The sequence below is a fragment of the Acinonyx jubatus genome, chromosome B2 (genome assembly GCF_027475565.1).
Source record: "Acinonyx jubatus isolate Ajub_Pintada_27869175 chromosome B2, VMU_Ajub_asm_v1.0, whole genome shotgun sequence".
Lineage (NCBI taxonomy): Eukaryota > Metazoa > Chordata > Mammalia > Carnivora > Felidae > Acinonyx > Acinonyx jubatus.
In genome coordinates, this window is record NC_069385.1 from 131,882,205 (window position 1) to 132,022,195 (window position 139,991).

At 41.4% G+C, this 139,991-nt stretch overlaps 4 protein-coding genes and 1 long non-coding RNA gene across 15 annotated transcripts in view; 3 read left to right on the forward strand and 2 right to left on the reverse strand.

Annotated features, from left to right (window-relative positions):
* The first annotated feature begins 1,918 nt into the window (after positions 1–1,918).
* PAK1IP1 (PAK1 interacting protein 1) lies at positions 1,919–14,560 on the forward strand. Its single transcript, XM_015068944.3, has 10 exons — positions 1,919–2,085; positions 4,303–4,468; positions 8,105–8,225; positions 8,301–8,375; positions 8,893–8,945; positions 9,341–9,486; positions 9,581–9,678; positions 12,012–12,111; positions 13,069–13,188; positions 13,581–14,560. Exons 1-10 carry the CDS (start codon positions 2,002–2,004, stop codon positions 13,779–13,781), a joined length of 1,164 nt encoding a protein of 387 aa, XP_014924430.2. The 5' UTR covers positions 1,919–2,001; the 3' UTR covers positions 13,782–14,560.
* Positions 14,561–21,623: 7,063 nt separating this feature from the next.
* LOC106972035 (transmembrane protein 14C) lies at positions 21,624–28,972 on the forward strand. The gene is made up of 6 exons (XM_015068943.3): positions 21,624–21,760; positions 22,757–22,824; positions 23,143–23,219; positions 24,061–24,162; positions 27,469–27,556; positions 28,471–28,972. Exons 2-6 carry the CDS (start codon positions 22,802–22,804, stop codon positions 28,523–28,525), a joined length of 345 nt encoding a protein of 114 aa, XP_014924429.1. The 5' UTR covers positions 21,624–21,760; positions 22,757–22,801; the 3' UTR covers positions 28,526–28,972.
* Positions 28,973–46,366: 17,394 nt separating this feature from the next.
* MAK (male germ cell associated kinase) lies at positions 46,367–102,225 on the reverse strand. Of its 10 annotated transcripts, none has more exons than XM_053223158.1 (15): positions 102,119–102,225; positions 95,453–95,777; positions 87,319–87,373; positions 86,533–86,654; positions 81,748–81,827; positions 78,804–78,936; positions 75,698–75,869; positions 74,572–74,739; positions 68,368–68,673; positions 63,823–63,995; positions 60,790–60,938; positions 55,583–55,714; positions 53,136–53,210; positions 50,557–50,676; positions 46,367–46,780 (listed from the first exon to the last, which is right to left on the reverse strand). In XM_053223158.1, exons 2-15 carry the CDS (start codon positions 95,551–95,553, stop codon positions 46,626–46,628), a joined length of 1,941 nt encoding a protein of 646 aa, XP_053079133.1. In that variant the 5' UTR covers positions 95,554–95,777; positions 102,119–102,225; the 3' UTR covers positions 46,367–46,625. The 10 variants fall into 10 exon arrangements, 8 of the variants coding, with proteins under 8 accessions (XP_053079133.1, XP_053079130.1, XP_053079132.1 ...); XR_008298715.1 differs by lacking the exons at positions 53,136–53,210; positions 102,119–102,225 and adding exons at positions 49,083–49,244; positions 101,957–102,091 and having other exon boundaries at positions 46,647–46,780; XM_053223155.1 differs by lacking the exon at positions 53,136–53,210.
* LOC128315685 (uncharacterized) lies at positions 62,655–94,768 on the forward strand. Of its 2 annotated transcripts, XR_008298718.1 has the most exons (3): positions 62,655–63,677; positions 66,852–67,026; positions 93,698–94,768. It is a non-coding gene; the product is annotated as an uncharacterized LOC128315685 (long non-coding RNA). The 2 variants fall into 2 exon arrangements; XR_008298717.1 differs by lacking the exon at positions 62,655–63,677 and having other exon boundaries at positions 65,115–67,026.
* Positions 102,226–134,627: 32,402 nt separating the features above from the next.
* The window catches only part of GCM2 (glial cells missing transcription factor 2), an 8,827-nt gene continuing 3,463 nt past the window's right edge, over positions 134,628–139,991 (reverse strand). Inside the window, exons 2-5 of the mRNA XM_015068884.3 lie at positions 138,778–139,030; positions 138,553–138,665; positions 138,032–138,157; positions 134,628–136,364 (exon numbers count right to left, since the gene is read on the reverse strand). Of these exons, the coding sequence (XP_014924370.2) occupies positions 135,429–136,364; positions 138,032–138,157; positions 138,553–138,665; positions 138,778–139,030 (1,428 nt within the window). The 3' untranslated portion in view covers positions 134,628–135,428. The remainder of the gene's footprint in view (positions 136,365–138,031; positions 138,158–138,552; positions 138,666–138,777; positions 139,031–139,991) is intronic.

The following is a 139,991-nucleotide window of genomic DNA, read 5'->3' on the forward strand; positions in this document are numbered from 1 at the left end:
TATAACCTCAGACTGGATTAGTGCATTAAAACAATTTTTTTTAATGTTTACTTTTGACAGAGAGAGAGAGAGAGACAGAGTGTGAGCAGGGGAGGGGCAGAGAGAGAGCGAGACACAGGATCCAAAGCAGGCTCCAGGCTCCGAGCTGTTAGCATAGGGCCCGACGCGGGGCTCGAACCCACAGACTACGAGATCATGACCTGAGCCGGTCGGAAGCTCAACCGCTCAACTGACTGAGCCACCAAGGTGCCCCAGGATTAGTGCATTTTAACTTTAGAGGCACTAATCCTTTTGAAAATGTAATGAAATTTTATCAGTGCTCTCCTTCAAAAATGTACATAAACAATTGTGCATCTAATTTCAAGGGCTGGAGAGCCCTCAGAACTTATCCATAAACTGCCCTAGAGCGGGATCACCTGGATAAATGCTTCTCTAAGGTCTTCCGAGCTCGAGAATTGGTTCTGACGATTTCTAACAGTTTTCAAGATAAAACATGAGACTTCAAAGAAATATCCTATTCACTCATTCTTTGTCCCATGCCCAGCCAACATCCACTGCACCTATTCACACCCCCCTCACTTTGGTAGGTCTCTGGTGGACACAGGAAGGAGATGGTAAATAGGAAAATAACTTAAATAGTAAGATAACTTGACTTTTTTTTTTTTTTAACATAATGAAGATAACCAGCACGAAGCGAAGGAATTAGGTTAAAACAGTGAATGACTACACGTGTTTCCGAGACAGAGTGTTAGTTTGACGACAGCATTTTCAGTGCCTGGGGAGCGCTTACACGTGGAGTCGCTAAAGCCTACAGAAGACAAAGCCTTCCCTGAGTTGCAATGACACCCAAAGCATTCAAAGAGTCATCATTTCTACAAGACCCAAACCAGCGGAAATTAAAACAAACACGAGTTAGACACGTAGCGACAGTTCAGAATACCAGAGAAACACATAGTCTTGAAAACAAAAGGGTCAAAGTGCTGATCCTGTAGGATCCTGTAGGGTCAGCACTAAAGCGGGGGTTGAAGAACTGACGCCGAGGATGCCATCCGAATTCCTGCTTGTCAAATCCACCTGCTGTCCCCTTTATGAGACTAATTATGACGCTTCAGGATTTACTCCGATTTGTGCAAAGCTGTCATTTCAACAGACCTCTGAATCTCCACACGTTATGAGAATTGCAAATGCTAATTAAGGCGATCTTGGCTTTCATGCATGTTTCATGGGGTCCCTAAACTGCGGGGCGGGGCGGGGGGTGGTCAAAGTGAAATGGGAGATCTCCTTTTGGTACATTCACCTACGATGACTGCGGACTTCGTCCTCAAGCAGCCCGTGTTATCACTTCAGGTAACGCGTCCTCCTCCCTCCCCGGGATGTGCGGCGACGTTGGCCAATGTGACCCCGAAGTCAGACAAACCAATCAAGCTAGAAGGAAAGGTGTGCGGCCTGCTTTAGAAGCCGCTAACCATGAATGCCGACCCCTCTCTGCCCTGTCACGAGAGAACGTGAGAGACAAACGCTTGCTTATGCTGCCTGCGCAAAAAGGAAACCCAATTTCTGTCCACCATCTGACAGCCCACAGCACAGCGGGCTCGGCACTCAGCACGCGACACCGCCAGGGGCCCCGCCCAGACCGGAAGAGGTCCCGGCCTGTTCGTGACGTCACGGAAATGAGGGGCTTCCGCAGAAGATGTCCCGCCCCATTCCCCTTTAGACCTGCCTACCTCACAGCCACCTAGAATATGCCTGCTTGCCCCCAACATTTTTCTCCTCGCCGTGAGAACTTCCTCGTGTGACATCCTTTCTTTTTTTCCTTTTGGAAGTTCCGCGTGATCTTCGAGCGCTGAAACCGCTTCCACGGAGGCAGGCGCCCTAAAGGCAGCCCTGCGCCCATGACGTAATTTGAGCGCCGACGCAGGAAGGACCCCACTTGCTTTGGCATCCGCTTTTGTCACTGTCTCAGCTGAGCGGCGCTGGTTGAAGAGGCACGTGTGCTGCTGAATGGAGCTGGTCGCTGGTTGTTACGAACAGGTCCTTTTTGGGTTCGCAGTACGCCCCGAGCCAGCTGCGGGCGGCGACCACGAGGTAAGAGTGCGCGCCGGGAGGGACCGCGGGAGGAGGGGCGCGGGAAGGTCTGGTCGGGTTCCCGCACGGCCGTGGTAAGCACATCATCACAGGTAAACACACTGATCCCTTAGGGATTAATTGATGAATCAAACTCAAACGTATAATTTAGTTTTTTAAAACCTGGAGTAGGCATTTTCGTAAAACGAGATCATGTTTGTTGGGTTTAGTAGACATTCTGGCCACGGTGCAGGAAGGAAGCTGGCAAATGAGTCCGTTGACAGCCGGTGTACGCGTTCAGGATTTAAAGAAAGAACAGTTCGCTTTTACCGAGTTTTTGTCCTTGCATTTGACAAAATGTTAGAGCTGGGTCGGGTTAAACCTCTCGTTGATAGTGTCTCCAGTTCATTCAGTGTTTTTGAACCCTTACCACGGAGCCGTTAATTTGTAGTGGAGGTGCAAAGAAGCCAAAGGAATGGGTACAGCGCTAGAGAGCTTGCCGACATAAGGGCAAAGGAGACAAATGCGTGGAGGCAAATTACAACAAAATAGAAGTATTTTTACTGGATGTGTGAGCAGAAAGGTTAAGTAAATTGCCGTTAGTCAAACAGATAGGACATACCCAGGATTAGAAATAAGATCTCTTAACTTTTAATCCAGTAGTATTTTTCCCTAAGCAAACCTAAGTATCTCCTAGAAACCCATTCTTTTCAGTACTTCTTTGTGAAAAAGTCAAGGTGTCAGTCTTGAATTAACCAGAAAACTGGAGGGATATAACTTGAATAATTACTTTGTCTCCTCCTGCTTATTAATCTTTTTGGCTGGAAGGTGCCATCTCTTGAATGTTAAAGATGATGCTATTGTGTTCTCTTTGTAATAAAGTCACCACATTGTTCCAGACACGTAGTGGTCTTCCCAGCAGCCTCCTGAGGCAAATACAGTTATCCCCATGTTACAGATAAGGAGCCTGAAGTTGAGATAGGTTAAGTGACCTGTGCAGTGCCACACAACTAATATTGGGAGACCTGGGACTCAAGTCCCTAGGTGTCTCTGAAACATGAAGCTCTTATACTACCCGCTGCTGCTTCTAAACCGAGACAGACCAGAGCTCAGATAATCAACATTCTTTCTGTAAAGTCACAAGCAAAGATTGTCTTTGATTTATGGTCATAGCAGCCCCTCAGGAATATTGTGCCTTTACTCAAAAGAGGCTCCCTTGGTCCTGATTGATGGAAGGACTGTCTGATGCTGTAGTTACTTAGAAATTAATTTGCAATGACACATCTTAAGTGTGTTCAAAGAAATCTGATGGATTCTTCTTCCGTGGTTTGATTTGCTAATACTCCTTTTTTAAAAAAAACTTTTAATGTTTATTTTTGAGAGAGACAGAGTGCAAGTGAGGGAGGGGCAGAGGGAGAGGGAGACAAGAATCCGAAGCAGGCTCCAGGCTCTGAGCTGTCAACACAAAGCCCGATGTGGGACTCGAACCCACGAACCGTGAGATCATGACCTGAGCCGAAGTCGGATACTTAACTGACTGAGCCACCCAGGTGCCCCAATTTGCTAATACTTCTTGATGCGTCTCCCTCAGTTTGAGGTGTGTGTATGTATTCAGCTCTCTTATTCCTTGCACTCAACCAGTTTCACTTATTTGGTCCACAAGTTGCATATCAATAAGCATAGAGTTCTTGAGATCTCATCATTGGTCATTCTCTAGGGCTTATTTTAGTACTAATGGAGATACAGTGTTTATCCCGTTTATTTTTCTTCATAAGACTTGTCATTTATACTCCTCTCTATGTGATACCATATTTATTTACAGTTTGTCTCTGCCACAGGGATGGCAGTTACATTAGAATTACGGCTTTCTTTTCTTCACTGTTACATATCAACTGTCCAAAATGATGCCAAGCACATAGTAGTCTCTGAACATTTGAATGAATGAATAGTGAAGTTTCACCTATAAGTACATATATGAAGGAGTTAAGGATTGGAATAGGACCTTAAAGTAATCTGGTCTCCATAATTGTTTTGGAGTCTTGATTGCCTTCCTGTCTCCTTGCTGCCTGCCTTTTTTAATTCTCAGGGTCTTTGTGTTTCTTAGTCTGCTATCCTTGAATAGTTTTTTTCGCAATTTGTAAGTATCCACTGGTAGTTTTCATGGATTGTGGAACCACTTATGTGTTTCTGGAGAACTGTGATGTGATTGTGACACTGATTGCGTGTTTTACTCTTCAGCAAAAATGGACTCCTGTGGCTGACTTCACTCACCATGCCCACACTGCCTCCTTGTCAGCAGTGGCTGTAAATAGTCGTTTTGTAGTCACTGGGAGCAAAGATGAAACAATTCACATATATGACATGAAAAAGAAGGTAGACCATGGGGCTCTAGTGCATCACAACGGTAAGAAAATTATATCCTTTAAGACAATGGTGAGGCGTCATTACTTGACAATTTGACTTGAGTTGAACAACTCATTAAGTGCCTATTACATAGTAGATTCTGTGCTAGGAAATACAGAAATGAAAAAAAACATGTCTTTTGTTTTTAAGTTCTTCACGGTCCATATTGAGAGACAGAAGGGGGGCACTTAACTGCATCTGGAGGGAGTGGGAGGAAGCAGAAAGTTCCCTAAAATGACATCTGACTGAATTATCTTAGAAGAGAAGTGCCAGTTGTTAGCCAGGTGAAGTTTTCCAGGTGGGAGAGAGGGCATCCCAGGCAGAGCAGGAAGTGCACAGAGCACAGTAGCAGCCTCATGCTGATGGCTGACTTCGTTGAGGGAGTACCACGTACCCAGCAGTTTGCCAGTAAGGTACAGTTGCATCTTCGGCTTCCTAGAAGAGAAAACCAAGACTCAGGATGTTTTGTGAGTTGCCCATAGTCACAAAACAGTGGAACTGGAACTCAGGCCTAGGTCTGGAGCCCATGTCGTTAACCACTGGGTGCATGGGGACCTGTAAGCAAGTCAGTATTACGAGAAGGTTAGAACGGAGGTTAAGGTGATTGGGAATTAGACAGGCCACGTCCTGGATGGTCCTTGAGAAGAAGAGGTTAGGGATTGAATGGTAGGGAGGGGCGGTGTGGGCTTGAGGAAAGTGCTGGCACCTGGCATACAAGAGAGATGCTGACCAAGGACAAGCAGAAGGACTAGTGAGAGTCTGCCTGATTGAAATTGGAGGCTGTGGCCCGAATAACATCCGTTTGCACTAAGCTCCAGGCATTTTTGTGGGGAGCAGAAAGTTACCCGGTGCCCATGCAACAGAAGGATTGATTTACAAAGGATTTTGATGAAAGATGGTTTAAGTTGTCAGTCTAGAGAAAATGGGGTGTTAAGGGCCTGCAGATCTCTGAAATAAAAAAGCAGGTGGAGTGAATGAAGGGGGCAAGAAGGGGCTGGTGAAAGGTGAGGTTGCAGGCAGGGAAGAGATTCTTCAAGAGTTGTAATGTGGAGCAGCTCTAGGTGGTAACATGTCGTGGGTGTAGGTGCGAGGGACTGAACTAGAGAAGAAGCAAAGGTCACTGGAGTGGAGGTCAGGGCCTGGTGATTCTCCAGTCATGCTTGGGTTTTCCACACTGATGGTGAAGTTGTCCAGGATAGTGGTAGGATTTAGGAATAGGAAGACTGAATAGGTGTGTGTTTTTCCAGTGTTGAACATGATTCTGTTTTTATTGTATTTTCCCAAGGCACAAAGAATGAGGTTTAACACGTGTTCCAGGAGAAGGGAAATGGAAAGGAAGAACTCAAAATAGTAGAATCAGATATGTGCTTAGTTTGGGAAAGCTCTGCTCAGGTTGTTGATTTCCTGCTATCAAAGGGAGATAAGACAGCTACGCACTGGTTTCTAGCAGTAATTTAGAGTGTTCAGTGTCTTTCTCAGATGGTCCTTAGCTACTTTGACAAGTTTTTGCTTTTCAAGAGAAGCTAGACTTTGAGTGAGTTCAACATATGTTCTTTTTCCATTCTGCCTCCTATTCCCAGTTCCTACAAGAAAGTCCTCTCTCCCTTAGGTGTGGAAGAAAGAATTTAAATCAATATGGTCTGCCTAAAGCCATTGGTACAGGTGTTGCACAATAAGGATGGGACTTACTTAGAAGGAGTTTGGATGGGGATGAAGTATGGTTCCCAACTTCCTTCATTCTTTGTATAACTCCTGTTTATCTAACAGTTGGTAATAGATAAGATCTTTACCAAGGTAGGAAATAAGTTGATAGAAAAGAAAATGGGCAAAGGTGGCTAAAGACTCCCACTTTGATAAAGTTGTATGTTACCCCATATATTTGGGGATGGGGCTGGGCGGTGTGCAAAATTATATTCATCAGAGATCTTTTAATCTTTCCATATAAAGGACAAAGTAAAGGACTCACCAGGAGGTGGCAGGTGAACAACAGTGACCCAAGGGTTCATATTCTTATTTGAAAAGGACAAGATAGTAAATATTTAGGCTCTGCGGCCATATGGTCTCTGTTTTGATTGCTCAGCTCTGCTGTTGCCGTGCAGAAAACAGCCATAAACATTTGGGAACTGAACAAGCAAGTCTGTGTTCTGGAAAACTGCATTTATCGAAACAGGCCACCAGTCAGATTTAACTTAGAAACAGTAGTTTGTTGACCACTGAGCTATAGGAAGAGTAAGCTGATGGACACAAGCATTAAAGGATAGGGAGTTTTATTTGAGGGTCAGGGTATCATATGTTGTCCATATACAGGGACTGCTTTTGGGGGTCAGAAGAATGCTGGGTTCCTCTATCACCTTAACCTCCTTCCAGCGAGGTTAATATTTGAGGGCATAGAACATGTTTGTCTCTATATCAAGAGCTGTAGAAGAAATTCATGGGAGATTCAGATTTTAATTTTTGGGCAGAGGGGAGTGGAGTTGTTTGTGAAGAAGTTGAAAAGCTGTAGGAAAATTTGTGAACCATGCAAAGGAGATTACAGAAGGCATAGTCGAACAGTAGAACAGTTTATAAAATTGTTTTAATAAATTCTTTGTGTTTTAAGATTTAAAAAATTTTTTAGTTATTTTTTTAAAGATTCTATTTTTAAGTAATCTCTAAACCCATTGGGGGGGGGCTCAAACTTACAACCCTGAGATCAAGAGTCATCTGCTCTACCAACTGAGCCAGCCAGGCGCCCCTGTAATAAATTCTTAGGACAGTGAATGAAAACTGTAGAAATCAAATAGAAAACAGCTCTGGAGTGATAATAATTGGATTGTGGATGATTGGGTAGCTAACTAACTGATTAGAAAGTAATAATCATTCCTCTCTTCTCTTTCAATAAAGAAAGAATGGGAGGGAGCCAGGGTGCCTGGGTGGCTTCCAACTCTTGATTTTGGCTCAGGTCAAGATCCCAGGTCTTGGGATTTAGCTGCATTAAGTGTGGAGCCTGCTTGATGCTCCTCTCTCCCACTTGTGTTCTCTCTCTCTCTCTCTCTCTCTCTCCCTCTCTCTCTGTCTCTCTCCCTCTCTCTCTCTCTCCCTCTCTCTCTCCCTCTCTCTCTCTCCCTCTCTCTCTCTCTCTCCCTCTCTCCCTCTCCCTCTCCCCCTCTCCCTCTCTCTCTCCCTCCCTCCCTCCCTCTCTCTCTCCCCCTCTCTCTTAAAAAAAAAAAAACCCACACAAAGCAAAAACAAAAACCAAAACAAAGAAAAGGGAAAGGAAAGGAAGAAGTCATATGGTTGTATATCTTGGTTTGTTCCCCAAATTAGCTGGTTTATTAGTTGGTTTTGTTTGACTTCTGCTCAAATAATCCTAGCCAGCCATCTCCTAAATTTATGATTCTGGACCCATAGAGCAAGTAAATGAACTGATTAGCTCTAGTCTGTATCTACAACTAGAGAAATTCTGTTGAAAGTATTTGCACAGCCTTGAAATTGTATGTTCTGAGATGAAAAAATTAATTTCTTCACCTAAGACTTTAAGGTTTATTTCACTAATGCTGACGTTAGATTTTTACCTACCACAGCATAGCCTTCAAACCAGAAATGGAGCTTGCATTCAAAGTGAACATTAAGTTGGTCTATTTCGGTTTTTCCACAGGCACGATAACTTGCCTGAAATTCTATGGCAACAGGCACTTAATCAGTGGGGCAGAAGATGGAGTCATTTGTGTCTGGGATGCAAAGAAATGGGAGTGCCTGAAGTCCATTAAAGCTCACAAGTGAGTCTAGCCCTTTCCCATTGGTGGTCTCCAGGTACCAGTCAAGTTGGGGGCTAACTGTTGGTTTCCTTGTAGAGGACACGTGACCTTCCTTTCTATTCACCCATCTGGCAAGTTGGCCCTGTCTGTGGGTACGGATAAGACATTGAGGTAAGTCATAAATGCCAAGAGCATCTTTTCTCAGTTGTGGTCTTTGTTCTCCAAGTACAACAGCAGGAACCTAACCATCAGGGTATTTTTTACTACAATAATTAGATACACTTCTGTCTTGTGTCCTGGCTGTCAGCTACTTAGAGATACTGCAGTAGAAGGAAAAGCTGAAAGCCAGTGAACCTTTTCATGACGGTAGAGAAAAAAAAGGACAGACTCTGTTCAGACATACACATTCATTCGGAGTTGGGAAGCAAAGAGGATGGTCCTAAAAAGCAATGTTTTAAGAGGTGAAACCTTTTGAAAATATATTAAACATTTTAAGTAGGTGAAAGGGGTGTGGGAATGGATGCATTAATCTTGCTTAATGGTAAATATTTCCAGTGTTGTTGTAAGAAACATGACAGTTCCAAATAGCGGCATCTGTAGTAAATTGTCATTTGAGTAAGTGTTCATTACGCTTACCTTTACACCTAGTAAAAGTCACCATGCCATAAGTGAACTTCCTGTTTTGCAGAACATGGAATCTTGTGGAAGGAAGATCAGCATTCATAAAAAACATAAAGCAAAGTGAGTACTTTTATTTGGAATGTTTTTTATGACTTGATGGAATATGAATGTAGACACACATTCTTGTGTGCGTGCGTGCTCACCTTTGTTTCCCCTGCATGATGATGGTTACCTCCTAGAGCAATGCTTTGGGTTACTTTTCCCATTTTCTTTTTTTTCCCATTTTAGAATGGGATTCTTGTTGTGACTGTGTCACCTACCAGCTCTCTGACCTTTGATGATTCTTTAATCCAGTTTATTTTCTAAAACTTAACTTGCAAAATATGCATCAAAAATTTCTTACGAAGGGTAAATAGGACAGTGGATGTGAAATGCATGGTACAGCTATTTGCTATTTTTGTTATTACTCTGATCATTGTTTATGAAATAAAAAAAGCTTTTTTTTTAACTTGCAGATGCTCACATAGTTGAATGGTCCCCAAGAGGAGAGAAATATGTAGTTGTTATGCTGAATAAAATAGATATCTATCAACTTGACACCGCATCCGTTAGTGGCACCATCACAAATGAAAAGAGAATATCTTCTGTTACGTTTCTTTCAGTAAGTGATGAGAAATCAGTGGTGGAATCTTAGTGTATATGATGATGGTTGCAATTGTTGATAACATTCCGGGTATTCTTTTTCTCTCTTCTAGGAGTCTGTCCTTGCAGTGGCTGGAGATGAAGAAGTTGTAAGGTTTTTTGACTGTGATTCACTAATGTGTCTCTGTGAATTTAAAGCTCATGATAACAGGTATTTTTTTTTCCTTGCCAGTATCTATGTGTATGTGTGTATGTAAGTGTAGAGTCTCCAGTAAGTGTCACGTATGCAATAGTTTCATAAGGTAGGGTACTTTCCTACATATATATGATTTCTGGAGTCTGAGAGGATGGTAGAAATGTCTTGGCCTTAGTGCAAAAGTAGGGAAGTTGTCATCAGGACTAGTGATTTGCACAAGATGTTTTTCCAATAATATTAGGCTTGGGGCCTAAAATCAGTCATATTTGAAGAGGAACAAAAAAAAACGATCTTGAGCTTTGCCAGGATCTCTCTTGTCCTTTTATTTTATTCCTCTTTTCCACTTCTCCCTGTGCACACTACTTGTTTTCCTGCAGGAGAAGTATGTGATAGCAATGACTTCTGTTTTATGCCACTCTTTCTTACCTGTCACTGCTCACTGTATCTCTGTGGGTAGACACTGCCGTTCAGAGTAAAGGCTAAGTGACTTGGCCAAGGTTACCCCACTGTTGGGTGCTGGAGCTGGGATCCAAACCCAGTCCTGTCTGCCTCTGCTTTTTCTACTACAATTTTGGGAAGGGTGATAATGCACTGTTCTACTTTAATGTGCTTCATTTACTTGTCCTTTTATGTCTTAAGTAAGCCCTAGTTTTTACTTTCCAAATAACAGTTTTTAAGAAATCTCTTGGGAATACTCAAATACTGCAGTGTACAGGCCCTGGTTTTCCCCTGCATTAGGAAGTGTTCATTCAAGGCCATGTCAAAGGTACTTAATAACACTAGTACACTTAAGCTAACACTTAGGATATTTGGCTGTTTATTCATTTAACAAGTATTCATTGAGCATCCATTAAGAACTGCACTTAGTATTTAATGATGAATGGAAAAGACAAGAAGTTGCATTTAGTGGCTCTAGTCGTAGAGCAACAGACAGACGATGAACAAGTAAGCAGGTAATTAGAACAGGAATAGAAATGTGTGCTTTAAGAATAACAGACATAACTTGCACAGTTTGATCCAGAAAGGGGGAGGGGGTAGGACTTGAGAGGGGTAAAAGGGAGCCGTTTCTGAAGAGACGAGCGATGGCACGCAATCACCTGAGGGAGGAAAGAGCTGGATGTATTTTAACAAGAGATGGAAGAACGTTGTGACTAGATCAGAGTGAGCCAAATGGTACATGGCCTTGTAGACTGGTGAAGAGTTTAGATTTTAGCTAAGGGCCTTTGTAGATTTTTTGTTTCCTACTGTGGAAAAATGTAAAGGCCAATAGACCAGTTTAAGGAAGCAACCCCCATAGACCCACCACCCAGCTTCAGCAGTTGTCAGTTTATGGCCAGACATGCTTTATATATACCCCCATACCCTTGCTCCTCTCCTGTGTTATTTAAAAAAAAATTTTGGGGGGGGCACCTGGGTGGCTCAGTCGGTTGAGCACCGGCTTCAGCTCAGGTCACGATCTCACGGTCCGTGAGTTCAAGCCCCGCGTCAGGCTCTGTGCTGACAGCTCAGAGCCTGGAGCCTGTTTCAGATTCCGTGTCTCCCTCTCTCTCTGACCCTCCCCCAATCATGCTCTGTCTCTCTCTGTCTCAAAAATAAATAAACTTAAAAAAAAAAAAATTAAAAAAAAAAAATTTTTTAATGTCTATTTTTGAGAGAGAGAAAGAGCCAAAGTCATGATTGGGGGAGGGGCAGAGAGAGGGAGACACAGAATCCGAAGCAGGCTTCAGGCTCTGAGCTGTCAGCACAGAGCCCGACATGGGGCTTGAAACCACGAACGGCGAGATCCACCCAGACACCCTTATCCTGTGTTATTTTAAAAAAGATCCTAGTTTTGTAGGATTTTAAGCCTGGGAGTAACATGATTTGATTGATAGTTTTAAAAAATTGTTAGCAAAAATGGAAGCAGAGAGACCAGTTAGGCTCCCTGGGAATCCAGAAGAACAGGGGTAGTGGCTTAGACTAGGGTGGTGGCATTGGAGGGGGGGTAGAAACGGGTGCGTAGGAGGAAGCCCGTGGTTCGTTTCCGTTGTCTTACTTGGCTCTTCATACTGAACTTGGAATATCTTGAGGTGAAGGACTTTAAGTATCTTTATGTCATTTGTGATAACCTAATTACTTAGGGTTATCATGATCATCTTTTCAACTTTTTAACATATGGTTAATAATCCACTTTATCTTAGAACTTAGACCCTGAAAATGGCGCACTGACTGATGGGGATGTGAAGCACAGTTCTATTTTAGCACTTGAAACATTGAAAAATTGAGAGATTGTGTGCGTAGAAGCTCTACGATGGTACTGTACTATCTGGAAGAAAGGATCCTTTATGGTGTTAATATTTCTATTTTAGGATAAAGGACATGTTCAGTTTTGAAATTCCAGAGCATCATGTTATTGTTACAGCATCAAGTGATGGTTTCGTCAAAATGTGGAAGCTTAAGCAGAATAAGGTTGGTGTCTTAGCACAATGTGAATGCGCTTTAATGCAAGTCTTTACTATCGGTATTGTTTTGAGTTAAGTGAGGTGGAATATTTTCCAAAGGTCATAAGGCAGAGATCTTTAAAAAAACCTGAGATCTCTTCCACGCATGATTGATACTCATAGTTTTAAAGTTAGGGTTCCAAGAGCCACGGTGGGGGTTGGTGTTTTGAGTCACAGCTGGCAGGATACGAGAACTCGTGCTTTTTCAATCAGAGAAATGCTGCTTTCTTCTCTTTTGTGTGTAGATTGGTGTTCTCTGTAAGATTTTGTTAGATAAAAATGCTGCCATTACTGGGGTGCCTGGCTGGTCGGTAAAACACGTGACTCTTGATCTCAGGGTTGTGAGTTTAAGCCGCATGTTGGGTGTGGAGCCTATTTAAAAAAAAATACTGCCATTACTAAAAACTCAAAAATTCCTGATCAGTAATCTTAGAATAGTTTTGAACCAGATAAGTGGAAAATTAAATCCCTTTAGTGGTCTCACTCTTAACAGATTTTCTTGTTTTTACTTGTTTTGCTTGGTTCTCTTATAAACCCATTCTACAAATGTGGTTTGTCGAATGTGTGCTTTGTGCAAGATTCTTTGTTAAAACCTAGAAATGAATGAGACCCAATCCTTTTCCTTGGTGAATTTACAATTTCTGAATATTCAGAAAGTGCCTTGCAAAGGGCATAGTCAGACCAAACATGGATCAAGATAATGGAATTCTTCTATTTTATTCTCAAGAAAATATAGTAAGTTTTAAATTAAGTTCACTCAGGGGTGCCTGACTGACTCAGTCAGTAGAGAATGCGACTCTTGGTTTTGGGGTTGTAAGTTTGAGCTTCACGTTGGGTGTAGAGATTACTTAAAAATGTAAAATATGGAAAAAGAAAAGTATTTAAAATTCCCCCATGTTAAGAATTCTTCTTTCTTCTGTTTTAGAAAGTTCCTCCATCTTTACTCTGTGAAGTAAAAACTAATGCCAGGCTGACATGCCTTGGAGTGTGGCTAGACAGAGTGACAGACACAAAAGAAAGCCTTCCTCCGGCTGCAGAGCCTTCTCCTGGTAAGTGAAAGTGATTGTTTTTTAATAATTTGTTAGCTCTTGAATTGTTGAGGTGGAGGACATTCAGATAACTTCACTTCATCATCAGGTTGTGTTTATTTCAAGAAGGAAAAAGCAGTCTTTAAATGCACTGTCTCGGGGCACCTGGGTGGCTCAGTCGGTTAAGCGTCCGACTTCGGCCCAGGTCATGATCTCACGATTCATGAGTTCGAGCCCCGTGTCAGGCTCTGTGCTGACAGCTCAGAGCCTGGAGCTTGCTTCGAGTTCTATGTCCCTCTTTCTCTGCCCCTCCCTTGCTTGTGCTCTGTTTCTGTCTCTCAAACGTAAATAAAATATTAAAAATTAAATAAATAAATAAATAAATAAATGCACTGTCTCTTGTGTTTTAGTAAGTAAAGAAGAGTCCAAAATCAAAAAGGAAGCTGGCAATGTAGTGCAGGAAGAAGAAAGGCAGTCCAAAGCTAATACAAAGAAATGTGGTTTAACTGATGACAGTAATAAGCCAACGAAAGGAAATAGCCTGGTGTCAACCAAGAAGAGGAAAATGGTAGAAATGTTGGAAAAAAAGAAGAAAAAAAAGAAAATATGAGTGATACAGTCAATCCCACATTCCTTCTATGAGAAAAACTTACTAGATGGAATCATTCTTTTCAAATGTGCCTGCCTCCCCTCCACGAGTAAAAGCTAGAAATTTCTTCTTTTGGAGAAGATGTACAGCTTAAAAAAACAGACAAACACATTTAGATGTTTTCTATTTTTATTTTTTATTTTTAACAATGGTAAAACAATTTTTGGTAGGCAGTGTTCTATTATATATTATATATCGTGATATATAGTATGTTAATGTGTAATATATAATTTTTACCATTGTATAAAGCAAATAAAGATCTTAAAATATTTAGTTTAAAATATGCACAGTTTTGAACACATTCTTTACCAGAGATAGATAAAAAAGTTGTTTTTCAGATTTTTCTCCTAAATGGGGGAAGAATAAAACTTAGCCTTCCTTTGGCTTCTTCAGATGATTCTAGTACTTTTAATGCAGATTTTGATCCTTTTCGTAACCAAGGTATAAAAATATTTTCATACCAGTAAGTATATATTAAGACCAACTCAAAATTCATGGACACGTAAAATATGTATGCATAAAGTGTATGCTTAAATTCAGGGCTATGTCCTTAAGAAGGTTCTTAGATTGCCAAACCTCATCAGACTACTCTGCTTCCACGCTGTGGATGAGAAGATAATTGAAGGTTTGGAAAATGACATTTTCAGGGTATGTTGTTTCTTTTCCCCCATCTGTTTCAGGCCAACAAAAACAGTCATTTAGTTAATCCAATAAAGATAATCTTAAATTCAGCCTGTTAATTATAATCTTGTCATCTCTCTCTTCCTTGCCCCCCCCCCCCCCCAGTAGATTCCTGGGTATTTTGAAAAGACACATTAATAGAGGATTCATAGATGTGAATTAGCTGAAATACCTAAGGCTGACAGGGGAATCCCTCCTGTTCAGGCAAATTAAAACATCAAGCATTTGGGCACTGGAATTGCCACTCACTTCACAGGAGGAAATCATCTAGGAAGTGAGCCAGAATCCGTGTCTCACATTTCAGGCTACCTCCTCGTTAACTTCAGGCCTAAAAACAAAGATGAATATAGATTTGGGTTTTTTGTTATGTTTTTGTTTAAATAATATTTTTTAGAGCAGTTTGAGGTTTGTTTATAACAAAAGGGAGAAGGTGCAGAGATTTCCCATGTACCTGCTGCCTCTACCATGCACAGCCACACCCGATATCCACATCACTCATTAGAATGGTACACTTTTTACCAGGGATGAACCTACACTGACGTGTTCGATTCACCCAAAGTTCATGGCTTACCTTGGGGATCACTCTTGGTGTTGAACACTGGATGGGTTTGGAAGAATGACCTATTATAATCCACAGAGCATTTCCACTGCTCTGCAACAACTCTTGTGTTCTGCCTGTTCATCTCTCCCCTACCCAACCTTCCACGATCACTGATCTTTTTATTGCCTCCATAGTTTCGCCTTGTCCAGAATGGCACGTACTTAGAATCCTACAGTACTGTATCCTTTTCAGATTGGCTTCTTTCACTTAGGAATATGCATTTAAGTCTCTTCTGTGTCTTTTCATAGCTTAATAGCTCATTTCTTTTTAATGCTCAATAGTATTCCATTGTATGTGCCACACATTACCACTCATTCACTGCTAGAGGACATCTTGGTTGCCTCCCAAGTTTTGGCAGTTACGAACTTGCCATAAACATTTGCAGTTTTGGGGTGGATGTGTTTTCAACTCCTTTGGGTAAATACTAAGTAGTGTGACTAATGGACTGTATGGTGAGTGTATGTGTAGGTTTGTTGAGAAATGGCCATCCTATCTTCCAAAGTAGCTGTACCATTTTTCAGTCCAGAACATTTGTCAGTTTTCTGGATCTTGGCCAATCTTGTGTGTAGTGGGATCTCGTTATTTTAATTTGCATTTCCCTGAGGACCCACGTGGAGCTTTTCCTATGCTTATGTGCCATCTGGATATCTTTGGTAAAGCGTCAAGCTACTTGGCCTACTTTTTAGTTAAATAGTTTCCTTACTATTGAGTTTTAAGAATTCTTTGTACTTTAGGGGTGCCTGGGTGGCTCAGTTGGTTAAGTGTCCGACTTCAGCTCAGGTCAGGGTCTCACAGTTCGTGGGTCTCACAGTTCTGTGCTGACAGCCTAGAGCCTGCTTCAGATTCTGTGTCTCCCTCTCTCTCTGGCCCTCCTCCACTCATGCTCTGTTTCTGTCTCAAAAATAAATAAAAATTGTGCATATGTATGTACACACCCACACGCACGAGTTCTTTGTATTTTGGATAGCAATGCTTTATCAGATGTGTCTTTGGAAATATTTTTTTCCCTGTCAGTAGCTTGTCTTCTCATTCTCTTGATAATATTATCTTTTGCAGAAGTTTTTAATGTTAATGAAGCCTAGCTAATCAATTATTTCTTTCACGGGTCATATTTTTGATGTATCTAAAAAGGCTTCACCATCCCTGAATGTCATCTAAGTTTTCTCTTAAGTTTCTTTATGGGAGTTTTACAGTTTTGCATTTTCCATTTAGGTCTGTGATCCATCCTGAGTTAAGTTTTGTGAAAGATGTTAGGTCTGTGTCTAGATTTTTTTTTTTTTTTTTTTTTTTTTTTTACACATAGATGTTCAGTTCACCATTTGTTGAAGAGACTATTTTTGTTTTGTAGTATTACCTCTGCTCCTTTGTCTAAAATCAGTTGATTGTACAGTTGACTCTTGGACAATGTGGGTTTGAACTGTATGGGACCATTTACCGATTTTTTTTCAATAAATACAGTATTGTAAATGCATTTTCTCTTGTGTTTTCTTAGCATGTTCTTTTCTCTAGCTTTATTGTAAGAGCACATATATAATTCACATATAACATACAAAATATGTGTTAATCAACTGTGTTATCAGTAAGGCTTCTGGTCAGCAGTAGACTTTTAATTAACTTTGAAGAGAGACAAAAGTTAATATGCAGATTTTTTGACTGCCTGAAGGGTCAGGGCCCATAACTGAGCTGTTCAAAAGTCATCTGTATTTGTGGTGGTCTATTTCTGGGCTCTCTATTCTGTTCTGTTGATCTACTTGTCCTTCCCCTCTATGTACAGTCTGCACATAGTCTTGGCCATCTACATGTCGAATTATCCACTTTGATACTTGTGTCTGAGCAGATTCTCCTCCCAGATTCACTCTTTCCCAATTCAGAATGCACCATGTCACCTATATCTCCCCCTCCTTTGTTCACTAGCCCTGCGCCAGGCGCTACCCTAGATTCTGGGTGCTGAAAGGAAAAGTGTGATCCCAGCCTAAAGGACGAAAGTTGGTAAATAATTAATTACACATTACGTGAACAGATCTGCCTGGATGACTCTCCTGTAGCCTGAAACCTTTTTGAGCACCCCTCCCTTCTTTCCTTTTGTTGAACCACACCCTTAAGTATACCCTCGGTGCATAACATCCTTGATCTGCCCTGCAAATATGACTGACACATACCTATTTTTTTTTTAAGCTTAAGTTTACTGATTTTAAGAGAGAGAGTGTGCGAGCAGGGGAAGGGCAGAGAGAGAGGATCCCAAACAGGGTCAGCGCAGAGCCCAGCGTGGGGCTCGAATCCATGAATTGTGAGATTATGACCTGAGCCTAAATCAAGAGTTGGACGTTTAACTGACTGAGCCGCCCAGGCACCCAGTTACTTAAAATTTAAATCCAAGTTAGTTAACATACAGTATAATAATGGTTTCAGGAGTAGAATTTAGTGATTCATCACTTACAGTAACACCCAGTGCTCATCACAAGTGCCCTCCTTCTTGTCCATCACCCATTTAGCCCATCTTCCCAACATCCCCAAGCAACCCTGTTTGTTCTCCGCATTTAAAAGTGTCTTACGGTTTGACTCCCTCTGTTTTTATTTTTTTTCTTCCTTTCGCCTATGTTTGTAAGTGAAATAAGTCAGAAAGGCAAAGATATGATTTCACTCATGTGGAATTTAAGAAACATACCTAGTCTTTAACATCCTCCTCTTGAATGGTCCCTCAGCACATACTCTGTTGCAGGATTTTTTTTTTTTTTTTTTTTGGCCTCAATAGCCTGGGGTTTGTTGTCTCGGCGCTTTGAAGTATGAAGAAGTGGACACAAAATGAGCAGCAGGCAAAAGTTTATTCGCGTAGAAGATTTAGGAAGTAAGACTAGGGAGCGCCTGGGTGGCTCAGGTCATGATCTCGCAGTTTGTGAATTTGAGCCCCGCGTCGGGCTCTCTGCTGACGGCTCGGAGCCTGGAGCCTGCTTCGGATTCTGTGTCTCCCTCTCTTTCTGCCCCTCCCCTGCTCACGCTCTGTCCCTCAAAACTAAAAGTTAAAAAAAGTTAAAAAAAAATAGTATGAAATGTCTCTTTATAGACGGGGGCATTTGGAGGTGAATACCCACAATAGGTAAGGATCTTTGTTTTATAATTCTGGTCAGCCCTCCCTTCCCTTTCCCCAGGTTCCTTCTTAGGTCCTCCCCTTATTGGTGAGAGAACTCTAGGTGCTGGGTTGTCCATTCCTGATTGGCTCGATTCCATTGTACGAGGGGTGCTATGTGGCCATATCATTCCTTGTGGGTATACCTTTTATGGTCTGTCTTTCACAAAAGACTTACTTTTATAGGTCTTTTGTGAAATTCCTGAGGGGAACCTGAGAGGGAGGAGGTGGTGACTATTACATTCTTAAGAGGAACTGTATGCCGGAGGGAGTTTTTCTGTGGTCAGATGCTCCCAGCATTGTTCCAAAATATGTGTTTCCACACCCAGGGACCTCTGGTCCTCACCTTTCCCTCTCTGCCTACTGAATCCTATCTTTTCCTATCATACTCCCTGCCCCTGGCACTCGAAAAGCAAGTCTTAGGGCGAGTGGGATCCAAGAGACCTACTTGTCTTGTGGCAGCCAAAGGAACACTCCGTCCACAAGCCCCCTATTAAGGGGCCATTTCTTGTCAAGCTAGACTTGTCGGCCTTTTTGTTTGGTCTAGCGGCTCCTCTGGTCTTTGGCGGTCTTTTGGCATTCACCTCCCTTTCGCAGAACACCTGTAATGGCCTGGGATGGTCAGGGGCCGCTTGACTGAGGACTTTAATAAAAAAAATGAGATGTGAGTTTTTAGACAAGGATAAAAGGGCATTTCTGGCAGAGGAAATGGGGTGCTGTCTCAGCTAAGAGAGACTCAGCTGCGAGACACAAAAAGCTGCTCTGGCTATTCTAAACAGGGCACGGGGCTGGAGTTTTAACAAAGACACAGGTGCGTCGGACAGAAGAGAACCAGAGCTCAGAAAGGGAGAGGGTGCAGTCAGGGCGATCTCTCCATCTTGTCTCCAACTCCACGTGTTGTCTTCATGCTTCTCTCTGCAGACCAGCCTCTCTTACTCCGTATCTGTTCTCACTCAGTCCATGCTCATTGAGCAGCCGTTGTGTGCCAAGCACCGTTCCAAGCACCGCATAAACATCCTTCTCAAACAACTTACGTGCTGGGTGGGAGGATGATTGTGCAGTCAGTAAGTTTTACAGCATACTGTATGTGGAGGTAAGCGTCATGGAGAAAAATAAGCCGTGGAGGGAACTGCGGAGGGATTGCAGTTTTAACCCAGATAATCGGGGAAGGCCTCACTGAGCAGGTGACCTTTGAATGAAGACAAAGGAGGTGAGGAAGTGAGCTGGGACATGATCTGGGGAGAAGCTCTGGGCTGATGAAGCAGCACGTGCAGGTGCTCAGAGGTGGGCACAAGAAAGGGGGCCATTGGAGGGATTTGAGCATAAGGATGACACAACTGACTCATAACAGGAGTGCTCTGGTCACTGTATTGAGAACAGACGAAAGGAGTTAGGGCAGCTCTGCCATTTATTAAGGCCAGTGGCCATGTCCCTATTAGGTAACCTCTTTCTCCTCTTGTGTTTGAAAGCAAGAGATAGTAAGAGTCTCTAGTCCAAGGGTTAGTATGAAGATTAAATGAGTTCATCTACGGAAAGCACTTCATGCAGTGTCTGGCTTACAATTTACACGCCGCATGTTTTCTTTCTGATAAATGAGGTCCCAGAAGCATGTGGCAGATAGGGTGGGTTGAGAACGCAGGCAATATTTTTTCATAACCTCAGTCATCAGTTTCCTGGGGAAAGGTTTTATTGATGGATGATGGTCCTCTTCAAAGCTACAAAATACATCCTGAACACCTAGACACTGGTATTGTAGATCCTCAGTAGATGTCAGGTGAAACACTGCAACTGGGAATTTGTTTTTGACATTTTTGTTTTGGGATTTCTTAATGTGTGAAGTCACACATGAATGAGGTTCCAAAAAGGGTCAAATAATGCTGAAACTGAGGCACTATTCCTTCTTCTTCACAAGCTCTTCTGTTTTGGCCGACGGACTTTACTGCTCTGGTTATGTGCGTGGGTACGTTTGTCTGTCTACCAAACATGGTCTGGACCCTAGGCCTCTGTGAAAGAAACAAACAAAAACAACCTGTTAAGAAGCCCCAGTGACCAGAGGACTAAAAACTTCTCCCTCACACGATCTTGGTCACACTCCATTGACACATTTGTGGCTCAGGGGTTCCTAGCTGAGAACTGAGCTATCTCCTAAAATATGTTAATGCCAATGAGAAACATTACTGAACACAAATCGTTAATCTGGTTTACTCTGTAACTAACTGAAACAGAGCAGAGAGCCAATGTATTTGACAATAAATTTTGGGACTACACACAGAGAAATGGGGTGTGCTACGGGTTGAGGAATGACAAGGCAATACAACATAAAGGTGAGGGTGTAGGTTTTGAAAGACCTTACTTCAAATAACAACTCTACCAAGCACTACAGTTGTAGGTAATTAACTTAATCCTCTGTGGTTCAATTTAAGTCTAAAGGACAGGGGTAAGAACATGGTGGTGATAACTAAGGTTTAGGTATACACCTGTATTGGGAGGCGTGCATCCCTAAGTCCATTCCGAGGTGGTTAAGATAGGTCCCGTTGTGGGTTGTTAAGCGGAGTCTTCCAGTAATTTGGTGAGGATCTGGCCTACTAGAATTACCAATGGTTCTTCTTAGTCCTTATCTTTGGCTGGTAAGAATCAGCGATGGTAGTAACCACAGGGTTCAGTTTGGGTATCTGAAAGGTTAAGAAATGTTGCCAGTGACAAGTTTTTGTTTTGGAAGATGTGGGAGCTGCGATCTCCTTTTTTCACTGAAGACTGTATTTATAAGATTTATCTACGTTGATCCTTACAGGGGATGAAGGGGAGAGAGACGTCAAGGATAACACTCAAATTCTGTTTTACAGCGATTGAGTGGTGGCGCAGGAAACGCAGGGAAGAGAGGCAGCTCTGGAGAGGGAGTGGAGATGATGTTTCGTGGACACTGGCGCATACTGCGGTAGTAGGAAATTATATTTCACTTATCCTTTCCCTTCCTTTAAGTTGCTTCTCAGATAATAATAAAGCCACATTATTGTCTGGCTTGTGGCCACCAGCTCTGCAGGAAGAAAGTAGTTCTTAACCATGGCAGGCAAAAACCGTGATTCTGGGAGTGAGAATCCTCCCGGATGGCATGCCTTTGGTTTACACCAGGTTAACCTGGCACAGCTCGCGAAGCCACTTGCGAAGACCCGACTCAAATTCTCGGTTTCAGGCGGGCTGCTGGCGAGCCGAAATTCGAAGGCCGGTCGGCACGGCCGGAGCGGCGATTGGAATACCGACGTAGGGACTCCGGGCCGGCGCCGCGACTCCCCGCCCCACCTCCCGGACGCAGAGCGCTCGCCTCGACGCTTCCTCTCAAGCCCCGCCCCAGGCGTCTCCCGTTCCTGGGACGCATGCGCGCGCCGCGACACCTCCCCGCCCCATGCTCCGCCCCACCCCTCGGTCCGCCTTGCCCTCGGGACGCAGAGCGCGCCGCGACGTTTCCGGCGGGGCCCGGACTCCCACGCCTCGTCGCTGGTACCCCGCGGTCGACCGGTGCAGTCGTAGGGGAAAGAGGTTCGGTGCTTGGGAATTAATTACTATTTTATATCATTTTGACTTGTTTGGGGTTATATAAGAGGCTTTGCTGCCGCCTACTCGTTGTCCCCCAGATCCAGGCAGGGGCTTTCGGCTGCGTCACAGTTTCCTTTCTAGTCGTGCGTTTTCTGCTTTCCTTAAAGTAGTCGTGAATCTTGCAGAACCCCTGAGCTCTGGAGGCCAGTGCTTACCAGTGTAGCGTAGCGGTGATTAGTTTCCTGGGGGTTTTATTGCTCTTGCTGCTTGAAAATCTCGCTGAGTGCCACTTGCAATTAATGACTGGCACAATTCCAAGTAGCCCCTGCCCGACAATTAAAAATTTAAACAAAAGGTTGTATTGCTTTCAAGTTAAACCATACCAGATGCATTTCTTTGCCAAGAGCGAAGTGTTCCACGTTAATTATGATTTGGACTTTCCTGTATTTTACCCCCCTCACCGTCCCCAGTCTAACAAGAGTTAGGAATTGGGTGCAAAATTAAATAGCTGTCTGAAAGTTTTGCACATGTTGAGTTTCGAAATAATTCAGTTCTTTGGGCAGGAGTGGAAAGGGGTAACTGAAATAGTCGAATTAAGGTTACAGGAGGTGCTTAGTTTCCGATTCAGTAATAATTTGGTTAGCTGATGAAAAGGTAAACTTATCACCTGGACAGAGCTGGTCCGTGAATTTTGCTGTTTCCTGTGGTCCTGTGCTATTGGAATGGAGGTTATTACCAAAATGGTTGGTATCTGCTCAGCATTTACTAGCGGCTGAGCACTTTTACTTATTATTTTGTTTAATGCCCACAGCAGCTGTAGGAAATTTGTACCATTCTTATCCTCATGGTACAATGAAGGAAACTGAAGCTTAGAGAGGTTGGGAGCTTGTCCATTACTTCTTAGCTGCTAAGGAGTGGAGCTGGAACTAGGATCCACTTCTTTCTGACTGCTAGAGAGACGTGCTGTTTACCACCTCTGATCCAGTCCCTCGTTCCCAGGTGCAGCAGGTGTACTCTTCTGTCTGGTTGGAGTGAAAGAGAGCAATGCAGAAGGACTCTGGCCCGCTGTAAGTACACAGTGAATGGGAGTGGAATAGCCAAGAACTTCTCAAAACCAGAGCTTCTTTCCTGATCTGAAAAGTGCACTAAGCGTAGAGTGCCGGACAGCCTGGGGAATCGGAGCATTGGTCATGTAGGCCGGGAACCTGAGTTTGAGTCCCGGCTCCGTCCCTGACTCCAGGCAAGTCCTCTAACCTCTAGGATTTATTTTCATTTGTACAGTGATATGACTGTTCTGGAATGATGACGTTTTAGTCCCATCCTGTGATTGTGGTTTTTATTTTTTAGACATGGTTGGCACTGGTTTCTTACTCTTTCATTTTCAGAGTGCCTTTACACTGGATTGGCTTTGGCTATGCAGCACTGGTTGCTTCTGGTGGGATCATTGGCTATGCAAAAGCAGGTATGGTTTGTAGCTACCTGACCTCTTAAGGTCTTCACGTTGTTGCTGGTAAAGAGTGAGTCCCCGGGGTCTCCAGAGTTCAGTCTTGTTTGAGTCAGGTTTGCTTGAAGCCCTCTAGCTGGAGTGCAGGCTCCTTTTCAGTCCCGTAGCTGCCCCTGCACTTGCTTTCCCATTATCTGGCTGACCTAAGTCAAGCTTCTTGTCTACTCCCTTGTTCTTGGTGTCTTTATCTAAGATGCCGGGCAGGAGTGGTAGTAGATTGTTGTTATCATCGACTACCACACATCTGCCTTGACCCCAGGGTGTTATTATCTCTGTGCTCTTTGGAGTAGGCAGAAACCTCTTTTCTCATCAGGCATAGTTCTATCAGCAAACCTGCTGTTTCTACCTCTTTCCTAGCCTGCATTCCCCACCTCACACACACACACACCGCACACACACACACACACACACACACACACCAGAATTCTTACTCTCCAGGTTTTGTTTTGTTTTAATTCACTGCCCCTATTTCCTTCTCCTTTGGGGATTTGCCTGAGGTTCTGCCTGTGGACAGTTCCAACGCTTGACAGGTTCATCAGGCCTGGTTAGGAGCCCTTCTTTGCTCCCCAGATGCAAGTGTCTGTATATGAAAAAGGAGAGGAATAATGTGACATTACCCCGACTTCTCCGTAAAATAGCAAACGCCGCAACACATTTTCCTGCTTGAGAGCTCCTTTGTTATGAGCTGTGTTGAGAGAAATTCTCTTGGCTGTTTTCCCCTGGAGGGAAAGGAAATCTGGTGACTTCTGTTAATGAGTGTCTGACGTTATAATGCAGGACTGTGTTTGCTTCTCTGCAGGTAGCGTCCCGTCACTGGCTGCTGGCCTTCTTTTCGGAAGTTTAGCAGGCCTGGGTGCCTATCAGCTGTCTCAGGATCCGAGGAACATTTGGGTTTTCCTAGGTACGTCCGCTTCCCTGTCTCTCTGGTACAGTTATGTATCCAGAACATTCTACCCAAAGGCTCTGGTTCGGTGGCATGTGGCAGGATCTTCACATGAAGACAGTTTTACTACTTCTGCCCAAGTGCTGGGGAAGTTTTAAAATTGGGAGTGGGGAGAGTGGTGCTGATTTCTGTTTACTTCCTATGTACAGAATATGGAAAGGTTTTCATGCCTCCAATTTAGGTCTAGCCAACGGAATTAGTATTAAGCTTGTACGAGGCAAGTAGACGTCTTGTAATCATTATGTCTGCCCACTGAAGAGCGTGTGCTTGACCGTTACTGGAGGATCACGTGCCTGGGTGAGGTTTGCCTCAATAGTGCATTTGTTTGCCTTTGCAAATCACGTGTTAGCCCTTTAAAACTAAGCTGAATGTCTGGCATAGGCCTTGCCTTCGAGGAGCCTTTATGTTGACTGACGCTGTTGGGGTTACTGCGGGGCTGCTGAAGTGCCCCGTGAGCAGCCCACACAGCAGCACCGGGGAGGAAGATGACTTCTTATCAGCGTGGCCTGGGGTGCATTTTCACTGAGCTTTCCCCACACATCAGCCATTTTGCTGGGAGCGTGGACATCTCGCCGTCTCCCCAGATACGCAGAGTGGGAACACGTGCGGTGCCGGCCCTTAGAAGAGTGGGGAGAACAAGTGTGTTGACCGAGTGGCTCGTACAAGTCGGCACGGGTTGGGAAGGGAGGTCGCGGCTGCTGACTGGGGCGTGCCCGTGGAAGGAGGAGGCGCCCCGCTCTCAGCTCTGCCTCCCAGCTCCCTCGCTCAAGCTCTTGAATGACTTTCAGGCTTCCTTTATCCTCATGTCTTATTCTACTCCTGCTCTCAGCAACTGCCCTCGCTGCCTACGTAAAGGAAAACAAGTCATCACACGGAAGCTCCAGCATGCCATCATCACCCAGGCCTTCCACTGTGCTGTTTCTCAAAGGCCAGTCCCTCCAGCCACACTTTGGGTCTCTTCTCCCCACCTTCTTGGGGTGTTATGCTGCCAGAGATGTCATCTCTTATTTGTGTTCCGCCCTGCGGGTGGATCCCTCCCACTCATGTTCAAAGGTGTCCTCTCTTACCCATTAAAAAAGAAAGGACCTCTTGTGACACCGCTTCCTTCTCCAGTTGCCTGCCCTTCTTCTTCCCCTTCAGCAACTTCCCTAAAACAATCCGTTCTACTCCCTGTTTTTACTTCTTCACTTCTCACATTCTCGACCCCCCTTTTTGTGTCCTTTGTCCATGGAAATAGCTTTCCCTGAGCCTGTCAGTGACCTGGATTTTCACAATCCAGTGTATATACTTTTAATGTTTATTTATTTCTTAGAAAGAGCGTGCGCCTGAGCTGGGGAAGGGCAAGAGAGAGCGAGAGAGCGAATCCCAAGCAAGCTCCACGCTCAGTGTGGAGTCTGACGCGGGGTTCAATCCCATCACCCTGGGATCATGACCTGAACTGGAATCAAGACTCAGATGTTTAACCAGCTGAGCCACCCAGGCAACCCGACTACATTTTTTTTTTTTTTCAACGTTTTTTATTTATTTTTGGGACAGAGAGAGACAGAGCATGAACGGGGGAGGGGCAGAGAGAGAGGGAGACACAGAATCGGAAACAGGCTCCAGGCTCCGAGCCATCAGCCCAGAGCCCGACGCGGGGCTCGAACTCACGGACCACGAGATCGTGACCTGGCTGAAGTCGGACGCTTAACCGACTGCGCCACTCAGGCGCCCCAACCGACTACATTTTTTAATCCTCATTCTAGTTGGCCTTTTAGCTTTTTCAGCATAGTAGACCAAGCCATTTTCCACTCTCCTGTTTTCCTTCTTATTTTCTCATTCTCTTTTGTTGACCCATCTTTCTTCTTGGCCATTAAATATTTAAGTTCTTAAGACCTGGCTCTTTGTATATTTTTTTTGTTTGTTTTTAATTTTTTTAATGTTTATTTTTAAGACAGAGATAGAGCATGAGCGGGGGAGGGGCAGAGAGAGAGGGAGACACAGAATCCGAAGCAGGCTCCAGGCTCTGAGCCGTCAGCACAGAGCCCGATGCGGGGCTCGAACTCAGGGACCTTGAGATCATGACCTGAGCCGAAGTCGGACACTTAACCGACTGAGCCACCCAGGCGCCCCGTATCTTCTTTATACCGTCTTGCTTGACAGTGTTATTGGGGTCTAGGCCTTAAATTACCATTGAAATGGAAAATTGATTCAGAAAGGCATCACTCCTCCAAGCTTTACTCATAAGTAAAGGTTGTGCGCTTGAAATCTTGTCTCTAGGCATCTGCCCAAACGTAACCTCATGTCCTTACAGATGTGTTTGGTGCCGGTGTTTTCCATCCATTTGGATCTTGTCCTCCTCCCATCTTTCTGTCTCCTTCAGCAGTCAGTCCTATTTGCACTACCTCCAGCCCATATCCTGAAGTGTCTCCTTCTGTGTCTCCATGGCCACCGTTCTCATCCCAGTACCCCTCATCTGGCCTGCATTCTTGAGGAAGTTCTTCAGTGGTATCCCAACATGCTCTGGTTTCCCTCCGGATTGTTCTCCATGGAGCAGCTCGAGTTCTGATTTTACAGTCCTCTTATGTTCATGTATCCCTCTGCTTGGTATGCTTTGATGGCTTCTCATTGCTCTTGGGCTGAAGAACATAGTCCTCCATATGGCTGTCAGGGCTCTGTGCTCTGGCCCCTCTTCCTCACTGGCCACAGTTGAGCCTTCGGTTCCCTCTCACCACAAGGCCCCACCACTGTTATCCCCTCTCTTGGAATGTGCTTTCTTCCCCCTTTTAGCTCTTCGCTCCTTTTCAGATCTTGGCTTTTTGGTCTTCATTTCCTCAGCAAATCCTTTCCTCATTTTCCCGAATAGGCGGGACCCTCTTAGAGGCCTTTTATGACGGTAGTTTTGCCCTCCAGCACCTAGTGCAGTGAGTGCATGGGAATACACGTAATAGGTCTTCACATGCTGACTAGCAGAGCATACAGTTAAGGTAAATACATCAACAGGGAATAGAAGAAGACCTACCGCAAATGTGGAGAAAACTATGGCGGAAGAATGGTGGGTAGTGAGGCCAGAAAGGCAGGTTTGGCCCAGATGGTGAGGGCCTTATATTCCAGTCTTTGTACTTAGTCCTACAGGGCGCGGGTGGCCACGAAGCACCCCCAGCGCTCCCCCAGCGTGGAGGAGATGGTATGAGAGGGGATATGGCCCTTGAAAGGTGGGTGGGACATTGGTTCTCCCGTATAGAAGATGTAATGATATTCGATTCTTTCTGTCTTTCCCCTCAGCTACATCTGGAACCTTAGCTGGCATTATGGGGATGAGATTCTACCACTCTGGGAAATTTCTGCCTGCGGGCTTAATCGCGGGTGCCAGGTATTTTCTGTTCCCTTGCTGTTTGTCACCGGGATGGAGTTGAGTTTAGGGCCCCAGATACGCTGTACATTCCAGAATTTACTTGTGTTGGTATACCTGATGCTGGACATCAACCGAAATGATTTAATTTACACACAAATAGGAGAGGCTGCGAAAACAGTAGTTGATTTGATGTCAAAATGAAGTAAGTTCATGGCTTTGCTGTCACGTTTGCAATCTGGTCCGTCCTGGCTCCTGCCTACGTCAGAAGGAGCTTCAGGCAAAGCCCTGACAGCGGCTCTTTCTGCGACTTCCAGCGTGCGTTCCAGATTTCTTAGACGTATGGGTGTCCTTTATCACTGACTGTTTTGTTAAAAGGGAGTTTTGATTGAATCCTGCTGGCTAACTTGAGTTACAAAACTCAGACCAGATTGTTTTTAAAAACGTTTTCCTTACATGTGATAAAGATACTCTGAGGACAGAATTTTAAAAAATCTGTTCGAAAGAAGATCACTAACCTGACTTCAGTCATAGTTATGCTGTCAGGCATAATGCTTTATAGTCCGTGTACACCAAGGTCAAGAACAGTAAACCGGGAGACTGGAAATCTACCATTAACTAGCTCGGTGACCCCGGAGAGACCTTGGTCTTTCAGCCTTCAGTTTGCTCATCTCTTTGAATTATTGGCTGTGAGATTAGGAACTCCCAATTCACACGTACCATTTTGAGGCGGGTGCAGGGCAAGACTGCCCCTTGGCATGTTATTTCTTTCGTGTTTCCAAGAATGAAGGCTCCACCTCTGCCTGCTCGGCCTTGGCGTCTCCTCATGTAGCTGTGAAGGGCCTGTAGTCTTAGTTTCTTTAAAAAAAAAACAGTCGAGTACCTGTCGTGTTCTTTACCTGATGTGTTTTTGTTTATGTGTTTCTTTTGAACAGTTTGCTGATGGTCGCCAAACTTGGAATTAGTGTGTTGAATAGACCCCATCAGTAGTAGTCATGTCCCAGCTTGGACTCATGAAGATTTTAAAAATTTCTCCAATATCAGTGTATTAAGAGAAGCAAGTGCAGCATTTTCACATATTCTGACATTTTACTTAAAAAAAAAAAAAATGACATTGAACTTTGCAGAAGAAATCATTCATTTCGCTACAGCCTTAAAGAGGTGGTAGTTTGTAACCCAAGAGCTCCTTATTACAGTTTGATTCTTGTGTGTTGATGTTCTCTCTTCTTTCTGTGTCTCTAGGTAAAACCTCAAAGGGTAAAACGTTAGGTATCAACTTTGGGGACCCCCAAACCCCATGCCCTACTCAGAACAGTGTGAAAAACATCTCTTACGAGCTTTAGGGTTTCTGTTCTTTGGCTCATCTTAGAGCACAGACCTACTTTGAAATTATGTCAAATGAAATATCAATGAAAATAAAATTTACCATAAATAATATTTTCTATGGTGTCTTCGTTGCCAGAGTTGTCTAGAACATAGACTGGGATGTGAATGGCAGGAAGCTATGGGAACGTGGAAGTGTTTTGTTAATATTTTATTTAGTAATTATGTATTTTGAATAATTTAAGAACCAAGGAAAGCTATTTATGATTTGATTGTACATTGCATCGAAGCTTGTTTTAAAAGTGATCTTTAGTGAGGATTTCTAAGGTTAGGACTGTGTAACAACAGCAACAGAATGAAAAAGAAAAAATGAAATTGTGGTTAATTAGCTAACCTATAAATGTGAAACGAAAAGACCTGTGGGAAACTTGAATTACCTAATTTGGTCTCTACACACATTAACTGGGTACTGACACATTTTCACTTCACTTTCCTTTTTTCAGCATTGAGAATTAACTCCATCTGGTCCTTCTTACTTTAGCTTCCCCCTCTTTCGAAAGAAAAGGGATATTTGCGGCTTCCCTCCTCCCTAACTGCTGTTGGTTGTATTTATAGTGTAATTCAGGCACTTACTGATCAGTATCATGTGTCTCCTTAAACTCTTTGAAAGGAGTCCTGGTTTTCTCATTCTCGTTTTATGTGACATGGTTTTGACATTTCTGCCTGGGCCTGCTTTTCAGTCGTAATGCCTGGAGCTCTGCACAAGTTGGGTGCGACCAAGGTACTGTGTCTGAGACTCTGCATTTCTGTTAATGCAGCTGGGATCAAAATAAGATTTTTGGACAGCCCCATCACAGCAGTGACTCATTACGCTTTTGGTCTACTGAGACTTCAGGCCCTTTTCTTGCAGGCTGCTATTAATAACTACTCATAGATCGGAAGGGGTTGTTGCTTGATGTCACATACTTGCAAATACATTGATTAAATTACAATGCCCCATTAATTCCTGGCATAGTCAGTAATTGCCTTTTATCCTGTAGTGCTACCAAATTCATGCTTTAAATTATAAAGACAAATCCATTTACAAATAGTTCATTGGTGTGTGATAGGATTTCATGCCCTGGTGGATCAGATTATTATGAACTGTTCTCAAACATTAGTCTTTTATGGTCTAAAAGGAAAACAGATAAAATCAGGTAGGTAGAACATTGTATTATGTTTTTGATATTTTAAGAATGGATTTTTATGGAAATGTGTTGGGGAGAAAAGAAACAACTTTGTAGTTAGTGTTACAAAGGTCAGACCTGGGTGTCCTCTTGAGCAGCAAAGAGCGGTGTGTGTATTGTATATGTTCAGAGAGCTAACCTTCATCTTCAGTGCTTTTTTCCCCAAAACCCTGCTATGTGAGGGCCAGGTGGACTTGTTCCCCAGGTGTTTGAATCCTATGAAGTATAAGAGCAGAAGCACAGAAAAAAGATTATTCTAAAAAAAAAAAAAAAAAAAACACACACAAAAAAACCTCCCAATACTCATTCTGTATTTATTCATCAGACACATTTTGGGTTCCAAGCTAGCTTTTCTATGATCATTTTGATAAATAGCTTCTTGAAATATGGTTAGATTCATTTAGTAATCCTCATCTATATTTTCTGTCTTCTCCATCCAAGCCCAGCCACATATACATGTATGCCAGTGACATGTGCATGGGGCACCCAAAGCTGCCATCCGTCCAGGCTTTCATAGGTAGGATTTTGAATCACTGTGTTGGCCTCACTTGTTCATCTGTTGTGGAGTGTTTCCAAAGGCACCGATTTTGGTCACCTTCAGTTCTAGCATCAAACTCTGAAAACAGGGGTCCCTGGAGGTGGGAATTTATTTAGGTCCACAGTAGATCCCCGTATAACTGTTTGATCCCAGTGGTCAGCTCCGAAAGGTTTAAAGCTGTCCACAGACGGGTTAGAGGGTGGGTGGGATGGTCTTCAATGCCTAGCCGCCCAGGTAGTGCCCTTGCCAAGTTTCTGTTGCCCCTTCCTTGCAGAGTTTCCCCAGTACTTCCTGTCCTAAGATTGTGCTGGGTCCTAGAAGGAAAAGAACAAGCGATGACTTGCCTTCTTGGAATCTAGTGGAGAAGACTGAAATCTAAACCACCAGAGGCAGTAATAGGAATAAATGCTTAATAGAGGTAGATGGATACTGCAGCCAGAGCACAAAAAAAGGGAATGGTCAGTTCTGTCGAAGGACTCTAGAAGAGATGATGGTTGAGCCACGCCTTGAAAAATGAGGAATTCATAAACAAGGACTGACAAATGTTGCAGGAAGGGAAAATATGCACAGTGCCTCAGAGGCATGACGTTATCTGGCACAGTTGGGCAACAACAAGTCGTGTGGTTATGACCAGGACAGCAGAACATGAGACTGAAAGGCAGAGGTCATATCTAGATGACCTTGGTATCCTAGGCCAAATAATTTGGACTGAAACCATTTTTGTCTTCATTTTTTTTTTTTTTTTTAGTTTTGCTTCTTATTTGTGGAAGCTCTCTATTTTTGATGGGTACTAATCCTTTGTTGTGTATTGTGTTTTCCCCCCAGGCTATTATTGTTTAGCTTTGTTTATAGTGTCTGTACATTTTTGCATATTCAGATCTGTTACTTTGCTTTATAAAGCCCTTTCTCCAAAATTATAAAAATTAGGTATTAGGTAGTTAACAAAGTTATTTAAAATTGAAGCAAAATATGCTTGTGATAAAAAATGGATGTAGGGCACCTGGGTGGCTCCATTGGTTAAGTGGCTGACTTCGGCTCAGGTCATGATTTTGCAGTTCATGAGTTCGAGCCCAGCTCAGAGCCTGGAGCCTGCTTTGGATTCTGTGTGTGCCTCTCTCTCTGGCCCTCCCCAGCTCACACTCTGTCTCTGTCTCTCTCAAAAATAAATAAACATTGAAAAAAATGCATTCAAGACGGAAAGGTAAACTGTAAAATTGTCTTTTTCTCATCTCAGACCCTTAATCTCTCAGTGTAAGGGGTAACCATTGTTATGCCTTATTTATTGGCCCAGGAATTCCTTGGATAGATTATTATTTCCTGTGTTATATTATCATATAAATGTATCCTTTTTTGCTTATGGTTGACGTAAATCAGTGCACAGCAGAAATACTACACTCTTTGCTGCACTGGACTATGTTTAACAAAGCTTTTCTTATCTGGACATAGAGACCTACCTAGTTCACCTTTCCCCTACTGATAGAAGTACTTTGTTTAAAAAAGTCTTTTGGGGCGCCTGGGTGGCTCAGTCGGTTGAGCATCCGACTTCGGCTCAGGTCACAATCTCATAGTTCGTGAGTTCGAGCCCCGCGTCAGGCTCTGGGCTGATGGCTCAGAGCCTGGAGCCTGCTTCCAATTCTGTGTCTCCCTCTCTCTCTGCCCCTCCCCCATCCATGCTCTGTCTCTCTCTGTCTCAAAAATAAATAAACATTAAAAAAAAAAAAAGTCTTTTGCTGTTAATGCTGAGCCAAGGTACATTCCCATCTAAATCACAGTGCACCGTGCAAATGAATGTATATAGGTGACATCTCTAAAAGCTGAGTCCAAGCAGATGAGCATTTAAAATTTTAATTGTCCTCAGAAGAGTTGGAACAACAATGGTTGTAAGATTTTGTTTCCCCATATTTGCTAATGTCATGTCTTGTGAGAATTTTAAGCTTTGGCAGGTTAAATTAGGAATCTGCAAATGGCCAGATAGTAAGTATTTTAGGCTTTGTGGGCCATACTGTCTCTGCCCTAGCTACCCAGTTCTGCCATTGTAGAGTAAGACCTGCCAGAAACCGTATGTAAACGAACATGGCTGTTTACTCTATAGACCCTGAAATTTGGATTTCGTATGATTTTCATATATCATGAAATAGTAATCTTATTTTTTTCAGCCATGCTATTTTGATTGAAAACAAAAATATTGTTAGCATGCTGGCTGCATAAAAACGGGCACAACGGACCAAATTTGACTCACTAGCCATAGTTTGCCAATCCCTTGATCCAAGCCAAAAATATCTAATTGTTTAAATTATTAATAAGTTATTAAACATTTTTCATGTTTATTGACCAGTGATAATGTATTTTTTCTGTGAGCTGCTCTTTCTGTTTTTTGTTCCTGTTTTTGTTTCTTTTTCTCTTGGCGTGTGACTCTATATAGTAAAAAAGCTTGTTCTTGTTTTCGGAGCACCCGGGTGGCTCAGTTGTTTAAGCATCTGACTTTGGCTCAGGTCATGATCTCATGGTTCGTTGATTCAAGCCCCGCATCAGGCTCCGTGTTGACAGCTTAGAGCCAGGAGTCTGCTTCAGATTCTGTCTGTCTGTCTGTCTGTCTGTCTCTCTCTCTCTCTCTCTCTGCCCCTCCCCTGCTGAAGCTCTCTTTCTCTCAAAAATGAATAAATGCTTAAAAATTTTTGAAAAAAAAGCTTGTTCTTATTTTCATTTGTTACTTCCATAGTTTTATTTCTTAGGTTTCTATTTTTGTTGCCCTTAGAATTTACTTTTGTGTGATGTTTCAAATTAGGGATCTTTCTGAATTCTGTTCTCCAAAAAAACACATTACCTTCAATATTGTTTATTCAGGTGATATATCCTTCTCTCGTTGCTTTGAAATGCCACCTTTACCTTGTACTGAATTTCCATATTTGAGACTGATTCTGTTTCTAGTATCTTTCATAGATTTACTTATCTCTGTCTCAGTGCCAAATTATATTCATCACTAGATTTATATATATTTTGATACTTGGTAGTGCACGTCTGTCTTTGTTCCTCTTCAGATTTTCTTTGACATATTAATATATAATTTTTCCAGATAAATCTGGAATTAGCTTTTTTTAAAAAAGATTTTAGTTTTGGGGCGCCTGGGTGGCGCAGTCGGTTAAGCGTCCTCCAACTTCAGCCAGGTCACGATCTCGCGGTCCGTGAGTTCGAGCCCTGCGTCAGGCTCTGGGCTGATGGCTCAGAGCTTGGAGCCTGTTTCCGATTCTGTGTCTCCCTCTCTCTCTGCCCCTCCCCCGTTCATGCTCTGTCTCTCTCTGTCCCCCAAAAAATAAATAAACGTTGGAAAAAAAAAATTAAAAAAAAAAAAAAGATTTTAGTTTTGAGTAATCTCTACACCCAACATGGGGTTCGAGCTCATGACCTCATAATCAAGAGTCACGTGCTCTTCTGACTGAGCCAGCCAGGTGCCCCTAGAATTACCTCTTTATTTTTAAAATTTACTTCGGATTTTTGGTATGATTGCACTAAATTATTGGTAAATTTTGGAGGAATTGAAAACTTTAAAATATTTATTCTTCAACCCAAGAACATTGCTTGTCCCTTCATTTAATTTTTTTCCTTGAAGTTTAATTAGTATATAATATCCTATTAATTTCAGGTGTATTTCATAGTGATGTGATATTTTTATACATTATGAAATGATCCTTGTAAGTAGTTATCATCTATCACCATACAAAGTTATTACAGTATTATTGACTATATTCCCTAGCTGTACATTACATCCCATGGCTTATTTTGTAATTGGAAGTTTGTACCACTGAATCTCCTTCACTTATTTCCCCCCCACCCCCAGGACCCCACCCCTTCAGTAACTTCCAGTTTGTTTCCTGTATCTCAGTCTGTTTTTATTTATTTATTTTTTTAAGATTTTTTTTTTTAAGTTTTTTTATTTTGAGAAAGAGAGAATGAGTGGGAGGAGGGGCAGAGAGAGAGAGTGGGACAGAGGATTTGAAGTGGGCTCTGTACTGACAGCAAAGAGCCTGTTGGGGGGCTCAAACTCATGAACTATGAGATCATGACCTGAACTGAAGTTGGATGCTTAACTGACTGAGCCACTCAGGTGCCCCAGTCTGGTTTGTTTGTTTGTTTTCCAATTAATTAATGTTTTTGTGAGAGAGTGCATGTGAGTGGGGAAGGGCAGAGGGAGAGTCAGAGAATCCCAAGCAGGCTACACACCCAGTGCAGAGCCCAAAGTGGGGCTCCATCTCACAAACTGTGAGATGATGACCTGAGCTGAAATCAAGAGTCGGGCGCTTAACCAACTGAGCCACGCAGGTGTCCCTGGTCTGTCTGTGTTTTGTTCTTTGTGGTTTTTAGGTTTCGCATACAAGTGAAATAGTGGGGTATTTGTCTTTCTCTGACTTCTTTTACTTAGCATAATATTCTCGTGGTCCATCCATGTTGCCACAAATGTCAAGCATCTCAATGTTATTTATGGCTTAGTAATAGTCTATTGTGTATACACACACACACACACACACACATCCCACATCTTCTTTATTAATTTCTCAGTAGACACTTAAGTTGCTCCCATTAGCTATTGTAAATAATGCTGCCATGAAAATGTGGGTGCATGTATCTCTTTAGATTGGTGTTTTTGTGTCAGTGCCCAGAAGTAGAATTGCAGGATCGTATTGTAGTTCTATTTTTAATGTTTTGAGGAACCTCCGTATTCTTTTTCACAGTGACTGCAACCAATTTACATTCCCACCAGCAGTGCTCAAGAGCTTCCTTTTTCCCACGTCTTCGCCAACACTTGTTATTTTTTTGTTTTTGATACTAGCCATGTGTGTGTGAGATGGTGTGGGATATTTCATTGTGATTTTGATTTGCATTTCCTTGATTATTGATGTGGAGCATCTTTTCATGTGTCTGGCAGACATATATGTATAACTTTGGAAAAATGTCAATGCAAGTTGTGCTCTTTTTTAATCGGGTTATTTGTTGTTTTGATATTAAGCTATGTAAGTTTTTTATATACTTTAGATATTAACACCTTAATCAGATACATGATTTGCAGATATCTTCCTCCATCATTAGGCTGCCATTTCATTTTGTTGGTTTCCTTCGCTGTGCAAAAGCTTTTAAGTTTGATGTAATCCCATTTATTTGTTAGCTTTTGTTGCCCTTGCATAGGAAACTGGTCCAAAAAATAACACTGATGTCAAAGAGCTTACTGCCTAGGTTTTCTTCTAGGAGTTTTGTGGTTTCAAGTATTGTGTTTCTCTTTAATCTATCTTGAATTTATTTTTGTATATGGTACAAGATAGTAGTCTAGTTTTATCTTTTGCATGTGGCCATCCAGTTTCCCCAGCACAATTTTTTGAAGCATATGTCCTTTACTCATTGCTTATTCTTGCCTCCTTTGTCATAGATTGACCATATATGTGTGGGCTTATTTCTGGCTTTCTGTTCCGTTCCATTGATTTATGTGTTTGTTTTGTGCCAGTACCATACTGTTTAGGTTACTATAGCTTTGTAGAATAGTTTGAAATCAGGGAACACGATGCCTTCAGATTTTTTCTTCTTTCTCAAGATTGCTTTGGCTGTTGAGGGTCTTTTGTTGTTTCTTATAAATATTAGGATTCCTTGTTCTAGTTCTGTGAAAATGCATTTAACATTTTGATGGGGATTGCACTGAATCTATAAGATTGCTTTGGGTAGTAAGGACATTTTAACAATGTAATTCTTCCAGCCCATGAGCCCAGTATATCTTTTCATTTATATGTGTCATTTTCAGTTTCTTTCATCAATATCATATAGTTTTCAGAGTACAGGTCTTTCATCTCTTGGGTTTTATTCCTAGGTGTTTTGTTCTTTTTGATGCAGTGGTAAAGAGGGTTGTGTTTTGTTGTTTTTAATTTTTTTTTTTAACATTTATTTTGAGAGAGAGAGCAAGAGAGAGAGAGAGAGAAAGCACAAGTGGGGAAGGGCAGAGAGAGAGCGAGACACAGAATCTGAAGCAGGCTCCAGGCTCTGAGCTGTCAGCACAGACCCTGATGTGGGGCTCGAGCCCACCAACCATGAGAGCATGACCTGAGCCAAAGTTGGACACTTAACCACAGGTGCCCCAGGGGTGTTGTTTTTTAAAGCTTCTTTCTGATAACTCATTATTAGCATATAAAAGTACAGTTGATTTTTGTGTGTTAATTTTGGATTCTGCAACTTTACTGAATTCATTTATTTGATAGTTTTTTCGTGGAGTCTTTAGGGTTTTCTATATATGTTATCATGTCATCTGCAAATAGTGATAATTTTGCTTCTGTTTTTCCAACTTGGATGGCTGTATTTCTTTTTCTTATCTAATGGCTGTGACTAGTACTTCAGTACTATGTTGAATAAAAGTGGCAAGAGTGGGCATTCTTGTCTTGTTCCTTATCTTAGAGGAAGCTTTCAGCTTTTTGCCGTTGAACATGGTGTTAGCTGTGGGTTGTCATATATGGACCTTATATGTTGAGATACATTCCTTTTGTACCCACTTTATTGAGAATTTTTATCATGAATGGATGTTGAATTTTGTCAGATGGTTTTTCTGATACCTATTGAGATGATCATATGATTTTTATCCTTTGTTTTATTAATGTGGTGGATCATGTTGATTGATTTGAAGATGTTGAACCATCCTTGCATTCCTGGCAAAACTCCCACTTGATCATGGTGTGTGATCCTTTGTGTGATCATGGTGTGAATTTGGTTTGCTGATATTTTTTGAGGACTTATTTATCTTTGTTCATATGGGCTATTAGCCTACAAATTTCTTTTTTTGTAATGTTTTTGTCTCATTTAGGTAGTAAGTAATGCTAGCGTCATAAAATGAGTTTGGAAGTGTTCCTTCCTCTTTAGTGTTTTGGGATAATTTGATAAGGATAGTTACTAACTCCTCTTTAAATGTTTGGCAGGATTCATCTGTGAAGCTGTCTGGTCCTGGATTTTTGTTTTGGGTGGTTTTTTTAATTGTTTTGATTTCATTATTTGTAATTGATGTATTCATATTTTCTCTTTATTCATTATCAGTCTTGGAAGGTTATGTGTTTCTGGTAATTCAGTTTTTTCTAGGCTTTCCAGTGTGTTGGTGTATAATTGTAGCAGTCTCTTATCATCTTTTGTATTTCTTTAGTGTCAGTTGTAATTTCTCTTTCATTTCTGATTTTATTTAGTTGGTCCCTCTCTCATATTTTCTTGATGAATCTGGCTACAGGTTTATCGATTTTATCTTTTCAGAGAACCAGCTTTTGGTTTCATTGAGCCTTTCTTTTTTGTCTTTCATTTATTTCCATTCTGATCTTTATCATTGCCCTCCTTTTACTAACTCTGGGCTTTATTATTGCTGATTTTGTTGTTCTTTCTCTAGTTCCTTTAGATGTAAAGTTAGTTATTTGAAATGTTTATTGCTCATTGCTATAAACTTTTCTTCTAGAACTACTTTTACTGTGTCCCATAGATTTTGGAAAGTCTTGTTTCTATTTTCATTTGTCTCAAGATATTTTTTGATTTTATCTTTGAGTTTTTTGTTGACCTATTGGTTGTTTAGTAGCATATTATTTAGTCTCCATGTGTTGTGTGGGTTTTTTTTTTTTTCAGTTTTACTTTTGTAATTGATTTCTAGTTTCATACTGTTGTACTTGGAAAAAATGCTTGATATGATTTCAGTCTTCTTAAATTTATTGAGACTTATTTTGTGGCCTAATGTGATCCTGGAGAATGTTCACTGTGCACTTGAAAAGGTGTGTTCTGCATTTGGGGGATGAAATGCTCTGTATGTATCTAACAAGTCTATCTGGTTTGCTGTGTTGTTTAAGGCCAGTGTTTCCTTACTGATATTTTTGTCTCAATAATTTGTCCATTAAGGTAAGTGGGGTATTAAAGTTTCCTGTTATTACTGTATTATTGTCAGTTTTCCTCTTTATGTCTGTTAATATTTGTTTTCTAAATTTAGGTATTCCTGTGTTGGGTATGCAAATATTTGCAAGTGTTTTATCTTCTTGGATTGACCCTTTTATCATTTTGTAATTTCTTTCTTTGTCTTTTGTTTCAGTATTTCTTTTAGAAGTCAGGGGTTTTTTTTGTTGTTTTTTTTAATGCTTATTTATTTTGAGAGAGAGAGTGCACGTGCACACACAAGCAAGGAAGGGGCAGAGAGAGAGAGAGGGAGAGAGAGAATCCCAACCAGGCTCCAAGCCATTAGTGCAGAGCCCGACACGGGGCTCAATCAATCTCACAAACCATGAGATCATGACCTGAGCTGAAATCAAGAGTTGGACACTTAACCGACTGAGCCACCCAGGCACCCCTAGAAGTCAGTTTTGTCTGATGAGTATTGCTACTCTAGCTTTTTGTTTCCATTTGCGTGGAAAATGTTTTCCATCTCTCCACTTTCAGTCTGTGTGTGTCTTTAGATCTGAAATGAGTCTCTTGTAGGCAGCATATAGGTGGGTCTTGTTTTTTATCCATTCAGCCACCCTGTGTCTTTTGATTGCAGCATTTAGGCCATTTATATTTAAAGAAATTATTGATAGATGTGGACTTACTGCCATTTTGTTCATTGTTTTCTGGTTGTTAATTTAGTTTTTTTAATGTCTTCATATATTCCTTTAGTTCCTTGTATTTCTATTAAGATTATTGTTGGATACTGTAGAGTTTTGATGAATGGTAACTTTTTTAAATTAGGTAGCAATCTGAACAAAATGAGTTGACACTACTATAAATGCCTCTGCTGATCCACTCAAGCATTACCTGCGTTAGGTTTTATTAGCTACCATTTATCTAGTCCTATGGCTTTATGTTAAAGTTAGAAATACTATGGGACGCCTGGGTGGCTCAGTCGGTTAAGTGTCCCAACTTCGGCTCAGGTCATGATCTCACAGTTTGTGAGTTCGAGCCCCACATTGGGGTCTGTGCTGACAGCTCAGAGCCTGGAGCCTGCTTTGGATTCTGTGTCTCCCTCTGTCTCTCTGCCCCTCCGCTGCTTGTAGTCTCTCTCTCTCTTTCTGTCTTTCTCTCAGAAAAAATAAACATTAATTTTTTTTTTTTTAAGTTAGAAATAACATACTTGGAGTTACTGACAAGGTCAACATTGTTCTGGAGACATTAGATAAAGCAGTAAAACTATGAGAAATAAATGAGGTCTAAATTAATAGTGGAAAAAGAAATTAAACATTTTAAATGGTTAATATGTGTCTATCTAGAAAATCCAAGAGAAACAATTCAAAACATAATAAATTAATGAGAAAGTTCTATAAAGCAGCAAGAAAGAAGATAAACACTAAAATCCAGCAACTTTCTGTTAACAGTCATACTCTGCTCTCTCCCATACAATTGCTAATACTGTAGTCTAAGCCTCACCATCTTCTAGTAGAACTCTTTGTTTTCATGATTTGGCCCAACAATTCTTTCTCTTCTGCCAGGAGGTAGAAGTATATTTCAAGTATATTTAGATTCCTAGACTTAAAACCATTCGGTTCTCTCTCAACATTTAGATTTCTTTAGTCTCACGAACGTCCTTTTCTTTTTCTTAACACCCATAATAATTTGCCAATATACAGTTTTATGCATGCTTATTTAATGTGATCAGGACAAATGACCCTTTTGTCACCATCGTATATGCTACACTTTAGTACGTAATGGGCACTTAGTAAATATTTGCTGAAAATATAGACTGATCCAATCTTCTTTTTAAAACTGGACTTGATTTTTTAGGACCATTTTGAGAAGATAGTACAGAGTTCCCATATACCCCACCCCCCATCCAGTTTTCCTTGTTATGTTAGCATGATACATTTGTTACAACTAATGAGTCAATGTTGGTACATTAATTAAAGCCCATATTTTGTTCAGATTTTCTAAGTTTTTAAACTAATATTGCTTGTCTGTTACAGAATCTTACCTAGGACCGCATGTTACATTTAGTTATCATGTCTTCTTAATGCTCCTATGGCCTATGATTGTTTCAGATTTGTCTTGTTTTTGATGACTGTGATAGTTTTGATCAAGTATTTTATAGAATGCTCTTTTGTTAGAATTTGTCTAGCGTTTTCCTTACGGTTAGACTGGAATTCTAAAATTTTAGGAGGAAGGCCATAGAGGTCAAGTGCCATTTTCATCACATTCCTATTAAGGTCACCTATGTGGATATAGTATTATTGTTGATTTTGACTTTGATCATCAGGCTTGAGGTAGTATTCAGTCAGGCTTCTCCACTGTGAAGTTACTCCTTTTTTCCCCCTTCCCCTACTGTACTCTTTGAAAGGAAGTCACTATACATACTCTGTACTTAAGGATTGGGAGTTGTACTCTACCTCCTTGAGGGCAGAATATCTACATAAATGACTTTGAATTCTGCTGTTTGGGAGATTTGTCTCTTCTCCCCTACTTAATTATTCACTTGTTTATATCAGTATGGACTCAAGGATATGTATTTCCCACTTTGGGTTATAATACAGTATTTCTTTATTAATTTTCTTTCTCAAATTGTTGCAGTTTTGGCCGTCGGGAGCTCTTTCATTTGGCTCCTGTGTCCCTTTGACGTAGCCCGTCAACATAGGCTTCTTTTGCTTGCTTGCTTTTGCTTTTGTTTTTTTAGAACTTTGTTCCTTTCTAGCACCGTAAGATCCTCCAGTATCATCTTGTGTATTTCATGCTCAGCACTAGAATCAGCCATTTCTTCAGACTGGACAATGGTATCAGAAATCAAGATCTGGATGCTAGATCTGCTTGTTGCTACTGGGGTGAAATCTTTTATTTGATTATAATTATATCTTTAATCTTTTTAATTTTTCGTTTGTTATTTTTTCTAATTTCTTAAGCTAAATGCTCAAATTCAGCATATTTTCAGTGTTCCTAGTTTTATTTATTTATTTATTTTTTCATAAATGGATCCATTGTATCCTTTTTTTCTCTGAGATCTGTTTTGGCTGAATTTTGCAAGTTTTAGAGGCATGTTGTTCATTTCTAAAGAGTGTTTTTTACTTTTCCTTTTTGAATCATTGTTTAGAAAGATATTTTTAATAAGTGGATAAAATTTGGAGACATATACCCTTTTATTATTATAGTCTAGTTTTATTAAAATGTGGGAAAAATGTGGCTTATGTATTTCTTTATTTGGGAGATTGTAATTTTCTTTGTGATCTAATATAAGGTCAACTTTTTGTGAATGCTATATATATTCGAGAAGTGCATGAATTTTTTCCTTATTGGTTGAAGTATCTCTATATGGTATGTATATCAGATAAACTTTGTTTACTGTATTATCCAAATACTTATTTACTTATTTTAGGCTTCTAGATCTGTTGAGAAATAAGCCTCTTACTCTGATTCGGTTGTTTTTGTTTTTGTTTTCGTTTTTGTTTTGAGAGTGCACACATGCATGTGTGAGTGGGGGAGGGGCAGAGGGAGAGCGAGAGCTAGAAGTTTAAGCAGGCTCCATGCCCAGCACAAGCCCGATGCAGGACTGATCTCACAATCGTGAGATCATGACCTGAGCTCAAGTCAAGAGACAGACGCTAGACTGACTGAGCCACCCAGGCGTGCTACTCTGATTGTTTTTATATCCGTTTCTTCTTGTATTTATGATAAATCTTGCTTTGTATATTTATCTTGTTTTAAGTTTTATTTGGAAAAATTTCAAATCTACAGAAAAGTTTCATTAATATTCATAATTACTCACATAACCTCTACCTAATTTTAATTCATTTGTTAACATTAGGTACATTCTCTCTCACTCTATCTGTATCTATACATGTGCCTATATTTTATATATATAAACCATTCAGTTGTCTCAGCATTGAGTTTCTTTGTTTAGTCTCTATAGTGTCCTTTTATATATGTAATATAAAATATAAGCATAGATATAGTAATCCTCAACCAGATATTAGCAAATTGAATCCAACCGTGTATAAAAGGAATTACATATTATGACCAAGTGGAATTTATTCCAGATATACAGAGCTGATTCAGCATTCGAAAAGCAATTAACGTAATCCATCACATCAACAAGCTACAGAGCAAAAATCATATATATAACCAATGATGATAGCAATAGATGTAGGAAAAGCATTTGACAAAGTCTGAAACTCATTCCTGATAAAACTCAGCAAACTAGGAGTAGAAAACTTCCTCAGTTTGATAAACAACGTCTGCTAACTTCGTACTTAATGGGAAGAAACTAGATGTTTTCCCACTAAGATCAGGAACAAGACAGGGATGTTCACTCTTGCCTCACCTATTCAACATTTTACTGGAAGTCCTTGTAGTACAATAAGACAAGAAAAGAAAATAAAAGATAAACTGGGAAGAAAGAAAGAAAACTTTGTTTGCAGATCACATGATTGTCTATGTAGAAAATCTCAAAGAATTAACAAAGAAACTCTTGGACTTAATAAATGGTAATAAAAGGTATTAGGTACAAAGTTAATACACAGAGTCATTTGCCTTCTTATATATGAGTAATGAACAATTTAAATTTGAAATTAAAATACAATACCATTTATATTAACGCTAAAGAAGAAATGCTTAGGAATAAATCTAACAAATATTTATAAGATCTATATTAGGAAAACTACAAAACGCTGATGAAAGATGTCAAGATGACAATAAATAGAGATGGTCCATGCACTACAAGAAGAGAATATTTTCAAGGTGTCAGTTCTTTCCAACTTGGTCTAGATCCAGTCCAATACAACCAAAATCCCAGTAAATTATTCTATGGGATGTTGGCACCTGACTCTGGTTTATATGGAGAGGTAAGAGACGCAAAGTAGCCAACATAAAATTGAAGGAGAAGAACAAAGTTGGAGGACTGATGTTAACCTGACTTAAAACTTCTGTAAAGCTATAGTAATCAAGACACTGTGGTATAGGTGGAAGAATAGATACAGATCAATCGGACAGAATAGAAAGCCCGGAAATAAAGTCAACTGATCTTTGGTGAACTAGCAAAGGCAATTCAGTGGCAAAAGGATAGTTTCTTCCAAGAAATGGTGCTGGAACAACTGGAGATAAACATGCAAAAAATGGAAAGAAAATTTAGACCTAGACCTAACAAACGTGAAATAGGTCACAGATATAAATGTAAAATATAAAAACTCCCAAAGCTAACAAGAGAAAATCATAGGTGACCTGGGGTTTGGTGATGATTTATTACATACAACACCAGAATTATAATCCATGAAAGAAAAAAATGACAAGTTGCATTTCATTAAAATTAAAAATTTCTGCAGTACACAAGACACTGTTAAGAGAATGAAAAGATAAGCCAATGACTGGGAGGAAATATTTGCAAAAGACATAATCTGATAAAAGTCTGTTATCCAGAATATACAAAGAACTCTTAAAACTCAACAGTAAGAAGGGGCACCTGCGTGGCTCAGTTGGTTAGGCACCCAGCTCGCAGTTTCGTGAGTTCAAGCCCCACATCAGGCTCTGTGCTGGCAGTGAGGAGCCTGCTTGGGATTCTCTCTCTCCATCTCTCTCTGCCCCTCCCCCACTCACGCTCTCTCGCTCGCTCTCTCTCAATAACAAAACAAATAATCCAGTGTTTAAATGTGTAGAAGATCTGAATAACACTTGGTAAAAGGAGATATATAGCTGGAAAATAAGCATATGAAAAGATAGTCCACATCCTATGTTGTCAGGGAACTGCAAATTAAAATGACATACTGCTGCACTCTTATAAGAATGGCCAAAATCTAGGGCACTGATAATCTGCCAACACCAAGTGGTGGTGAGTATGTGGAACAGTAGGAACTCTCATTCACTGCTGCTGGGAATGCAAAATGGTGCAGCCACCTTGGAAGTAGCCTGCTGCTTTTTTACAAAACGAAATATATTCCTACCAGATAGTCCAGTAATTATGCCTCTTGAATTTACGCAGATGAGGTGAGAACTGATGCCCACACAAAAGTATGCAATGAATGTTTCTGGCGGCTTTATTTATAATTGCTCATCCTTGAAAACAAGATGATCTTCAGTGGGTGAATGGATAAACTGGGATGCATATATACAATGAAATATTAGCTAGCAGTAAACAGACATGGAGGAAACTTAAATTTTGAAAGAAGGCAGTCGGAAAAGGCCACATACTGTATGATCCCAACTACATGACAATTCTGGAAAAGGAGCACAGTGGAGACCATAAAAAGATTTGTGTTTGCCAGAGGTTTGGTGGGGCGAAGAGGCAGTGGAGAAGGATGACTAGGTGGAACATGGGATTTTTTATGGCAGTGAAACTAATCTCTATGATACTGTCACGGTCGATATATGCCATTATGTATTTTGTCAAAACCCAGAGAATAGACAACACAAAGTGTGAAACCCTAGTATAAACGAAGGACTTCATGTACTCATACTGGCTCATCAGTTACAGCAAATGTCCCCCACTAATGCAAAGTGTTAATAGGGAAAATTGGGGAGGGGCCCTTAAGGAGGGGTATATGGAAACTCTGTACTTCCCAATTAATTTTTCCATAAACCTAAAACTGCTAGAAAAACAAAAGTCTATAATTAAAAGAACAAATAGGCCTCAGAGTAGAAGTATAAAGTTTAAAAGTGTAAAGAAAACACACCAGTTAACTATATTAATTTTAATATCTATCAAGTGTAAAATCTTCCAGCAACACAAAATAATTTTTTAGCTTTGAGACACTAATTAAAACTGTACAAATAGATATAGCCATTACCATCATCATAAATTACTCTTCAGATTTTAACAGTTTTCAACAAGGTGAGCTGAATCTTCTATACAAAAATACCGTATTACTATTATTTTATGATGTCTTTGGATAATGTCCACAAGATGATGCCAATTACATTAGCATTTGTTACAAAGTCAAAAAACATAGAAATTACAGTTGATAACAGCATTATTCTTTAAAAAGAATATACAGTATTAATGTTCAGTCCATAAAATGGCAAATTTAAATATAGTCCCAAGTTCAAGATGTCTCTTTTAAGTACCAGTTTAGAAACAGAACTAAGAAAAAAAAATTGTACTAAGTGAATCACTGCTATAGCAACTGAATTGCATTTGCTCTTGAGAGTAAATATCAAGGTCAGAGCCAGGTCAGCGATCTGCAGCGCAGCAAGAGTTTGGGCGAAAGCTGGAGCACCTCATCTTTGTGTCTGGTAGGAACATGGAAACAAGGTATTTTGAAAGTGTGATGAGCAAACATCACAGTTTCAAGAACTCTCTTAATGATGTAATGATGAGAACCTTGGTTGATCTGGGAGTCATTAAGCCATTGAGATTGATAGTCACCACGAATTCACAGGAGTTGTGTTGGTCAAAGTCAAATAATAGACTCTTTCTCCACTAACATCGGGTGTCATAATTTTGAAATCTTTACGTTAAAGATAAATTTATTCCGAAGAAAGATGCCCTGCTCAAGAATTACCACTGCTTCCATAATTTCAGAGTAGAAAACCAGATGATAAAATCAGCGTGCTCTGCCATTGCCAAACTGGTAAGATAGAGCCTTAACCAAATACGAGCTCTGGTTGACAGACCACCGAGGTTGCCATTTAAAAAAAAAAAAAAAAGCAACCCAAAACCAAGCAAAACAAAAACACCTCTGAGGCCAATCAAAATATTAATTAATTTAGGCAAATAACAGATGAAAGGGAAAACATTCTAAACACTTACTTTCTGGAGGCTTTTTTAAAAAAGTGTCTTATACTTAGTAACTATTAATTGGTAGATCAAACACTTGATACTTTGGCAAATAGTTTATTCAATACTTTGTAAAGTCCTACCCGTACGCGTGTCAGCGCTGTGGGCAATTGATGCTAAGAAATTGGATTTCATTTGTAGGAAAGAAAGAAAATAGTAGGAGATGATTTTTGCTCTGCAGAGTACCCACTACTTCGTATTGCTTCCAGAACTCAGAAATAGACATCTGTACACATTTCCCAGGGTCTGGGGACTTGCATGGACTCTATGGAGAATGCTGTGGGGCTTTGCACCATTCTCCTACCGGTGTCCGCCATATTTGGCCACCCAGTCTGTCCTTCCGTGCACTGAGGGAACCGGCTGCACACGGTTCACAATGTTAAGATTCTTGGCCGTAGGATTGTAAGTAGGTCCTGAAAACTGCCCCCGACCGGGTTTTGTGTTCCAGGTGTATTCTGGAAGAAATCAGAATTGGAAGTTAGAACTTTATTCATTGGATTGTCAAATTGAAAATAAGGCAGTTTAAATCTTTTCATTTCATGGGGGAGTTTTGAATTTATCTTTTAAAAGATTAGTTCAGTGGTCTCTAAGGGTTTTTTTTTTTTTTTAATAGTAAAATGAAAAACTCTAGTGTGGTGTGATGTTGATACAGAATTCTCAGTAGCTCACTGGTTTACAGTTCTGACTACTGCTGCTGCTTTTATGGGTTCACTCAAATGCCTATCACACTTAGGTTGGCAACATGAATTAGGATGACCAAGAAAATTCTTGGTTCAGGTTGGACAGGCAATAACCCACAGTGTTATTAGTGACTTTGTAAAATCCCACAATGGTTACATCTGAATAATACTCGAGCATAATACCCACTACGGAAACTTTATTTGTAATTGTGAATCCTATAAAGCTCGGGCTTCATGGAGCTCCACAGGTGGGATCCCACAGAAGATTTCTTTTAACCATGAAAATATGGTTTTTAGAAGCAAGAAACTTCCTTTTTTTAATTGGGAAAATGAAGGGCGATAACAGAATTCCTTTAAAAGGTGAGCCAGTCCTAAGATCCCAGACTGTTCATCTTGGGGTCTGCTTTACTCATAAATTTGGCTGATTAAATATTTGTGAAATTTTGATTTGTTAAATATTTGTTGTCTGAACAGCTTACAAGCTAAAATTGCTTAAACATCTCAAATGACAGAGCAGTAAATCATTTTGCAGAGAACTTTAATGACTGGACTCTTCTCCAGTCCTTCCTTCGCCTGCCTTCGCTTCATAATTACGGCTGAGCATCATAGATGTTTTATCTGAAGAGGGATGTTTGATCCTTCAATTTGGGCTTTAAGTATCGTTTCACACTGTGTGGTGGCTGACACTCTTGGATTAAACTAAGTGTCAATTTTGAGACGAATCTGACCATTTTGCACACTGAACACTACCTATACTCTATCCACTTGCATGGTTTCCCTGTTTTGTTTTTTTTGTTTTTTTTTCTTAAACTTTCTCTGTAAAACTGGGAGTGGAGGGGAAATTATGGGAGCACGTGGGTCCAGTGTGCTGCTGACCTCAGCTTAATGGGAATGAAGCATTAAGTGAGGAACTGCCCTGGGGATGGTCACCTGGTCCTGTCATCCCGCCCTGACCAGGTTTAAGATTCTCCAGGTTCAAGCCGATAGAAAGCGACCTGATAAGGTGGGTTAATAGCCAGTTAACCCTGAACTGTGAAGGAAGAACTGGTTAAACAGTTAACCAGGTTTTCCAGGAACAGCCCTTTTGTTCTATCCCACGGGAGTGTGGACACACACCAGCCTGTTAAATTTGTGAGCCCACACAGAAGGCTGCAGACCTAATGGGCCTGTGGGTGGAGGAGAGAGCAGGTGAGAGGGAAGGAGTGGAGCAAGGAGGAGAGAGAGGGAGAGAGTCCCCTGGTGAGTGATTTCAGAGACGGGAGAGGGGACAGGAGAGGGGACGAAGTCTTCAGCTAACAGTTGGGCGAGCCTCTGGTGTTGCAACGTGAGGGATTTGGGGAGTAACAGAACTTTTTTCCCAGCTCATGACCTAGCTACGTCAGGTCCTGAATGCATTTGAGGGAAACCATGTCCAGGAAAACGTTTTTAAAACTGCTGAAGAGGGAATCATTTTGCCAAGATTTCCTTTCTGAGAAATAATAATTTCAGGACTCAAGCACCCTTGGTGAAGAACTCAGCAGCTGCCAGAGGAGCTGAGATCCGGGGGCAAGGCAAGAAACACTTTTGTGTCAGCCGGACCTTGCCCCGCACCTCCTTAGTGGGGCAGGCAGCCCTCTCACGCTTGCTGTGCCCTCTTTTTAAAAACAGCACGTGTCCTATCAAGGGCATTTAACTTCCTGCAGAAAACATTTGCCAAAGGAAAGATGTTTGCCTGTGACCCGTGCCCTGATTATGTAACCTTTAGCAAGAAGTAAAACCCGTGTAAAATGAAGACCGTAATAATAGTACCTTCTGGAGTAGAGTTAATGAACATAGCTCACTTAGAACAGGGCCCTCCCTGCCCTTGCAAAGGGCGGCAGGCCGTGTAGGGAAGAAGTCACTCCTCATAGTCCTTGTTACCACAAGGCAGGGAGTCGGGGAGGAGGCGTTGGGAAGTTTGGGGTGAGAGATTACATAGGGAAGCTGGAAGAAATTAATTCGATTTTTCTTCTCATTTAATCCTGGGGGCGAGGCTGGGGAAGAGCAGAGAGGAAGGCTATGAGAGAAGGGGAAATAGTTGAGGAAATACGGTAATGACCTGGTTTTATTCTTTTGTGGGAAACTCTCACACCAGTGGGAGTACTGAAAGATACATCTCTTACAGAGCAGTGTTTTCCTAAGGATTGGCATTGACCACTTGAGGATGATTAATATTTACTTCTTTTTTTACCTTTCCTCCTATCACCATCTGTAGGAACATCTGATGAGCAGAGGAAATGAAGAGATGAAAAGTTATGAGAAAGCATTTACTTAAAAAAAAACAGGAACATGCATGCTAATCTGACAGAATGCTTAATATACAAAGGCCTTCGATAGCTTACAAAAATCGTTTTTTAAAATGCCCACTTTCACTTTCTAAGAGCAGACAGTTAGATAACAAACCAGTTTGAAACATTTTGATTTTCTCCTCTTCTTCTAAAAATTGCTACTAAGCCATGGCTGCTGACTCATTGTCAGGCTGGCTTAAAATACCCGAGGCTTCAAAAAAACAAAAAAATCTATCACTTGCTGTGTATAATGTGTTTACTTACATATTTTGTTTCAGCAGAGAGATAATGAAGCGATGCTTTTCACAGATAAGGTAACTATACTGTTTGAGCAGTGCTACTGTGGTACGAAATCATAAATTACAGAAGTCCCGTGCTTCTCACAGTTTTAGCTCCAACAGTGTGAACTTTAGAGGTTGGACTTCAGAGAACTTTAGAGTGTGAACTCGAATCAGGAGTTTGAAGTTCAGAGGGAATTTATACAACTCCCTATCTTCCCAAACTTCTGACTGTCTGCCTTAATGTTTATTTTAAGTGCCTTCCTGAGGACTTCTATTTTAGAGTCGTTTTGAGAGCCTTCGTAGTCAGACCTGGTCAAGCTCAAGTACAGAATCACCACCACGCCACCGCAGGGCACACAGCCTACTTGGTCATGACCGGAGGGCGGGGGAATAAGCCAAGCCTCCACCATCTACTACCGGTGCAAAGCCAGAGCCAGGGTGGGAAAGTTCTGCCGCGGCTGCCTTCACTCTGCACAGGAATTGCCTGTGGAGTGATACACAAACAGCATCTCCGTGTTTATGAAGCCCCCGCCCTGTGCCAGGTACCGACCGGGTGGGCAGCTCTGAAAATGCACCTTCTTTACATCCCGTTGGGTCACACAGCGTGTTCTGGAATTTCACAAACCGGCTCCTCTCCCAGCTCCACCACTTAGGAGCTGGGTGACCCTCGGTCAATTACTTGATGTCACTTTCCTCCTCTGTAAAAGGTCTACCTCATCCAGTCTTGTGCAGGTTCAATAGCATAATCCGTATGCCTTGCAAGTCACCACTTTGTTAAAGGCAGCTCTTACAAGAGACTCGCAGACCACACCTTCAGAAGAAGGGGCATTTTGCCAAAAATCATTAGAACTGTGTTAACAAGGTGAGTGAGACTAATTTAAAAGTCTCCGCTTGGGCAAAGTGTATAATCTTAGAAAAAGCTCCTTTCTGGTCAGAAATCTTAAAAACTCAAAATTGTTCTTACCTGTAGTTGTTGCACCAAGAGGTGCTAAGTGTATCCTCTGGCCAGCTGACCCCACTTCTTTTTTGAGAAAGGAAGGAATGTATCCTGACTGATTGTAAGTAGCATAACTTCCAAGACTTCCTAGTGATGTATCATAAAGTTTCATAGTCAGAAGGTGAAAATTTTAAAGCACCCGAGAGTAACTTGAATACTACACGCCTACTAATTCTAGATTCTATTTTTTGAGGACTGACTCTATTCCAAGCACTGTACTATGGCTTTAGAGACCATCCTATTCAGTCCGTATAACAACCCTTTGGGAGGTATATTTTACCCACACCTTGTGGCTCTCAGAACTTGCTTAAATGATCACGGTAAGTGACCAGGTTAGAATGTGAACCCAAGGCTGTTTGCCCTGAACACACCAGGTTTTTTTTTTATGACTCCACTCTTACCCTGAGAGTATGTCTCCTGCCAGGAAGCCCCCATCCCTGTACTGCTTTCTGTGCTTTGTCTTCGTTCTGCAAAATCACTACCATGACCGCACCTACTCTCATAGGGTTGTTGTAGGGATTGAATGAGATGTAGGCAAAGCACTTAGCATAGAATCCGGTGTTCAATAAACGTCAGCTGTCATCATCATCATCCTCATCGCTATTAGTGAATGATCAACCTGGGGGCAGTAGAGTGAGGGGCTGAAGGAGGGAAATGTAGAGGCAGAAGACAGGAGGTCATTGCTATAGCTGAAATGAGTGACCTGAATTCAGGGAGTCACAGAGGCAATGCAGAAGAGAACGGAGTGGGTATATGGGGTAGGAGGGGGAGGGAAAGAGGAATATAAACCCCTAAGTTTGTATCTTAGGTGACTAACAACAGCAGTACAGGAGAATCAGGTTTGTTGGAAAGACATGATGGCCATGGGATATTTGAGTTGTAGTGTTGAGCAGGCCTGGAGATTTGGAATTATCAAGCTATGGCAATTATGAGCTATGGGCTTGGAGGAGCCAGCTCAGAGGGACTGTGGATGTGCAAAGATCCAGAATGGAACCCCAGGGAGCACCAGCATTGAGGGAAACGACAGAAAAGGACCCGGTGGAGAAGAGGGAGTAGGGAGGGTAGGTGATGGGAGGAGCAGGGTCTGAATGGCCAAGAGGATACAGTGTGCAGAGAGAGGAGGGAGGCCAGAGAGGCAGAGGTCTGATGGGATTTGCACCACCCTTGGGATCTGGCCACTAGGATAATGTCAGGACCTGGCAGGAGCTGTTTCAGTGGCCTGAAGCCATCTGAGGACAAAGGACAGTGAGCTGAAGAGCAAACTGGAAATAAGGGAAGAAATGGATGTAATTTCTCCTTCGAGAGCCTAGCCGTGCAGGAGAGGAGACAGGTGTGTCAGCAAGGAGGTGAAACGGGGCTCAGATCATGGTGGTGGTTTCAAGAACTGCTTGCTTGGCAGCTATGACTGAAGCATTTTTCACAGTGTTACTTGTTCGCAAGTCTGGACTCTGAACTTCTCGTCCCTGAGTCTGTCACAGCGCTGTGCATAGTAGGCTCCCAGTAAGTGTCTGCTCTTGAACCAACAAACGTCAAACAGCAGCGTTATTGCAGAAATAGGATTTTACACAGTGAGCACGTTATCAGCTTATACAGTTTTAACACTACTGAATATAAGCATGATCGCCTCCCTCGAGTGCCCATTCAGAATCAGCAGTCAGCCCTCTACTTTGAAAGATTTTTGAAAGAAAGTTCAAGGCAGTGATCACGTTCAGCAGCAGCTTCAGAACATTGCTCTTGGTCTCATCCTTCTCACCAGAGCAGACACTTACTAAATGCTTACTGTGACAAAAATCCTAGGTATGGTTATATAATAATACATTGGTAAATATTATTTCCTCCATTTTGTAGGTGGGGAAACCGACGTAGGGAGCCTAAGGAACTTGTCCACAGTCACAAGGCCTACTGAGTGATAGTATGGGGATATGTCCGATTCTAAAAGTCGTGTGCCGAATAGTTAATAGGCTGCATCTTACTATTACAAGAAGAAGTTGCTAGGGAAAAATGCACAGAAAAGGAAATTTTCTTAAATTACTTTGGCTACATAGTTTCGAAGTGCCTTGTGAGCTGCAGATCTTTAGGCTGGAGTCAGTAGCACTGTTGACACCAGCGACCTTGAACCCCTAGGAAATCTACCGCCTCTATTAACCTGGTTAGCTTTTAATTTTAAATGATTGTTAGCACTTCAAAAATGAGTTTCAGAACTTAAAAAGAAGTTTTGCAGGAATACTGATTACGAAATAAGGAAATCTTTTAATTCTTTTCAGCAGATTTGCTTCACTTATATAAATTGTCATAATTAGTTTAAGAAGATGAGCATAGAACTTCCTGAGAGCATGTTAGTCTTAGAATTCCAACTACTGAAGAATGGTGTTTCTGATGATGTGGAATGCTTCTCTTTCTCCTAGTCCTCGTCTGACTTCTCAAAGAAGGTGACCTTGGCCTTCATAGTGGCCTTGTATGGCAGGATTCAGAGCAAATGTGGAAAAGAAAAGTGGACAAGGTATTCAAAGAACAAGTTGCACTCATCTAGAATGCCCAGAAATTACCTTGTGGGTCCTCTAATTTTTCAGGAAAACTTTCATTACATGATAGTTTTTCAATTGTTTTAATTATGCTTTCCTCTGAAGAGAAGGCAGGTAGAAAGAAAGAATGAATAATAAGAATGTTTTAGGAAAAGCAGAGAAAAAAATGGATTGGTTAGATGATTAATGAAAAGATCAGGAAGAACCCTTAGCATGAGAAAGCATTCTCATGTGTGGTCTCAGCTTTCATCTGATGCCAGCCAAGTATAGATTCCCCCGAGACTCAAAGTTGTATTTAACCATAACTCATTTGTATTGGTCCGGTGGATATTATTTTAAAATACTGGCAAAAATAAGTGAATTACAGTGCTGCAGTGTTTGACGCTTAAAATGTCCACGGTGTTAAGATTAACGTCACATCAGAATATCCCAGTAGATGGGGCGCCTGGGTGGCTCAGTCGGCTGAGCGTCTGACTTCAGCTCAGGCCATGATCTCATGGTCCGTGAGTTCAAGCCCCGCGTTGGGCTCTGGGCTGACAGCTGGGAGCCTGGAGCCTGCTTCGGATTCTGTGTCTCCCTCTCTGCCCCTCCCCTGCTCACGCTCTGTCTCTCTCTGTCTCAAAAGTAAATAAAAGCATGGGGTGCCTGGGTGGCTCAGTCGGTTGAGCGTCCGACTTAGGCTCAGGTCATGATCTCACAGCTCGTGAGTTCGAGCCCCGCGTCGGGCTCTGTGCCGACAGCTCAGCCTGGAGCCTGCTTCGGATTCTGTGTCTCCCTCTCTCTCTGCCCCTAACCCACTCACGTTGTGTCTCTGTCTCTCTCAAAAATAAATAAACGTTAAAAAAAATAATAAATAAAAACATTAAAAAAAAAATATCCCAGTAGATTACCATAGTGACCCTCAGGTGGTTTTTGGGTCCAATACCAGAAAACTATCTATTTTTTAAAAAGAATGCTTTACTTCTTTACACATTTTCAAATGATATGTAAGATCATTCAGCATAAGTTTTATAGTTCCAAAAGTTGTCCTTTGTGGCATATTATAATTATAGACATTTAAAAATAAAACTATTCCATCTCTCCTTTAACCGTAACCAATGGAATCTAAGTACCATGGTGTTTAAGGAAATTTTTTTTTAATGTCTGTTTATTTTTGAGAGAGAGAGAGAGCATGTGCAAGTGGGGGAGGGGCAGAGAGCAAGGAAGACACAGAATCTGAAGCAGGCTCCCGGCTCTGAGCTGTCAGCATGGAGCCCAGTGTAGGGCTTCCACTCATGGATGGTGAGATCATGACCTGAGCCCAAGTCAGATGCTTCACCAGCTGAACCTCCCAGGTGCCCCAATACCGTGGTGATTTTATGCCCACCAATATTGACTTACAAAATACATGAACATATTCCTTTTTAACAGCTGGAAATTTCATATTAATCCCATTTCTCTCTAAAATTTTATTTTCATTCATGTCAAAGTCAAGATTTTATCCAAATATAATTTTAGGTTAAGAAAAACAAATATAAGTTTAGGCTTAAAAGTCTTTAAATTGACTACTCAAAAGTATGTATAAATTGAAACCTTTAAAAATTTTTTTATAACCATAAGTATGTCAAAATACTTTTTTCCTGGATTAGGTTAGTTATAATTATGACAATTCATTGTATGTAGTTAATCAAAAAAGCTGAATAGTATAAATTTTGATTACTAAACATTAAAAGGCATTATTTTGGGGGGAAATTCATCTCACTGAGAAAGACGGCAGCTTATTCAAGCTGTCCGTGTGTCCACAAATGAATGTTGCTTATTGCTAAAATCAGGTTTCAGGACCAATTCCGTTCCTTTTTTCTTGTTCCTTTTTGGAAATATAAGCACTGAGAAACCTTGTTTAACATAAACAGATAGTTGGGAATGAAAGGTGTTTTATTACAGCTTTGTCACCACATTCTGTGAATTCTATTCAGAGTTCTGGACCAAAACTCATACAGTGATTTTAAAAATGAGTTTTGACTATCTGTCAGCTAATAATTCAATTAGGCTCTTCCATTTTGTGAAGGTTACCACAAAATTTGGAAACCACTTGACTTCAACAGGACTTGTTCCCCAGTTATCACAATTACTCGCTCTCTCAACATCGTTCGCAACTTACGAAACTGTCTCTTGGATTGGCACCCCAGGTATAGGTGATATTTTTACACTTTGGGGAAAAGGAAACAACCATAGTAAACAGGCAATTTGTCTTTTGTTTTGTAAAGTAGGAGAATAGAGACACAGCTCAGGGAGATCCATTTTAGGAAAGAATCCACATGGAAGTCGAGATCTGGCACATGACTGCCTTAAAACCACCTGTGCTCAAGTACCAGTTCGAAAACCCCCAAGGTTATCTCAGTTGGAAGAAGGCAGCTGCAATATAGTTAGAAGTCAAAATCTGCAGAAGGAAAACAATGTAAATTTATACTTTAAGTGTGTTTTTACTTTACCTGCGTTACTCCTTTTGAAAGCAAGTTCTGCCCCCATGGGTCCCAATGACTTAGGAAATAACTGATTACTCCAAGTATATGGGTTTATATCCTTTCCACTGGCTACCAAGGACACATTCTTGGGATTTACACCTTAGAAGAACAAAATCAAAGTAGTCATTTGAAAAGTTAGGGTGTGATCATTAACTTGACAGATAAATACATAATACATTCAAATGCAGACTAGAAATAAGTTGGAGGTGAATGGAAATAAATTTATGTTACAATGTAGCAGTTCCTTCAATAATGTGGAATCCTCACAGTGTGTTTTGCAAACACAAGGTATTTTCTATAATACAAGTAATAATCATTGAACATTGGACATCTCTGGCTCAATGTCTTATAAAAATTGAGGTGGTACAAAAATTTTCTTCAAACTGACTTGTTTTAAGTACGTACTTAAAAATACATGGATATGCGCCAGACCCTTGAGGAACACTTCGTGTAGCCAGGAGAATTGAGAGCTTGCATGTGGTGTGTAAAGATCTCCGAAACTTATTGCATATTAGACAATAATAAAATCTAAACTCTTTATGATTTTCTGAAATCTGTGAAATGTGGAGGCAACTTTAGACTTTGGTACTAATGGTCAAAGGGTGGTGTTTTAACTTATTCTTAAGAGATTTGAAAACTTCCTGAACTTGACTTCTTTTCACTGATAATAAATTGGATGCAACTTACGAGAAGGTAAAGACATCACACAGTCTACGTCTCTGGGTCGTACATGTGTTTTCTTTAGCAAATACAAGAGAAATCCTCACCAAGGACTACCATTAACGTAGGAAGTTAGCACCTCTTTCCGGACAGGATGAGCTCTGGCTCTTCAGAGAGTGAACTCCTCAGCAAGGTTTCACATTTATGAGACATATAATAATATCCCTTGTTTTGAAGCCATAAAAAGGCCAGGCTACTCTGTACTGAGCCTCAAAGTTACCAGTCACCAGTACTCTAATGAAACACTCCTCCATGTAAATAATTTGCCTTTCTTAACGCATAGAGCTCCTTACGGATTTCGGATTCTGATAAAAGACCTACCAGTAGAACTATATATCATAGGCACTTGCCTGACAGTAAAGAAGATGCACTTACTAAGAAGGTAGCAATAACTCATACGAAGAAGTCAATACAAGAAAATCCTTTACCCCCAAAGACAAGGCAAGGTAGGGGGGAAAACTAATCTCCTTAAATGAGCAGTTTTCATAAATGTAGTTCAACAAAGAATGGGCCCTGAGTAGTTAAATTATTTTGTTAATCCAGTTAGCCTTCGGATATCCCTAGTTTTTTTGTTTTTTGTTTTTTTAGTAAATATATCCATTAGCAAAGACAATTGCTTTAATTTTGTCTTTTTGAACATTCCAGATTTCTTGGAAATTGACACAATCTAGAATGTGAAGTCATTTACATATTAGTTTACAAGCTTTTACTGGGCACCTTCTATATACCAAACACTGATAGACAGAGGTAGAAATGAATATACCATCACCCCTTGCCTCAGAGGAAAGTAAATCAGTGAACACGTATCTACTGAGCACCTATCACATGCCAGGCATTGTGTATGGCATTGGACAAAAAGTGGTGAGCAAAATAGTGTCTACCCTTTTGGGTCTTAATAATCTAAGGGAAGGGAAACATTAACAGTTACAAATAGGTAATTAATGGTATATAAATTGTTTAAAGGAATCTGGTGCTGAGAGGGCAGGCAAATAACAGAAGAAACTTTCTTTAAAAGTCCCACCAGTCTTTCTTTAAAAAAGGTAATTTTAAGCTGAAATGTGAATCTGGTTAGGACTCGGGAGGGGGTGGGAGCTGTGCTCCTGGGAGAGGCCACAGTGTAGGCTGGGGACCCAAGATGGTTAGGAACCCCGAGACATTCCATGGATGGAGAAAGAAGTGGGACTGGCACAAAATAAAGCTGGAGAAGGGGGCAGGGGTCAAATCAAGTAGGGATTTGTGTGCCAGGTTAAGAAATTTAAAATGCAGTGGGAAAGGCAAGTGTAGAAATAACACAGCACGTTGAATACACAGGGTGGAAGGAAGGACAGAGGCGATAAACGGACTTGAGAAGGAGCAGGGTTTCAAAAGTGCTGTGGAAGGAGCGGCCCTCCCCGCCTGCGTGGTGGCATCGGTTTGTGCCAGAGAGCCCAGTTCTGGGAGCAGGGAGTGAGACCAGAGGGCACCCCCAGAGACGGTTTTCACTTCCATCGCACACTCTGCGACTCCCTTATGCGATAATTAAGTACCTAAGGCTTACAGGGTGAGCGGAGAGGTGAGTGCAGTCCCACTGTAAGTAACAGAAAACAGTCTCAAAGTCTTGCTCCAGTAAACAGCCGGTCAGTAGCAGGTCAATAACTAGGACTCTTGCGTCCCTCTCCCTGCAGGCCAATGCCACAGATCTGCCAAGTCTTGTAGAATAATGCCATGCTGCCCTGAAAGTATATGGTACATTTCTAGAGCTCCCATGATCCTAAAGATTGACGCTTAAGAATCAATTGATGCTTTTATGCTTGGCTTTATGGTAAAAAAAAAAAAAAAAAAAAAAGCCCCCATATTCTTTTTTTTTTTTAATTCCTAAAGATACTTAATTATAAAAATAACTATGGATCGTAAATGTCAAGCATCATTTCTTATTTCGGTTTCTATCCTCTGCAGTCATCGCTGGCTCATGACAGGAGCTCAGTAAATGTTTGTCTGAGTGACTGAACTGAGCTCAATTCTAGTTTCAAATCTCATCCGGCTCTAGAGGGGCATCTTCAAGGCAAAAAAATGCCAACAGGGGAACAGGAAGACTCAAGTTTAGATTTCAAGCAGTTCTAATTTCAAGTCTATTTAGGGTCTCAATTATAGCCATGCTTCTGACCCACAGTAATTTGCAGGATCTGATAGATCTTTCTAGTTAAAAAGGAAATGACCAGACCAGTTTCAGGTATCCTGAAATATGTCCCAGAAAACCACATTAGGGAGCAGAACTATGAAAACAGAGTGCTTTGGATCTATTTATCCTGATAAAAACTTACAGTTGCCTTTCCCACCGCCAGAGGGCTCCCTTGTACAGATAAGAAAATACCGATTTGCTATAGGATTGATTTATGTTTAAACAGGGGAAAATATCCCCCATGAATCTGTGTTCTGGGAATTTTGTTACATCCCTGCTTTTGCAGCAGGATCGGAACTCCTCATGGTATCAACACCAAAATGTCACAGCGAAGCATCTCCAGAGTTGTCTACCTGTTCAGTCACTAACTTCTCACCTCTCATCACTTTGCAGCCCACTCCAGCCTCGTTCTCCCTCACCATTCCAGACTGAAACTGCTCGCCAAGTTTCAGGTCCTTCAGGGACCTCCCCACTGTTCAGTTTAATCAGGCATTTCTGTCCCTTCTCATAACCGCTAAGCAGCAAACTCTTTCCGGGAAATGGTTCCTTCTCAGCTTCTGCAAACCCCCTGTTCATGGTTTTTCCCCCTCAGCTGCCTGGTTCCTTCCTTTCCTCTCTCTCGAGTCGTCCTCCTCCTCCTCCTCTACCGCTACCATCGTTCCCACTCACAGTCTCTCTGTAGGTGATCCTGTTCAATGCATGGACTTAAATACTGTCTGGGCGTCGCCGTTCTCTGTAGCCCAGGTCCCTCCTCAGTGTTCCTGGCTCTTCCCTCCCCCCTCCTGCATGGCCTCTCCACACTGGAATGTTTCACGAGCATCTCGACTCTAACAGCCCGCATGCAAGCCTGACCACCTCTTTCCCGCCCAATCCTGTTCCCCGTCGGTCTTCCCCATCTCAGAGCATAGCACCACCATCCACCTAGGATTCAAGCCACAAACTGGCTTTTGTCTTTTTCTTTTCTACAACATCCATTAGCAAGACCATTTCCAAAATCTATCAGGAGCCCTGCTCCCTCTCAGTCATCATCCTCGTTTCCCTGGGGGGCCACAGTGGCTTCCAGCTGGCCTCCCTGCTTCTGGTCTTGCCCTGTGCGATCCACCCTTTACACAATCTTTTTAACATGTATGTCACATGTCACCACTCACCTCCCAAGGTTCCCCCCAAAGGCCTCCTTCGGAGCTGGAATAAACCCAAAATTCCTTCCCCTGCCCTCACGGCGCTGTCTTACCGGAATACTGCTGGCTCTCCCCACCTCACCCCTCCTCACTCTCTCCTAAGCTCTTGTAAAATCTAAATGTGCAGCCTGTTGTTTATTCAGAGAAGCCAGGGTCTTTCCCTCCACCTAAAACTTCTTTTCTCAGCTCTTCATCGTTCCCTCTTTTTGGACTAAAGATAAATCTGTATAGATATATGGTCACTTAAAAATTGATTCCCTTTTAGGCTAGGTTGAATTTAAACTTTTCTTTTTAAAGTGGACTTTGAGGAGAAAATGCTACCTGCAGGCATGACATAAACTACCCACCATCTGTCTAGATCTTTCTCCTAAGCTCCGGATTCATATATTGAGTCGTCTCCTAGATAGATCAACTCAGATGTTCACTAGGCATCCCAACCCCAACTCCCGAGATTCCCTAGTTATGCACATCCGTCCCCTCCCGATCTCCCCCTTTCTCGGGTAAAGTCACCAACCCCCCCCCCCCCAGGGGACAACACTGATTCCTCCGTTCTTTACCACCACCCGTGCCCATCTGTCAGCAAGTCCTGTCTTTCCACTACTCAAATACATGGAGATTTTACCCATTTCTGTGTCCACGTTCACCATTCTGGAACAAGCCATCACCCTCTCATTCCAGACACGTGCAGTGGCCTCTTGAGCCCCTAATATGCTCTACCCACAATGATCTTTCAAAAACACAATCCCGATCATTTAGGAAACAGTGTAAAATGCTACATTTTATAAAACGGTGTCGCGGGGGTGCAGAATTGTTTTAATAAAACTTAGCGCTTGCTAAAGGCATAGCTTTGGTGGGAGAGGGAAGTTGTGTGTTTTTTGTTTTTTGTTTTGTTTTGTTTTGTTTTTTTTTGAAGCCTATTCTCATCTTTTTGGTTGCCAGGCATTTCTTGAGCAGACTTCCCCGAGGCAGGGGACCCAGAAAGTACTTGGGAACAAGCACTGACCAGGCTGAGCCGGCAGAGAGCGCTGTTTCAGTGGTGCCCTTTCTGCAAATATTCCAGGACTCTTAAGCCTGACCCCTCCCCTAGTTAGCATTAACGTTGTATGTTCTCTGCTCACCTGGAAGGTATCTGGATTGCTTCAAGTAGTACTGCTTAGCGGTGGAAGCAGTCGACAGTTCAGAATCCGATTTCTGGGAAACGGCAGCGGGTAAGCTCTTGTTTTCCCCTGCTGAGTGGTGCGAGGCTGAGGGCACCGACTCTGGAAGCCTTGAAAGTCCACAGAAGGTAGCATCACTACTTGAAAAATGAGACGACGGCAGCTACGGCGTCCCCCACCCGCCCCCTGCGCGTCTCTTCAAACCGGGCAAGGCCACCCCACTCAACACGGTTCCCGTCAGAGTCCTTTTGCTGACGGGAGCACCGAGGGACGACTTCTCCCCCGAAAGGTATCAGGCAGCGTCTGGAATCATTTCTGATACCAGCCATGATGTGACAGAAAGCTTTATCGCTGAGCAGCAAACTGCCTGCGTATGTTTCTGGCTCCCCGGCCCCGGCTGCGGTTGTGGGTTTATCCTGTGGGAGGACCGTCGTGGCCACCGTCCCTGCCTACTCACGTAACGTCTGATCAGTAAGGCCGTCTGGGTCCCCCTCGGAGGCTGACGCTGGCCTGGCTGGCCCTCTGAGCTGCTGGCTGCCCCCACCCGCTCAGGGGTAGTTCTAGACACAGGCAGGTGGCCCCTTTCATTCGAAACGGCCCCACCCGTTCCTGCCTCCTTTCCCTTTGGCTCAGCCCATTGTAGTCATGCCAACCGCTGAGATTCGCCCCACTTTCAAGACCGCTCATTCCAGAAAGCCTCCTCTCCTCGAAGTGCTCTGCTGCCCGTAAACAGGACTTTTGAGCTCTTTGCAGCTCCTTCGTTAACAGCACTCCGTGCACGCTCTGCTCTGATGTCATGCTGACTCGAAGGTCTTATTTCTGCCGCTATACGTTTGATGGGCTGCAGACAGACCACATCCTGTTCCTGCCGTGGCTTAATACATCTCTGTATTTAGTAAACGTCTACCGAGCGTGCGCGCAAGTATAAACATCTTGCTTTTGTTGACTTTAAAAGAGACAACCTCATCAGTAAAAGTTGCACACTTTAGCGTTGGGTCTTCTGTATTCTTTATGAGGAAGCCTAGGCCGCCAGAGGAACTGAGCAGACAATAGCAGGGTCCATTCAGTGCGCCGAGTGTTTGAGCTCTTATTGCTTAAGAAATAGTGTGGTGCAAAAAAAGAGACAGAGGTCTAGTTTGGGATTAGGCCTCGTCTGACTTTAGGCAACCTGTTCCTTCAACCTATCTGACTCTCAGTAGTCTACTCTGCAGATAGTTGTACTGGAGTATGAAGATTACAAATTAAAATTTAGGTAGGCGCTTAATAAATGGAAGTATCTTAATCATTATTATGTCTAAATCATATAAAGCCATTTGAAGATACCAAAAAATAAAAAGTGGAAGAAATACATTAAAAATTGTCATACAGTTTTTCGAACGAATTTCAAGAGAAAAGGAATAATTGATACTGGAATTTATCAATCATTTCCTTGCCAGAAGTAAGTATGTGGACTACAAACTCGATCTATAGGTTTGGATTCAAATCTCTTCTACCCCTAAAAGTACGTGATAAAATTCAGCTGGAATTAGAACGTCATGGGTTAAAAAAAAAAGTTTTCAAGTCATCTACAGACTAGGCCAACGCAGACGCAAAGAATTATTTTTAAAAAAAGGAATTATATAGCTCTCTACACGTCTTTAGGATGTTGACATCTTTAAGCTGACATCTATAATTTCCCATCGTAAATTAAATCATTTTATTTCTTGTTTCTTGTTAACAATAGGTGGAAAACAGTAAATAATTTATAAAGTGAAATATTATGAGGATTGACTGTAATTGGAGTATTTCATGGTACAACTTGATAAAATAAGTCTTAACTTATTCCCTTATTCCATAAACCCTCTGAATCTTCAACAAATTATGTATAATGTATATCTGTAGGTTTTGAAAAATCAGACAGTTTCACAGAACATTCTGGTACACTTAAAAGAATAAGCATCACTGGGTCCTGGTGCTTTAGTGGTTCTGAATCTCCGTGCTTTCCAACACGTGCTTTCCAAATAGGCTAAAATTCCCTATTTCTAATGTGGGCTTTTCCCTTGAAGAGAAATACTATAGGACAACAAAGCCTTCCAAGTGGAAGGTGTTGGTCTTCTGACTTCTCCTTTTGCTTAGCATCTCAAAAGTTGTTTGGCCTTCCTGCCACTCACATATGAAAATGCTAAGAGGTGTGACTTTCCACAGGGGGATTAAGCAGGTTTATTCTCAAGTTCATGTATTTTAGGGAAGGGTCCCTATGGAATTTGAGAAACTAGAAACGTATTGACTGAGGATTATCCAAGCATAGGTCCCCCTCTCAGAATCTCCATGTACCTTCAGAGATATGTGGACCCCAAGGGAATGCCAGATAGCTATTAGATAAAATTCCCTGCCTCCTGCCAATATGTTTTTCTCCCTATTCTTTTATTCCAGAGAGAGAGAGAGAGAGAGAGAGAGAAAGAGGGAGAGGGAAAGACAGTATTTCCCCACACATTGGTTCACAACATTTAACCCACCCTCACCTCAAAGGTGAATAGTGCACTCATGAATACTGGGCTTAGAGAAAGACAGGGGGCTGCTGGAGACGTTAAACTTCCAGGAAAAGTTTAGGAAGTGATCCCAAAGGTTTAGAATAGCAAACAAACAAATAAGGGAACCTGAACGCCATGGGAAGAAATCATTGCCTCTGTAGGTTGTGCTTTGCTTTCTTCAAAGAGGCATGCAGATATCAGATGGGAATCGTGGGATCGTATTTCATCAGGGTATGCTCAAAACTTAACAAGAGCCCTTCCCTCCACACGCCTGCAGCACTCAGCCATTAATACTGAGCATCTTTACCGTGAGAAGCCAAGATTCTTACCTTCCCAGAGGTACGTGTACAGATTTGGGGTTTATGGAAGAGAACAATATTAAGCTACTTATGGCCTTTAATGTCTCCCTGCATTTGTATGTCCTGAGTGACATAAAGTTGATACCTGATAAAAATAGATTTTCCTGAGGGATGTGAAATCTTACCGGAATGGGGTATCTTTTTTCCTCTTTTCTTTGAATACACCCATGCTCGGCCGCTTGGAATAGGAGGCTCCAAGATCGTAATCCTCATACTCTTCCCAGCTGTCTCCAGACTTGAACACCGTCTGACCCCAGCGCCTCCTAGCACTTTTGTGCCCCAGGGTACCATTTGGCTTCTGTGGTGGAAAATCAGTCATCATCATCTCTAATCATTTGCTGAATGCCTTTTATGCACAAGCTACTCTACCTTATACTAAGAGTACCTGATCTCGAGGGGCCTTCCATATCGTTAAGATAACACGGACACACGTTGAAAAGCGTTAACAAAAATAGGTAGCACGTGCTAAAAACAGGATAGGGGTTCCGAGGAAGGAGAGATCTCTGACATTGGGTTGGGGGAGGACTCGAATACTTAAGGATCAGAACTGCTCATCGCTGTATAATTTGGAAAACTGCCATGTGTGACTGTCTCTTTGGGCAAGTGACTGAACGTTTCAAAGGCTCGGTTTCCTCCTCCTTAAATGGTGATATGCAATGTTTATCTAATTAGTGTTTCTGAATTGAATAGTAAAATACATTGGAAGTCCTTAGGTTAGGGCCTAACGCGTGATGAGAGTCACTGAGTTAGGTGGTACGATTGTTATTACTATTATTGTTGTTGTTCCAGAGTTTGGAAGAGGGAAAGAGGGTGACTTTCTGATAGAAAAGTGCCAGAGTGTGTTCTGGGAAGGAAGGGTGGTTGGTGCTTATTAAGGCAGATAGTTGGTGCTAGAAGTAGTGAAAGACAGGGTTGCAAGGACAGACTGATGCTGGAGTCTGAAGGCCTTCCAGCGTCTGCCTAACGAGCTGCAGCTCTCCTGTGAGCAGTGGAAAACACTGGATGTTTTTTGAGCTAAAAAGTGAGGAGATACAGGCAGCATTCCCGAAGGCCAGACTCTTCAGATAGGAGGCCTTTGCAGTTATACTGGCATGCAGTGGCAAGGGCAACAGATTCCTAGTCGTTGGAATGCTCGGGAAAGAACACGTGTGCTCTTAACAAGGAATTAAAGGCCTGGACTTTGCATCTATGTGAACAGATGTGAGAGAAGAGTGTGGCAGCACTCGTTGCAGCAGTATGCTTAAATACCTGAAGTCCCAGCTGCCTTTGCAGCTGTTTGTAGCCATGTGACACAGTCTAGCCAATGAGTTGTCAGTGGAAGTCTACTAGAGGGATTTCTGGGACAGCTAGCATGACATGCCAGTGTTTTGTTTTGTTGTTGTTGTTTTTTTTTTAATGTTTATTTATTTTTGAGAGAGAGAGCTCAAGCGGGGAAGGGACAGAGGGAGAGAGAGAGGGAGACACAGAATCCGAAGCAGGCTCCAGGCTCTGAGCTGTCAGCACAGAGCCCGACGCGGGGCTCGAACTCACAAACTGTGAGATCATGACCCGAGCGGAAGTCGGACGCTTAGCGGCCTGAGCCACCCAGGGGCCCCATCACTCTTCCCTCTTCTAGAATGCAGATGCCATCCCCAAGGGACAGCAGCCATGTTGTGGCCATAGGAAGGAAAGCCGCTTGGTAAGCATGGTAGAACAGGAGGGCAGAAGCGGTCTGGTTCCTTCTACAGGCTGCCGCAGCCCTGGTTTGGCCCACCCCTGGCTTCTTGTCATGTGGGAAAACAACCCATTACTGTTGGAGCCTCAGTGGCCGGGTTTCCGTCGTAAGTCACTGAGTGTAATCCTAATGGATGCAGAGAAGGAAAGGCAGGAATCATTTCAGGATGGGGGCCCTGTCAACAGAAATAAGGAACGAGGAGGAAGACTTGGCTTGGATCAGAGAGTGGTTTTATTCAAATTTATTTGGGGTGTTTTTGGGGTTTGTGAACCGAGGAGTCCAAAAGGCGATTGCAAATTAGGGAATTTGGAAGCAAGGTCAGCAAATACAGTTATCTTTGGAGCACGATGTTGAAAGAATGGATATACTATTGCTTGGAGCCCGTGGTGTCACAGTGATGGCCCATGACGAAAATGGTATTTGCCAACTTCTGTTATTGTTTTCTTTGCCGGGGAGAATGAGCTCTAGACTGAGGAGAATAAAAAGCTATCAGGTCCCAGATAAGCAGAGCTGATCAAAGGTTACACTTAGCTGAGTTTGAGGCTCTGGTTTTGGTGGAATGGTTTTTTAGGGTGCTGAGTCTGTGTGCTTCTGAACAGTGTCAGTAACATCAAGTCGTATGCCTGAGGAGACCGGAAAGGGGCAAATGTATGTAATTTTTGTAACGTAGAAGGTGGAGTTTTGCCAACTCCACTTTAATACGTTTGGTATAGGATGAGGACAAAGATTCAAAAATCAGTTGCTAAAGGGAAAGTTTTTGAGCATCAAGGGAAAGGAGTGGCAGACCACGTAGGCAACCATTTTTTATAAGAAGCACACAACGTATGTAGTCTGTGTGGCCTTCGACAAAATGGGTGACAGGGTCTTTGAGGCTATCAGTGAAGCGACAAAAGGACAACAAGGCAGGGTCAGTACTGCTGACCACCCCCCCCCCCCCAATTTATAACCCACGTCTAATGTGATGGTATTTGGACAAGTGGCCTTTGGAAGGTAACTGGGGATTAGTGCCCTTATGAAAGAGACTCCAGAGAGCCTGCTTTCTCTCTCTGCCATGTGAGGACAAAGCAAGAAGGTGACATCCACAAACCAGGAAGAAGGCCCTCCCTAGGAATCAAATTGGCTAACGCTCTGATCTTGGACTTCCCAGCATCTAGAACTGTGATAAAATAAATTTCTGGCTTAGAGCCACCCACTCTATGGCATTTTGTTATAGCAGACTAAGTACGTAGTTCGGTACTCTGACCAAGAGTGCTGCCAATGGATCAATGTCCATCTAGAAGAAAGTTCTAGTGGCCTGCCCAAGGGCTCCCTGCCATTCTGTTCATCATGAAGGTATAGGGCTAGGGTATTGGGTACTTTAACTTAGTGCATACCAGGGCTGGGCATAGTACGTGGCACTTAGTAGATACTCAGTAAATATTCTTTTTCTTTTCCTCTCAGTATGAGTCAACATTTGATGCGCCTTCCAAGAAAAAAACAAAAATGTAATCTTTGGTGGCATGAGTGGATGGACCTCTGGTTCTGGGATGTTGGAGGTGATTCACCATGGTTTATACTCCCTGCCTGCTGTTCACCTCTGGTTCTGGCAGCCTCATTCTAACGGGGAAGCAGGATGGTAAGGGGGACTCAACAGCTCCTTCCTACCCAGGAACCAAGGATTACTCAGTCATTGGTGAATGGTGTCATGTGCGGAGCACATGGGGGAACCGGGGATGTTTCTCCTAGAGAAAAGGGCAGGCAGTATAAGGGCTATTTTCAAATATCTGAATGGCTGCCTTTCTCGAAGAGTGATGAACTTTTATTAAAAGCTAAAGAAGACCAGAGTTTAGCTCAGTATGAGAACTTTCTAATAGTCAGAAATGCCCCAAAGGTGATGTGGATTCCTCAGGACGCTGGGGGTGCTGAACAGAAGTAATGTGGACAATTATTCACTCATTTGTTCAACAGATGTTTGAGAATTTACCATGTGCCAGGCACCATTCTGGGTTTGGGGCCTGTACTGATAAACAAAACAGACAACATCCCTGACCTCATGAAACTTACATTCCAGTAGGAAGAGCCAGATAATAAACAATACACATAAGATACAAATAATTAATTGTATGTTAGAATACGTCAGGGCTTTGCGAGCAGGGCTTGCTTCTATAGGGGTGGCAGGAATGGATAAGGAACTAGGCAGTTTTCTTTGAGATCTCTCAGTCCTACAATGCCCATAACGCAATGCATTTGGGAGTATACATCTTGAGGAGCCAGTAATATGGCACATGACGAGCTCCCTGAACCGACCAAACAACCGAAGTCGGAAGAGGAAGTTTTTATACTATGCCTGACACTTAAAAAAAAAAAAATCTGTTCATGTTCAATAGTATTTAAAACCAGTATAAAATTACTGTTAAAATCCTTAAGATTTCAGGGTCCGCTCTCTTGAGTCCCATATTCTATTAAATGCTTTGTTCTTCTGTATCTGAGTAACTGTTAAAGTCTGTAACATCAAAACTTTATTACATTAGTTTTGGTAGTTTTTCTTTTCATAAACCATATTAGAATTTTAAGTTATCTCATGCTAAGCCCCGGCCAGAGGAAGCAAGGACTTTAACACAGAATCATATTTTACATCTTAAAAAAATTTTTTTTAGGGGGCGCCTGGGTGGCTCAGTCAGGTAAGCGTCCAACCTCAGCTCAGGTCATGATCTCATTGTTCCTGAGTTCGAGCCCCGCGTCAGGCTCTGGGCTGACAGCTCAGAGCCTGGAGCCTGCTTTGGACTCTGTGTCTCCCTCTCTCTCTCTCTCTCTCTCTCTGTCTTTGCCTTCCCCACTTGTGTGCGCGCGCGCTCTCTCTCTCTCTCTCTCTCTTAAAAATAAACAAACATTTCTCGGCATTTTTAGGAATGCCTAGAAAACAAAAGCCTAACCGCACCAAACTACTGCATATAAAGGATCCTCACGGGCTACTTACGGCCGGCGTGTTTTTGACGATGCTCGGAAATAGCGTCTGTGGCTGCTTCTGCTGCTTCGGCGCTTGCAGGACACTCGTGTTCTGTGGCGGCTGGATGGACCGCAGTGGCTGGTGGCTGTTCTTTGGCTGCGGCTGTCTGACAGTCTGCTCGTTTATGTCCGGCAGAGGCTCAGGTTCTAGATCATCTAAAGATGGCTTCGGCTCTGGTGGTTGCACCTGCTTCCTGTCTAAAGATTGTTTTGATTCCAGATGATGTGAGGAAGGGCCTAATACTTGACCAACTTGAAAATATGGGTGTTTCAGTGCCTACAAAAAGCAGGGAAATAAGAAATGGAAAACGGTCTCACTGACATGTATTGCACATGAACCACTGACCGGCGGCGAGCTCAGTGTATAGAACTAGACTAGATAAACTTCAAAGACTCAGAAAGCATCCAGTTTTCCCTTACGTGGTACCTTCAAAAAGAGGACTGGGAAGTAACGATTTAGGAAAGAAATTTCTTTTAAAAGGCAAAGTACAACATAGTAGGAAGAATGTCAAACTCACATGTAATTTTAACATCCAGGCAACACAACCGTTGTATTTAAAGATTCTGTATGAAAAAAAAAAATCTAGCTTATAAACACTGGCCAAATTGGATGCGATTCATTCAAACTAAAATGCTAGATACTGAGCATGGTCCAAAGGCATTAGGAAATGAGTTAAGAAAACCTATGTAGTTCATTTTCAACGGTTAACTATCACATTATATAAAATTCAGGCCTACACTTTGCCTAAGGATAACTACATACCTACTAGCAATAAAAAAAATTCTAAGAAAGGAGATGACAAGTGAATATGTTTTAGAGTGTATTATAGCACTATACCAGATATTTATGGAAAGAAAATATAAATAATAAAAAATCACTGAGGGTTGTTTTTTTTAATTTTTAAAAATGTTTTTATTTCTGAGACAGAGAGAGACAGAGCGTGAGCAGGGGAGGGTCGGAGAGAGAGAGGGAGACACAGAATCTGAAGCAGGCACCAGGCTCTGAGCTGTCGGCACAGAGCCTGACGCGAGACTCGAACCCACAGACTGTGAGATCGTGACCTGAGCCGAAGTCGGACGCCCAACCGACTGAGCCACCCAGATGACCCTGATCACTGAGTTTCAACTAGTTCAGTCAGCCACTCGCTGCTGCTGCATGGAGGTGGCAGGTGGAGTGGAGGACCCCTCATGACTGTCTGGGGACATGAGCTACAGTAGAGGTTCTCAACTGGGGGCGATTTGTCCCCTCTGGAGACATTTATTTATTGTCACAATTTGGGGGTGGGAGGCGCTCCTGGCATCGAGTGTAATAACAGGACAGCCCTACAACAGAGGTGATCTGATCCAAATGTCGGGAGCACCAAGGTGGATGAAAATTGACCTGGAGAACGTCCGAAGTCTTCTGTGCAGCTCAGCTGTGGAGGCTGAGCCCCTTACCAGTGAGCCTGTGCCTGGATTAAGGAGGAAGGCTCCCAGTTCCGCTGTTTGTGTCTGTGTGGGGGACGGGGGGAGGGGAGGGAAGGTGGGAGGGGGTCCTTGAGGTCGCCCAGCCCTATTACCCTGCACATCCTGCCCTAAGCTGGTCCCCACCTGTGTGTGAGCACAGCCCTGACCCACAGTTGGCTGCTTCTCAGGCCTGCAAGGGCAGTTTTTGGGGGGACAGCATGGCCCCTGTATCCTATAACTTCCATCTCTCCCTAACTAGGCCTCCCTGCTTCCACTAAAAAGCAAGGCTATGACATAGTGGACAAGAAAGAGGTTAAGGGCAGGGAGGTGGATTTCGGCGGAGGCAGAAAGAGTTTTTAATTCTGCCATGTCCCCTACCACAGCTGGTGTCCGTGTTAATTACACTGAGGTTGCTAAGTGGAGCTCTACAAACACAGACAATTTAAATACAGCATTGCGTGACACACAGAAGGCACTCAAATTCTGCATTAAGTCATATTAATTAGTGTGTCAATACTCCTGAATTTGAAATGGGCTATATTTTGGAACCAGAACCTTTATAAATGCGTTTCGTAATTTCACGGCTTCGTCTGTAACAATTTTTCCTCTTTAATATCAGCTACTGTCCTTCCAGAGGAGGAAAGTCTTTTAGAAATAATTTATTTTTTACTGCTCATGCAGGGAATATTTGAGCATTGCATACAATAAGGATGCATAGAGGGGTGCCTGGGTGGCTCAGTCGGTTAAGTGTCTGACTCTTGGTTTCCACTCCGGTCATGATCTCACGGCTTCTTGTGAGTTCGAGTCCTACATCAGGCTCCTGGCTGACAGCTCAGTGCCTTCTTGGGATTCTCTCTCTCTCCCTCTCTCCCTGCCCCTTCCCTGCTTGCTCCCTCTCTCTTTCTCTCTCTCAAAATAAAAAAAAAAATGAACAAAGAATGATTTAAAAAGGATGTATAGAAATTTCTATACATTAAAATGATTTCTAATGCCAACACCAGAAGAAAACTACTGCTCACATTGTGACAGGTTGTTTTTTTCAGAACTTCCTTCTAGTCATGTAATATATATATATTTTTAAAAGAAAATCGTATTGTATTATAATATTCTAGCCTGCTTTTAAACTTAGCATTTGAACTTGAGAATTCTCTAAAATGGTTTCATTTTAAAAATTCCATTTTTTTTGTTCTGTGCCCACAGATTATATAATTTATCTGAAGGTATAAAGTGTGCATTACTTCAGGAGCTCATACTGTCTGCCTTAATTCAGATTCCTTAGAAACAGAGCCTAAGAAGGAGATCTGGTGGGTACCAGTGATATATTGAGGGAGTGCTTTTCATGAAAAAAAAAAAAAAATCTGAAGTGGGTGAAGGATAAGGGTGGGGAGGGGTCAACCTAGGGTACCAACTCTGATCAAGTCTACCTTGGCCTGATCCACAGAGAAGGAGGGGGATTCTGAAATGAAAATCTGACTTCGGGGTTTTGCCCTCTTAAAACAAAGGTATCTTTATGTCAGCCATGCAAAGGATCTAGACTGTCCCCAAAGCAGATGTGTGGGTACGTAACCTCTCAGTGATGCTGGCTTTTGCTGGCTGGAGCAATTGTCCAGGAAAGGGAGCAGCTGTGAGCATTAGCAACCAGCACTTTACAGAAGCTGAGGACAGGTGCTTCATCCTGGCACAGGAGATCTGGGTGAGGCATTAACAGCATCTACTGTAATATCTGCTATAATATCTTGTTCAAAAAGCAGTCTCCATTCTTTAATTGTAGCAAACAGTCTATTTTAATGATGTTTAAACTTGAAATGTTCCCTTGGAAACATTTAGGTTTATACTGCCAATGGAAAGTTTTTAATTAGCTTTTAACATCTGTGTGCAGAAATCTTTATCCAACTTTCTGATTGTTTTTAAGGTTCTTGATATACTATGTTGCAAAACTATTTTCCATTACTTAGAGAAATAGCTTTTCGAAGGTTTTGTTTTTTGTTTTTTGTTGTTTTTTTTTTGTTGCATTTTACCATGGGGAACAAGGGGGGGGAGCATCAAAAAAATAGTTTTGGTAATTTTTATTTCTTTTTCTTTGATTTTTTTAATTAAAAATTTTTTAAATGTTTATTTTTGAGAGAGAGAGAGAGAGAGAGAGAGAGAGAGAGAGAGAAAGAGAGAGCATGAGTGGGGATGGGGCAAAGAGAGAGGGAGACACAGAATCAGAAACAGACTCCAGGCTCCATGCGGGGCTCGAACTCACGAACTGCAAGATCATGACCTGAGCCGAAGTCGGACACTCAACCGACTGAGCCACCCAGTTGTCCCTCTTTTTCTGTGATTTTTTAAAAAAATGTAATTTAGGGGCGCCTGGGTGGCTCAGTCGGTTAAGCGGCCGACTTCAGCTCAGGTCACGATCTCGCGGTCCGTGAGTTCGAGCCCCGCGTCGGGCTCTGGGCTGATGGCTCAGAGCCTGGAGCCTGCTTCCGATTCTGTGTCTCCCTCTCTCTCTGCCCCTCCCCCATTCATGCTCTGTCTCTGTCTCAAAAATAAATAAATGTTAAAAAAAAAATTTTAAAAATGTAATTTATTTTGAGAGAGAGTGTGTGCATGAACAGGGGAGGGGCAGAGAGAGAGAGAGAGAGAGAGAGAGAGAGAGAGAGAATCCCAAGCAGGCTCCACACTGGCAGCATAGAGCCTGATGTAGAGCTCGATCTATCAAACCATGAGATCATGACCTGAGCTGAAACCAAGAGTAGGATGCTTAACTGACCGAGTCACCCAGGCACCCCTTTCTGTGACTTTTTAACATGTCTCATGCCCATTCTTCTTTTTTAGGTAAAAGTTAAAGAGTTTTATTGCATTTTTATTACAAAAGTAACCAGTATTTAGAAACATTAGAAAATACACTGCCACGTTTGTTAAAAAGATTTGTTGCTATTTGCCTTCTAATCTTAAGATTTTTATAAGAGAAAATTTTAATTTTATGTGATCAAATCTGAGCTTTCCCTACACAGAACAAACTGTTGGTCACCCAGAGGGGAGGGAGGAAATAGGGGGAAATCAGTGAAGGGGATTAAGGAGTGCATTTATCATGATGGAAAAAAAAAATCTGAGTTTTCCCTTTGTGGCTTCTTCTATTACTTTTATTCTCCTCTATTTCTTAGCCTGAGATCAGATACTCACCTATAATTTCTCTAGTTCTTAATAGTTTCGTTTGTCCTTCTTATTATTTAAACCTTCTGTGATTTGCTTGAAAAATTGAGAAGTATGGTGAGAAATAACCTAAATTTACTTTTTTCCAAAGAATTAACTAATTGTCCCAGTGATGGTACCCCTCCCCCCCCAATTTGTGATGCCATATGTACCCTCTGCTGACTTACAGCTTTTGCAACTCGGAGCTGTCTGTCCATTCGTGTGCTAGTACCTTCACTGTTGTAATTACTATCACTTTACAGATTGTTTTAATATTTGATAGGGCAAGCTGTCTGCCCCACCACTGTCCTCCAATTACTTATTCAAACCTGTCTTGACTATTCTTTCCCATTTGTTCTTCCAGTTCACCTTTCGAGAACATTTCTCAACCTTATTTCTGAAATAATGTTTTGGTAATTCAATTTTTTTTTCTTATTTTAGAGAGAGAGAGTGCGAGCCGCGAGAGGGGTAGAGAGAGAGAGGAGAGATAGAGGATCTTAAGCAGGCTCCATGCTCATTGTGGAGCCCAAAGCGGGGCTCGATCCCACGACCCTGGGATCACGACCTGAGCCAAAATCCAGAGGTGGACGCTCAATCGACTGAGCCACCCAGGTGCCCCTGTTTTGGCAATTTTAATACTGAATTTATATTTAAATAACAATAAGTATACGCTAAAGCTTAGATGTTTTAAACCTAAGCCCTTTGCAAACACAACCATGGCATTTTCCAGACTGCGACTCCAGAGAACACCTGTAGGATGTAGAAGGGCTAGTCACAGAGGAGCCAAGCAAGGGTACCACCTGCTGCCCTCTTGTGGGGGCTGCAGAGTGAACAATATTCTAGTCCTATGGAGGGATGACACTGTTGTGTGGAGTGAACAAGGACCCACCTCTAAACCACAGGAGAGCACAGAAAATCTGTTTCCTAGCTGAAGAGATGCCTCTCTACTACCAGTGATGAGTTTCTTCCTAATGTTTATTTATTTTTGAGAGAGAGAGAGAGAGAGAGACAGACAGACCATGAGCGGGGGAAGGGAAGAGAGAGAGAGAGACAGAATCCTAAGCAGGCTCCAGGCTCTGAGCTGTCAGCACAGAGCCCGACGCGGGGCTCAAACTCACAAACAGTGAGATCATGACCTGAGCCGAAGTCGGATGCTGAACTGACTGAGCCACCCAGGCGCCCCCTGAATTTTTATCATTAGAGAAATTGATCTCTTTCAGCCTCAACCTCATTTGAACCGCCAGACACAGAACATCATTGGTGTGGCTGTCTTCTCAATTCTCCCAGGCATCTTGTAGGCCTAGAAATTAATTCATGACATATTGGATGCCTTAGGGTTTTGGGCTTACTTCTCTTGGTAAAACCCTGGTTGAGAATAGACTTGTCTTTGTAAATGAAAATATTCCTGGTATTGTAAACCCTCAAAACAAAAAGGGAAGGGAAGGGAAGGGAAGGGAAGGGAAGGGAAGGAGGGAAGGAAGGAAGGAAGGAAGGAAGGAAGGAAGGAAGGAAAGGAACAAACACACTGTACCAGGGGGATTCATCTTACCTGGCTTGCTGTCGGTCGCTTCTTTGGATCCCAATTTAACATTTCAGTCATTAGCTGAATAGCTTCATTACTGGCGTTGGGAATAAGAGTTTTTAAGTTTATAGGAACACACTGGGGAAAGCGGAAATTCATAGAGGATGCAAGCTGGTACCCTTCTGGCCAGTCACTCTATTTAGGGAATATATAAGTGGGTGGGATGGGAGAGCAAAAAAAGAAAAGAAAAATGGTTTTTAGTAATCAATTTAAAAACACAGAAATAATATAAAATCACTGGTTTATGAAATGTTAGTGTTGACTACCATAAATAGATGAAAGAATGAAACACCAGACCACGTATACAACTCAGTGCTACGGAGAGTATAGAAGGAATATAGAACTGTTAGGAAAAAATGAGAAGACACTTCTATGAATTTCAGAATATCCAACTCTTGTCTGGTGTTTGGACCTTGAGGATGATATCCAGGTGACTTTGAATAAACAAGGACAACTGATATACAAAGCAGCTGATCATCCCAAAGACCCTTATTATATGTTATATACATCCCATCCAGTGTTAAAAACTGCACATAGCTGGGAAATGACAAATTGCAGTAAATCTCTAATAACTGTTTACTTGTCCGATGTTAACTACAAGGCACATGTGAATACAATTAGGATGTAATGATAATGATACATACTTATTAAGTACGTATCAGAAAGTAAGGTCTAGCTGAATGCAATAGTTAATTGAAAAGTAGTCGGTTCAAGACATCACATGTCCAGGGCAGAGGTACATAGAAAGAAACATGAAAAGCTTAAGCGAACATGGTCCAGGACACCTGGGATTAATGAGGCGATGCCAATGAACATTCACAGAGCAAGTAGGAGAGTCTAAGCAAGGATATCTATGCAGTCAGCAATGCTAAATATAGAGTATTTCCTTAAGTTCTTAAAGGCAAGAATCTTTTCTTCTTTAGTCTGGTGGGGACTCTGGCTTCTCATCCCACCCAATTAAAAAAAAAAAAGGATTATAAGAACAAATCACCATTAAAACATAAGCCTATTTGAAAATGAAAGATATCAGATAGCCAAGGTAAAAGTTATAAATAACCAGAAGTTATAACAACTTAAGGACGAGAGTACTCACTTTTTTGGGAGTCCCTAAAACTTGGCAAATCTTAAAGATTTCATCGACCTCACTTGTCCCTGGGAAAAGTGGTCTTAATGTATACAGTTCGGCCATTATACTCCCTACAGCCCATACATCAATGGGAGAGCTGTAAACTGAAGATCTTAATAAAACTTCAGGAGCACGATACCTATGAAAATGGAAAACAAAAGAAAACAGGCCAATTTGACTGTGGGTTCAAAGATGGCGTGGCAGTAAGGTTCTATTCTGTTTGGTCATGCATTTCAACCAAGGGATCGGTATGAAGTGCTTTCTGTGCATCCGGCATTTATGCAATGTGTTGGGGTTACGTTGGACGTAACATATCTTCCCTGACCACAAACAGTTGGTGGAGCTGGAGACAAATTTAAATGAAGTGTCCAAGTGGCCTAAGATAGGAACTCAAATGAATAAATATGGAAATAAATGCTGTCACACACAGTTGAGGGGTGGCAGGGAGAAGGGCTCTGAAGGGAAGCAGATACATTCTGAATGAGAACAGTTGTATAATTTTACCAAGCATTGTATCCATGCTATATTTATATGAAGGATAGAAAACAAAAGATTAGCAAAGATTGTCCCTAAGTAGTGTGGGGTTTTTTCCTTCTTTTTACTTATCAGTTTGAAAGTGCTGATTCCTTCAATTGATTCCATTCCCTTAACATGTATTTTCATGGAGAAAAATACACTATTTACGAGAGCAAAGCTACCTGGTAGGAAATATTCTCACTTCTCACTTCTTTTTTTCTGTATTGAAATGTGTAGATTTTTCAGCCCAAATGTGTCACAGTGTGTGTGGTTTTTTTTTGTTTTTTTGTTTTTTTGTTTTTTTTTGCTTCTATCCCAAGTACCTTTCTTTGACTGGTTTATTGAGATATAATTCACATAATGTCCTAACATACAACTCTCCATTTAAAAGCGTATGACTCAGGGGCATTAAGTATATTCATGGAGTGTGTAATCCATCATCACAATCAACTTTGACCATTTTCATTGTCCCCCAAAGAAACCCCATACCTCCCCCAAAACCCTGTATTCCCAGTGCTCTAGCTTTACCAGTGGAACCACACGCTTTCTGGTCCTTGGTGACTGGCCTCTTTCACTTAGCATGTTGTCAAGGTTCGTCCATGCTGTGGCACGTATCAGTATTTCATTCTTCTTCCTGCCGAATCGTATTCCATGATATGGCCCTAGTATACCTTATTTATCCACTCACCAGTGGACGGGCACTTGGGTTGTTTCCAATTTGGGGCTATTATAAGTAGTGCCGTTGTGAACATGCATGTGTAAGTTTCTGCGTGGATGTGTGTTTCCATTTCCCTGGGCTACATACCGGAGAAATGTGTGTGGAGTTGCTGGATCACGTAGTAACTGGATGTTTAACCCCTGAGGAACCACTGACTCTTTTGCACCATTTCACGCTCACACCAGTGATGTGTGAGGGATCCGGTCTCTCCGCGTCCTTGCCAATGCTTGTTACTATGCCTTGAGCTTTTTGTGAGATAAAATTCATTGTTTTGAATGTTTTGCCAAGTTTGGATGCTGAAAACAAGTCTCAATTTCATTCCGTTTCAGTATGGAACCTAAATTTACCCAGATGAAAACAGATACTCAACCTAAAACATATCACACCTCTTCTCAATACCCTCCAGGGGCTCCCCAGTTGGCCCGCCCGGATTAAGAAGCCACCACAGTCCTTACAATGACCTGTAAGGACCCATGAGATCTGGCCACTCCATACACTCTCTTGCCTCATTTCCTCCTACAGTCGTCCCTGTTCATTCTGCTCTTGGCAGAATTCACGCATGGCGCTCCCGTCTCAAGGCCTTTGCGCTCAGCATTTTCTCTGCGTGAAAGCTCCTTCTTGCCCTAGCCTCTCCTTCTCAGCGAGAGCCTCTCTTTACAATAGCAACATGCCCTGTCCTTCCCCTACCCACCCAACTCCCTGTCCCTGTCCATATTTTATTTTTCTCCATAATAATGTATCACCACCTGATTTACCAATATGCTTCTTTTTCCTGGAATGTAACACAGACACACACACACACACACACACACACACACACACACACACAGAAAAGTGCACGTATTGTAAGAGGGCAACTTGATGGATTTCCACAAATAGAACACATCCACTGACGCAGCACCAAGTTCAAGAAAAACTGAGCGTTGTCAGCATCCCAGGAGGTCCCTCTCCCACACTCACTGTCACTATTCACATAACTGCTACCCTGACTGCTGACAGCATACATTAGGTTTCACTTTATATAAGTGGAATCCTACCGTATGTACTTTTTTCCTGTTTGGCCTCTTGCTCTCCGCATTGTATCTGTGAGACTCAGTCGTATTGTTGTGTGTGGCTGTAGGCTTTTCATTCTCATTGCTGTAAAGCATTCTACTGGGTGAATATATTCTGCTGCTCATGATGGACGTTTGGGTAGCTTGCAGTTTGGGACTATTACATGTCTTTTGATGAGGATGTGCATGTCTTTCTGTTGGTAATTCATGACGTTTCTTGGTTTTTGGGTTTTTTTTTTACGTTTATTTATTTTTGAGACAGAGAGACACAGTGTGAGCGGGGGAGGAGCAGAGAGAGAGGGAGACATAGAATCCAAAGCGGGCTCCAGGCTCTGAGCCGTCAGCACAGAGCCCGACGCGGGGCTCGAACTCACGAACCATGAGATCATGACCTGAGCTGAACTTGGATGGTTAACCAACTGAGCCACCCAGGCGCCCCGCCCCCCCAATGATGTTTTTATTTATTTATTGGATGTCATGTAAGCAGCATGAGACAGAGATTTTTTTCCTGTGACGTTCACTTCCGTGTACCCCGTGCCTGAGATAGAATCTAGCACATAGTACGTGCTCAACAAATGTTTGCCGAATGAATGAATCAATTAATGAAATCCTTTTTCCTTCAGAATAGTCATGACCCAATCCTTCTTTCTCCGCAGAATGCAAAAGTCAGTTTTATATTTTGTTTTAAATACTTGATATGGAACTTCCAGAAAGCGATGTAACGATCTTTTGTGGCAAAACTTCAACACAGACATAAACCTCTACAGAATTGCATGAAACTACTCACCATCGGGTAGATACATAATCAGTATATGGTGGCTGTGATCTTAATTCCCTTGCAAGTCCAAAATCAGCAATTTTCACAAGTTCTGGGCCCATACAAAGCAAGTTTTCTGGTTTCATATCCCTATGAAAAAAACCTTGGGAACAGAGAGGGAAAACAATAATTGATCATCACGTTTAAACATACTTGAAACCTAAACAAAATATAAGTGAACTTCTCTGTTGTAATTAGGAATGTGAACTTAGGAAAAAAATAAACCCTAACTATTGTCTAAAAGGTGATGATGGCAGGCACCCTGCGTTCAAAATAAATTGGCAAGAAAGTTCCCACTGTACCTAAGGTCATTAAAAATTCCCACTTAACACATATTTCTATTTGTGAATCCGGTAAGTTCAAGCACTGAGCTAGACACTGGCCACATTATGATTATCTCCATTAATTTGCACAACCACCTTAAGGACGTATTATGGTCACTGCTGTGCAGCAGATGAGGAGGGGGAGGGCAGAAGAGAAGGAGCCTAATCAAAGCCCGAGGAAAGCTGCATATTCAGGCTGACGTCACTTATTTGAAAAGTCCATTAAACGAAAACGCAACTGCACCCACTTTAGCCAATTCTTTCATTTGCAGTTGTGTTATTTACCAGCTCAGTTCTCCCCTGGTAGCTGCTTTATTGAAAAGCCCAATAATTATAATGGTTATTTACCAGTTCAGTATGTAAAATAAATGGTGACTGAAGCTGAAAGGCAGGTCAGTGAACGTGAGGCAGAAAACCCAGGAAGAAGGACATGAAAACCCTCTTCGTACATTTCTAAGGGCCATCTAAAGCACGCCGGTGACACACGGGTGGCCTGTATTCCAATGACCTTGCGAGGCGGGAGAGTCAAGAGGGGGCCTGGTCCCTTGTAGGATCCGCTGTAGGTGATCATTGTGGGAGCGGGTTTCACGTAGCTTCAGCCTGAACTTTTTAAGCCGAGTTTTAAGCCTAAGCTTTTCTAATTCCTTCTAAGCCAATGCGGACTCGACATTGGTGACATCACAGCAGTTTTGTACCCAGTGTCATCTGGTACTTCTTACTCAAAATAGTTGTCGAGATCCATTTCACAAACTTCCAAGGGAAATACACTGCACTTTTTTTTACCGCAGAGACAAGAACAGGAACACAGGTGGTGGTGAGTCGACTGACATAATCCGTAAAATCGTAGAGAATCAAACCAATTACATATTTGTACAGTTGAGGTTTTCCCCATTCTCACTAATATAAGGGTATTGGTAACGTGGTCCTATTTTAACTAAAATATTAGTGTTATTTTGGGACAGCCGTTGTGTTAAAAATGTTTGCTCAAAGTAGTACATCTGAGATGCTTGTCCACTGTAGCAAGAATAATGTAGCTTCTGTAAAAATATCTATTGTTCTTGGAGTCTGGCGTCCCCAGTCACTGTCATCAGTTGTGGAGCCAACTGCACATCATTCGTGTTCTTTACTTTTAATTCGTCAACCCCCAAGCCAACTTCTTCCTGCAATCTCTTATGCTCTGACGTGGCTGGGAGTTCCTCCTATAGACCCAAGGAATCTAAACCAATTTTATTCCTAACCTAAAAAATATCACTAAATCACAAAAGTCTTTCCAAAAATCAAATAACTCATAATGCTTTTGATTTTTCCGCACATTGGTTTCTACTGGCATAAATTAACTCAGGCAAATATCACGAGTTTCCATGCTGGTCAGTATTATAAAATGGGCTGAAGATGGAAAATCCATTATGAACAGTTAAAATAGCATATGTCCTCTATTTCCATGTAATTAATAAATGACTGGCTTTTACCAGTGGGTTGTAGTATGTTACCGTAGGTTTTAGACGTTTAAAGGACCAAAAAGTGGGATTCAGGAATGTTCTGACAATGCTTATGTGGAATACATAAGTAGCATTTTTATCTATTTATTTAAATGCTTATTTATTATGAGAGACAGAGAATGTGTGCTCACGTGAGTGGGAGAGGGGAAGAGAGACAGGGAGAGAGGAAATCCCAAGCAGGCTCTGCTCTAACAGCACAGATCCTGAGGCGAAGCTTGATCCCACGAACCGTGAATCCATGACCCGCACCGAAATCAAGAGTCAGCTGACTCAGCGACTGAGCCACCCAGGTGCCCTTAGATAGCATTTTTAGACATTAAATTATCTCGTGTAACAGTCTTTAACTGGGAAAGTTTCTCCTTTCGTATCTTCTCATATAAACTATGGGATGAAACGTGAAAGGAGACTGATGCTGGTGATTTCCAAACGCCTCCGTTCAGAACGCAGCGCTGGTCTGGCACAAACCCTTCCAATTTAATATCGGAATATCTAGTGATTCTAAACAAATGTTCGCTAAAAACTTTCATACTAATTATGTTAACTTTTTGGACTAATTATTTTGGTTTGATAGGTATATAAAAGACTATAAATGAAGATCACATAAATGAGACATTCATAAAAATAAGACCAAGCACTTTCCTTAATTTCACTCAAAGAACAGAACCGGCAACAATATGAAACACAAAGAACAGAAACAACCAAATGTAAATACTAAGGAAAACTATAAAACACCATAGCATGGGCGCTTTAAACTATTTAAACGTTAATAAGGGGTCATGTGATCAAAGCATTCCGATCTTTTCCAAAAGAAGGGCATTTTGTTTGTTTTCATTTCCAAGGTAAAATCAAGGCAGGAGATTATAGGATGGGTTTATTGTAACTGGGACTAACAGCTGATGATCAAAGTGTTAACAAATTCTGCTCTGGAGGAAGATAGAGATTACAGAAATACCATTGTATATAGTAGGCACATACTCCAAAGTTGTAGTTACTCAATAGAACATTATTTAACAGTTTATGTACAATTCCTGTACATGACCTCGTGACCTTGACAGTCATCTAAAGAGGCAGGGAAATGAAATTTAAACCTACCATGTTTATGGATGAATGCCAGTCCTTGTAATATTTGATACATAATATTTCTGATGACTGACTCAGGGAACAGCTTGTCTCTGTGAAGACACGAACAAATAAACAGTCAAACAGTCGTGTAACTCTGTTAACCAACCAACCAAAACAAACAAGAAAGGAGATGTTCTTCCTTCCTCGGAGCCCCTGTTAGCCTCATGATACTGGTTAAAGGTAGCTCTGTAGTTGTTGAAAGGTTGTAAATTTGAAACGTGACCATTAGAATTTTTGTTTGTGTTGATGTTCGGTAGAAACTCAAACCCAGTAATGAATGTATCTGCACGAATATTCAATAGCTAAATTTTAAACTGTCCCAAGAGAAGCAAAGTAAATTGGAAAACTCCTAATAGTCAAGGAAGCCAGGTGTGCAAATCTGTGTGATAGAGGCTTTAAGAGTTTTAGGGGCATAACTGCTTCAGTTCTGTATTGCCTACTGGTACTGTCCAATGGAAAAATATATTAAGAGCCACAAATGAGAAACACTTATGTGTTTACTTTTTTCCTAGTAGCCACATTAAAACAAATGACACAGGTGAAATTAATTTTTAACAATATTTCATTTAGTATCTGTACCAGGTATCATTTCAACATGTAGTCAATATGAAAATTATTAATGAATTTACTTTTTTTTTTTGGACCAAGTTTTCAAAGTCTGGTGTGTATTTTTATTTTACCTTTAAAGAACATCTCAGTCCAGACGAGCCATGTTTCAGGAGTTCGAGAGCCACATGTGAGTACTAGCTACAGTATTGGACGGTGCAGCTTTATATGGTATTTACATAAAGACCCTAATAAAGCCTAAATTAAGACTGAAACATATTAGTTGTTAACATGAATTAATTCTCTTTGACCCTGAAACCAAGCAGTGTTTTAGAAGTAATCATTTTAAGCTTTTATTTTTTTCAATGTTTATTTATTTTTTGGGGGGACAGAGAGAGACAGAGCATGAACGGGGGAGGGGCAGAGAGAGAGGGAGACACAGAATCGGAAACAGGCTCCAGGCTCTGAGCCATCAGCCCAGAGCCTGACGCGGGGCTCGAACTCACGGATCGTGAGATCGTGACCTGGCTGAAGTCGGCCGCTTAACCGACTGCGCCACCCAGGCACCCCTCATTTTAAGCTTTAAAAGCTCATCATAATTTCAACATTTTCTAACATCTTTATCACAGCATGATTGATTGGGTTAGAGTGGGTTTTTTTCTATGTTTATTTTTGAGAGAGAGAGAGAGAGAGAGAGAGCGAGCGGGGGATGGGCTGAGAGAGAGGGAAACACAGAAGCTGAAGCAGGCTCCAGGTTCTGAGCTGTCAGCACAGAGCCCGATGTGGGGCTCAAACTCATAAACCGTGAGGTCATGACCTGGGCCCAAGTCTGACGCTTAACGTTTGACTGAGCCACCCAGGCACCCCTGGATTCGAATGTTTATTCAAAATGCTCTCAACATATGGAAAATGGCCTATTTCTGAATATTGCATTGTTAACTATATTATATGCTTATGTAATGTTCTAAAATATCTCACCAAACGGGCTGAAAACACACAATAGAGAAAGATACACACTGATCTTATATAAAGCTTGAAAATACTATTGATCATATATTATTGAAATTTTTTTTAAGTAATTTATTTATTTATTTATTTATTTATTTATTTATTTATTTATGTTAGTAATCTGTACACCCAACGTGGGGCTTGAACTCATGACCCTAGGATTAAGAGTCACATGTCTTTCCAACTGAGCCAGCCCCATATTATTGAAATATTTTTAAAGTACATTTAAAAAAAAACAAAATATTTTTATCCTTGCCAACAATTTAAATTATATAATGAATGCTATAAATTAAAGGTACAGTTATAGCATCAGAGCAAAGGTTTATATATATTGGCCTTCAGTTAAAATAGAAAAAAAGATTACGTGAATAAAAAAGGCTTTTAAATTAATCTTGATCCTCAAAATAACGCTTCAGGAAGTTAAGCTACCAAAAACAAAGTGTAAGAAAGCCACTTAGCCTCAAATAGCTCTTTGCCATGTACAACTGTTGTTAAATTTATCCCTCTTACATTGAATAATCATCAAACAGTATCATTTTTATTTCCACTTAATTTAGAAATCATAAACTAAATCAGAACTAAATCATGAAATTCCAAACTTGACTATTTTTATTGTTCCTTTGCTATCGCATTATCCACTCAGCACAGATTTATATATTTTTAAAATCAAATGAAAGTATAACATTTTAAATATTTATATTTACTTAATATCTTTTTTTAAAAATATCTTTTTCGGGCGCCTGGGTGGCTCAGTAGGTTGAGTGTCCGACTTCGGCTTAGGTCATGATCGGGTGGTCTGTGAGTTTGAGCCCTGCGTGGGGCTCTGTGCTGACGGCTTAAGAGCCTGGAGCCTGCTTCGGATTCTTTGTCTCCCTCTCTCTCTGCCCCTCCCCCACTCATGCTCTCTCTCCGTCTCAGAAATAAATAAACATTAAAAAAAATTTTTTTAGGGGTGCCTGGGTGGCTCAGTCGGTTAAGCGTCTGACTTCGGCTCAGGTCATGATCTCACGGTCTGTGAGTTCGAGCCCCGCGTCGGGCTCTGTACTGACAGCTCAGAGCCTGGAGCCTGCTTTGGATTCTGTGTCCCCCTCTCTCTCTGACCCTCCCCTGTTCATGCTCTGTCTCTCTCTGTCTCAAAAATAAATAAACATTAAAAAAATTTAAAAAAATTTTTTTAAATATATCTTTTTCTTCCACAACTATATCTCAATATATCATTTCATACATTTTAAAGAGTATGATTATTAGAAGCCAAACATTTAGGACTATCCATCATCACCTGATTAAAAAACTATTTTGATTTTTCAGTATTCTGGTCCAACACGAATCCGTTTACATGTATAACTTTTATATTATGTTTCAATGTTACATAATTATAATTTTTATTTGTTTTATTATCCATTCATAGGCATTTTCATATTCATTATAATTATCACTTTTTTTTTTTAATTTTTTTTTCAACGTTTATTTATTTTTGGGACTGAGGGAGACAGAGCATGAACGGGGGAGGGGCAGAGAGAGAGGGAGACACAGAATCGGAAACAGGCTCCAGGCTCCGAGCCATCAGCCCAGAGCCCGACGCGGGGCTCGAACTCACGGACCGCGAGATCGTGACCTGGCTGAAGTCGGCCGCTTAACCGACTGCGCCACCCAGGCGCCCCTAATTATCACTTTTAATGACTACAAAATAATCTCATCAGTATGATACAGTATAATTAATGTATTCTCCCCCTGATAGTTATTTCTTTTAAATAAAAGAGAGGAGTGAAGCATGGTATAGCCATTTAACAGAACATACTAACAATAGTAACTGAAGATTATGTATCAGCAAAACAAAACGCTTGTAAGTGAATCAATCAAATAAAAAAGTTATCACCACTAAAATTGAAACTAAGTAAAAAAAAACCATGCATGCCTGTTTCCATGGGCTAGAAAGAGCTGGAGAAAAATAAACACTGATTTGAGGGGTTGAAATTTTCTTTACCATTATTTTAACTGCTATTAATGATAGGACATTAGCCTGTGGAGCATAACAGGCATTCAATAAGTATGTTTTGAAAGAAGGAAAAATGTGATTAAAGAAAAATCCACTCACCATCCTTAAGGATTACTTTGAGTGGGTATGTATGTGTGTATGAAAGAGATACAGAGATAGCAATCAGCATTCCACTGGGAAGTGTGTTTATAAAGTACTATAGGATCTTTTGTTGAACACCTCTGGCTTTAAAAGCGGGTAAAATGGGGGCGCCTGGGTGGCTCGGTTGGTTAAGCATCTGACTCTTGATTTCCGTTCAGGTCGTGATCTCATGGTTGTTGAGATTGAGCCCTGTGTGGGCTCTCCACTGTCAGCACAGCAAATAAATAAACTTAAAAAAAAAATCAAGATAAATATTTCATATAAACACACACACTATACTTTTTGAAACAAAACCTGTCTACAGTTGAATGCTCAGTAATAAAACTGGCCTTGGACAAAATTGAGAAAATTTTCATTGCTTCATTACTCTCTCTGGCACTTTGTGAAAGGTTCATGAAAGAAGAGAGGAAGGAAGCAGGTTTCATGAAGGGATCTAGTAAGTTCATTTATTAGAACATTTAAGTGAATGATAAGACTTGATGTGTTACCAATTCCAAAGAAATCCTCATTTTAATTTCTAAACGTGTGAAGAGAGAGAGCTTCAGTCATGTGCCACGAGCTCGGGGAGGTAAATATTTTGCTGGTAGCTACTGGTCACATGTGGGAGATTAATGTCCATTTTACCTGCTTTAAAAAAAAATGTTTACTTATTTTACAGAGAGAGAGAGAGAGAGAGAGAGCACATGAGTCGGGGAGAGGCAGAGAGAGAGGGAGAGACAGAATCCCAAGCAGGCTCTATGCTGTCAGCACAGAGTCCAACACAGGGCTCGATCTCATGAACCATGAGATCCGGACCTGAGCTGAAGTCAAGCGTCAGACGCTTCACTGACTGAGTTGCCCAGGTGTCCCTACCTTGACTTTTACGAGATGACACCAGAAAAATGGTGGCTGTGTCATAGCTGGTTCTTCTTCGAGTTATGAGGATATCAGCTAATTAGTTTAGATTCACTCTCGGGGTGACCAACCGTTCATGCTGTAAAGTGTGACATGTTGAAGGGATCCAAGGAACTCAGAGAGGAGGTAACAGGGAAAAAAATTATGGTTTTTGTAAAATAAAGACATACCTGTCTTTCATTAATTGATAGAGGTTTTCTTTCATATATTCAAATATAAAATAGAGATGATCATTTTCTCTGATAACTTCTTTTAGTTTGATCACGTTGGCGTGGTTAAGCTTCTTCAGAGACTGCAGCACAGCAAATACGCAATAAAATTCTTAAAGCCAAGTTATAGAAGTTGGCAAAACCTCATCAGTGCTACCTATGATAATTACCTTAAGTGACCTTCTGAACTGATTAATGAATTAAGTTTCAGTGTCTACAATATTTTACATGACTAAGTTAAAGTAAGCAGTGATTGTTTCCAGTAATGAATGGAAGGGCAAACATAAACAGTTGATGTTACCCACCAAACGTTTCAATCTGTCACTTTTGTCTCTCCCGTCTATTCAACAGGTTTAACTTTTTTCTGACTTAACTGTGTGACATTCCATACAAATGTCTCCAAAAATGTACCCAGGTCATACAGCATAACATAGAAAGAAATGGTTTGTAGTTGTTAAAAGTTGTCTTTCCTTTGATAGCATGAAGGAAAGTGCTCTTTTAAAAGTGAGAGTGTATACTTTCAAATATGAGAGTAGAGTTATTTTCTGTTCTCCACTGACATTTGGATGGGGAATGAGAAATTACTTTACGTAGGAAGATTAAAAAAAAAATGTAAGAAATACAGTTATCTTTGGACTGCTTCCTACAAAGAACAGAACAACCCCTTTAGCAGCCATCTTCAGAAATGGGACAGGGTGAGGCAGAGTTAAGGCCTCCTTGGGTTCTTTCCATCCGTAGGCTTTTTACCTTAACTTCTCTCAAGTTCATACATTCATCCCAAGAATAGAACTTTCTCTTCATCCTGAAATAAAATAAGACAAGTTTAGTGTACAGGGACAGGATTTCCAACACCAATAACACTGTTGGCTTTCTTACTCTAGTTTCCATTTTGGGCAAGCTATGATCTCTCTCTTCCTCCTCCTTAAAAGGGAGTCACCTCCCTTCTGTATATCTCAAGGCTGTTTGGTACAGGTTCACACTTATGTCATACCTGAAATTCTGCTTTAAACACAATGGTGAAAGTATTACCATTAATCTTCCTTTCTGGGTGAATTCTCGCATGTCTCTAATCAGTTGATTGTGTTTTTCTAACAGGGCCTCTTCCAAATCTCTTTCTAGAACTTAACGGATAAATATGAAACACTGAGGTGGAGAGGGGAAGGAAGTCATAAATTTTGGTAGCAAATGTAGTAAAATAATTTGATGTGTCAAATTCTGTATCATTACCCCAGCTTTAAACAGGAAGCCCATAAAGTTAAGTGATTCAAGTCAATAAAAATTCAAAAGTAACCAAACCTTAGAAATAGCTTTCTTTTCAAAAAGATTTTGTTCTTAATTTTTATTCTTGAAGTATAGTTGATATACAATGTAGTATTGGTTTCTGGTATATAACATAGTGATTCAAAAATTATGTACATTATGAAATGCTCACCATAAGTGTAGTCCTCATCTGTCACCATACAATATAGCTACAGTATTATTGACTATTCCCTTTGCTGTACTTTAAAAAATTTCCACATATGAGTGAAATCATATGGTATTTGTCTTTCTCTGATTTATTTCGCTTAGCATAGTACTCTCTAGCCCCATCCACGTCATTGCAAATCACAAGATATCATTCTTTTTTAATGGCTGAGTAATATTCCTCTGGAGTGTGTGTGTGTGCGTGTGTGTGTGTGTGTAATTATCACTTTATATATATAATTTATATAAATTTATGTAAGTATACGTATATTTATATAGGTATATAAGTATATTTATATATACTTTTATATATGTTATATAAAATATATAAAGTATATATTAAAATATATAAATATATAATATTATATAAGTATATATATTATATTACTAGTATATTAATAGTATATATAATATATACTACATGAATTATATATTGTATAAATATATTGTATAAATATAATATATATCATATAAACTACAATAATATATAAAATTACATCCAATATATATTTATACATACATATATAAGAATAAAAATATATATTATATAATATGTATAAAATATATACATAAATTATATAATATATATGAATTATATATAAATTATATATGTTATATATATCAATTATATAATATATTTATTTATATATATAATATATACCTATATCTATAATTATCTCACACACACACACATATATACCGCATCTTCTTTATACATTCATCTACCAAGGGACACGGGTTGCTTTCATATCTTGATTATTATAAATGATCCTGTGGTAAACACAGGGGTGCATATATCTTTTCGAATTAGTGTTTTTCATTTTTGTGGGGTAAATACCCTGTAATAGAATTCTTAAGTCGTATGGTATTTCTATTTTTAATTTAAAAAAAAATTTTTTTTTTAACGATTATTTATTTTTGAGACAGAGAGAGACAGAGCATGAACAGGGGAGGGGCAGAGAGAGAGGGAGACACAGAATCTGAAACAGGCTCCAGGCTCTGAGCTGTCAGCACAGAGCCCAACGCGGGGCTCGAACTCATGGACCGTGAGATCATGACCTGAGCCGAAGTCGGATGCTTAACCGACCAAGCCACCCAGGCGCCCCTCTATTTTTAATTTTTTGAGGAACCTCCATACTGCTTTCCACAGTGCCTGCACCAGTTTACATTCCCACCAACAGTGCACAAGGGTTCCATTTTCTCCACATCCTCACCAACACTTATTACTTCTTGTCATTTTCATTTGAACCATTCTGACAAATGTGAGGTGGTATCTCATTGTGGATTTGATTTGTATTTCCCCGATGATTAGTGACGTTGAGCATCTTTTCGTGTGTCTGTTGGCCATCTGTATTTCTTCTTTGGAAAAACGTCTATTCAGGTCCCCTGTCCATTTTTTATTTGGATTGGTTTTTTTGGTGTTGAGTTGTATAAGTTCTTTATATATTTTGGGTATTAATTCCTCATCAGATATACTATTTGCAAATATCTTCTCCCATTCAGTAGGTTGCCCAGAAATAGCTTTCTTGAATTTTGTTCTTTACTTTCCCTCTTCAATCCCAGTGTTACCATTAGGGATAAATATACCAGAAGTAATAAAGTAATAAAGGCAACAAAATAATTCCACTATATACACCGCAGGTAGAAGTTGTATTTTTATATGAACAGATTTTTAGTCACCGTGCAAAATGGGACACGAGAAAAAAGAGGATTCACATTCTAAAAAAAAGTTTCCTCATGTATAGAAATTACAAGGCTGGATTATGAAAATAAAGACCCTATATGCCTTGCTGCTTTCATTTAGTAGTATAATCTCCTACTGATATGTTTTAGAAGATTCTCAGGAAGCTTAAGTCGTCTTTATTGATTAAACTAATTCCTGTAGGAATTATTCAGAGCCCTTACAAGAGTGTCATACACAAAGGTAAGGAAATGAGTAAATGAATGCAGCACGCCATAGTAGCTAAGAATGTGGCCTGTGGGGTATCTGGGTGGCTAAGTCGGTTGAGCGTCAGACTCTTGATTTTGGCTCAGGTCATGATCCCAGGGTTGTAGGACTGAGCCCACATCAGGCTCTGCGCTGAATGTACACCCTGCTTAAGATTCTCTCTCCCTCTCTCTCTGCCCCTCTCCCTTGCTCGTGCACTCTCTCTCTCTCTGTCTCTCTCTCTCTCTAAAATCAATAAAATGAAAAAAAAATTTTTTTAAGAACGTGGGCTGTGGCATTGCCCTGCTGGATTCAGATCCTTGCTCAGTGGCTTACGGATCGTGTGACCTTGTACAGATGGCCCATTGACAATTCTGTGCCCCAAATTCTGTAGCTGCAAAGTAGAAACCACTGCCTATGAAAAGGTTATTGTAAACTGCTTAGTTCAGCACTCAGTAAATACTGGATGGTCTTGTTTTTGCCAATATCTGTGATCAGCAACAATGAGACATGAATGGCATCACTGCTATTATTTCTAAAATATCCTTAGTGAATCAGAATTTCATTTATACTCATTAAGGTGCTATGCCCATCTAATCATCTATTCCCAACTAGTCATCTTTTTTTTAAAGTTTATTTATTTTGAGAGAGAGAGAGAGCACATGCAAGCAGGGGAGAGGCTGAGAGAGGGAGAGAGAAGAGAATCCCAAGCAGGCTCTGCACTGTCAGCACAGAGCCTGATGTGGGGCTTGAACTCACAAACCGTGAGATCATGACCTGAGCCAAAACCAAGAGTTGGATGCTAAACCGACTGAGCCACCCAGGTGCCCCAGCCCAGCTCATCCTCTTAAGAAAAGGATGGTACCATTGCTAGGTCACTGCTCCTACTCTGCTTTTTCTCCATAGCACTTACTATCACCTCTAACATACTGTCAAATACTTACTTATGATGTTGAGTCCTCCCCTCTCCTCAAATGTAAGCTCCTTGGGGACACCCCCACATGCCTAGAGCAGTTTTTTGGCATTCAGTAAGTGCTCAATAAATATTAACTACATGAATGGATGAATTTCTGTGCTCACAGATGGGCTCATGAGGAACTATCCCACAAACAGGAGACCCTCAGAAATAGAATTGCCTTTCAAGTCCTTAAAAAGTAGAGAGTTTAATAAATAGTTTAAATTTAATGAGATAAGAGGATCTTACTGCTAACCACGAGAATGAATGGTGTTGCAGCTTTTTTTTTTCTTAAATGGCAGCAGATAATACAAGGTGATCCATAATACATGTGATCCATTTCTAGCCAATAAGATGTAAAAAAATTTTTTTAACATTTATTTTTGAGACAGAGAGACAGAACATGAACGGGGGAGGGTCAGAGAGAGAGAGGGAGACACAGAATCTGAAGCAGGATCCAGGCTCTGAGCTGTCAGCACAAAGCCCGACACGGGGCTTGAACTCCTGGACCATCAGATCATGATCTGAGCTGAAGTCAGACACTCAACTGACTGAGCCATCCAGGTGCCCTTAGCCCAGACCTGTTTTGAATGCAAATATTCAGTTACCTATAGGCGCCTTAAAGCTATTATGTCCACAAGTGAACCCAGCTTTACCGCTAAGCCTGTGATTTCCCCTGTCATGGAGAATGGCACCACCACTAGGCATTTCAGCAAGAAGCCCAGGAGTGAGCCCGGACTCTTCCACGTGCTTTCCTCCTTTCCGCCATGCCCAGCCACCAGTTTCTACAGAGCCTGGCTCCTAAATGTCTCTTGAGTGCTTCCACTTCTGTCCATACCCAATGCTATCTTCCTAGATCAGGTCACCACCACCTCTTACCACAAGGACTACACCAGCCTCCTGACTGGTCACCTCATGTCCAGCCTTGACCTCTTTGATCAGGTATCCGCTCTTTTGCCAAAGGGACCATTCTACAGCAGTACTGGATCGTATCGACTCTCCTGCTTAAAATCCTTCATCGCCTTCCAGTCAAGCTACACGAACTCATTGCCCTGGCTTTGTGACTTCACCCTTTAGCCGCATGACCCTCCTCTGCCACACTCAGAACCTACACTCGGGCCACCTACCCTTCTTTCAGCTATGCAGCCCACGCAAGCGTTCCTATTCTCTTGCCTCCCGGCCATCATACATATTATCCTTGCTGCTTAGAGCATTCTTCTCCCTCCTTTTTCTTGGTATTTTTTTTCCCCTCACTCTTGAGATCTCATTTTCTACGGGAAGCTTCCAGCATATTTCTCCAGCATCACTTCTCTGTGCTCCCCTGGGACCCGTTATTCCCCCATCAGAGGACTTACCATATTTTATGTCATAATTTGTCCAATCTCTTGGTTTTCCTCACTTACATTGTAACTCATCTATCTCATTCCCATTTCGGCCTGAGCACCAGTGTGGTGGGAGCTTAACAATTAATGTGCTGAATGGACATTTAACTTTTTCTCAAGCCTTCCACACGACTCCTCCTCCTTCTCATTCATTTTTGCTGTGTCCTTACTTAAGTTAGGAACACGGTCTAGCACATGGTTTGACTATCGAAAAGCCGCTCTTTCCTTCCTCTTTACTAACACAGCTCAGGGTACAAAATGCTCAGCGAAGTACTCAGCTTCCCAGCCTCCCTCCCAAATAGCCGGGTGCTCTATGTGACACGCTTCCGGCCAATGAGAAGTAATCAGAGGTCTTCTGGATGGAGGTGAGGCACCTATTTTCTGAAGACAACAGAACTTAGGTCTGTGAAAACAGCATACACAAGGTACTAGCCCTGGGCTGCCTACCTCCAGACTTTTTATTATGTGAGAGAAATAAATCTCTAAGTTACTTGTTAAGTTAAATGCCTGTTTAAGTTATTTGGTTAGGTTTTTTTTTTTATTTCAAACCCCAAAGCATTCCTAAATTATATGCATATGGCCTCTTCTCAGCCCTCAAATGAATTTGACTTCTTACAGTTTTAGACGCCTCAGTGCTTTCAAGGCTCTACTCAGATCTACGCAGGGGAGGCCTCGTTCCCCATTTTACGAACTGGGACCGTGAGACACCCACGTGATTTTGCCACCCGCAAGACACGATGAGCATTGTGTAAAATAAAACCAACACCGGTAATAATGTTGCATGATTCCACCGAACCTCATCTCCGTCCTCATGTTTTACCCACTTCCCAGAGGCCACAGCTTTCGTGAGTTGTCTGTGTTGCTTTCCAGGTCTTTCAAAACATTTTATATATAAATTTACATATAATGAAGTATTTGTGTGAGTGCATACAATTATTTAATCTACAAATAGGGATGATTTCATCTCATTTTGGCTAATACTTATCCCCCCTTTTTTTTCTCTTATTGCATTAATTAGGTCACCAATGCAATCTTAATTAGTAGAAATATGGCAAGCAGTCTGGCCTTAAAACCAACTCTATGGGCAATACTTCTGATATTTCGACATAAAGATGATGCAGCGTATAAGTCTTATCAAGTTAGGGAAGTTTCTTTTTATTCCTATTTGCTAAGAGGTTTTTTGTTTTTTTTTTTCCAGTCATGAATGGGTATTGAATTTTACTAAGCCCACTCGGTAAATATTTCATTTCAGTTATGGTACATTGTACATTTATTTGATAATAATGGCTACTGTCAATATTTTATAAAACTATTTCCTTAAACATGTAATGTTTTAGATCATGACATTTTAGAGTTTTTAACGCTTGATGAGCATTTGTTAAAGCATTTAAATTTCAGATTGCCATCACTTGGCTGATTTGGCAATTGGTCTCCAAGACTCGTTCTGAAGGAAGGCGATGGCCACGTCATGAGAATATTCAAGCAACCCTCTGTGGAGGCCCATGTGAAGAGGCCACTTCTCAGCCAGTGAGTGAGTGTTCTGGGCTAAACTGTGCCCACCCCTGCACACAAACCCATATGCTGAAGTCCTAACCCTCAGCACCTCAGACTGTGACTTGATTTGGAAATGGGCCTTTACAGTGGCAGTGAGGGTAAAATGAAGTTATTAGGGTGGAACTTATTCCAGTGTGACTGGTGTTCTTACAAAAGGGGGAAATTTGCACACAGAGATATGCATGGAAGGAAGATCATGTGGAAGACAGACAGGGAGAAAATGCCATTTAGAAGCCAACGAGAGGGACCTCGAACAGATCCTTCCTTCATGGCCCTCAGAAGGAGCCAAGCCTTCTGACACCTTGATTTTAGACTTCCAGCCTCCAGAACTGAAAATCTGTACATTTCTCTCATTTCAGCCACACAGTCTGTAGCTTCCGCTTTGTTACAGCAGCCTATTTATTGGCTACATTTCCCCCCACCAAATCCATGTTGAAGTTCTAACTCCCAGCAACTGAGTGTGATTGTATTTAAAAGACAGACTTGAACGAATTAATTAAGGTTACGTGAGGTCTTTAGGGTGGGTCGTAATCTGATATTACTAGTGTCCTTATAAGGAGATTAGGACACCTTGAGAGGACACAGGGAGAACTCAGCCATCTGGGAGCCGAGAAGAGAGGCGACGGAAGAAACCAACTCGGCTGACGCCTTCATCTCTGACTTCCAGCCTCCAGAGCTGTGAAGAAGGCAACCTCCTGTTTCAGACACTTGGTCTGTGCTCCTTCTTTATAGCAGCCCTAGGAATCTCATCTAGTGAGCCACCTTCGAAGTGGACGCTCGGTCCCAGTCCAGCCTTCGGATGACTGTGACTCATGAGACACCTGGAGCCAGAACCGTCCAGCTAAGCTCCCCCGAAACTCCTGACCCACACAAAGTGTGAATTAATAAAGGTTTGTTCTTGTTTTAAATCACTAAGCTTTGGAGTAACTTTTTTACATAAAATAGATATGAAATACGATAGCTTAAGAAGGTAAGTAAGTTGGGGTGCCTCGGTGGCTCAGTCGGTTGAGCGTCCAACTCTTGACTTCAGTTCAGATCATGATCTCACGGTTCATGGGTTCGAGCCCCGCATCCAGCTCTGTGCTGACAGCGTAAGAGCCTGCTGGGGATCCTCTCTCTCTCTCTCTGACCCTGCCCCCACCCCACCAAATCAATAAATAAACTTAAAAAAAAAAAAGAAGATGATTAAGTTAATAATAGTTAATTCTATCTCATTGGTAAGCTTAGGAAAGTACCATACGCCATTCAGAACTCGACTGGTCCTATGAATACCATCTTTCAAGGCCTATTAATTTAAAGCAATCATATGCTCTACTCTGTACTCAACTTTAAATTCTAAACACTTTCCAAACATTGCCTTCAGTTTCAGTTCATATTTCTCATGCATAAAAAGCAGAGCACTTATATTTTTTGATCATTAATGTAGCCGGACAAACCAGAAAACTGAAACAATGTGCGTGGGGAATCCCGTTTGACAGTGTTTCTCCAGAACAGCAGTCTGCATTAGCCAAACACGCATGGGGTCTGAGCTAGGCCTATCTCTAAAGAAAGGGCAAAGGAAGATCGGATGCTCAAAGTCGGCCGCGTCGCGCACGGTACCTTTTGATGGCCACCAGCTCCCCAGATTCGTTACTCTTGCCCATCAGAACGCTTCCATACGTGCCGTCCCCCAGCTGCCTCATGGTTGTATATCGGTTCATCTCGGAAAAATAATGCAACAGAAGTTGTTGACTGAGACGACTCCCTTGTTGAATATAAACGTAAGTGCTTCCTTATTCGTCTTTTTCCCTTGGACTGTTGTTGCTACACTGGTGACAGCTGTGTCATCGTTAAACACAGGCTCTTGCCCAAGATTACGTAGGTTCATGAAATACAGAAATAAGGAATCTGGCAAGGAAACGGTGCTTTCATTCTTACGAACACCCTATAGAAGAAAGAAAACAACAAGATGAATAAAAGGAATTTTCATTGAAGAATCTCTTCAAACATCTCCTGGTAACCTAAGCACGGGGAAGAATTATAATATGTATGCTAGTATGCTAACCATTTGTCAGTCAGTCCTTTGTGCTACGTGGAATGGAGTTCGCGGAAGCAGACTGGTAATACTCATTTATGAAATCCTCATTTCCATGGCACTGTGTTATTTATCCCATGAATATTCAGTAAATACCGGCTGAATTTGTATGATTCCTTTTCTACTGAATATAACCTATATTATTCCAAATCAGGCACTGGAAAATCACCATCTATTCTATATCCATTCTTTGAATCAGTTTTTGCATCACATTTACTTGGCCCATGATCCCTTATGTGAAACTCCTGGGCCAGCTGTACTCGGAATCCAGGAATCTGCACATTTTAGAAAAGTCATATGGTTGGGGCGCCTGGGTGGCTCAGTCAGTTGAGCATCTGACTTCGGCTCGGGCCACTATCTCCCAGCTCGTGGGTCCGAGCCTGGCATCGGGCTCTGTGCTGGGGTCAGCTCGGAGCCTGCTTCGGATTCTGTGTCTCCCTCTCTCTCTGCCCCTAACCCACTTGCATTCTATCTCTGTCTCTCTCAAACATAAAGAAACATTAAAAAAAAATTTTTTTAAGTCGTATGGTGGATATACCATATGTTATGTAACACTTCCCAAACAGCATCTTAATCTAGCTGTAGAAAAATATATGAAAAGTACACCCACTAAAATAAATGAAGGCTATAATGGCATGACATTGTTACAAATTTATTTAAAAAGTTTTCATTTTGGGGGCCCCTGAGTGGCTCAGTTGGTTAAGCATCTGACTTTTGATTTCAGCTCAAGTCCTAATCTCATGGGTTGTGGGTTCGAGCCCCGTGTAGGGCTCCTTGCTGAGAGCACAGAGCCTGTTGGGGATTCTCTGTGACCCTTTGGCCTTCCCCCACTTGTGCTCTTTCTCTCTCTCTCTCTCAAAATAAATAAACATTTAAAAAAATCTGTCATTCTGTTATACAGCTTGTATAACAGAATATTATATGCTTAGTTGCAGATGATCATAAAATGCTGGGCACCATTAAAATAGTTGGTGTTAAAATGCCTGTTACAATTCGGTGCTTCATTCAAAGATTACTTTTCTTTCACTGTAACACTGTTTCATTTCCACCAAATAAAATCATAGGAATCATTTCTCTATTATGTGCAGAAGTTTAGGACCCATAGAGACATGTCGTAGTTGGCAAAGTACCCAAGGCTTCCAAAAGAAGACTTTCGGGAAAAAGAAACAAACATGTGCAGGGAAGGACAATAAAATGGTGTTGTTTCCCAAGACAGGAATGTATTTGTCCACAGGAAATGTGGGAAGAACCCTGGGGGGCTTTTAAATGACAGGGAGTGTGTATTTGTTTACCATTTACTTCATGTAGATCATAACCCCTTCAAAGTCACGTGCGATGTAGATCATAACCCCTTCAAAGTCATGTGCGAATTAACGTAGGTCATGCTAACTCTGAAGCCAGGATCTTAAAAAAGAGATCACGGCAGTAGTGGTAGATTCCATGTCTACTTAGAGGTCCTTCCTCAGCTTAAGTCTGAGCTACTGGGCTTAATGGATGCCAACAAATGACTCCCCATTTGCCTAAAAATGAAGTTTTTACATTATACTATACATGGATTCGAAATACTAAGGCATTAGGGGAGCCTGGGTGGTTCAGTCGGTTGGGTATCTGACTCTTGATTTCGGCTCTGGGACATGATCCCAGGGTCATGGAATTGAGCACCAGGTCAGGCTCCGTGCTGAGCCTAGAGCCTGCTTGAGATTCTCTCTCTCTCTCTCTCTCTCTCTCTCTCTCTCTCTGCCCCTCTCCCTCACTCCCACTCTTTCTCTCAAAAAAAAAAAAATTATGGCATTAATATAGAGTGAACACTCCTGCACAATTCCTGACACAAACATGCATTTGCTTTTCTTGATTTTTCCTTTATCTGTGTAAGGAAATTTATATTTGAAAGATCTTTTTTTTTTTTTTTTTTTTAAGATTTTATTTTTAAGCAATCTCTATTCCCAACATGGGGCTCGAACTCACAATGCCCAGATCAAGAGTCACATGCTCTTCTGACTGAGCCAGCTGGGAGCTCCTAGGTTGTTTGTTTTGTATCATGTGCTATGATTGAACAAAACGTGGACTAAAATGTATTTATTCTTATCATTTAGAATGTTATTAAATCAGCATTTTGCAGTTCATTATCAACTGAACATTAGCAGTTGCAACATATCATTAGCAACATATCATTATGTTATGTTGCTTGACGCCTTTTCTAGTTACCTTATTTAAGAAGACATACACTTCTCTCTATTTTAAGGAAAAGTGTTCTCTGTAAGTTGATAGCTTCTGGTTGAGTAACAATGTAGAGAATATATTCATTGTATCAGTAGGATTGTAATCTATAAAATAATGTGTCTATAATCAGAGAATCCAGGATGGAGTCAGTCTAGTAACTGCATTAGGCTTGAGGCTGTTTGTTCTTTGTAGGGTGGTCCCCAACTTCTAAACAACCCGTTCTTACTGGCTTTTACAATCGCTGTTGCAGCTCAAGGAACCACCCCTACCCCTCTTTGCCTCAAAACCATGCAGACTCTGCCCCACAATGAAAGCTGCCCACCCCCACCTCCACCTGAAGATTCCTAACCCAGTTCCTTACCCTAAAACATCAAGATGCTACTGAATGGAAATTGCTAGTGGTGCTCTCTACCCTACTAGACCCCAAGCCTGCATCTGGCCCCATGCTCGGAAGGACACTGGAAAATAACAGGCCAGAAACAGTGAAGGAAAAGAAAGTAGGAGTTCAGGAGGAAGACAGTCTAAGTGGAGCTCCCTTATGAGAATGAATTTCTTCAGAAATTCAATGGGATGATAGCATTATCTTTTCTTTCAAGTTAATACCTCACTGAGGACAAGCACCGAAGGTCTGATGGGCAGGAAGTAACGTAGGCAATTCTGGAAAAGGACATATTGCGTGAGAAGGGAATGAAAGAGGGAGCTGCCCGGGTAGGAACAGAAAGGCAGAGGTGAGAGTGTGCAAGAAACAATAGTTAAAATTCTCCCTCGCGGTGACTTAACCCCAAAAATGGAATTAATCTTTCCTTTCCTTTGTCTTCCACTGTTAAGACCAACCACCACCACCATCACCGGTGTTATTAGCATTACAGATCATTCACTCATTGATGACTTTCTGCACTGGCCTGGAAACCCCAACCGTTTTTGGAATGGAAGCTATAGAAACTGCATTCCAAGCCTAACCAACCACGTTCCAAATAAACACTAGAAACACAGTTTGTTTGTTTGTTTGTTTGTTTTGGTTCTGTGGGGGGGGGTTGTTGTTGTTTTTGTTTTTTTGAGAGACAGAGCACATGCACGTGGGACAAGGGGCAGAGAGGGAGAGAGAGAGAGAATCCCAAGCAGATAGCATGGAGCCCGACATGGGGCTCGATCTCACCGATGGTGACATCATGACCTGAGCACAAATCAAGAGTCGGACACTTAACCAACTGAGCCACCCTGGCAGCCCTGGGAACAGTTTATTTCAAGTGAAGGTGGCTATCCCATAGGGTCTGCTTACATTCAGGGAAGAATGAACAAGGGACTTGGCCATTTCCCAGCCATGGGGTGAGTGACGAAGATTATGGCTATCACATCAATTTTCAAAAGGTCTGACTGGTGGCTCTCAGAGCCTCTGTCCAGTTTGAGCCCTGCTTAACCTTTACATAAAATTTTAGAAAGGCCTCTTTGGGTCATTTGAATTGGAAAATAAATAGTTCTCCAGAGTTAGAGGCTGACCATTCCAGCTGTCCCCTTATCTTCCCTGAAAATACAAAGACAATGACCTAATGGAAAGAGGCACAGATATCAAGGCGAAAGGTTTTTCTTGTTTTTTAAAATAATTTCCCCCATGTATCTACTGACTGATAGCACGTAAACAACTGCTTTCATCGGCGTAGCGTAGTAAGGTCCTAAACGAATTACTAGTCAAAAGCAATAGATATAACTTAAGAAACATACATTGCCTATGGTCCCCAGTTCACACACAATAATATTTCTCCGTAGGTTACATTTATTCTTCTCTGTTCATCTATAGAAGACTAATCCTGCAAGACAGAGATGTATCAACACGACATCTTATGTATGTGAATATTTCCATCTGTAGGGTTGACTCTTGAACACGTTTCAACTGCACAGGTCTACTTACATGCAGATTCGTTTCTGATCAATACCATACAGTGCTGTAAATGTATTTTCTTTATGATTTTCTTGATAATGGTTTCCTTTCTCTTGTTTTACTTTATTGGAAGAATACAGCACACAATACATATAATGTACAAGGTATGTGTTGATTAACTCTTTATGTTACCAGTAAGGTTTCTGTCAACAGTGGACTGTTAGGTCTTGGGGGATTCAGTTATACTAGAATTTTCGACTGTTGGGGGCTCACACCCCTAATCCCTGTGTTGTTCAAGGGTTAAACTGTGTATATATTTCCATATGTATGTATATATACACAGCGAGGCAGAACACAAGTAAATGCAATACAACTACGATCCATATTTAACAGAACTGTTAGGAACTTGGAATTTTTTACAATAAGGCTACGATATTTAGTGACTTTCTATGGCTAAGCAAACCTTATATTTTGATTTAAAGAAAAAGACTTAGAGGCTCAATTACAGACCTACATTAAGTAAATACCCTTATAATTTCTCTCCCATTATAGTTTTCGTATTGTTATTTAAGTGTACAATTACTGTAAACTTAAGCCGTATTCTCAGGAGCTTCTGCCAGCTAACAGGGATTAAGATAGGATTAAAGAAGATTAACATAGAGGGCAAATGGAGGGTAAAACTTGTCTGCCAATCACTGAACAGATAACCTTTGGAAGTCTGCAACTTGTCTTTGTAGAACCTACTGTAATTCTATCACTCCAAGGCTGGCATTACTTATATTTAAAAAAAAAATAAAAAGAATAATAATAACGTCTTAAAAATCACTAACTTGTTTGAAGAGCAAAACAGGAAGGAAAAGAAAAGATCTCAAAGTAAGACACGTATTTACAGAAATTAAAAGGAGAGTTTTACAATGGGAAAACAAAGCTGCCGGGGTTAAAAAAAAAAAAAATCGTGCCGTGTGCTAATATTCACAAGGTATTCCCAAATTAAACTAAACAAAACAAAGAACCACCCCAACGCGGAGATCGAGCATCCTTGCCCAAGGCCAGCTTTGCTGGGGCAGTTAAGTGGCCGCCTGGGGGTGGAGGAGGAAGGGGGAGTTTCTCCCTTCCCCAGTCGCCGCGGTGAACTGGGGGGTGGGGTCACAGAGGAAAACCAAAAGGCTGGAGGGTAACTCGCTCCTTCTCCGCTGCTTTGACCAAATGAGCAGTTTTCTGAACGAAGGAAGTCCCATAACTCTGACTCTATGAGAATTTCGTTGTCCTCGGGACCGATGTCTGCTCATTAAAAATGATCACTTAAATATAATGAATCCCTTTGAGAACGGAAACTACAAGCCCCTAAAATCAGTTTTGTTGCTCCCCCCTTCCCCGCCCCCGACTCTGTCCCTAAATTTGAAAATCGTATCTGCAGGAAGAAAGTTTTCATTAAGCCGAGTCTCGTCCTTTTTCGCTAACAGGGATTTAAAGCCTCCTGGGGCGGGGGTCCTGCGGGTGTGCGGGGAAAGGGGTCCGTCCTGGGGCCCTGCGCCGGGATCCCGCTTTTACCTCGGGGTGCACGAATGAGGGCGGAATTTAGATCCAGTTTCTTTCTATCTCCTTTTTCATTTTAGTCGTTCGGAACTCAATTCGGCTGCCTTCCCGAGACCCGATCCCGCTTCTCACTCGTGAAAGCAGTTTCCCCTCCAGACTGGGGGTGGAGACTGGGGGAGTTGTGGGGGGCGGGGAGTAAGGGAGAGGTTTGGGGGCCGGGTCCCTCAGACCGACGGATGCCCGCCGTCATCCTCCCACCCCGAACCTTCCCCGCCGTCGAGGAGCGCGGAAAAGTGGTCCGGGGGGCCTGGGGAGCACGGATCGCAGCAGACGCAGAAAGACCCCTCCCGCTCCACCCCCGCTCGCGGATCCTCCTCCCCGCCGTCCCTCCCCCTACCAGTGTGCAGGCCCCTTCTCTCGGCGGAGGTTGGCCCTCGTAGGACAGGGCGCGGAGGGGACATGCCGGGCAGGCCTCGCCGGACAGGCTGGGGCTGGGCTCGGACGGAGAGTGGCAGCCCCGCAGCCCGCTAGGGATTACCTGCCCGCACCGGCCGCTCACCTCGTAGGCGCCCTTGTGAAGCTCTGGCGCCTTGTGTGTTTCGTCTCCTAGGAAACCGCGGGGGTGCGCGGGCTTCTGCACGGCCCGCTTGCTTACGCCCCGCCCAGAGAGGGCGTGGTCGGTCCGGACAAATCCCGCCCCGCACTTCAGGCCCCGCCTCCCTTGGGGCGGGGCTTCCGTCAGCACCTGGGCGCCTATTGAGTGAGCTAGTGCTCTCTGCCATTTGTATTTGGGGCTTGGGAAAGTCTTGATTACCTTTTCAGTGCTTTGTAGGAGGTTGGTTTGCCCTTTATTTTGTCTTGGTTTTATGTGGATTCATTCCAGAAAAGAATTTGACTCATTAAATCTGGTTCTCGGACTTGGAGAGGGCAGGAGAAAGATACAGGTTGCCTGTAGTTATATTGGTTTATGCATATACCACCTGGGGGAAAAGTTGCCTTTGGAGTACAGTCCTTTATATTAGTCAATGCTTCATGTATGTGTTACCTCCTAGGCCACACTTCTAAGTTTGTTTTCATTTATTCATCCAGAGGACCTTCTATGTATCAGTTACAGTGTTAGTGGTAATTCCAAGATGGACTAATGAATGTGTGAAAAAATGAGTAAATAGTAATTAGCCTACAGTTGTGCGAGGAGGGCAGACTTTTGTTATAGCAAAAAATGTCCAGATTGGCTAGGAAAAAGGGTCCATGAATCAGATGGATTGAGATGAGGCAGTGATGTACCCATTTAGTAATTATCTGTGAGGTTATCAGCCCTGGGCTTGGCACTAGCCAAAGTAACAAGATGGATATGCTCACGGCCTTCTTGCAGCTTAAAGAAAAATAGGCAGGAAAGTAAAAAGCTTTTTAAGTTAGATCATGGAGGTCTCACAAGCCCAATTATGAAACCTAAGATTTACCATGCATTAATGGGAGAACCGATGAGGAATCTTCCACAGATGAGTGACACATTCATATCTGCATTTCAGAAAGATCACAAAAGCAGCATTGGGTCAGGCAAATTTCAGCAGTGAATCTGGAGGCAAGAGAAAGAAAAGGAGGCAATTGCAACTCATCAGGAAGTAACAATGAAGATCTAACTACAGCAGTGATGATAAGAACAGAGGAGAAAGAGAATTCAAGGGCTATTTAGGAGTTAAAATTAACAGGACCATCTGGCTTCGGTGAGTGGTGGATAGTGGTGTCCAAAAGTAGAGAAACGTTGGAAGAGAAGCAGATTTGTAGGTGGAATATGGGGGAAATCATAAAGCCAGTTTCGAAAATTTTGAGTTTGAGGAAAATCCAAATGGGGATTATGAGAGGGTAATTTGAAATATAGATGTATCATTTAGGGCTATGTCAGAGCTAGAAGTACAGCTGAAGTCCAAGCGTGTAGATGAGATCAACTGACAAGGAAGGAGAATTGGCATTCTGGAAAACCCCATACTTGAAAGAGTGGGGAAGAGAAATGGAGGTGAGGGAGTGAGAAGGACTGAAAAAGAAAACTCAGAGAAGTAGCAGATCCCCGGAAAAAAAAAAAAAAAGATATTTCAGAATGAAAAAAGGTAGGTTAAAAAAAAAAAAGAAGAAGCAAGGAGGAAAACAAGAAGAGGGCGGGATGGTAGACTAGATCCTCTGAAGAGCCCTCTTGATTTGAAACAACTCCATCATGCTTAAGACACAACTTTTATCTCATCGTTGCAGTAGGAAGAATGGAAGATCACCAAGCACTCCCGACTCCTTCTAAGAGGTACCTGATCCTCGACTAGGAGCAGTAAATATATGTGAAGGCAAAACTGGCCCGAAGGCAGGTTCACTTTCAGCACAGCAACAAGAAGACGAAGCTGTGGACCAGTGGCCATGGGGCTGAGCTGAACCAGACACTAGAAAATCAACCTGAGAAACTGGGAAGGGGCCAAAATGGTCCCAGGGCAGTAGCGTCATCTAAATCCCAGAAGAAATAGACATGAACCTTCTCTGGAGAAAGCATCTTCAGTTTAAGCGTCCAGGTTTTTCACAAAAATATCAGCCAATAGCCACATGAAAAACGGAGCTCCTTAAATGCACATTAGCAAAAAAAGCAATAATATATTTAGGCTTTCGAGGATTTCAGACATTGGAGATATCAGCTTGAGTATAGAATAGCTATGCAGGCAAAGCATACAAGAAAGCATACAGAATCACAAAAATGAACAAAAAATTGAGCCGGAATATTAGAAAAAAATAGTTAAAAATAAACATAACCATTAATAACATACTTAAAAAAAACCAAACAAACAAGTGAGTTAAACAGCATGTTAGAACCAAAGAAAGAATTATGGAACTCTGCAGAAACCACTCAGAATGTAGCACAAAGAGATGAGAAAGGAGATTTTAATGACAGGCTAAGAGATAGGATGGAAAGGCCAAGATAGTCTAATATATATCTAACTAGAGTCTAAGAAGTAGAGAATAAAGAGATTAGAAGAGAGGCAACTTTTGCAAAATCATGACTGAGTATTTTCTACAACTGATTAAAGACATGAATCCACAGGGGCACCGGGGTGGCTCAGTTGGTTGGGCGTCAGACTTCGGCTCAGGTCGTGATCTCACTGTTCCTGGGTTCATGCCCCGCGTGGGGTTCTGTGCTGACAGCTGGGAGCCTGGAGTCTGCTTCCAATTCTGTGTCTCAGCTGCAAAAACAAAATATGAGCAAAGAAACTGACGCATGTATAAATGTAAAAGCATTCTCCGTGTAAAATAACAGTTATTCATAATTAGTAATAATAATTTTTGGAGTTGAAAATATGACCCACAATACAGGTTTCCCCTGCTATACAAAAGTAGAGTGTTCCCCTGAAAAGTTAAGCCGAAATGGCATAAAACAAAGACACAATTACCATTAATTTATACGGAAAAAAAATTTTAAGAATTCCCAGACCAAAAAAAATAACCTTTCTTAGTTAGGCTTTTCTGATACTTTAGGATACATCTTGCTGACGGAATAAAATGTGTTCATTAGAATTGTTATTTAGAGTTTGCTGGTGGCCTCAGGGATGAATATTTCAGTGGAGACGCCTGGTTTGGTTGAAGGTATGCAGACTTTTGTTTTAATCTCTCTACCACCTCTAACTGACAATGGTTATTATTTTTCTCTGGACGAAGTATGTAGGATCTCTGCTACTCCATGTTTTGTTTTGTTTTGTTTTTCTGTGAAATGGGCTAATGATGCATAACTTTGAAAGTTGTTAGAGGAACTCAAATACTGCCCAGCTCATACTAGTCAGTCCTTAATATCTATCATGGCCCTTACAATTAACATCATCATCATCATCATCATATCATCATCATCATCTCTCTCTCTCTCTTTCAAAATAAATGAATAAATATTTAAAAACTTAAAAAAAAAATCACTTTCTCCATGAAGTGCTCCCGGACCATCCCAACTACCCCACTGCTAATACTCCATGCACTTTGCTTTATTTTTTTCTTTTTAGCATCTCTTGCCATTTAATATACATTTTACTGGCTTACGTTGTTTTCTTTCTCCCTCTCCCACTGGAACAGAAGCTCCCTGAAGACAGAGATTTATGTATATTTGGCCAACAATGGATTTGTCCCTTAAGCAGTCCCTGTCACACACCAGGTGTTCAATAAATATTTGTTGAGTGAGTAAACGGGTATTTCCTCTGGCTGCTTTCTGGGGAATGAATCGTAGTGGGGCAAGCGGGGAGTAGGGATGCTGGCTCATCAGGAGGCATTTGCCCTTGAATGGCTAAGATACGATGGTAGAATGGACAAGCGCAACAGCAGTAGAGACAGGGAGACTTTGCAGTGTCCAATAACAAAGTGATCCATTGATTGATTGATTCAGTGGATTGATTGAAACCTTAGCAACCTTAGAAATGCAAGTCTTTGAACTTCCTATGACAGAACTCACTCTCTCCTGCAATCTCAATTTGGGATGGTTCCAATGCTTTACATTGTCCTTTTATTGAATGGCAACATGTTACTTTGTAGTTCCTGACCATACTCTGAATTTTACCCGGAATGATCTGCAGTGGATCCCTTGTTTTTGCCTATCTAGCATTTACTCCTTCCTGTCAGGTATCCTTCAATATCCCCCTGGGGAGACACCTTGATCTTTTTGTCACTGTGGTTCAGCTTCCGGGATGTCATGTGAAGCCACTCAGTCTCAGAGATTGGCTTACGTAGATGGGCACATGATTCTGAGATACTGGGGAAAAGGTACCCTTTCTGCGATGCATCCTTAGCATAAAACGAGGGCCCAGACTGGCTGGGGGCCATCTTTGCTGCGTGTCCTTGCTGAAAATGAACACAGTCGAATGCAGAGATGAGATGGAATGAGACCATTTCCAGACAACAACATTTGAGCACCTGCAGAAAGCTATCCCTGAATCTATTCTTGGTCTTTTCAACTGTAAGAGCCAGAAAATTCCTCATATTGCTTGCTCACTTGATTTTTCACTTCCATTTTCAGTTGAAAGCATTCCTTAATTATACAGGACCATAGAGAAGACTTACTTTGTCTCTCACATGTTGACCCTGCCAGTATTTGAAGTTAGCTGTTCCATCTTTCCATGCTTTCCCCCTGTCACCCTGGAATTCAGAGTGCGGGGACATCCAGCCCCCCTATTCGATCCCTCCCTCAATCTCAATGCCAAGTGTGTAGCCCTGAAGTTCAACGAATGACAAAGGGATCAGAACATTCCCGATTCAATACGCTTTTTACCACGCTGTCCTGTTTAGCTTTTTTCTCAGCTCCCAACTCTGATCCAGCTAACCTCAAATGATTTAGATTTAAATGAAATTATTTTCTAAAGAAACTTATCAAGTATATAAGATCATGGTCAAATTTTTAACGAAAGTCAAAGCAAATTCTACATGGTCATAATTTTAAGAATGACCCCACTTGCTTTATTTTTCTTCATAGCACATTACCACCTTGTAATATATGATATAATTAATTATTCACTGTGCCTATTGCTTGTTTTGCCCTCCATCCCTGCCAGATTATAATTTTCACAGGGCAGGGATTTCATGTGATGTGTTCATTGTTGTTTCTCTAACATCTGGAAGGGTGCCTGGCACGTAGTACCTGCTCAGTAAACATTTGTTGAATGCATGAATGAATGAATGAAAGATACAGATTCTGTCCTTGAGCAGTTCATGTTCTAAAAAAGGAATTTGCAGTTTTCCGGAAGAGCGTACCGTTTGGTAAGTGCTACATCTTTTAGGTTTGATTCAGTTACGTTTTTGTAGAGATATTCCTAACAAATTGTTTCTTGGATTTGTTTTTCTGAGCAACTGCTTTGCATTAGAAGCACTTAAAATTTTATCTTAAAAAAAGATAACATTTATGTTCGCTTTCTCAAATATAAACCAATTGGAAAACTCGGGGCCAGCTTAAAAGGAGAAAATAAGTATTATCTTCCTGTGTTTTGCTGTTCAATATTTTGCTGGATTTCTTTCCACTTCGTTTTTTTTTTTTTAATTTTTTTTCAACGTTTATTTATTTTTGGGACAGAGAGAGACAGAGCATGAACGGGGGAGGGGCAGAGAGAGAGGGAGACACAGAATCTGAAACAGGCTCCAGGCTCTGAGCCATCAGCCCAGAGCCCGACGCGGGGCTCGAACTCACGGACCGCAAGATCGTGACCTGGCTGAAGTCGGACGCTTAACCGACTGCGCCACCCAGGCGCCCCTCCACTTCGTTTTTAAAGCAAAAATTTTATTACACAATAAACGCTGGTATCACTGAAAAAACCAGTTCTTCAAGCAAAGAGTTTCCACTCTAAACAAAGAAAACCTCTCTATATCACCATGTAAGCAGATTTTCCACTATAGCAAGAATATGTGTGGATGTGTTGATTTTTCCCTGTGTTCACAGCCTGTAGCTTTTTACCAGAGCAAGGACATCGGTGTCATTCAACGATATACAACAGCATCTTGGCTAAGTGCCATCAGGTGCACTTGGCTAAGTGCACCTACCTCTGGGAGGTCCCAGGAGTGGCCAGGGAGGGCCCACATCTAGGAGATCAAAAGACATTAAGCCCCAAACACTTGATTGGAACTTTAGTCACAAAACAACCTGTGGATGACCCTAGCTGTCTCGCAGGGCCACAGGGCAGGAATGGGAACCTGAGATCTGGCCTGTCAAGAAGCAGCCGCTTGACTGCATGATGTTTAGCCAGACTATTCAGTTCACTTTGTTTCTTTCACGAATAAGTCTAGAGGCTGTGGAGGAAGTAATAAATTATATCACTTCAAGTATGTTTGCTTTCTGTCAAATGGATTTGTGGAACAGATCTTTATCAACATGTTTTTAGGTCCAGCAACTTTGTTTATATGTTTTATTCACTGACTTAGAAGATTTTATCGTAAGATGATATATCATCAAGTTCCTGTCCCCAAATGAAGTTGAAAAAAACCTCTGAAATAAAAATTTAAAAATACTAGCGGGACATCATCAAGACAAGTGACTACTGACATTCCAAATTTCATTCCCAGCGACTTTGGTTTTTTAAAAATGCATACTTCTTGATTTGGGTCACATTTAGGGGGGTAGATTATGTTAAAAAAAAAAAAGAAGTCAAGAAACCAATGCAGGTGTTTTTTTAGGCACAGGAAGTAAATTTAAGCTTCATATTTTAAAAACACCACACAAGTCTTTGATTGGTAAGTATAGTTTTCAATCAACTTCATAAGGAGATTTTAGAGGTATTTATTTTTATATGTGTTTATTTGTCAAGACTTATAGTTTTGTTTTGTTTTTTAACAGAAAAGAGTTTGTTCAGTTATGAATGAAAAGTTAGACTTAACCCAACCCACTTGGGATTTTAACAACTCATGCTTATTTTTTGTTTACTTGTGAACAATCTCACAAAGCCTAAATCTTGGATGAATCAAGAAAAGTAAAGTACTTTTTCCTGAGGATAAACGTTCACCCGTTCCAGGGAAAGCTGTAACTTCAAAGACTGTCAAAGCAGCAGAAAGCTGATTTACACTGCCAAATTCAGATGAAGTTCAGCCATCAGATGTTTCGAGGGGCCCCAGAAAGTGTTGGAGTGGGGCTGAAGAAAGGAGGATTGGCTGAAAATCCGTAAAAGAGGGGCACCTGGGTGGCTTAGTAGGTTAAGCATCTGGATCTTGGTTTTGGCTCTGGTCACAATCTACTAGCTCGAAAGTTAGAGCTCCACACTGGGCTGTGTGCTGACAGGGAGGAGCCTCCTTGAGATTCTCTCTCTCCTTCTCTCTCTCTCTTTCTCTCTCTCTCTCTCTCTCTCCAAATAAGTAAATAAAATTTTAAAAAATTTAAAAAAAAAGAAAAGAAAATCTGTAAAAGACCCTTAGATCTTATTCTCTAGCTCCCAACTAGAGACCGCCCCTCCCTCGGACAGTAGAAGGCAGGACACTGCACCTGTTGACCTAGGCAGATTAAGAGAGTTACTTGGATTCTCAGGAAGGAGACCTTAGGCCACTTTCTTTGCTGGGTTTCCAGAAAAATGGCCTCTGCCTTATGCCATAGGTAATAGATGAGAACATTACTCTCTGGGAAAGTGGATTGGAACAAGAAGAAATCCTGCAGATCCTGATAGTTAAATCACCTAGTTCACAAGTGCCACCCAACCAAGGAATGTGAGAAACTTGACGGAATTATCTGATTCAGAAGAAAGAAAAAGAACACAGGGAACGTTAAAAAAAAAAAACCAAAACATAAGCAAAACAAACCAAATGACTAATATTCTCCAAGACGCAAATGGAAAGTGATGTGTCTATGAAACAAAGATGTTTCTATAAAAAGTAATAATCAGAAAACAAAGAACTCTTAGAAAATGAAACTAAGATAAGCAGAAATTAATAAAATAGTGGAAGATACATTAAGAAAAACTCCTGGGAATCAGAACAAAACAACATATAGTTCAAACATAAAATACACAGGAGAGAAAGGATTAGAAAATAAAAGGATCAAGTCTCTCATCTGATTAATGAATGTGGAGAAGAAAGAAAAGAGGAAACAGGATCAAAGATCGAAGAAATAATGCAAAATTATGCAGAATTGAAGGACACTTGCTTTCACATTGGAAGAGCCCAGCAAATGCCCAGTAAAAGATTTGGGAGTAGGGACATGAAGATACATCACTGTGAAATTTCAAAAAACAAAACAAAACAAAAAACTAGTGACAAATGAAAGATTCTAAAAGTTTCTGCAAAGATAAAAAACCAAAACCAAACAAACACAAAAACAGGTCACAGGGCGCCTGGGTGGCTCAGTGGGTTAAGCGTCCAACTTCAGCTCAGGTCATGATCTCATGGTTTGTGGGTTCGAGTCCCACATCAGGCTCTCTGCTTGGGATTCTCTCTCCCTCTCAATCTCTCTCTCTGCCCCTCCCCCACTTGCATGCATGCTCCACATGGGGCTTTGTGCCCAGGGCAGAGCCTGCTTGGGAGTCTCTGTCTCTCTGTCTCTGTCTCTGTCTCTGTCTCTCAAAATAAACATTAAAACAAACAAACAAACAGGTCACACACATATGATCAGAAATCACAGTGACAGCTGATGCTGGAAACTGGGGAAATATCCAAGCAAACAAAAGACATCAATGTCTTCAAAATCTCAGGAAAAATTGATTTCCACTTTGAAGTTGACACTCTAGTTTGAGATGTATGCTCTTTCTCCTAAAGAACCCTCCTATGCATCCTTTCTCAGGATGCTAAAAAATGTGAGCCACTGAAAAGAGAGATAAATCAGAAAAGGAGGTATAGGATCCTGGAATAAGAGGATCTAACACAGGAAAGAGGAAAAAACTCCCAGGAAAATGGTAGAAGGAAGAAATAGCAGTATAAACCTGTAGTTTAGAAATATGGTAATGCCAGAAGAAATACTTGAAAGATTTGAAAATGGTTGCTTCAGGGTAGTGGGAATCAGACATAGGACAGGGTAGCTCAGGGACTGGTAAGCTTATTATATATATAAAATATTAATATATTAATATTTTATACTATTATCTATAATAAAATATAATATATAATACAATGTACACAATGTACATAGCATATATGATATAGTCTCTCACTACATATATATAAAATATATGTATTTTGTGTATATATTATATAAAGGAAAAAATACTTTTAGAAAAAAATAAAATTAGCTTTCAAAATGTAATGGCTTACGTGTAGAAGAATGAAACTAGACCACTTTCTTACACCATTCACAAAAATAAACTCAAAATGGATAAAGGACCTGAATGTGAGACAGGAAACCATCAAAACCCTAGAGGAGAAAGCAGGAAAAGAAACCTCTCTGACCTCAGCCGCAGCAATTTCTTACTCAACACATCTCTAAAGGCAAGGGAACTAAAAGCAAAAATGAACTATTGGGACCTCATCAACATAAAAAGCTTCTGCACTGCAAAGGAAACAATCAACAAAACTCAAAGGCAACCAACGGAATCGGAAAAGATATTTGCAAATGACATATCAGATAAAGCGTTAGTATCTAAAATCTATAAAGAACTCACCAAAGTCCCGAAAAACAAATAATCCAGTGAAGAAATGGGCAGAAAACACGAATAGACACTTCTCTAAAGAAGACATCCGGATGGCCAACAGGCACATGAAAAGATGCTCAACGTCGCTCCTCATCAGGGAAATACAAATCAAAACCACACTCAGATACCACCTCATGCCAGTCAGAGTGGCCAAAATGAACAAATCAGGAGACTATAGATGCTGGAGAGGATATGGAGAAACGGGAACCCTCTTGCACTGTTGGTGGAAACACAAACTGGTGCAGCTGCTCTGGAAAACAGTGTGGAGGTTCCTCAAAAAATTAAAAATAGATCTACCCTATGACCCAGCAATAGCACTGCTAAGAATTTACCCAAGGGATACAGGAGTGCTTGATGTATAGGGGCACTTGTACCCCAATGTTTATAGCAGCACTTTCAACAATCGCCAAATTATGGAAAGAGCCTAAATGTCCATCAGCTGACGGATGGATAAAGAAGATGTGGCTTATATATACAATGGAATACTACTTGGCAATGAGAAAGAGTGAAATCTGGCCATTTGCAGCAATGTGGATGGAACTGGAGGGTATTGTGCTAAGTGAAATAAGTCAGTCAGAGAAAGACAGATATCACATGTTTTCACTCATATGTGGATCTTGAGAAACTTAACAGAAGACCATGGGAGAGGGGAAAGGGGAAAAAAAGTTACAGAGAGAGAGGGAGGCAAACCATAAGACTCTTGGATACTGAGAACTTACTGAGAGTTGAGGGGGAGCTGGGGAGAGGGGAAAGTGGGCGATGGGCATTGAGGAGGGCACTTGGGATGAACACTGGGTGTAGTATGGAAACCAATTTGACAATGAATTATATTAAAAAAATGAATAAGATCGGAACAAATAATAATGAAAAAATTTTAAATTACTAGGAAACTATTACACTCTTACACTTTGCTCGGAAGACTTAAAATGGAAAAAGATATGTAATTTTGCCTAGGTTCTTATATGAAGCAATTTGTAAAAATCAATTATTTAAATTATAACACGCTTTAGTTGTAAATTCATGTTAATATTATAATTGCATAGCTTCAAGTATTAACATAATATAAATCTAAAGTTTCTATAAAGGCAAATATAGTATGTTTAAACAATTGCCACCAATGTAACTTTAAAATATGCCATGAACTTTCATTTTCTAATATTCTATAGCTATTCCTCAACATGGGGTTACATCCTGATCAACCCATCATAAGCTGAAAATATCTTATGTCCAAAATGCATTTAGTACACCTAGCCTACCGAACATCATAGCTTAGCCTAGCCTACCTTAAACGTGAACACTTACATTAGCTTATAGCTGGAAAAAAATCATCTAACACAAAGCCCATTTTGTAATAAAATGTCGAAAAAAAAAGTAATGTCTTCTGTCACATTGCCAGTTGCAGTGAGGATGTCAAAATACCGATTCTAAGGGATTCTTTGTGTTGTCTGGCTTCTTAGTGAACCATCTTAGAGTAAGCTGAAGTATGTTTAGAATTTGAATCCTGGAAATATTTGCGGCTGAGCTAAGCCTACCCTGCTTCTGCTAGCTAAAGATAATTACAACATAAAGCAAAGGTGGCCCACAAACATTTACTTACGAGAAATGAGAGTTTGGAAAATGTGTTGCTTTTGTTTTTATTAGAATCGGAGACGGTAAACAATTCAACAGCTCCCCACTTCCCCACCCTGACAAACGCAGTTCCAGATTTTTAACTTTGGGGCCACCTGAATTATATCAACAATGGCTTCATTTCCACATTCACTTTGTAAATATGGATTTAATTTATGCTTGAAGTCAAATGGGAAATTTTGGAGGAGGAATATCATTGAGTATGATCAGTGGGTTTCACTTGCTTTAGAAAGATCATTAAAAAAATTTTTATTTTTTTTTAGTTTTTAGAGAGAGAGGAAGCAAAAGGGGGAAAAGGGACAGAGGGGGAGAGAGAATCTTAAGCAGGCTTCATGCTTAGAGTGGAGCCTGATGTGGGGGCTGATGTGACAACGAATACATCTTTTCATGTATATACTGGCCATTCACAGGTTTTCTTTCGTGAAGCACAGATTCCAGTTTCTTGGCAATTTTTTTATTGCGCTGTCTCGTTACTGATCAGCTTGAGTTCTTTACATATTCTACATATAGGTTCTTTGTCAGATACACATTTCCCAGATATTTTCTCTCTGTGGCTTGCTTTTTCATTTCCTTAACAGTGCCCTTTGATGAGCAGAGGTTTCAGAGTTTGATGATGCCCCATTTATCATTTTTTGCTTTAGCAGCTAGTGCTCTTTGTGTTTTCAGAAATATTTACCCACTGCAAAGTCACAAAGATATTCTCTTGTGTTTTCTTCTTGAAGCTTTATTGTTTTAGCTCTTACATTTAGGTCTCTACTACATCACTAGTTGGTTTTCATGTACAGTGTGATGTGGGGGGTTGTGATTCATTTTTTCCCCCAGGTGGATATCCAGCATACATCAATTTTTTCAATGTTAAATCAAACTTAAATGGGGATAATGCTTTATTTGAAAGTGATGTGTTACACTTTTTATACATTGCTGGATTCAATTTAATAATATTTGGGGAAGGATTTTTCAATTATGGTCATAAGGGATATCGGCCTGAAATTTTTTTCTTGCAGTGTGTTGTCAAATTATCATATTGTGGCCATGCTAGGCTCATGAAAACAGCTAGGAAATGTTCCCTCCTCTTTTGTTTCCTGAAAACATTGGAATAGACTGGTTTTATTTCTTCTTTAGAAGTTTGATACTCTTCATCAGCGAAATCCCCAAGGCCTGGAGTTTTCTTTGTGAGACGGTTTCTAATTACAAGTTCATCTTCTTTAATAAACATAGAGGAATTCATAAATTTTTATTTCCCTTTGCATTAGTTTTGGTAAGTTTGTTTCCCAAGAAATTTTCTCATTTCATCCCAGTTGTATAATATCCTGGCTCTTGGTTGTTCATATTTCCTTATAATCCTTTTGGTGCCTGTAGGATGTGTGCTTTCATTTTTGAAAAACATTTGTGCTGGATGTAGAATTCTGGGATGACACATTTTTTTTGGCCTCATAATTTTGCAGACATTATTCTGTCCTTTATTATTTCTGATGAGATGTTAGAAACTACATTGATAATTTTCCTTCAATTTTTATCTGAGGATTTTAAGATCTTTTTAAAAAATTTTCAGCTATTTGACAGTCCTGGGCCCAGATATGGTTTCCTTCATATCTGTCCTTTCTGAGAGTCACCAAACTTTTTGGATATGTCTCTGTGTGTTTTTCACCTGTTTTAGGAAACCTAATAGAATGTCGACTTTTGCTTTACGTAGTCAATTACATTGCTGACTAATTACCATGAACTTGTGAATGCTTGGTATTACACTTTTAAAGATGGGTTTATTTTAGTTTTGCCATTTGTTTTAGGGTAAATTCTTTAGAACTAGGATATAACCTTTACTCCCTGTGGCCCTTCTAGGGTTTTGGTGGAAAGCCTGCAGTGTTGACCAGACCCTTCTGACTGGATAGCAGAGGACTCATTCCTCTTTCCAGCTGTCATTTTATGTTGGTCTACTTGGTGTCTTGTCTAGGCAAGTACAGCTCAGGGTTCAGGCAAGAATTTAAAGTGAGTTTATATACAGATTTGGGGCATTGTCTCTGTGGCTCCTTATTTTCCAAGACTCTGTCCCCATTTTCCAGGACTCTGTCCCTAGAGTCTTGTAAAATAAGGAAGCAGCCCCCAACTGCTTTGTCAGCCCCAGACTCCATCCTCTGAAAAGCCAAAAACATTGCAATGTTATGCTCTACCTCTAGATGTTCCTCATCATGTGGACTATGGTGAGCTCTCAGGAGAGGAGTTGTATAAGCATGAACCACAGCCAGTGTGGTTCCTTTCTCTCAAGGGTCAAATGCCCTCCAATATCTACCTAAGTCTGTTGAGTTTCCAGGGCCTTCAAATAATGAAATTTGATATTTTCCCAGAGTTTAGACCTGTTTACCAAGAGTTAGTCCAACACAAGCCACTCTACCATTTCTAGAACTAGAAATTCAAGAATTTACTTTGACATATTGATACTTCAAAAACTTCACAACAGGATTGTGTTTTATTGACGCCCAAATACTTCTCTTTGGACTTTTATGAACTGACGTGTAGATTACGTAAAAGCAAATATGTATTCTGATTCTCAACATAGCATCAAGATTTCAGTGATTGAATAGAATCAGTATTCTTGGAATTCCCCCATATATTCTCATCCTCATGTTTCCCATGTGTTGTTTCATCCTCAAATCATTGTCTTTTCAGTGGTTAAAGCCCAGTAAAGGTTTCGTTCAATTCTTTTCATGGGATAGAGTGTTCTAAAGTGTGTATGTTTTTAACTACCAGCATATTTCTTATCAAAGATTGGCAGTATATCCTTCAGTACATGATTACTATCAAGACAATGGCTGATCTAGCAGCTTCATGCTCCTTTAAGACTGTGCATTTCACATTTGAGCTTCTCGGTCCCTAGGAAGATAAGCATTCTTGAAGAGGATGCCATTACATGGCCGTCTCAGAACTTCCAGTTGATAATACTTGGCTAGCCTAAAGTTAATTAGGAAGCTCTCAACTTCTTAGCATTTAAAGCCAGCAATAAAGTAGTTGGGAAGTAGAGCAAGAAAAAATTACCCCTTGCATGTACCCTATTTTCCAGAAAGAAAAAAATTGTGTTCTTTTAAAACAGTATCTTTTAAAAAGTGTCTTTGGTGATCCGAACAGAGGGTTGGTGGGGTAATGATTGCTGTTGTGTTATATTCACGAGGAATTGCTAAGTAACAATGCTGTATATTGGAATAGCATTTTACAGTCCATAAATGCCTTGTATCACAATATGCTGATGATTCCCAAATTTTTATATCCAGCCTGGGCCTCTATCTTGAACTCTAGGCTCATATAACCAACTGCCTACCCAATACTTCCCTTAGAAATCAAAAAGTTTGAAATTAACATGTCCAAAACTGAGCTCCTCATACTCTCTCCTTCCGCCATTTCCCCAAAGTGCTCCTCCTTCTGCCTTTCCATCTCAGCTAATGGCAACCCCATGATTTTAGCGAGCAGATTAATTATTTGATGTGTCATGCTCAAATCTTCTCTCTCTTACTCTTCGCATTTGCAAAATTCATAGGGTTTAATTTGTGATATGTCCTGAACTCGATCATGTCTTACCACCCCTGGGACCCATAATCGTGGTCCAAACCGCCATCATTTCTCACCCATATTATTGAAATAACCTTCTAACCTGCCTCCCTGCTTCTACACTTACCCCTCATCAATCTATTCCCAACGTATCAACCAGAGCAATTCTGTTAAAACACGTATTACGTTAAAACCCTCCGCTCAAAACCCTCCAATGTTTTCCTATGTCACAGTTTTTATGAAGACTTACAAGGCCCTACGTTACTTGTACTATTATCCCTTACTTATCCACGTACAGAAAAATGGCCATTCCAAACATGCTGAACAGCCACTGTTTTTTCTGTGGGAATGCTCTTACCTCATATATCTACGTGGCCAGCTTTGCAATTTCTTCTGATTTTTAACTCAAAGGGCTCGTTCTTAATGCCCTCTCCATCTAAACATGCATACCTCCTACCAACACATGCTTCCCAATCTTCCTTGTCGGCTCTGTTTTCTTACTTAGCACTTAGTAATATATGCCATACTAAATAATTTCTTACTGAGGTCCTGTGTATCATCAACCTCCATAACTGGAATGCAAACTCAGTGAGGGCAAGGATTTGAGCTAGTTGTCCTCTGTTCTATCTCTAGTGTCAAGGCAATGTCTAGCACACGGTAGGAGCTCCAGACTTATTTGTTGAATGAATATACAAAGCATTGCCATAGCTGATCCTTCCAACAATACAATTCTATCTCCAGATTCTACTGAGGCAGAAAGTACATTCAGAGTGATCATATGACTTAGTAAAAGGCAATAATTATACACAGTTGTTTTCCAGAGGTATTTCCATAACCCTAGGTTGCTCCACCCCAAGTTCAAGAACAGTGTGACCCCTGAATCATCTGAATCCAATGAGTAAACATAGATGTTGTTTTCTATAAACCGGTAAGAGAAGGATTCTTGGGTGTCTCTATTTCCATATTATTATAACACTTCCTCTGAATTAGTAAAACCACTTTTTAAAAAAATCGGGTTGATATTTACATAATATAAATTAACCATTTTAAAGTGAACAGTTCAGTGGCATTTAATATATTCGAGATGTTGTGCAATCACCACTTCTAGAAACACAAGATTTTCCTTGTATTCCTTCCTTCCTTCCTTTCTTTCTTTTCTTCTTTCTTTATTTCCTTCTTTCTTTTCTTTCTCCCTCCCTCCCTCCGTCCTTCCTTCCTCCTCTCCTCTCTGTTTCTCTCTTTTTTCAGACTGTGCTATGACAAATATAGAGAATAAAGCCAGAAGACAACTTAGAGAACCCAAATTCTTTTCTATGGATCAGTTTCTTGCTTTCTAAATGCTAATATTTTTCTGCCATGTTCACTAGACTATTCCTAGGCTCTAGTACTTTTACGGTTTGAGAAGGAAACAATGCTATATGCATTTTTGATGTGTGATTAGTTATTACTATTCACAGCATCTTCTTGATACTTACATTAGAATTACCCATAAACTTTAGTTCATATTATCTGGTGTTTGCTAGGGCTTTCCTTAGTCTGTAGGCTTTCCATAAAACTTTAATTTTACATTTACAAAGTCAATTTTTATAATTTCATTAATTGTATATTATATATTAGTATTTTATATAAATACCATCTATTCTTGTGAATTTGTCTCAAGAACATGCCATGCTCTGTCTTGTCTTGTGGTCTCTGAGAAGCCCAGTTTTCCTAACGGCCATCTCTGTCCTTCATCTGTCAAATTCGCTCCATACCCCAAGGCCCAGGCTTCCTTCTGTGAGGCTCTTACCAGCAACTCAAAGGGCTACTGATTTTCTTACCCTCTGAATTTCTTTTATTGTTCTTATTGTCTGCACCACGTGATTGATGATCACTCAATCACATTCTGTTCCGTCTTGTTCGTTATCATTTCATCACTGCTCTGGGGCCACACTGCCTTATCCATCAACGGAGAGGAAGTGCCTAGATGCCCTTGAAACTTTCTTCCAACTCTGATTCTGATTATGTGAAATAGTTTTTTTCTTCTTGGATTATAAACTTCTTGAGACAGATACATACATATATATACATATATATATATATGTATATATATATATATAATGTTTGTTTTTGAGAGAGAGAGAGAGAGAGAGAGAGAGCGTAAGCAGGGGAGCGGCAGAGAGAGAAGGGGACAGAGGATCCGAAGCAGGCTCTGCACTAATAGCAGAGAGGCTGATGCAGGGTTTGAACACACGAACCACGAGATCATGACTTGAGCCAAAGTCAGATGCTTAACCGACTGAGCCACCCAGGCACCTCACAGATGCCTCACAATCTACTCTGCTCAGCACAGACAGGTGTTCAGCAAATTTCTGGTAACCATAAAGAGGCATTTTCTGTGTATATACGAGGGTGATACGGCTCCTAGAAATGATCATTATCCGTTCAATCAAATTAATAGGGTTATAACATTTGGGTCTCCAACGTGGCATTTTTGGTACCTGGAGTAGTGTGTTCCATTCTGGCAGGCTTGCCTTAAGATAGAGATCTTGGGGCGTCTGGGTGGCTCAGTCGGTTAAACGTCCAACTTCGGCTCAGGTCACGATCTCGCGGTCCGTGGGTTCGAGCCCCGCATCAGACTCTGGGCTGATGGCCCAGAGCCTGGAGCCTGCTTCTGATTCTGTGTCTCCCTCTCTCTCTGCCCCTCCCCCATTCATGCTCTGTCTCTCTCTGTCTCAAAAATAAATAAACATTAAAAAAAATTTTTTTTTAAAAAAGATAGAGATCTTTCTGTAGGCTACAGACAAATTAGGGTAGACTCTGGAAACGATAATATAGGAGGTGTTGAAGGCATGTAGCCTGGATAAGAAGCAATTAATAAGAGCCCCACCCCCCCAAAAAAAACCCAACAACAACAAACAAACCCACAACTGTATCCAAATGCTTAAAGATATAGAATGAAAAACAGTATTTGGGTGGTCTGAAAGATAAGTCTAGGACAAGTGAATAGCTTTTCATAGAATGGTGATTTTAGCTTAGCATAAGTAACAATTTTTTGTAAGTTTCTTATAAATTAGCTATTTAACAATGGAATGAGTTATGTGCCTCATTGGCTGTATTGATTAATTCTAAGATGTTCACTGAATGCCTGCTCTATGCCAGTACTGTTTTTGACACAAGCAAGTGATGAATGCAATAGTCAGAGACCTGCTGTCATAGAACTTATATTCTGATGGGACATAAGAAACAATAAGAAAAGGGGCACCTGGGTGGCTCAGTTGGTTGAGCGTCTGACTTAGGCTCAGGTCAGGATATCACGGTTCATGGATTTGAGCCCCTGTCGGGCTCTGTGTTGACAGCTCAGAGCCTGGAGCCTGCTTTGGATTCTGTCTCTCTCTCTGCCCACCCCTGCTTGAGCTCCGTCTCTCTCTCCCTCTCTCTCTCTGATGAATAAACGTTAAAAAAAAAAATCTCATTTTGTGGCACCTGGGTGGCTCAGTCGGTTGAGTGTCCGACTTCAGCTCAGGTCATGATCTCCCGGTTCATGAGTTCGAGCCCCACGTTGGGCTCTGTGCTGACAGCTCAGAACCTGGAGCCTGCTTCCGATTCTGTGTCTCCCTCTCTCTCTGCCCTCATGCTCTGTCTCTTTCTCTCAAAAATAAATCAACGTAAACAAATTTTTTAAAAAAGAAACAATAAGAAAAGACAACTCCACAAAGAAAAGAAAAGAAAACAGGGCATGGTGATAGAAAGAAGGGAGGTGGGAAGGGATCCAGGCAAGAAGAGATGGGGTGGTCATGGAAACCCCTGTGAAGATGACATTTGAGATGAGACTGAAATGAACAGAAGAGCCAGCCATGTAAGTATCTCAGGGAAGGGCATTCCACGCCGTCATACGAGCGTGGGTGTTGGAGGACCCACAGCCAATGACCCTGTGACGGTTCAGATGTGTGTGTCCACTGGGTTAGGCTCTGGTGCCCAGCTGTTTAGCCAAACACTAACCTGGATGTGCCATGAAGGCAGTTTGTAGATGTTACTAACATTTCCAATCAGTTAGCTTTTGAAGGAGATTATTCTCCAAGATGTGGGTGAGTCCCAACTAATCAGGTGAGGGCTTTAAGAGCAAAAACAGGTTTCTCTGGGAAGAAGGAATTCTACCTCAAGACCACAGCATCGAACCCTACTGAGTTTCCAGCCTCTCAGCTGTCAGCCCACTCTACAGATTTCAGACTTGCCAGTGCTCACCATCACTTAAGGCAATTCCTTAAAATAAATTGTGTGTGTGTGTGTGTGTGTGTATACAGTATATATATATGCACACACACATACATATAGATGTATATCCTATTGGTTCTGTGTCTCTGGAAAACTCTGACTTATATAGACCCCTTCCTGGGAGCTTCTGTATTTCCTGGCATGAAGGGTCTGTGAATCCATAGCTGATTGTGTGGGAGTGGGGAGTAGACTCTAACAGGTTATGATACCAGAATTGTTTAGGGACCAAAAAAGGTATGAATGTAACTCGTAGAAAGCATTCCTACTTCACAAATTCCCTGTTGTCTGTTGAATCCTACAGTGTAGGAGGGTAGCCTGCCGTTACAAATGTCCGATAAAACATGGACATTTCATTCCTTACTCTATTTCTACATTTTAGAATTGATTCCTTACTTTAGAATTTCCCTTGAAGCACAATTTAAAGAAGGGGTAATTAGGGGAGCCCAAATGAGATCTTTCCATTCTTTGCTGGATTATTTAAAGTAGACGTATTTACGTGTTTTGGGCTATCTCTACAGCCCAAAGACTAATCAAGAAATTCGAGGTGAAGTGCATGATCTTCTCAGCCAGCAGTCATTTTTGATGTCTAATCTCTTACAAATACCTGAGAAATCACCTTGAAATTATGTTCCTGGCATTTGCACAACTGATACAGGTCACTGATAGCATTTGTTATTCTGTCACCACCTGCTACTCCCTTCAAGCTCAGCAAATGCCTCATCAAACATTTCACAGACTCGAGACAGCTTTCTCACCAGAGAACCAAACCTCCAGCGTCTCTTGGCCATCGCTGACAGGTGAACCTCCAGTATTTTCCACCAGCGGTGCAGAGTGTAGAAGAATGTCATTAATTCCCAGATAGCTACTGGCAGAGTGCGAATTACAGATTACCATGGTAAACGCACCATTTTGATGAGCAGACCTTTGACCTTTGATGAGCAGGCCTTTATTATTAACTTTGAGTATTATCAGTCCTCTTTTCTTCTCCATATAAAATGTGTTTTAGTTTTTTTAAATGCCTAATCGTATATGATCTTAAAATATGCTAATTAAATTTTGTCAACATAAATCCAAACTTCAGAGTGTGAGGAATCTAAGCTGTGTTTTATGGGTAGGCAGTTTGTCAGTTTGAACGAAATTTTTGTCCCGAATGAATCATGAAGGAACGCAAAACAGGGGATGTGAGATGGAAATTGATATTTGGAACGTTGGAGTCTCCCCTCGTATCTTCCTTCTAAGGATGTGCTGAGTCCCGTATTCATAGGGCTTAGCTTGATTCATGGATTCCAAGGCCCATGGAAAAGGCTCTATGATAACAAAATGCTTTGCTTAATCTGATGCATTTTTCTCCACTCTTTTCTTCTTTACTTTCGATGGGTTGCTTCTGCGGAAACTTCTAGACGCATCCTGTTTTCTGTCCCACCGTCACTATTTCAGATTATAGAACATATATTTCGTATGTTCCCATACATGTCTTCCAAGTAACTTAGGACATTTGTCCACAAGCATGGAGGAGAGATTCCAGGTACCCCCGAGGGAAGGGAGCTGTCGCCCTCAAGTCGTTCCACAAAAGGAACTGCCTACTCCATCTTTGCAGTGTACAGAAATGCTGGGTCCAAACACCAGCCCCTAAACAGCTGTGTGAGCACTGGCAGGGTCCTTTCTTTATGCTCACTCTTTGCCGTGTTGTCTGAAGATCATGCCCCCAAACTTCACATACTTAATCCCATCTCTGCGTGTAGTACTTAATCCCATCTCTGCGTGAGCTTACGTCTAAGTATCTCTAGACTTTACCATGTCCCGTCTGAGTCTTTTCTTCTAGCTAAATATTCTTGGTCCCTTGAAACTAAGTGTCCCTTTATCAAGTGTGATGATTAATTTTATGAGGTAACTTGGCTGGGCTGTGGTCCCCCGTGGTCCACCATTATTCTAGATGTTTCTGTGAAGATATCTATAGATGCGGTTAACATTAAATCAGTGGACTTTGAGTAAAGCACATTACCCTGTCAGGTGGATGGGCCTCATCCAGTCAGAAGAAGGACTTAAGAGAAAAGAGGAAGGTTGCCTGGAGGTGCAAGTTGGCCTCAAGACTGCAATGTAGAAACCCTGCCTGAGCTTCTAGCCTGCTGCTCCGTGGAATTTGGGCTTAAGACAACCGCAACATCAGCTCTTGCCAGAATTTCAAGCCTGTGGGCCCATTTGACAGATTTATGACTTGCCAGCCCCACAATCATGTCTGCCAATTTCCTAAAAGCTCTCTCTCTCCCTCTCTCTTTCTCTCTCTCTCTGTCTCCTTCTCTTTCTCTCTCAATCTCTCTCTCATATATATCTAGAAACATATCTATTGGTTCTGTTTCTCTGAAGAACCCTGACTAATACACCGAACGACAAACTATTTTCATTTTTCTCATCCTCCTCATTATTTTCTGAATATGTTCCAGGTTACTAACACCTTCCCTAATATGCATGAGGTGTGATGAGAACAAGGTTGAGCAGAATTATTTCCACCGTATCCTAGCTCCAGTATCAGTCTGTGCACACCTTAGTAGTCCCTAAGAATAGAGCCTTGGCAATAGAGAGAGCTGGATTTAACTTAACAATTTTATGACTTAAACAAGTTACTTCTTTCAGGTTCAGTTTCTTAAATCTCTGGATGACGATAGTAACTACCTCATGGTCTCTTGTGGTGGGAGAATAAAAAGATAGTCTACTTTAAGGAAAGAAACAGTTGTTCTTTGGCTTTAGAAACAGGTAATCACCAGAACCAGGTTTAAACCCATCCTAATTGATCAATTACAATAACAGAGAGCCAACTGGTGACAGAGCAATGCTTCTTAAAAACAGCCAATTAGCAACAGCCTCCCAGCAATGACCATACTTCTGAAGGTCAGCCAACCAACAACCGTCTTACTTGAATAACTCCATTTCCAGGCCCAAATACCAACTCATCCCTAAGGCCCCTGCTTGCGCACACGCATGATCCCTGAACTTGACGTTTGCTCAAACCCTGTACGAGTGCAGCTGTCTGCTTTGCTCAGAGACACTGCATTTTATAAGTACAGCGCTCCCCTGTTCAGCAATAATTTCAACATTTTGTTTCAGGCATTGAATGGTGGTCACATCTTTTGACAGAGGATAAAGTTGGAGCATATGTGAAAAGTATAGTGCCTGGCATAGAATAATCATTTGATGAATGTTAGCTGTTTTCTTGAGTGTGTAATCTGTTGATGTCCTCTAATGTTGCTCTGGCTTTTTTGATAGCAAATGCTGCCAGCCCGGGAATGATATTTTGATTGTTTGGCATGCCTACACACAAAATGGGCATGTCTGGGGCATGAAATCAACATCCACCTAGGTCTGTGACAACAAAAAGGAATGCCCTAACAAGCAGGATGATCAGAACATAGTGGTTTGTTGGAAATATCCGTGACCATGGCTACACCTTGTCCAGCTATACTCCCGTCTGCTTCACAAGCTGCTGTCTGAGCCTTGCTACATTACAGTGTAGACTCACAGTGTCCACTAAACTCCGGAGTTCTCTCCACAGGGGCTGCTGATGACCCATCAATTCCCAGCTGCATGTGTTTGGTTTTTTTAAGACCCCAAAAGAGCAGGGTAAGACCTTTATCACATTCAATTTCATCTTGCTAAATTTAGTCCAGTGCATCAGTCTGATCAAAATCCTAGATGGGAAAATGCCTTTGAATATACTTCGAAGTGGGAAACAGGTTTTAGACACATAGAAGTATATTTTTGCCTTCCTAGTGAAAGGCTCTGCTCTGTCATCACTTTGTGCATGAGATTCTGCTGTTAAAGATGGGATCCAGGAAGGAGGAATGTTTATTTTTTACCTTATATAGACATTATTTTTTTTTAGCGTTACAGAAAATTATTGAGAAACTGGTAAAGAGTTCATGTATGCCAGCACCCAGTTTCCTCTATTATTAACATCTTACATTCATGTGGTATCTTTGTTATAATGATTGATACATTATTGTTAACTAAAGTCATACTTTATTCAGACTTCCTTAATTTCTACCTAGTGTCCCGTTCTCCAGGATTTCATCCGGGATACCATGTTACTGTTAGTTGTCTTTTCTTTTTAGACTCTTCCAGATGGTGGACCTTTCAAACTTTCCTTGCTTTGATGACCTTGACAGTTTTGAGGATTGGTCAGGTATTTTGTGGAATGCCCCCCAAATCTGTGGTTTTTCTCATGATTACATTGGGATTCTGGTTTTGGAGGGGAGGAAATACCCAGAGGTGAAGGGCCATTTTCATCACATCACATCAAGGGCCCGTACTATCAACATGACTTATCACTGTTGATGTTGGCCTTGATCACCTCACTGAGGGAAAGTTTGTCAGACTTTTCCCCTGTAATGTCACTCTTTTATTCCTTTTTTCTATAGTATTCTTTGGAAGGAAATCACAATGCAGAGCCCACATTTAAAGATTGCGGAGTTATGGTCCATCTTCTTGAGGGAGGAGTGCCTAAATGAATTATTTGGAATTATTCTGTATGGGACATTTGTCTCTTCTCCCCTGTTTGTTAGTTTCTTTATTCCATCACGTATTTATATCAGGATGGCCTCATGGATTTTTAAAAACATTTTGGATTATAATTCAAAATAATGTAATTCAAAAAAATGTTTTTTTTTAAATTGTGCCAGCTTTGACCATTGGGCCCTCTTTCAGTTGACTCTTGTGCCCTTTTGACAGGATCCCATTGTTAGGGGATCTCATTTGTTGTTTGGGGTTTGTTTGCTTGTTCAAGCACTTATTCTCCAGCAGCACAAAATGCCCCAGGCACATCTTGTCCACCTGGCAGTAGAGGAGACCTGTCTTACTGAAGTTGTGTAAGACACCGGCAGGCAAGCCGTGGGCTGAGATCCCTTTCACCAAGTCTAACAGCGTGGTCTAGAGGCTCTCCTCCACTTCCAGACTGACCACGGTCAGACTTTGTGTTCTCCTGTCCTTTCTCTTCTTTTGCAAGACAAGGTCTCAAGTGTCTCAGGTTCAGATGGGGGAGGGGGTGGTCCCCAGTGGATGTCCAGTGCAAGATGGCAGGATGGACATTCGCTGAAAGCCCATTTCCCCAAAGGCCAGTTCTCTGCGTTTGTTTTGTTTTTTAAACAATGTATGAAGTTTACAACAATTACTATTGATTGGGATGTGTGTGTGTGTGTGTGTGTGTGTGTGTGTGTAAGTTTTGAAGATTTCTGCAAAATTTTGGTGGGCTTATTTCATTTTATGTTCATAATAGCATCTTCAGGAATATTCTGCTGAATATGTCACAATTTTTTCAATCACTTTTGCAGATATATTCTCTAAGATGAACTTGATTTTTTTTTTTAACCACAAAATCAAAACATAAGGTTGTACCTGTATTTTACAAGGCTCTCTTGGAGTCCCACGGCAATTGTGATATTCTTGCAATAAGGATAGTAACACCCCAAGCAGAAATGGATTGGTTCAGAAGCCCGCGAGGCCAGCAGTCGAACCTGAAGTCAGAGACCTCAAGAGATGACTTCTATACATCCCTTTCTGGTGTCGCAGTTCTGGGTGCCCTTGAATTAAGGGGTTTTATTGCTACATCTTGACAATAGCCAGAAAAGATCTTTAAAAGCATAGTGCTTAGAGTAGCTAAGAGAAGGAATTCAGATGGCTTATGGAAACCTGGATCAGTAATATAATCTATTAAACAAGCCATCTGAGGGCAGAAGCCTTTTTCAAGTGGGGTTTTTTAAACCTCCCCCGTAAGAAGCATTAGAAAAGAGAATGTTTATTTTCCACATGCAGAGGCCTCCATAGGCAGCCAGGTGGCATTTTTACTCAGTAGGGGCCTTTGGGCACATCAGTCAGAGAGTCACAGGTGGTTGAAGCCACGGAGGGGCTTCTTCAGCCTCTTCTCCCCACACCCACAGCCCCAGAATGCCTCATGTTTCAAAAGATTTATCAAACCATAAAACACAAAGTTATATGGGTGGCTCAGCTGTCTGAGTGTGGATCAGAAGCTCTAATGGGCTGATTCATGGAAAATCCATTACCGATGTCAGATATGAAGAATTTTGTTGTTGTTGCTTTAACCAAGTGGCCTGGAAATATGAATCAATATGGTGACTGTCAGCTGAAGAAGTTAGTGGTAGGACCTCTGGTTGTAAATAGAAATGTTAAAGGGTGGTTTTTTGCTTTCGAAACATTTATTAAGTTTATCTATGATATTTATGCTTTAAAGGACTATAAAAATATATTCTCTCCCATTAAGTAGACTACTTCGTTAAAATAAATATTATTTCCCCATAGAAGTTCGGCAACCACATCATTTTCTGTAAAGACATTTTGAATCTCCTAGTTCATCAAGTGTCATTTACCATATTTTGAACAACAGTGAAATTATAACATCCGAACCAAGTAGGAGTGCCAGATGAAGGATACCAAGTTAAGCTTGAATTTTAGATAAACAATGAATATTTCTCGTAGGTCCATGCAATGTTTGGGATATATTTTTACTCAAACTTTACTTACTTATTTCAAATTTAACAGGGAATCCTGTATATTATTTGCTAGCTCTAGCAACCCTCTCACCAAGGCAAATTTCCCTGGAAGAAATTTGAAGCTATCCACGTAGTTTTGAATCAAGCACATCGGCTTTTATTTACACTGTGATATCAACTTTACACAATCCATGGAATAGACGTGTGTCCGACACCTTGCAACTCATTGGCTCTCGGCCCATTCCGATCCACCTCACAAAGCCCCATCACACCAGAGAAATGGCTTTTGTCATGGCCACCAATGATTTCCATGTTGCCAGATCCAACGGACACTTTTTCGTCCTCCACTTCTCAGCAGCTTCCAGCGATGTTGACCTCCCTCCAGCTTTTGAAAGAGCTTTGGCTTCTGTGACCCCCTTCTCTGTCCTGCTTTTCTACCTACCTGACCACTAATCCTCATGCCTCAGTCAGATCCTCTTATATTCTAACTACAAATGGGGAATTCCTGGGGCGCCTGGGTGGCTCAGTCGGTTGAGCGTCCGACTTTGGCTCAGGTCATGATCTCACGGTTCGTGGGTTTGAGCCCCATGTCGGGCTCTGTGCTGACAGCTCAGAGCCTGCAGCCTGCTTCGGATTCTGTGTCTCCCTCTCTCTCTCTGCCCCTCCTCTGCTCATGCTCAGTCTCAAAAATAAATATAAACATTAAAAAAAATTTTTTTTTAAAAAATTGGAAATTCCTTATGGCTCCATACCAGGTTCCCCTTTCTTCTCTTTCTATACCGACACCATCCGATAGAAATTTCTGTGAGGATGAAAATATTCTATATCACTTATCAATGCAGCAAACACTACCTACACGTGGGTGGCTGAGGAAATGAGGCTAGTTATGACTGAGGAATTCAATTTTTATTTAAAAATGTTTTAATGTTTATTTATCTTTAATATAGAGACAGAGAGATAGTGTGCAAACAGGGGAGGGACAAAGAGAGATAGAGACAGAATCTGAAGCAGGCTCCAGGCTCTGAGCTGTCAGCACAGAGCCTCGCACGGGGCTCAAACTCACCAGCCACGAGATCATGACCTGAGCCAAAGTTGGATGCTCAACCGACTGAGCCACCCAGGTGCCCCTGAATTTTTTATTTCATTTGATTAATTTCTATCACGACATATAGCCAGCAGCTACCATATTGGATAGCACAACTCCAGGCTGTCTTACAAGGCTGAGCTATGATAAAGCAGCTTTAGACTTAGGATTTCCTGGGTTTTATCTGTAGATCTGATCTCCCCACGGAGCTACAGTGTTATATTCATCTGATAACTCAGATGACTCACAAGCATGGACTGATCATAGCTGGTTTCTTTCTCAGCTGCCACTATTCGGAGAATGGCACCACCAGCCACTCGGTTTGTTGAACCTGGAAAATGAGAGTTGTTCTTGATTTTTTTTCCCTTTTCCTTACTATCTCACGTCCACACCGTAAGTGACTTCCATTGATTCTACCTCCGACTTGCATTTTGCGTCTGTCCACTTCCTTTCATCTCCGCCGCTACCTCTTAATTCAAGCCATCATTCTGTCATGCCTGAATAACTTGCAATAATCTCCTGGCCTCTTGAACCCCACTTCAGCCCCCTGTCTAAACATGATCGTCTCAAAACATGAGTTGGATCGTGTCATTTTTCTGCTTATAATTCATCCCCGGTTCGCCTCTGCTTTGGGAATAAAATGTCAATTCCTTGTTTTGGACTTCAAGAATCTGGACCCTGCTTTCCCTTCCAACCCATCTGATACTGCGTGTCCTCTTGTCCCTTTGACTAGGCCTTCTGAGACCACATATGCTCTGCTGCCTCAGAGCCTCTTCCCCAGCCATCGATCTGGACAGCCTTTTCTTACCCTTTGGTTCTTTTTTTTTTTTTTTTAATTTTTTTTTAACGTTTATTTATTTTTGAGACAGAGAGAGACAGAGCTTGAACAGGGGAGGGGCAGAGAGAGAGGGAGACACAGAATCTGAAACAGGCTCCAGGCTCTGAGCTGTCAGCACAAAGCCCGACACGGGGCTCGAACTCACGGACCATGAGATCATGACCTGAGCTGAAGTCGGACGCTCAACCGACCAAGCCACCCAGGCGCCCCTTACCCTTTGGTTCTTGACTACGTACTGCAGGGAGCTCTCCCCTCACCACTTATCCCAATGGGTTTCGCTTCCGTTTTCTTATTCTCTGTGTCCGCATATGGACCGTTTTCTCCTTCACGGCCCTTCCCATCTGTAGGTACATTGTGTGCTTGCTTCCTGAATGTCTGTGTAGCCCACCAGCCCACATGCTCCAAGAGGGCAGAGGCTTCTATTTCACTCACTGAACATATGTAATACTTGCACATCACTGATGCCTAGTGGAGTTCAATAAATATTTGTTGAATGTATGAATGAATGAATGAGCTCATGCTTTGACTTATAGGCAGGGTACTATATCTGATTTTGTCACTTTCAAAATCCAATTTTTAATTTGTATTTTACAGTGCAAATGACATGACTCCTGTCAACTTCCTCCCTTTTCCATTAAATGAACACAATAATGGCATCCAGAGAAAAATCAGAGATGATAGAGATTAATTATACTGAGAATGCTGTCTTTCTTTCAAGCCTCCATGAGACCATATTGTGTTGAGCTTCCTGGAACGGCTTACACTAAAGAGGTTTCCAGTACTATTCTGGCAAATTAGAGACCCTGGTTGCACTTTGAAATCATCTGAGAAGCTTTAACGTATACTGGCTGGGTGTCAGCCCTGGAGATTCTGATTTAATTGGTCTGGGGTGCACCCTGCATACTAGAACCACTCAAGCTGCCCGGGAGATTCTAACATGTGGTCAGGGTTGTGTCTCCCAGAGGGAAGTTGTGGACCAAAGAAGGACGAGTGCAGTGAGAGACTTTCAAATCATTTTGTCAGTTGTGAATTCTGCCATGGTGCTCTTAGTGCCACATCTCACAGATTAGTTAATGGTGTCTTATAAGATGTTTTATTATGATAAAAGCCCATTAGCGTTTCTGACAAATGTTTCATTGAAACTGTCTGTCAGAGGTTAGATTCACTATTTTAAGACTTTAAGGCTCTTCCAGGTAAGTCTACTTCCAGACTATTCATGAAGGGGAAAGAACGATTAGCTAGTAAATAACTTGTGTTTCTGTTTAGTGCCTCTTGGCACTTGTCAAGTCCAATGGTGGTCGTCTGCCTCGATCGAAGGTGTCAGTGGCCAGCCTGGCCTCACCTCTTGTGCTTTATCTCCCTCCGTGCTCAACAGCTGATATTGTCATGGCTCTTGCCGCAGGCTTGGGCTCCTCCCGGTTCATAAGGTGAGCAGAGCAAAGTGGTCAGAAACTTTGGCTGCTTTAACTTACACTCCCCATGTTTGAAAGCTAATAATAAATGAATAAGCAAAGATCTATTAATAGCTAGCATGAATAATTAATATTAATATCCATTAAGAAATTAATCAATAATGTTAATCATTCTTCATGATAAATATTAATACTAATAACAATATGACAGCTAGGTCTTTGCGACTTTCCTACTTTCATTCATTTTCCACAAAGCTTTTTTGCCTCCTAATCAGCGTTTCAGAGCAGTAGATATGACCCAGAGTCTAAACCTTCCTGTGCTTTCCTCAGTTGGCCCAGTTTGCAAGAGCTGATCTATGCTGCATAGTCATCCACCCTGTAACCCCTGGTTCTTTGGAGGATGGTATGGCTGGAAGCCCTGGCCAACACTTGGGGTATGTTTCTGCACCTGCCTCTCCTGGGATCAACCCCCACATCCTGGCTCCTGAGTACTGCCCACCGTCTAGACCCTTTGACACTGTGGTTAAACTTTCAGAAACCAAAAGTCATGTTTTCTCCATTGGCTCCAGCTTTATACAATCTCTTTCATTGTCAGAACCATTTATCCTTTGCACCTGAGCCCCCCACTGTCCCCAGGCTCTAGGAAAATGTGTCGCATTATTCAGTAGTTCTCACCCATTTTGATAATCTTTCAACATTTCCTTGCAACATCTGCACTATTGGCTGCATAAATCTTCTTAAACACCCCCAAACGATCTTGCTTTGTCTCGGCAAAAATAATTTGAAATCATAGGTTTGATGCGTTACTTGTATCTTTCCCTATTACACATTAAAATAAATCCAGGGGCACCTGGGTGGCTCAGTCGGTTAGGCGTCCGGCTTCGGCTCAGGTCATGATCTCGCAGTCTGTGAGTTCAAGCCCCGCGTCGGGCTCTGTGCTGACAGCTCAGAGCCTGGAGCCTGTTTCAGATTCTGTGTCTCCCTCTCTCTGACCCTCCCCTGTTCATGCTCTGTCTCTCTCTGTCTCAGAAATAAATAAACATTAAAAAAAATTAAAATAAATAAAATAAATCCATAACTATTCATATGAAGTATTTGTGGACTATTTAGAATTGCTCTGTAACCAGGGCACCCTTGTACCGCACTTTGGGAAATGTTCGCCTCAGGGCTCCCACCCCGGGTGTGTTCACTCCCATCCCTGCCCTGCCCCTTTCCACCTGTCCTACGTGGATCCCTCAGGCCCCATGTTGGGACAAAAATACTTAGAAGTAGTAAAAGTCCCTGCTTGGTGGAAGGTGCACACGTGTTTGGCACAAATGGAATCAACGTGATATGCTGGTTATGAGCACAGACTCTGGAGGGGACCTGAATTCAAATCCGAGCTGCTGCTTACTGCATAAGCCATTACACCTCTCTTAGGTAGCTCAGGGAAACGCTGGGAGGGTTAAATAAATTAACGTATATTCAGAGCTTGGAACAGTGTCTGCCCCTGCAAGTGCCATATAAATGGTAGATATTATTATAAACTGTAAGTTCGGGCAACAGAAGTCTAAAGAAAGAAGTAGTCCATGAGTATACTAGGCATCCTTTCCTCTGAGAAAGAGTTGACTAGGGAATCACAGGAGTGTACTCATCTTTATTTAATCTTGAGGTTAGTACTCCATGTATTTATTGGGGTGGTGAAATACATATATTACACTCAATAATTTAAAATGGTATCTGACATACTGAGATTTAGTGATGCAAACTGAGTATTCTATGCAACGAGAATATTCCATTCTCAAAAAAAAGTAGGTACTTTGTATTAATTTGAAAACTGAATGATTTTAGTAAGTATTGGAAGCTTTGCAAAAATGTGTGTGTGTGTGTGTGTGTGTGTGTGCATTCTGAATATTTTGAATTGGCTTTCTGTTATTAGCACAGCAAATAGTTCTTTCTAAAGTAAACTACTGGAATACATAGAAATAAATTTATCTGAGAAAGTGAAAGACCTGACCTGCACACTGAAAACCATAAGACATTAATGAAAGAAACTGAGGAAGACATAAATAAATAGATATCCCATGTTCATGGATTGGAAGAATTCATATTACCAAAACATTCATATTACTCAAGGCAATCTACAGATTCAATGCAAAAATTCCTATCAATATTCCAATGGCGTTTTCCACAGAAATAGAAAAAACAATTCTAAAATTTGTCTGGAACCACAAAAGATCCCCAAACAGCCAAGGCAATCTTGAGAAAAAAGAACAAAGCTGAAGGCATTCTGATCTCTGATTTCAAACTATATTTCGAAGCTGTTCGTAGCTAACAATATGCTATTGGCATAAAAACAGACACATAAATCAATGAAATGAATACAAAGCCCAGAAATAAATCCATATATAAAAGGTCAATTAATTTACAATGAAGGAGGCAAGAATACACAATGGGGAAAGAACAGTCTCTCCAACAAATGATGCTGGGAAAACTGGACAACCACATGCAAAAGAATGAAACTGGACCACTGTCTTATACCATACACAAAAATTAACTCACTTGAATTAAGAACTTAAGTATAAGACCTGAAACTGTAAAATTCCTAGAAGAAAACAAAGGCAATAAACTCCCTGACATTGATTGATCTTGGTGATGATTTTTTGGATTTGACACCAAGAGCAAAGGCAACAAAAGCAAAAATAAGCAAGTGAAATGACATCAAACTGAAATGCTTTTGCACAGCAAAGGAAATCAACATGAGGCAACTTACTGAATGGGAGAGAATATTTACAAATCATATCTCTAACAAGGGGTTAATACCCGAAATACATAAAAAGTTCATACAAGTCAATAGCAAAAGAAACAATCCAATTTAAAAATGGGCAGAGGATCTGAAGAGACATTTTTAAAGAAGACACATAGATGACCAACAGGTACATGAAAAGATGCTCAGCACCACTCATCATCAGGGAAATGCAAATCAAAACCACAATGAGATATCATTTCACATCTGTTAGAATGGCTATTATTAAGAAGACGAGAAATAATAAGTGTAGGCGAGGATGTAAAGAAAGGGGAACCCTTGTGCATTGTTGGTGGGAATGTAAATTGGTGCAGCCACTGTGGGAAACAGTATGGAGGTTCCTCAAAAAATTAAAGATAGAACTACCATGTGATCCAGCAATTCCTCTGCTGGGTATCTATCCTAAGAAAAGACAAACACTAATTTGAAAAGCTATATGCACCCCCATGTTCATTGTAGCATCATTTATAATAGCCAAGACATGGAAACAATTGAAGTACTTTTCTTCCTATGGATGAATGGATAAAGAAAATGTGGTATATAGATATGATTGAATATCATTCAACCGGAAAAAGGAACGAAGTCTTGCTATTTGTGACAACATAAATGAACCTTGAGGCATTATGCTAAGTGAAAGAAGTCAGACAGAGAAAAGCAAATACCATATGATCTCACATGCGAAATGTAAAAAATAAAAAACAGAGTTCATAGATACAGAGAACGTATTTTTGGTTGCCAACAGTGGGGGTGAGCAAAATGGGTGAAGGGAGGCAAAGGTATAAAAAATAAAATGAAATAAACTATAAAACTGTCAAATAAAATGAATATGGTTTTATATATTATAACAACTGTTTTCCCAGGTCATAATATGAACATTTTTTTTTCCTATTTCTATTTCAAAATTGCACAAGCATCAGCTACATTACTTTAAAACTCCTTTATTACATTTAATTGAACATTATCAATGACATTTATGAGGAGTAACAAATGAACAGTAAATCTGTGTTTGAATAAAACATCTCAGTTCTAATTCTGAAACCGAATCAGGAAAAAAACCCATATTTTAGCACAATAATAATCCATTAACTACACATCACCGTTAGGTTGCGTCTGCAATGAAAACCTTCATCAATGTCAAGAAAAGGTATTCCGATGATACTGCAAAAGAAGATTCTCTTAAAAACAATGGCATCTTATCACTGCAATACTGTAGATTTTTTTTAAAAGCAGTAGATATATACTTGGGATAAAATGATCAAATGTATTTCCTGAAGCTCTTTTAAGAGATTATAAAATTTCTATTTAGCACTTACAAAGTGACTCAGGAGAGAAGATTGTAAATATTTCTTCCTGATGCTATTCTGACAACTTCTAAGGCCAGAGAAGAATTTGTGAAACTCTCTATGGTCAACTGGGAAAGGCTTAGAAGGAGAACCAGGATTCTTGGCTTCTCCTCCAGTGAATTTAGCTCATTGATCATCATGGTAGCCAGTTTGCTTGTAGGTTCATGTGGGAGAGTCACATTTCAGACCTAATTCTATGTCATGTGATAGGTTTTAAAATGCTGTGCAAAATTTCCCTATACTTTCTAAACACCCCCAACCCATAATTTTCTCAACTGATCAACATTTTTATTATTGTATGTGTCTCCTAGGTCAATCTCCCAACTCAACAAGAGAGTTCCTAGTCCATGTTTCCTACCTGCATGGACACCAATACTATGTCGTGCCCAGGACTATGGTTCAAAAGTCCTCACTGCCATAGCTAAAGAATGGACTAACCCCATCCGAATAACTGATTGCCGACCCCAACCTAGGTGGACACACGTCCCAAGTCTCTGCTCCGTCTGTCCCGGAGGGAGCCGACTCTTGAGGAAAAGCCAAAGTGGGTCTCATGGCTCTGCAATCACCTGGAATTTTCAAAGGCAGCGGCCCTGCTGGAGAGGCCCTGGCCGCTGTGGTCGGCAAGTCCAAACCTTCCGGGTAGATGGACACGGGGATGTTTTCAGAAGCATAGTTACACCCCGAAAGGCTCTTAACTTCCTTTATGTTGTCACAGTATTTCAGAGCAGGAGGCTGGTAGGCCTGGTAGGACACTTTGGTGGTGGTGGTGATCACAGTCTGCAGTGCTGGAGCACCTGCGGAGGGAGTCGTGAGGTACCGACAGGGAAGCTCCGTGCTACAATAAGGGTGAGTGGACGCGGCCTGGAACTGTCCATGGTCCGTCCTCTCCCCAAGGCCAGGTTTTCCAAGAGCTGGTTTCCAGCCATGTTGTTTACTGGCGAAATCAAAGCTTCTCTCAAGGCTGCTGTATGAGTTGACATTATATTGCAGTGCATTTAGATGGACCCAGTCCGTGTCATTCGGGAGATTGCTGGAATTTTTACAAAGGGTGGGATGTGTGTTTGGATTTGTGTAACTAGGACCTGCCAATTCGTAGCTGCAAGGTGCCCTGGGCAAATAGATTCTTGGGTTTGGATATTTCTGAAAGGGTGGCATTATGTCTGCTTGAAAGGTGGCGAGGTCACAGGTAGCTCTGTAAGCATCCGAGCTCGGGAAGGAAAAGCAAGGCTGTGCTGGAATAGGGAAGCCGGTGTCAGTAATTATATCAAAGTCTTCTGAATCTTCCAAGGAAGATATGTTGTTGAAATGTCCACTGTTGTCTTGATTCTCCCCCACCTAAAAAAAAAAAAAAGATATAAATTTTTATTTGTAAATAAAAGTGTAAATTACATGGGCAAGCTCATCTGTAAGAGTAGCCAACCACCGAATAAAAACAAATTCCAGGGGCGCCTGGGTGGCTCAGTCGGTTAAGCATCTGACTTCAGCTCAGGTCACGATCTCATGGTTTGTGAGTTTGAGCCCCATATCGGGCTCTCTGCTATGAGCACAAAGCCTGCTTCAGAACCTCTGTCCCCTTCTCTCTCTGCCCCTCCTCTGCTCTCTCTCTTTTTCTCTCTCTCAAAAATAAAAATAAAACCATTAAAAAAAAAAACACTTCCAATTAGTGGGTTCTGTGCCGTGTTATAGCACTGCTCAGGTACGTGATTTGGGCACACGGTCCAAGGGCTGTAGAACTTAAGCTTGCTCGGGCACGAATAGCCTGCTGAATGAAGAGGGTTCATGGGTAGTTGGGAAGGGTGGGTCTGAGTGGTAGACGGTTCTGTGTTTCCTCATCCTATGTTTATAATCATAGAGACACAGACCTGGGTTCAAATCCTGCCTCTGTCCCTCATGAGTTGAACAAGTTACTTAACCTCTCCGAGCTTCAGATGCCTAATTAAAATTAAAAAAAAAAAAGAATTAAGACTGTTGAAGAAGAAAAAATAAAGTTAGCACAGTTGATCTGGTGTCTTTGTGCATAAATAGAAACTTTTAGCCTCCCAGAGCCTCTTACCCCTACCTTGCAAGTGCTGAGAATTGCAGATAACTCTAATTGGACAAATAAAATTAAAAGTTAGTACGGGAAAGATAAGTTCTAACCAAAGGTAGAATCGGCAAAACCGCAAAAAAACAAATGGGGCTCAAAAATAATAACCTTCTCTTTAGGCTTTTGTGACCATTTTGTGTGTGAAAGCTCTTAGACCCTGTGTGCCTGGCACATAGAAAGTGCTCAAACATCACTTTCTCCTACCCCCAGACTAACATGTCTGCTTGGCATGCTTTGGTTGAAAAGCCAAACTGGATCACTTTGCCCCAAGAAATTTTATCTGTTCTATGTAAATAAGGCCAAGGACCCTACCCTCTCAAGGATGTGCTGTTAACTCACTGTTGGTATGTACATGTTTCTCTCGTTATTAAAAATGGGTAACTGCCCTTGTATACGGATGTCCGCACACAGCCTCATTGTATCATTGACAGTAGAGATGGTTTGCTTTTTTTTTTTTTTTAGAAGAAGAAATTAGAAACCCTGTCTGAAAAGGGGTGTCTGGGTGGCTCTGTCGGTTAAGCATCCAACTTCAGCTCTGGTCATGATCTCATGCTTTGTGAGTTCAAGCCCCGAATCGGGCTCTGCACGGACAGTGTGGAGCCTGCTTGGAATTCTCTCTCTCTCTCTCTCTCTCTCTCTCTCTCTCTGTCTCTCTCCCTCCCCCTCTCTCTCTCTCCTTTGCTCTCGGCCCCTCCCTCCCTCTCTCTCTCCCTCTCCCAAAGTAAATAATAAGTAAACTTAAAAAAGAAAAGAAACCCTATCCAAAATGGTGACTCAATGACATTTTGTGGGACATATAATTTTCACGTAAAATCAAACCTTTCTAATTAATTGATGACATTCATGTTTTACACAATCAGTGTATTTTCTGATGACAATGAACACAGACTACAGTGTAATGGCAGCTCCCCATTACCTCTGGTTCTCGAATTCTCTTTTTCTGGGGTTGGTAAAAAGAGGCCATTTGTCTCTTGATGGCACTTCTTCTAGCTTCCGTCTCTGATTTGCTCTCCGGTCTTGGGTGATCGTGGACGCCCTTGGCCTGCATCAATAAGGAAACAAATCATACGTTTGTTCCTCGGAAGGAAGCTTGCTGTGTTTGTCAACAATTGACTGCGCCTTTCCCAAGATCGCGAGTTGTTTTTTGTTTTCTCAAAACAACAGAGGAAAAAACTATTGAGCAGCATCAGTAACAGAAATCTTAAAAGGTTACTTAGCAATCCTTTCACCGTATTAACTCCGCTAGAACTACAATTTGGCTTAGAGCCCTTAAAGAGCACACACAAGGTGAGCTCATTTCCCCAGCACCGACTTCTGGCCACGGTGCTGCATTTGGGTTAGTCCCGAGTTTCTAAGGCACATGGCAGGTGGTCGGGTCCCTAAGCAGGATGAAAAAAATCCACCGCACATTGGAACACCCCCCCTTCCCCCACCTACTTGAAAAAATATCGCGTTGCCATCAAGCCTCCAGAAGTTGGTTACAGGGTACCCGCTGTGCCCTCGACAGGGGATCAGCTCCAAAGCCGAGTGGCAGTTGGGGCACGCTTTCTCTGCAAAGCCAGAGGGAGTGAAAGATTAATAGCAACTTGGACTCGGCCGCTTTGGAAGGAGGACGGGGCACAGGTGTCGGGAAAAGTGATCTCGCGGCCACAAGGCCCTCACTCTGTTGCTTAAGCCGCGCCTTGTCGCAGATGGCGGGCCGCAGCTGCAGGCGGGAGCCGTCGGGGAGGGCGCAGGCCCGGGCGCACACCACCACACCCAGGCACGACTTCTTGAGGATGTGGCCGTTGTGGTTGTTGGTGTTGCGCATGGCCCAGCCGCTCAGGTGGCGCTGGGCCTTCTTCTCGTCGCTGCGGTAGATGAAGCGCACGTAGCCGTCGGGCCACTCGCGGAAGTGGTCGAAGTGGGCCGGCTCCTGGAAAGGGGAGGGAAGGGCCGTGGAGTTGGTCCAGGCCGCACCTGACATGCCACGCTTTGCATTTGTCCCGAGCACAGTAGCGTGAAGAAGGGCCCCTTTCCATTCCAGAGATGTCAGAAACCACAGAAACTGTGCTATCACACAGTGTCACCTGCCGTTCTGTCGACTGGCTGTTCACTGATTATCCTCTAAATGCTGTCCATGTACTAGTTCATCTGGCCTTTCAGAACCCACACGACAGCAGGTACTTTTATTGTCCCAATTTAAGCCAATAGTACACGGAGACCAGAGAGGTTATTTGCCGTGCCCCAGGTCACACAGCTAGTAAGACGTGGCTCTAGGATTTTAGCACTAACAGTTTGATTACAGAGCCTCTTTGCCTTACCATCGTGGTATACCACTTCCGGGTATCTTTAAATGTTAAATTAAAAATGAAGACATTTTGGGGTGCTTGGGTGGCTCGGTCAGGTAAGCATCAGACTTCCGCTCAGCTCAGAATCTCAAGGTTCATGAACTTGAGCCCTGCTTTGGGGTCTGTGCTGACAGCTCAGAGCCTGGAACCTGCTTCGGAGTCTGTGACTCCCTCTCTCTCTGCCCCTCCCCCACTGTGCTCTGTCTCTCTCAAAAATAAATAAACATTAAAAAAATTTAGATAAATACTGAGCAGTAAGCAAAATCGGTAAGAGAGAGATAAATACATGATTTCACTCATATGTGGAATTTAAGAAACAAAACAGATGAACAGAGGGGAAGGGAAGGAAAAATAAGATAAAAACAGAGGGGGAGGCAAACCATAAGAGACTCTTAAATACAGAAAGCAAACTGAGGGTTGCTGGAAGGGTGGGGGGTCGGGGTGAGCTAAATGTGTGATGGGCATTAAGGGGGGCACTTATTGGGATGAGCGCTGGGTGTTATACGTAAGTGATGAATTGTTAAATTCTACTGAAACCATAAAACA

Bases quoted from the DNA above. Each gene is read 5' to 3' on its own strand.
- MAK (XM_053223158.1), bottom strand. From the start codon at position 95,553: ATGAACCGATATACAACCATGAGGCAGCTGGGGGACGGCACGTATGGA. The intron at 78,937-81,747 runs GTAGGTTTAAAT...TCTGTTCCCAAG, and splicing joins GGCATTCATCCATAAACATG to GTTTTTTTCATAGGGATATG. The intron at 63,996-68,367 runs GTAAGTAGCCCG...TTTCCACCACAG, and splicing joins TCGTCAAAAACACGCCGGCC to AAGCCAAATGGTACCCTGGG.
- PAK1IP1 (XM_015068944.3), top strand. From the start codon at position 2,002: ATGGAGCTGGTCGCTGGTTGTTACGAACAGGTCCTTTTTGGGTTCGCA. The intron at 8,376-8,892 runs GTAAGTCATAAA...CCTGTTTTGCAG, and splicing joins GGTACGGATAAGACATTGAG to AACATGGAATCTTGTGGAAG. The intron at 8,946-9,340 runs GTGAGTACTTTT...TTTAACTTGCAG, and splicing joins CATAAAAAACATAAAGCAAA to ATGCTCACATAGTTGAATGG.
- LOC106972035 (XM_015068943.3), top strand. From the start codon at position 22,802: ATGCAGAAGGACTCTGGCCCGCT. The intron at 22,825-23,142 runs GTAAGTACACAG...TTTCATTTTCAG, and splicing joins CAGAAGGACTCTGGCCCGCT to AGTGCCTTTACACTGGATTG. The intron at 23,220-24,060 runs GTATGGTTTGTA...GCTTCTCTGCAG, and splicing joins CATTGGCTATGCAAAAGCAG to GTAGCGTCCCGTCACTGGCT.